The sequence below is a fragment of the Rhyacophila brunnea genome, unplaced genomic scaffold (genome assembly GCF_057557595.1).
Source record: "Rhyacophila brunnea isolate RB1 unplaced genomic scaffold, BYU_Rbru_1.0 scaffold_8, whole genome shotgun sequence".
Classification (NCBI taxonomy): Eukaryota; Metazoa; Arthropoda; class Insecta; order Trichoptera; family Rhyacophilidae; genus Rhyacophila; species Rhyacophila brunnea.
Window position 1 is genome coordinate 42,202,598 of NW_028233350.1, and position 144,179 is coordinate 42,346,776.

The following is a 144,179-nucleotide window of genomic DNA, read 5'->3' on the forward strand; positions in this document are numbered from 1 at the left end:
ACATGAACCCTTTAACCACATGGTGAAGATGTGATAATGGACATTACTTGGACACTTGCTGTGAATGCCTCAAGAGTCTTAACTTGACCAGCTATTTTTTAATCTAACAGATTCTAGTGTATTGTACGGACGCTGAAAACCATTCATAGAGTGTATATGGGGTCGTGTCTGGAAACTTGTACGTATGCAGTCCGCCGTATCACATTTCACAGTGAAATGTTCTATCGGAAATATATGGCCACATATTAAAGACCGTCCAACCTTTTTGGATCGTATACATAGTACTGACATAAAATTCATATCAAAATAAAACACGGTTCTTGTCGGTTTACATTTTACAAGAAGCCAGCCGCAAACAAATTTTGAAAATAGCCGATATACTAGATTATTTGTTAGGTTAGGTTAGGTTTTCATTCTTGAATTCATGAATTTTGCCAAAATCAGCTATGAAAATTGAATTAATGTTCATATTGAATCTAATAAAATTGGAGACCGGAGACCGAACAGTACTTATATGGTCATCTCTTTCCGATAGAAAGCTCATGGCTTAAATGTTTACACAAGACAACTGGCAACATAGAATTTAGGAGGTGCCAGGTGGTGTCCATATGCGTTCATGTATAGAGCGAACATGGTCAAAGAATAAAAAGTAATATGCAAGAAATCATTAATGTAAAATTTAACATTTCAGACGATAATAGTATTAACATTTAATTATAAACTGTGAAAAATTTATTGAAATAAAACAACTTTTTATGTAAATTTAAAATAATAGCAACACTGACTGTGTGACTTAAATTAATAATTATCGATTTTTAAAAACAGTTTTCTGCATAACATTAGCATTCATATATGAGATTATCATGGAAAAGTGCCTTGTTAATAAATGAGTTCAATTATACACATGATACAATAGCAAAAACTAAAGCATAGTGTTAGGTATTATTTATTTTTATAAAAAATGAGAAATTATTAATTTGTTAATTGGAAGCATCCGAGTGGGCCTGTGTGGGGACAAGGGTGTTGTCCACGCACATGAGATCTAGCTGTTCCGAGTAGAATGTGTTGAAATTTAACCTGAAATAAAAAAGAAAATAATATATATTATTATATTATCAATAATTAATTTCAAATTATTTAACAGGCAGTCTACTGCCATCTATTGACGATTTCACAAAAAAAATGGCAAAATAAATGTAGGTAATGCAGTTACCAATTATTATTCTATCATAAATTTAATAATAAAATCAATCAAAAAAAATAATAAAAGATCTATTTTACTTCTAAATTAGACCATTTCGATGGCATTTTTTACCAATAATTACGTATGTCATATATTTTTCTTATAATCATAATATGAACTGATGATAATATTATGTGCATTCAATAAAAAATGTAACATTCTTAAATCTTGTAAATTATTCGTTAAAATAATTTATTAAAATTATTAGCATAGTGCAAGTACATCAAGACAAAAAATTGGACCTAATATTGGCAAAATTTGAAAAACGCTTTAGTTGGATAACTTTTAGTTAATTCCATCGTAATTAGATAGGGTGCAGGTGGCTAAATTGGTAAAGCACACTGGCCGGAATTCAATTTCAAGATATTTTCATATTTGAAGGTATGTTTCTGAGGCGTAAAATAAATAAATTAATATCCATACTACTGATTATATTTTAGACAGGTAGCAATTTATATTATAACCCATTTGCATTGTGGAAATTGTAGTTGAAATCTAATATATAAAAATTAATATTTGTGTGTTTGTTTGTTCGTATTTAATGCGCAGCCATACCGTTCATCCGATTGCGATAAAACTTTGTAAACTTATTGCTTGCACTCGCGGGAAGAGTATAGGCTATACTAATATATAAAAATGAATGTCTGTCTGTCTGTGTGTCTGTCTGTCTGTGTATCTGTCCCGTATGCGTTCCTATACCATTCATCCGATTGCAATGAAATTTTGGTAAGTGGTTGCATGCACACCCATGAAGGTTTCTGAATTAGAAAAATCATCATCTTCTTCTTCTTCTTCATTATATTTTCTTTTATTCGTATGGTTCCTATACCATTCATCCGATTGCAATGAAATTTTGGTAAGTGGTTGTATGCACACCCATGAAGGTTTCTGAATTAGAAAAATCATCATCTTCTTCTTCTGCTTCATTCTATCTTCTTTTATTCGTATGGTCCCTATACCATTCATCCGATTGCAATGAAACCTTCGTCAGTTGTTGTGGTAACACCCGCAATGGTTTTTGAATTAGTACAACCATTTTCTTCTTCTTCTTCTTCTTCTATTCTATATTCTTCTATTCGTATGCGTTCCTATTCCATTCATCCGATTGCAATAAAATTTTCGTCAGTAATTGTGCCAACACCCGCGAAGGTTTCTGAATTAGTACAACCATCTTCTTCTTCTTCTTCTTCTTCTTCATTCTATCTTCTTTTATTCGTATGGTCCCTATACCATTCATCCGATTGCGATGAAACCTTCGTCAGTTGTTGTGGTAACACCCGCAATGGTTTTTGAATTAGTACAACTATCTTCTTCTTCTTCTTCTATTCGTATGCGTTTCTATTCCATTCATCCGATTGCAATAAAATTTTCGTCAGTAATTGTGCCAACACCCGCGAAGGTTTCTGAATTAGTACAACCATCTTCTTCTTCTATTCTATCTTCTATTCGTATGCGTTCCTATACCATTCATCCGATTGCAATGAAATTTTGATGAAGTGTTGTGCTCACGCCGCAAAGGTTTCTGAATTGTTACAACTATTTTCTTTTTCTTCTGTTTGTATGCGTTCTTATACCATTCATCCGATGCGATGAAATTTTGAACAGTTGTTGTGAGCACGCCCGCGAAGAGTTCTGAATTAGTACAACCATCTTCTTCATCTTCTATTCGTATGCGTTCCTATACCATTCATCCGATTGCAATGAAAATTTTATTAAGTGTTGTGTTCACGCCCGCAAAGGTTTCTGAATTGATACAACCATTTTCATCTTCTTTTTCTTCTATTCTATCTTCTTCTATTCGTATGCGTTCTTATACCATTCATCCAATTGCGATGAAATTTTGACCAGTTGTTGTGCGCAAGCCCGCGAAGGTTTCTGAATTAGTACAACCATCTTCTTCTTCTTTTATTCGTATGCGTTCCTATACCATTGATCCGATTGCAATGAAACTTTGGTGAGTTGTCGTGCGCACGCCTGCGAAGGTTTCTGAATTAGTACAACCATCATCTTCTTCTTCTATTCGAATGCCTACCTACACCATTCATCCTATTGCAATGAAACTTTGGTGAGTTGTCGTGCGCATGCCCACAAAGATTTCTGAATTAGAAAATCATCTTCTACTTCTATTCGTATGCGTTCCTATACCATTCTTCCGATTGCAATGACATTTTGATCAAGTGTTGTGCCCTTGCCTGCAAAGGTTTCTGAATTAGTACAATCATCTTTTTCTTCTTCTATTTGTATGCATTCTTATGCCATTCATCCGATTGTGATGAAATTTTGACCAGTTGTTGTGCACACGCCCGCAAAGGTTTCTGAATTAGTACAACCATCTTTTTCTTCTTCTATTTGTATGCGTTCTTATGCCATTCATCCGATTGTGATGAAATTTTGACCAGTTGTTGTGCGCACGCCCGCAAAGGTTTTTGAATTAGTACAACCATCTTCTTCTTCTTCTATTCGTATGCGTTCCTATACCATTAATCCGATTGCAATGAATCTTTGGTGAGTTGTCATGCGCATGCCCACGAAGATTTCTGAATTAGAAAATCATCTTCTACTATTCGTATGCGTTCCTATACCATTCATCCGATTGCGATGAAACTTTTGTCAGTTGTGTGCGCACACCTACGAAGGTTTCTAAATTATTATTATATAACATACAAAGTTTGTGGTTTGTTTGTCCCATCCAATTTTGATTTTTTTTTACTACATATTAATAACATTAATAACGTTTTCATATTTTGGATTCGATTTTAATTTAGTGTTCTTATGTTTGACCTTTACTCCTATTAGAATTATTTTCATATTGCCATATTGTATTACACAGATATTTTAATATTAAAAAAAATAATTACCTCTTATTATTTTTCAAATATCTAAGATAAATATAACCACGAAGCGACCCTGTGCGAAGCCGGGTACTTCAGCTAGTAAAAAATAAAAATAACTAACAAAATTAGTGTCTTTCCGCCAAGAAATAACAATAAAAATACTACATTATTATTGATTTACCTGTACATAATATTGACAAGTTTCTTGGTGTTGTTGTTCTTCGCCATGTCATTGATCATATTGAGCAAGGCGAGGAGAGCCGCCGTGAAACACAGATCGAAGCGGCAGATGCTCTGCTCAAAGGTTTCCCCCGGTGGAGCCGTACTGTCCGTGGACCTCGTCATTGATATGTCCAAACCCTAGATGATATTCATAATATTAACATTGTTATTATTTGGTAGGTAGTCCATTTGGTTTTCATTTGTCATAATCATCACAAAAATAGGTGATAGAAAATGCCAGGTTCGAATCCTGGGTCTGGCAAGTACACATATTGTTTTTCAATTTGTGTGTGAGACAGGGGATGGACCTACTAGGTTGAGCAAGTGACTGACATCCATTTCTCTTAAAAAACAAAAATCTGTTAATAAAAACCTCTACTCTGTGGAGACCCATATGATCCTATTAATTAGGATCCGACATGGTTGAAAATAAAATAAAAATTAGAGACATCTAGGAATATATTATGGAAAGTACTAAAAAATTACCTTTGTCAAAACAGTTACTTACTAAAGCAATTAAATTTAATGTTAGCAATCTATATTACCCACTTTTTTACGGAAGTACCTGATATATAAATTGCTTTTAACCAAAGATTATCATCAATCTAGCTTGTAAACATTACAAATCCAAAACAACTAATTTTTAAATTAAGTAGAAATCAAATTTTTGAACAAAATGAGATTTACATATAAGTTTCACAAGACAGCCTCATTTAAAAACAGTTTTTTCAATAGTGAAGTCATCTTTAAATTAAAGAAATACCGTGAAACCTTGATTTTACATTTTTGAAAGGACTGACAAAAACATAATAACGGGGGTGGGGGGGGGGGAGGAAGCAGAGTAAAAATATATCTTTGGTATATATATTTTATGGTATATTAAAAAACTAAAGTATAAAAGTAAAAGATCACCCATTAATTACTGCTTTGTATAAACTTGGCCATGTACGCTACAGCCATGTCTATAAAAAAGGAATGCGCGTATGCGTCTGCAACTTCAAATTTCAATGATTGTCATGCATTTATGTAGGTACCTTTATGACGTGTTAAAATAAATTAAAAAAATTTATTGAATTTTAAATATGTAGGTATTTCAGATATAAAGTGTGGTAAATAAAATTGTGAAACCGGGAATTAAATGTAGGTACTAAGAATAAACAGGAACGGTGCAGAAACTACACGGCTCCACTGTATTTCTTTGTTATTATGTTGAGATATGCATGAATTAAGGGGGGAGAGGCATGCCAGCAGAGAACCTAGCGGAAAAATACGAAGCTTGCAATTTGAGATTTTTTTTGATAATTTACAATTTCAACTGTATTAATTAATAAATATATATCTGAAAACATTAAAAAGATTTTTTATTTAAAGATAAACTTACAATTGTAAAAAAATGTAAATTCGTAGCAGGGCCACATCTTAATATTACATTATATTTTATGGTCATATGTGTTTATTAAAATTTAGTTTATTAAGTTTTCAATTTTTCATCGTTTAGATTTTTGACTAATTCATCGTTTTAATATTTTTTTTTTAGTTTTAAAATAAATATAAAAAATTCTAGTTCAAGTTTTTCTTAGAAACTGCCATCTAGATTCCTGCAAATAAGCTAGCAAAAAGAGTTATCTGTTTAGTTTAAATCTAGGTAGGTAGGTAGGTACTAAAGCAATTTCTACAACAAAATAACTATTGATAAAGGTAGATAGATGTTAGGTCATAGGTTATACGTTATCTTCACAACAGATTCTATACTTATTTACCAAAGAAATATTTCTATTATGTTTGAAACTCTTATAAATAGATGGAGGTTGAAGGTTAAATAATAAATAATTTGGAATATTTTTTGGATACAAATTACATAGCAAAACTTGCAATAGTCAGACAGCATACATATTAATATTACGAGTTCATAACACTATTTTAGCGCTGTTTACACATGAATATAAAAATAGGATAATAACTTGATATTTCTATACAAAATAAATGGAAATTAGTTCAGGCACGTCACATTAAATTAGTTACATTTGTACAAGAATACAAAAGCCATAATAATCAAATTAAATATTATAATAAGAGTAAGCATAGCGTTGTGCAAGTGTTACATTTATTCACCACTAGATGTCTCCTTATTGCCAATGAGTGAGAAAAATAATATATAAACAATATTCATACCAAATTCATACAGGTATTGAAGTAACTCTTTTTTGATACAATAATGGAACATGTTTTTGTATCAAAGAAAAAGTGATTCTTGTATTGAATTGTATACAATACAATGCTTTGAGGCTAGATTGTGGACAGGGTGAAGTAAGTACAGGTAACCTCCCCTCCCGTTGATCACGGGGGGGGGGGTATGTGTTTTAGATGAGGTTACTATAAGCGAAATTTCTTCATCATGATTATATTAAAAAATAAAGATACCCAAGTAACATAATTTTGTAAAAAAATTAAAAAATACCATTCATTTTGTTCTACGTTGCAAAAAAAATCTACATAATTTACCCTGCTTAATCTGTCTCTACTAATTATGCCAATGGTCAAGACTTGGCCAGTGACACATGTCAAAATAAGTGCGGGACAAAAAAATATGACAAATTTACACTCGCTAGGGTCACAATGAACGAAGGTTACCTGTACATATAAAATAATAAGAAATAGCAATGGCTGGCGCATATGTTATCATCTTAACCGTAAGATATCGCAATTCCCGTTTTATGCATCATCTTTGATTATCGTGTGGACAATTGTGTATTACCTATTACTATTATATATATTGTACAAACCAAATAATGACATTTGCGCCACCCTATACTTAACGGGGATAGACTAATAATTTAGTATCACAAGACATTAAGTTAAATTAAATCAGTGCATACAAGCATTTAGTGATACGTATTCAAGCCCAAAATAATAATAAATTCTGAATAATTATTGATTTTGGACTTGCATTAGTGTTGCAGTAATACTGAAATAACACAGAAATGATAGTATATAAAACACACAATCACAATCACAAGCAAAAAAAAAACATTGTATTATAATATTATAATGATTTTGCCAACGAGATTTTTAATATAATTTATATGACAACATTGTGGTATAAAATTATTCACTAAATATTAGTGTAGTGTGACCATTTTCTGCAAATCGAAAGTGCCATACACACTTTTGTAATAAACGGGCCTGTTAAATTTATGTAGAATGTAGAAAAACATGTTGGATTGTGTTAACACGATAACTTATTTTTGTCAAAATTGTGGACTGGCTGCTTTTTGCATAACTAAACTCGTAAGCGTCAATGTGCGATATATTCAGTATTAAAAATGAGACAATATATTATATCGTTGTTCCCTATTAAAAAAGTCGGATCTGAAATTTTGTCATTTTTGGATTATTACGTAAAAGTTATTCAAACACTTTAAACATTTATAATCACAGTTTTTTTTATTTGTTTGAAAAATTTCGAGATATTCAAGTTAATGGATCTACCGAGAGTGTCCGAATAACAATGTCGGTTCTTACCAACCGACATTGTTGGCTGGGCGTGGGTGAGCAAGACGCGTCGGATCTGACAGTTGCTGCTATGTTCACCGGACAGACGGATGTTTTTATAACCGTTTAGAAAAGTTTCTATAATCCGTATTTTTATTCATTATGGCAAGCAATATGTTACAAAGGAAATTTGATGAAACATCTTTGATTGCTCGTACTGAAAAATAGCATTTTGCAGATCCGACCTTTTTAATAGGGACCGACGATATAATATATGATTTTCTTTTGGAAATAAACATCAATGTCATTCTAATACTAAAGATCCCGTTGGCAAATCTACAGAAACAACACTGAAGATTTTCCATGAGAATGTGTTGAAGATGGGCGTGTCAGTCAGTCACTATGGAAAATGAAAAATATATCATCGGTGGTATACCTCGAGAGACTCCGAGGCTTCATAGGCTGAACCAATCATGCCGTTCATTTCCGCGTCCACAAAATACTTTCGCATCTCCTTTAGATAGCAAGGCAGCGTGGTGTGACAACAAAAAATAATAATTTAAATACGTTTAAAAATATAGAACTGTTCATGAGGCAAATCAAATCAAGGGATTTAAAACTTTACTTGGGTCACATTCTGAACACATTCAATTTTAGTATTGTTAAGTAAATATTTTTAGAAATCTTAAACTCTAATCCGGTGCATCCCAACATTTATTGTCATCAACTTCTTAACAAGTGTCAGTTAACAAATTAGAAAACTCAACCATTAATTGGAAATAATATTTTCTACAACTAGATTGTCATATGCAATCTGTGGTGGTCCGCACATAATAGCGGGGGCCAAAAAAATTAAAGTGATACTATACTTAATTTGTGACAAAATTAAAACATAACTTTTATAGTGTGACTTCTATATTGTGGCTGACACGATATAAACAATGGTGTAGTGAGGGCAGATCGCGCTGGGACGGCACTTCGGCACGTCTCCAGACAATAATTATCATCAATATTATGTTACACGCAACTGTTTTTAGTCACGTGAATAAAGAAAATTATGTCACTGTTATTTAAAGTGTTTATGAGAAATTTTATTAATCTTTAACGTCCCCTCGCTTCGATTTTTTTGTCTAATGATAATCGTTGTCATTGATATTACAAAATTTTCGGTACGTATCCGTCGAAATATTAAAACATGTGCTTTAGAAAAAATGGGCGATGGGGGAGAATTAAGATGTTTAAAAACAGCGACTAGGCACTATTTTATTTAGCACTACACCTCTGGTTATGGAGGCCAGCTAGGCAACTAAAAATCCTTATGTCTTTCATTTATATTTCTATGTTTCTGCCCCTCGTTTCCATTCATTACTATAATACATCAGTAAGGGATGTATTCATATCTCAAGAGTTTTTTTTATTAGATAACAGTTTCATAAAATCCCCACAGGTGTCGTTATGCGCAGTCAAAAGAGTACAGCACAAAAAACCCTACTTTTCTTCAACTGACTCTCTGGTACGCAATAATGATATAACATGTGTTAAAAATACAATTTAGTAAGTATGAAAAATTGATGCAACAGTTGTTTCGGGGGCTTACTCCTTAGTCGCATTTTCTGTTTTTAAATTATTAATCTACCTAACTGTGTAAAAATTGTCATATTTTAAGAAATAAATACAATCGTTAGCCACATGGATTTTTTTTCATTATTCAATGTAACCTCTAATTGAAATCATCTGACGGTTCTCTGCCTATAGTCCACTCGTGCAAGCAGCGATTTTTAGTAGAAAACTGCACTTTTTGAGGAGAGCACCAAACTTGGTATCATGTGGTACACCCATCATCGACGTTTAGGAAGGGGAGTCATTTGAAATTCATCCCCCAACAAAGCTGCACTTTTTGGGGAGCGCACCAAATTTAACATACATCATGTTCACATCCATGGTCGACGATTAGGAGGGGGAGCCACCTAAAATTCATCCTCTCAACAAAATGGCGGCCATATTTCCATTAAGTATCCCAAATTTGGTGCTCTCATCAAAAAGTACAGATTTTTTTCACTTACTCGTGTTACTAGTGGAATTTAACCGCAAGACAATGGTTACACTACATATGGGCTATGACATGTCGGACACAATATAGAACTTATATTATATTATCTATTCTTTCGTCTTCTAACTTGTAATGGTTGAAATGCACTGATCTAGAAGCATATCCACAATTCAAAGGTTTCCAAAAATTCATTTTTGTGTTAGTTATTTTTATTCCAAGGGTTGTTAATAAAATGCAATTATTTTTAAAGGCAATAATGTTATTTTTTATATAATCTGAAAGTATATTTTTTTATAAAAAAATATATAATTTAGAAAAAAAAGTTAGTAAGTAGATAATTGAATTAAATTGAATTAGAAAATAACTTTCGAAAACCTTTTCAAGCCATAGTCGTGATTTTGACACCATCAATATGAACACATTTTAGAAGTGTTCATTGCCATTTCATATTTTTTAAAAAGTAATTTGAAATGTAGATGAAAATATACTAATAGTTTATAATATAGTATGCGAATACATATAATATAAAGCACTTTATACAAGAACACACCTAAGAAAATATGAAGACATGGTGATTTCAATAAATACCTAATTCGGAAAAAAAATGTATAATTAATTTTTTACTCCAGAGTATGGACGTAAAAACCATAAAAATCTCTGGAGGTCAATATTATGGATCTTCAAATCGAACATGGTAAATATTATAATATATAAGTATTACAAGTCAAATATGTAATTGCATTAACTATTAGAATATTAAGACCGAAATCTAAAGCTAAGTGAAATGCTATGATGAACATCTAGTGACAGAATTACAAACGGATAAACATACATTTGAAAAAATCTGTTTTGATCTTATTACTTCATATTTCCTAATGATTGGTGGGGAGTAGTTTGGGAAACTCAAAGAATAACAATATTATATTCTTGAACATTGAACAGTGATTCACTGTGTTATATTATAATTATACCAATTAATATTTTAGTGTATTTTCAATTATTGATGTTTATAGAAAATAATAATTAGCTCAACTTCAAATCCGATATTATTTTATATCTCCCCAAATAGTCTATGTCCTGGCCGCCTTCGGCCCCCGATCCATCGGCCTCATTTTTACCATTCACATCATTAACAAAAAGTTGTTTTTTTTTAATTGTATGGAGATCCAATGTTTCAGTGGACCAGCCGTATTGTTACCTGTGTACCGAATTTCAAGTCTATAGATATACGGAAAGTGAAAACTGAGCGTAAAACGTGACACAAAAACCTGACAGAAAAACGTTGTAATTTTTAGCTTACGTTTTTATATTATAGAGTAGATTTAGTTTAAATATCGTCATGATACAAATCACATTATTTTCTTTTTAATGTGTTTTGATTAATAAAAAAAATGTAGATTAAATTGTAAGTCTTTCACAAGATGTCTCTAGTAGCATTTCACATTGCATAATAATTTACACCACTGTCATCATAGTATAGGATATATATCACCATATCACCACAAGATGTCACAAGTGTGACACCAACTGAGGATTCAAAAAGGAGGGATTGAGTCACCTGGAAGAATGTGCAGAACTGCACGCAGACCTGGCACAGTCTGGTGACGGTGGTGAGTAGCTGGGGGCTGGTCAGCATGCAGTCTTCAAGGCACGCCTCCAGGAAGTCGCTGTGCTTTTCCAAGACCTCGTCTACGTTCGTCACCTGAAAAAAGGACGAAAACATTCAAATATAACATAAACAAGTCTTTCACAATTTATGATCTGCTTCACTTATTTCCTATGGCTAATAGCAGTGGCGAAGGATCCATACTAGGCCTAAAGAAAGCCTACCTTCTAAGAAAAATAGACCTAAAGATATTACCTATAAAGCTAAAAAATAAACTGAAAAATAATCTGTCGTCAGTGTCTTCAAGTATTGAATTTAGAATTCGTATCAAAGATAAAAATATGAAACTAAAAAACTAGTCAGTTGTAAGTTTTGTATGGACTTTATGGACAGCCCTGTCTACCGAAATGTATGCAATACTATAGGCTCGAAAGGCGAAGCCTAACACCTTTGCGTATAATATTATTGTCTATGATTGCAGCTTTGTCCAAAATAATTAATAATAAGATAATTTTAAAAATGAATTTCTATGACATTCAATCAAAATTAATTTTATCTCTTGGTTTTCATTTTATAGCATTTAATTGATTAATGCAACACAATACAATGATTCAGTTATTTGTCATGACGATATATTGTAGAATGCTATTTCAATTTGCAAGATTTGTGATCTATATTCAGTATATAATTGTGTTCTGAATGTGGATTAATTATCTGATACTATACCTAAGTGCTTAACCAGAGTACGCGCGGGCAGCGGGGCGGCAGCGGCGCGTGAAACTCAAACGTATAACCGTATGTGAAATGACCAAAAAAAAGACACTGTCTACGAACATTTCACACACGGTTAAATACGTTTGAGTTGTGTACGCCACTGCCGCCCGCCACCCGCTCGACCACTGTGTTCGAGCACCAATTAGTATCGAGTTTTACAGGTGAAATTGTAAATTGTAGTGGAACAGTCATTCCTCTTCCCTTATTAATGAAGGTTCAAAAAAATAATTAAAAACTAATCATAATTATTTTTTAGAAGCAACAAATACCTACAATGCAGCCGTTTGCAATATGTACGATACATTTGCGAAAAAGAATTTTACACCCTAATGAGAACTTACTGATAATAACATGCATGCTTATGAACTTTCCAACAAGTAAAGATATCGCTTGGATCCCGAAGACAACATTCAAGTTACTCTGACATAAAAACATCTCCTGTGAAAAAAACCATAATATAATAATCTATTATTGATTTTTCACGGCCGCAGAATGAGGGGGGGGGGATTTCCGTGGACATACCCAGACACACGTTGAGTCTAGCGATGAACAGCTGACTTGTATCTATAACTACGATGCTCACATACGAGTTGCAGCGACCGTGCGTTATTTTATTCTGTATCAATCAACATTTAACCAAATTGCGCCGCAGGCTATATTATTTCAGGTATACTCACTGCTCTCTACTAGATTTCGAGAGGAAATAATATAATAATAAATTGATAGTTTTATTGGCCCTGGTTAAGAGCGCAATTCAACAAATTGTAGGGATGCTCGACGACCCTAAACATTCGAGCCATGACGTCCCGACGAAGAAGAACTAATATGCCATTAATTTAAAATTTAAATACTTTGTTTTTTTCGTTCCTGGGGAGCCCCCCTTGAGTGCGCGCCTGCCCGTTTTAAAACCAAGCAAATTGATCACGCTGATAATAGGTATTATGAATGTAAAAATGGACGAAAATTCGTAAATGCATTCTCCTCAACCAAAAAATGCAATAAAACAAATAAACATAACAAAGGGATTTACGAACACAGCCCGGCCCGACCCACGCGAATTTGCCAAAATTGGAAACCGCACGAAGCTCATTGAAAAAATGAAATAATTTTGTTTGATTCCCAGAGAATCCCACACAGAACCTTTGAACCAGGTTACACAATGTCTTAATGGTGCCAAAGGTTGCAATTCGGCAAGTAATACAAGTAACTAAATGTAGTTTTAACTAATTAACGTAGGTACGAGTATAACCCAATATTTAATTCATTGTGATGGGTGCAGTTTCGAATTCCGCATCTGACAAGAATCACAAACATATTACATTTCGGTACACATGAGGGAGGGGGTAATCTTGGCGGTAGCGATGTAAGACTTTCGCGTTACCTACGTCTTTATCAGAATGATTCGCACATACTTCGATTAAAACAATGAAAGATACCTACATCGTATGAAATGGTAAAGGTAAAGAAGAACCACAGAAAAATCTTAACTGCCAAAAGCGACCATGTAAAGATCACTCACGATTTCTATCCAAGGTTTTGAAGTAAGTTTTGGTTTATTAAGTACATAATGACTGCCAGGTCTTAAAATGTAAGAAATACAAAACTGCATTCGTCATGCTTCATATTGATACAGATTTAGCTATTGAACACAATAAATCCTTTAATACATGGTTTCCCAAACTATGGGTTACGACCCACCAGTGGGTCGCGAGCGAATATTGAGTGGGCCCTCGCCACTGTATACATGAATTAAAAAAAATAGGAAGTGATAAATTTGATATTTCATTCAGCTATTTATAACTCCTAAAAATTGAAATAAACTTAAGTTACGGAAAATATTGTGATAAAATAATAATAATTTGAATTGCTAATGCACTACAGGTGGCAGCACAGTCACGGAATATCGCCAACTAGCGCTGGAGCTAGCGCCAGCCATACTGACAGCGATAAAATTCGAGCGTTCATGAAAAAGCTTATGTTGTGGAAAAGTTGTACTGAGAATGGTAAGTATGATTGTTTTGAAACACTTGAAACTTTTATTACTGAAAACCAAGTGCAGCCTAAGATGAACGTACTGTATGAAATTTCCAGTCATTTATCACTGTTAATAAATAATTTTGACGACTATTTTGGGGAAGAGATGAAAATTTTTGATTCGTTGCGTTGGATTTGTAACTCATTTCAAGACGACTTACCAACTAGTATGTCAACAAAAGCAAGTGAAGAACTCATTGATTTATCAGAAGATACGTCACTGAAAAATAGTTTCAATCGTAAACAGTTAACGAAATTCTGGCTTCCAGTTGCTGATAATTATCCTTGCCTGTTCGATGAAGCTATGTAAGTCCTCGTCCTCTTTACTACCTCATATCTATGTGATGTCGGATTTTCGGCTATGGTTAACATTAAAAATAAATACCGAAATAAATTGGATATATCAAACTCACTGCGATTAAAAGTAACTAAAGTTGAAGTTGATGCTAAAACTGTAATGAAGAAAAATAAGAAACAAATACATCCTTCCCATTGAAATAACTTTTTAATTCCTTGCAGGTGTAGGTATTTAAGTAATATTTTTTTTTTATTTAAGTTGTTTTTCTTATTTCAACAGTCTTTCATTCATATTGGTAACACTTATAAAAAGATTTTTTTTATTTCAATTAGAACAAATAAGACAGCATTAAGTAGTTCCACGACTCGCTACTAGGGAATCTGAGCATTACCAATATTTATGCTCTCTTTTCTCTAACACAGCTAAGAGGTGGGTCCGAAGATTGGAAATTTTTGTTAGATGGGTCGGAGCCCAGTCAACTTTGGGAACCACTGCTTTAATACGTAGGTATTTAACTTTATCAGAAGGTAATCCACCTCCCTTATCTGTGTTCCCTGATTTTCACACACTCACCATCTAAACATTCTAAACATTTAACGGTTACATGGAAATTGTATGCATGCAGTTCACCGTGAGCTGTCGTACCGGAAATAGGTGGCTATATAACATCAAAATCAAAAGATGACACGTTGTTCGTAGAACATTTCACTATCACTTACATGTTAACCTACTTTTCTTTTCTATTTAAAAATATACGATACGACCGTATTTATTTTATATATAAGGAAGCATAAAAGCAAGAAAACTATCGAAAATGGAAGCAAAGGAAGGTTCTTAGAGATTAAAAAAATCTATTGCTGTCAACTTATTCCTTTTTTTCATCATTCCCTCACCATCGACAAGTTAAATGTTGCTGGTGTGAACTGCTTGAGTTAACACCAGCAACATTTAACTTGTCGGTGTGACGTTTTATGTAATTTGTTTCAGTGAGTGTTGGCAAGGATTCTACAAGTTGGACAATGGCCAACAATCTATCCAATTCATTAATGTCGCTGTGAATGGGCTTGATTTAATTTAAAAAAAATAAAACCTTGTATATTACAAGTGAATGGTTCTAAAATATTGCAATTATTCTTATTAATATTATAATTTATTTAAAATTAAAAAATATTTACATTCTCCAACGAATGCACTTTAGCGGTAAATGTCGGTTTATTATTCAAGTCGTGTGGGTATCAGTAAGGTGATTATAATATTGTTGGCACAACCAGTCCGACCACGCTTTCGCACCGGACATCCAAGTCTCCGGTTCGCATCCGCGGTAATACCAAATGATACATAACATGAATATAAAATAATGCAAAAAACAAAAAAAATATTCAAAAATCATTTCGCGCAATAGAGATTTGTTTATTTAGTCTAGTGATTCCCAATCCAAAAAAAATACAACTGTAAACCTTTTAGCTAATGAACTAGGTAACAGAGAAGACCCATTTGAAATAATGCGCCATTTTGAAAGTTCAATTTAGGGGTCGTCCATATATGACGTCACTCACTAAGAGTAAACGGGTCAGTTATAATGTGATGATTTATAGAAAAGTAAGAAAATATAAAATATCAAAAATCGACTATCTGTAACGAATTTTGACGGGTTAACAATGTGACGTACGCCCACGATGACTGAGCGGCATAAACGTCGGCTTATAATGCTGTGGGTCCCAGGTTCGAATCCTGGGTCTGGTAAATACAAATATTTTTTTTAAATTTGTGTTTGGAGTTAAGACCATGGACCTAATATGAGCAAGTGGCTAACATCCGTCTCTTGTAAAAACAAAAATCTACTCTGTGGAGGCCCATATGACCCTATTAGGATCGGACATGGTCAAAAGAAAAAGAAACAATGTGACGTACTTTAGACGGCAGTATGGCTTTATTTATGGACAATCCCTGAACTAGATATGACGTCGTTGTGTAACTTGTGTGCTAGATATGCCACTGCTTATTGCACTTACAATAATTATTCACCCCTCTGAACCCTGATAGTAATTTGATGTCACTGCAGTAGAGGTTTCCCGAGATTTACTATATATTTCAAGGGTTTCCGCTAAACAAAAAAGTATGGAAGCAAAGATGTTGAAGAAAATCTTCTTAGATATTATGAAAATAGAGATGGAATCTAAACAAATTAAGAAAGTGAAGCAAAAAACCCTCGTCTAAAATTTTTCCCACGAAGTCTGAAAAAAGAGGAAGACGTATTATTTGCTGTATAGAAAAATGACACTTATGACAACCTGAAACATGCGTCAGCGATTTTGATATTGTAAACACAGAAGCCTCTACCATCTATCTATATTCTATATGCAACGTATTTAGTTGAGAATCACTGACAATCATTTATGAATACAAAACGAGGAAAAATAAGATTTTTAGGTGTGTCTCATTGCTCATTGATAAAAGATGCATTTTTACCATTTTTGGTAACATGGTATTTCTACACCAGTGGGTAGTTGTTGCATAATAATGATTCAACTTGTTACCTTGATTTTCTGTATCATTGTATAATATACCGCTTTTTTGTATTATGTATTAGTGATTTCCACGTATTGAACGTTGTGGGTACAAACATGAGTCTTTCGGTTGCCGGGTGAGGGCTCTAACCAGTAAGGTAAGAACCCAAGTACTCACCTTGCAAATATCTCCTATTAATCACGAGATTCAACTTTTCAATTTGGTAAATGATAGCTACTATCTTTGTAATTTAAATCAACATAAATAACGTTGCTATGCTGCTATCACTTAACGACGAAGAAGGGCAATTGCGTACTTCTTCAAGTACCCAATAATTATTAGTATGTCAATGGTCGCTAGTGGTTACATAGCGCCTATTGTATCGCGTTGTTTCGCTCGGCGTACCTTACACTCTTTCCTGCTTCCTATATAAACTACCGAAATTTACATGTAATTTGATTCATAGATGGCTTCAGGATTCATTCACAATTCATGCTGATGTTAGGTATTATATTGTTTGCTATTAATTATTTTTTATTCAAAACTTTTTACAAATTAGGTTGAAGAATATTATATATGTATATTTCTAACGGCAGTTAGAAATTATGTAAATTCTTCTTTACATCATAAAAATATTATTGGTGCTTATAATTGGTGTCAATCTATCTCACTGGAGATAAATTAATATGAAAAAATATATTCAAAATTATCGTGTACTAAATTCATGTCATTAATATTATTTTTACAGCCATTTTTGATGACTTTTAGAAGCTCATAAATTAGCAAGTCGCAACAAAGGGTATTTTCAATTTTAAGATTTTAATCACGCCAACTTTCAAACTGACCGATAGAAATATTTACATAAGTTAAAAGTCAATTTATGATTATCCATACAGCAGAAATCTAAAAATACGAATCACTATTACAGAAGCAACTTTCCGTAAACAAAATATCGGTAGTAATAAATAACCAATAATATACCAGAAGTTCTGTTCAATGTTTCATAATAACTTCATTTATATTTTTAGATTACGGTTTATCAATATTTTCAATTTGAAGTGTAAATTTATTACAGATATTAATAATTCATTCAATTACTTAAATACAATTTGCTGGAAAGTTATAGTATGTCAAAAAGGCATTTACCACTCACTTCAATTCTGCCTATGTCATCCATTCTCAAAAAGAGCTGTCCTTCCTATTGTGACGTCCATATTTTTTAGTAATATCAGGATTTTTGGACAGTAGCAGCCCAATAACAAAATGGCGGTTCGCGTTCCGGTTTAAAGTCTGTCTCTGTATTAACATAACCTACGTGTTTTACGTGATTGTTAAAGGCAGTAGTGAATTGCTTTCGATTGCCTACATAACATTGTCAAGAGAGTATCTTTTCACACGTGTTTATAGGTTAACTTTATATTCGAAAGTCTGCTTTGATACGGTAATATAACAGACGAGATGTGAAATTTAAGCCGAATTTAATTATATACAATATCCATCCTCATATGATATGTATATTTTGGATACATCTGCATAGAATTGACTGAATCTGAAATTATATTAGAACATCATAGGTGAAGTGTGAAGTTCTTCAGATGAACTAGCAATGCACTAGCTAACTTAATCAGTAGACCAGAGGTCCATTTTTGCTCAAATTTCATAAATTTAGACTCCACCCCTAGAAGGTCTTTTTCAATATCTTTGGATTAAATATAAAAATATTATTTTTTATCTTTCCAGTATTTAATTGATATAATCAGGGCCGGTCCTACCAAGTGCGACGCCCAATTTGAGCAGTGCGCGAGGCCTCTGTGTACAGAGTGCTAATATTAGATCCCACTCTAGTAACATTTAATTGAAAAAAATTGCTGGATAATTCGATAATAAATAAATAAAAAATTAATTATCCTGTCAATATGATATTTTATTACCTTTTTATCGATAAAATCATAATTTTTTTATAAGTACTTAAATATATTTTTTTTAGCTATTTACGATATGATAACAGACAATCGCCAGACATCAAACAAAACAACTTATTTTATTAGCTTAGTTATATCGTTTCGTACATCGTCTCTCTTGGTCTGAATGAGATAATTTTTAATGTACGAGTATTTTCTTGAATCTTGAAACACGTCGAATGTGTTTTTAAATAATAAGGTTTAATTTCCAAAAGATTGTATAATTATCCTACTGTACCTATAACCATGCCCCCCGCATCTTGAAGCGGGTCCCCAGGCCAGGATGTTTGGCGGGCCCCCTACCTATCGCTAAGGTTAAAGGCAGTCTGATGTCCTATACTAGTGTTCCCTACATGGTATTCTTCAGAATCAAACTAAGGGCATACCGTGTATATCACTCAGCATCATATTATTATGAAGCACTGATAGCGTCGGGTGGGGGTAACCCTATTTTGTGGTAGCCAAGTAACATGCGCCCTTCGCCATTTTTATTAGTCAGAAAACACACATTCTACACGTGAATAATTATCATTTAATTATATCAATCATGATAGCATATGAAAATCTATCGCACAGCCACAAATAATACTATTTTAATATTAGAGAAAGTTTCTGGTGTGTGTTTATGTCATTGAACTGTTCGATCCACCACGCCGGGCCCCCAGGCTAGAGCCCTGTCAGCCCCCCGCCCCTGTGGGGTCCATGCCTATAACCCTTATGCGTATTCAATGTATTACAATCAAATTATTGATTTAATTGTGAAATTAACTTTTTGTATCGCCCCAAGATCGGGCTTGATCGTAATATATAATAATATAACTATATAAAAATAAACTGCAGAAAGAATTGATGCTAACATTGTTTAAAAAATTGGCAACGAAACATATTATTATTATAATTCAATATCACATTAGCATAATATTACAATGTCAGTCACAGACTCACTATCAAATCAAATGCCTAAAAAAGGCGCTGCTTGATTTTAATTGAAGATCGTCAAACTAATTTGTATTATGTTCAATAATATGTCCAGATAAGGCAAAATGCTGACTATGTATTGCAAAAAGGAAGCATAAATCACGAAAAGTTTGGCGTCTTGTAACCTCTACAACTACATGTTTAAAACGAGTTTTCACCATAAGCATAATACAAATGTAATGTAATAATAAAAAAGACGACAGGTGTGTATTAAATTAAAAACTAATATAAGATAATAGGTCCAAATGAGGCTGCGATATTTTAAAAATACTTTTCACGTTTGCCTGCTAACTGTGTGTATTTTATTTTAGTACGTTCAATTCACGGTTTTACTACGTGTTCATTTCCAGAATTTTCGGAAAATCCACCTATCCAACTGACTTTCTCTTAGGTATGCTTACATATTGTAGCTTAAAATTTAGAAGAGATCTTTATTTAGCCACATATTTTTTCCGACTAATACGCGGCGTCAATGGAAACTCTGCCATTCTTGGTGGCATTGGCTTGTGTCTCTGATAATCATCTTAGAAATCGGGGGCATCCATTGTTTGTTCTCCCAAGATGCAGAACTAACCTGCCATTAGTAATGCCAATTGGGAGGGCAATAACTATTTTTAATCAGACGCTTCGGATATTGATATATTCCACTTACGTGAGGGTGAATTTGGATGGACGTTGTTTTATAAGTTTTTAAGATAGGGTCTATCAACCTAGTTCACTCTGTGTGCTTCCATATATTTTTATTTGAAAATTGTTAACACTTACTTTGTGTCATGTCGTGAACGATTTGAATTTATAGTTTGTCATGTTCATTATATTATGTAAAATAAATAAATTTGAATTCGAATCAATTCGTGAATTGACATTATCAATTATTATTCTTCATGATAAGAGAGGGCGTAATAATATGAATTTGCATGAAAAAGATTAATGCCTAATATGGAATTAATTCAAATTCAGTAGGTTGTCGATTTTATCGCACTAAAGCGACATTCAGGATCATTCTTGACACGACGGAAATCTTTCAATTATTGACGATTTTTGGCCTATTTCCAAGAATAATTAAGTAATAATTTAAGCCGTTATTGTAAAAAATAAAACAATTAGTCACACCAACACAGCGTAAACAATTTACTGCCATCTGTGTGAGTATCAGCCAACACATCTCGCAACAGCGATCCAAGCGAGCGCAAAGAATTATTTTGAATTCAGTTGAGTTTCGAACGGTATGACTGAGGCAAACCAACACTGACTACTTCCAAACCTTCGCAAAGCCAGATTGAACCCACTTGTTTGTAGATGATTACTGCATATACGCGAAAGGCGAATACCGCTGTCCGACTCTTGACTCAAGGACTTCAAGCCCTTTTATGGAATAATCCCCTTCATCCGTCAAGAGTTTTTGGGTGTGATATATTTATCATATCCTGGATTGTGGAAAAAGTGATCGTGATATCCTGTGCATTCGTTACATAGTTAATTAATTAAAGTACGGAGAGGAATTAATTGTGATTACTCATATATAAAGTGGTGCAGAATTTTCATTCATTTGGATTATATATAACAGGTAAGAGATAAAAGAATTAAATAAATTCTAAAAAGAGGTGGATTCATCCTAAATTATAGGAAAACTTAAATTATTAAATAATATGATTGAAGGATTATGTTCCTCGATGTTTCATGAAAATAAACGCTGGAGTTGTTAATTACCTAGGTACATGATTATATATTTATTTTCTTATTTACCTACACTTAATGTTTCATTGAGTAGATACGTACTGAATATACTAATTAATAATTATTTTCATCTTGTATTGAAGGATTTTGGAATACAGAGTTGAAAACAAGTCATATTTCACATTACTTTTTATCCATTTGGTATGGTTTTAAACTTTTAAAGACAGTTAAAATCCCGATACCTACGTATAGTGATTAAAAGTTAGTTTGATACACATTTTAGGCAATTATTGAGTCTTAAAACTTTTACTAAATTAATAATATACGGAAAATATTAACGATTCTGCTAAATAATTTAGCTGACGCGAACAGAAAAATGCGTTTTCTTTTTTTGTTTTTGTTTCGACGAGCAGACAAATGGCGTTTTAAAAAAAATGCGCGCTTTTGACGGTAAAAACTAAAATCCAATTCGAGTAACTTATAGAACTCATGTGCAAATTCCAAAACAATATTATATTCATGTTGTACCATTGCAATAAATAAAAGAATACCTATTAAAAATATGTTTACAACAAGACAACAAACTTCAAATGTTTTGTTCGTAGCGAAATAAAGATGGTGTCATAATCAGCATGGCAGCCATTAAGTACTAATAAAAGTAATAAAAACAACACCTTTACATAATATTATATTGCATTATGTACATAAAATTTTAGAAGCGATTTAAACAATATAAAAATGTGTGCAACAGTTTACAATCTGTTCAGTTTCAATGGGTGGGTAATGAAATTTTCAGGACGAAAAATTTCATGGTCAAATCTTTCGATTTTCCAAACAAGATTATCTACCTACATGGTCAATAACGAATCAGCATTCTGAGGTAAAATATTATGTATCTGACGTGTAAGAACGAATAATACTGGTTTTTCATTGCAAAATATTCGCGTACTTAGATAAATTGCATATTACATTTTTTACATCCTTTGAATGAATTTTCCGTAATACACAGTTGAAAATCATGGTAGCATATTTACTTGTTTTTAACATTTTAAAAAATGTCCATTAATAGCTCTTGGCTCCACGGTTTAGTAGTGGTCATCTCTGCAACCGTGTGTATGGGTTCATAACCCGTGCATGGAAAACTCACGTTAAAAGTGTTTCAAAGCCGTTTCCAAAGCGTTTTTCATTTAGAGTATGTAATGTCAAAATAGGGGGGTAGTTAATCTTTTTATTCATATAGATATGCTTGTTCAACTGAACATATTGTTAGTGTCTTTTAAAAAAACAAAAATATTTATTGAAAATATGAATAATAATTAAATAAACTTCTAAGAAATCCACTATTCATAATAAATTTAGAAGTATATCTGACTAGCTATCTTTTTTGACATATCAGAGACCCTTTCCTGGTAATTTAGGTAAGTGCATGCATTTAATTATTTTTTATCAGTAGATTTATTAGAAGTTTCCGTAAATATTATTCATATTTTCAATAAATATGATTATCTTTTTTAAAATTGGTTAGTATCACAAAATTAATTTATTTTATAAATTTAATAACCTGTTCTGTGGTTAGTATAAATATCTGTTTTATTGTAGGTATATTCTTTATTAATTGAAAATATCTCTCTGAAGCGAATGAAACGGGTCCAAAATAATATTAAAAAAGTGAATTTAGTACTAGTATTGGTGGTAACTTTAAAGTGTTGAACAACCCGTAGTCGGCGGATAAATTTTGGGGATACTTTTGTATCGGCAGAAGCAGGTAGTTATTTCAATAAAATATAAAATTATGATAATCAATAAATTGAAAAATGCGCCGTCCTTATTGCATAATTCATGAATTCAACTGATATTCTGACACCAGTCAACCGAATCCTTCATGCTTAGAAACAATAGTGCAAAACAACAGGTTATTTTTTTATGTTCCCAATTACCCAATATTTATTAGTACAGGACCCCTTTAAGTGTGAATCCGGCCCTGTTGACGAAGGGACAATTAATCAAATATGTACACAAATTATTTAGTTAGTTCATTTATATATTACGAATCCACGAAATAAACTAAAATCTAAAAACAATTGCTCCTCTGACATCCCCAGCAGACCAGTGATAATTTACGGGGGACGCGCCTGTAAGAGGGGTGTAAAACCAGATTGGGTTATTGAGTCTTATTGGGGTTATAATAGGAATGAAATTATACATAATTATATATAATATAGAAATATATAACCACTAGAAAATTTCCAGCGAGATTCGAATCCGCGCCCCCTGGGATTCGCACCCATGTGCCCTCACCACTAAGCTATTTGTGTCATATCTAATTGCGACGAAGTGGTGTGCTTTCTAAATTTCGTTATCGTTTGGCAGTAGGCTTTTGTATTTTAAATCAAAGTATTAATAATTACCTTATTACTACGCGGTGTCAGGATATCTCAATTTTTTTGTTATAACGTACTTGCAGTTACTAATGATTTAATAAACATTTTAAAGAACGTATATTGAACATGCATGTTACATAATATTGCAGTCAACTTGTGGCAGTGATTCCTCACCAGGTGTCCGGGAGCCCGTGTCGAAATTCAAAATTGGAAAATAAAGATATACCTAATATAATAAGAAAAATCTACACTTTTTATGTTGAAACAAAAATACCATCATTAAAGTGTACACTATTATTAATAAAAACAATGTAACATTCTGAAAGATTGATTTGGATAGATATTTACATGCTATAATTATTTAATAAATTCAATTAAAAAAAACATGTTAAAAGTAACACGAAATCATTACAAACATATTTATTATCAATCATGTCAGGCGTAAAGTAAATATGTTTGTCAAAGCTATTACCTGCGGGATGCAAAAACGAAAACGAAAAGAATTTTTATCAAATCTTTCCGTTCATATTTTAGATCGTCGGATCGATAATTTAAGTAGGTACACATATACGATGAAAGGATTTTTTGCCAAACAATACAAAAACATTTTTGAAAGGAGGATATTATTTTAATATTTAAATATAAGGGACATGTCGTCCTTTACGACGCCTACTATTTGGTAAACCTAACCAGTAGAGATTCTCTAGTAGTATTGTAATGCTTTCGCCAACCAAAAAAATGGTAGAGAATCACTGACTTGCAGCCAACTAAAACCGAAGAAAAGGATTTAAAACTCAATTTATTCCTCAATACTATATTGTATGTATTTGCATATTATGTACCTAATGACCTTATTTAAATGCAAACAAGAATGATGCGTTTGCAAATAATATTTAATTAATTTGCAGATGAATCAATAAAATCACAACCAGACAAGATAACCGACATGCGAAATAAACAATATGGACTGTGACCATAAGGCATCATTCACACAATACAAGTCGAATCTTACATATTATTGCATGTCATTTATTTATAAATGGTTTTAATATGCTTTAGAACACTTTTACTCTCAGAGAAACAATACTAAAGATATAGGGTATTTATTGTCCGGCTATATGAAGCTGTTTTCTTTGTACACACAGAATAATTATTAATTTCCATATGCAACATTATTTATACCATTATCTTACTTCTCACTACGGTTACCATATTTAAACACAACATGGTTAACCATATTATATACTAAATTAACTATTTTTTTTAAAACTATATTATTTCAGCAACACGTACTTCCGGTTTTTCCCTAAGTGCATCAGTAAAACCAATATTTACCGTGTTCACACCTAGTTTATTCATAAATATGTTCTCAGACGATGAAACCATTCCTGATCATTATTGAATTATGTAAATTAGATAGGTACGGATATCACCATTTTTGGAGCCTCCTAAAACGAGCCAGAATCAGGCATTTGGCAGCCTTTATTAGTGTTGTTGTTAATTTGTAACGCCTGAGTGTCATCACTCATCAGTCAAATATAATATGTTTATTTAATAAATGACAATGTGACATGATAGATCACTGCCAATTTTGATACTGGATAAATGACAGTTGGTCATGTCTAATATATTATATGACGCTAGTTTCCTCCATCGTGTCCACGTATTATATGCACGGTTTATTATAATTGGGTTTACGATTTGACCGGCATAAAGTGCCCTTCTTCAAAACCTAGACCTTGGGACAGTTCTATTTATTTAATCTGTTCTGCGGGCATCATCAAGGTTGGCTACTTCCAACTCAGTATAAAACGCAACGGAAACGGACAGCTCGGATATACAACAAATTATTAATATGCTTTATCGGTGAACTACTGTTCAACACGATACAGTTATTGACAGCTCTATAACATAAACATAACATTGTGCGGGAGCTATGTAATAAAATAATAATATCGAAGGATGCTTTGTAAAAAGTAGTTGTTTTGGATGACATGAATGGTGTTTTAGTATGTGTCTTCTTTGTAATATTTATTTCACAACCGTCAACCGTACGCGTGACAAAACGGATGCTCTATGTTCAATTTAATTAATCTAATTGACGGATATGACGTCGATCTACTTTTCTAAAGAACGAAGGGTAAACATGGGCTGTGCGGGGAGGTTTTACTTGATGTGTGCTCTGAGCAATGCCTTGCAAATCCCTCGCGAATTCCACACCTCTCTGCCCCGAATTCTGTGGGTCTATGTTGCACATATTGTATAATAATATGCTCAGTGATGTACCTAAGCAATGTGCCGTCCTTGAGCAGACTTATAATGAGGTCCTCTTTTATTTTTAGTTCCCAATTATCTGACTTACCTACTTACCTATTTTATTATTTATTTTCGACTATTTTTAACAGACAAGAAACACTATCTTAAATTTACATACACACAACCTACTGAGAATTTCCACGAAATCTTCTCGCAAACAGTGATGGTTTGTAGCACTGACATGTTTGGAGGCACCCTTGCAAAAAAATTGCCTGTGCGATAAACCATCAATACAATAAACATTACAGTAACAACCATATTTATGTTGTCAGAATTTTTAATTCTTCAATAAATTTTTAAACCAAGATGTCGATATTTAAGGAAAACCGCCACTGCTCTAAAAAGTTGTAATATTTGTATTCGTCACTATGCAACGCATGACCTGCCTACCCCCACGGGACGTCACTGCATATGCCAGCACTGGTAATACATATCAGTGCATGGTTGGCTTTAGGCCACAGTATAAGGTCACTTCCGAAGATACTGTTCAGGCCCCGAACACGACCACGTCAGTGGCGAGCTGCGAGCATTTTTATTACGTATATATTTGGGTGTATTACTTTTGGTGGTAGTATAATACTATTATACATAAATAAATATCACGTTATCAACACACAAGCGACATACTTTTAAGTTTTTTAGTTTTTGAAAGCTTTATTGTAAATTCAACATAATCATCCTTCTTATGATATGAGCATATTTTCGAATTCTATAAACATGTGTGGTCAGTCACGTGCTATCTTTCGGTCAGGTGTGTCTATATCCGTTACCGGTGGAGTTATTGTTTATGAATTCAGATTTGAATTATGCGCGCGTATTAACTCAGCAAATTTAACGACGTCGGTGGGTATAATATTTGAGCATCGTTAATTGAACTTAGTTTTGACTTTAAACCGTGATGAAATGACGAACAATGGAATCATATAAATAGCACGAAACTTACTCAAATTTAGCATCTATCGTGAACATAGTATTATTTCCTATACATATATGTATATAATATATAATGTATAACTATATTATATATATATAACTAGCAGCGATTTTATTTGACGCAAATAACGGAACTAATTCGTCAGAAAATCTAAAATGGGGTTTCCAAATGGTTTAAACCAGTCATCTAAAAAACATGCGCATTTCTCACAATTTGAGGGTAAAATATTTATCCAAAGCATAAAAATACTAATTTACTTATTATATCTACGTTTTATAATTATAAAATGAACCATGTTACTTACCATAATTTATATTACATAACAATTATTAGAATATATAGATTCATTTGGAAAAAAAGTTGAATTAGTGTTTTTTTTTATGTATGGAGCCTGAAAATCAGTTGGTGCGTTGGGCCTCTACGTTACTGAACACGCCACTGATTATATTTAATATTGACAGTTGGCCGAACTACACGATGTAAATTGAGTCCAGAGCGACAAAATAATGAATATGATATATTTTAAACATATTATCAGGCTTTTATACCTAGGTTTTGGCATTGTATGCGAGTGTTTTTTACAATACGTGTGTATGTGTTGTATGCGTGAAATGCATCCAATTAGATTGTGGTATATTTATAGCGTTACGTAGCGTTACGGAATTGCTACGTACCGTCTTATTGACCAAGTCGACAAATAATTTATAATAAATGCATGCAGACAGATGTCGTTAGAAAATTATATTTTTTGTAGAATACAAAATAATGAAGTTATTATTTAAATACGAATCAAAGCAATTAAAAAATATTTTTATTAAGAAAGTAGGCTTTAATTAATCATCTAGTATGGAGTCTTCGACACTGATGTTTGCCATATTATAAATGATTACACATTGTCTGAATATACTGAAAGGTGGAAGTCGGACGGCTAAAACTAATTATTATTGAATAGTACAACACTCTCATCGATTATAAATAGTAAATGTTTTATATTGCAATTAAACTGACTCATAAAAAAATAAAACAGTTCAAAATACTAATTAACATTATAAAAGAACCAAAATGTTAGTAGAAGAAAGATATATAACTAAGAGTAATGATTGTTAAATGAAGATTTAGATCCAATCGGCGAGGGGTTTTTTTTTAGCACAGTATGAGGTTGTGGCATATTTATTTAGTCAAATATACGATGCACCACAATCATGCATTACATATTGTTAACTCGCGGTAAATATTTAGCAGCGAATGAGTATCTAGTACACGATTACAATGTGACCGTATGTTGAATTAATTTGAATATAAAATTGAGTTAGAGCAGTGCTGTCGCGGCTCGGTGAGCCCCCGCATGCCGGAAAGTGACGTCACCCCACAGCCGCCGATCTGGACCACTTGTTCACTTTACCAAAGCGCCAGTTTACAATAATCGCATCGCTCGGTTTATCTGTCGCGCTATCTACTACTATTCTACCCAAACCACACAAAATAATATGGTAGCCATGCGTCATTTTAATCTAACATACTCATACATCACATGGGAAACGATAAACGGGACTATTTTAAACGAGAGTTATGTTGAAAAACATCAACAAACCAGTGGAAACTATTACAATACATTTGACTTGTTACCGTTCAAATTTACATTTTAAATATCGCGGGCATTCTGTCAAATTGTATTGTCGAAGAAATTGATATTTTGCGTGGACACCCAATCGATGCCAAACAACTGTTGCAGTTGGACGTAGGTGTTGCAAAAAACTGATGCTAATTCTATTACAGAAAACAAAATTGTAATCACAAAAACAGCAAAATTCGCGTATCGTAACTCCTTTTTCAATAGTTAATACTATGAAGATTGATGGAAGAAGATTTAACTATAGTAATTAAGTGCATACTGGCTGCTTCTTCTTTCTTATTTGACCATATCCGTTCCCCAGAGTATGTTTGTGTCCGCAAATTTGTACGTATGCAGTCAGTGAACTGTTGTATTGGAAATACTTAATATATTATGGCTGTAGGTATAATATAAAAATCAAATTATTGTCTAAATAAAATACATACAAAATACGTACTCTGAAGTTTTCATTTACTGAAAGAACGTTAGATACCGAGATGATATGTATTTTATTTTCATTAAATAACTCTAACGATCCCGGTTAATAAGGAAGATCCTTGTATGAAGAAGAACAATTTAGTGTTATTGATAATAGGTGACACGGAATACCTATACGCAAATGATCTGTGTATCAAGCTCAAGACTGCTCCTTAATTCCAACTGAGTGAAAGACATTCTTTCCTTATGTCAAAGTAGGGCAATTTCTGAGATACATTAAATTTTTCTCAAATCTTAAAAAGATAGTCGCAAATCTAATGCCGCGTCTACACTGGCAACATGTCGCCGGCAACCTCGTTAAATTTTACGATAAGTACTATGATAATTATCGTAAAATTTCTTAAGCAATTATGATAATTATCGTAAAGTTTAACGAGGCTGCCGGCGACGTGTTGCCAGTGTGGACCCGGCATAATGAGGATGGTGATGGATTTCAAACTGGACGTACCTACTCCTTAATATAATTTTCAATTTAGATTATTTCTAAAATATGAATGTCTTTTATAATACCTACTGTGCATATTATCTGCCATCTTACGGGACTTATCTAATATTTTATAACTATCATCATCATACACTCTAAAATGCAATATGAGATAAGTTGATCTTTTGTGTGAGATATCTTGAGTTTTCTTTTAAAAAAAAACCTTTTTTTGTACAGATTGAGTTGGTTTTACGTGAAAATAATCTTACCTTTTTCATCTGTCATAAACCGAATATAAACCTAAACGAAATAAACATATAAGTACTTGATGTAACTATTTAATTCGTGTGGCACAAACATTAAAGTTCAATAATTATCTCGAAACTAGTATTTTTGACGTATCCCACTGTTGCTTTCAGGTAGCGATATATGAGATTTAATTCGCATGAATCATAATATTCAGTTCGACAATTCAGAGAATAGAGCAGCCACCGGACAATGAAAAGATGAAATGTGAGGCACGTCTCCCACTTGGCCTAACTTTTATTCTAGGACTTTTTCTAATCAATATTATGTTTTCAGAATTACGTAGTTTTTTTGTGGCCACATATTATTTACTTATTTTTTATACATTAGTGTTTTCTGGGTTACGATTTCGTATTAGAATGTAAAAATTACAACATTCCTCGAAAGTCTACCCCAAAACATGAAGACGCCGAGGTTTCTACATTTAATATTGCAATATAATAGTAATAATTCAAATGATTTATATTGTGTTTTAAAGCCGACAATTACTTATTCGTTCATAACTGTTTACTGTCGTTGTTACAAAAGCGAGATTTGAGTGATAGTAATCTATCTACTCAATTTTTTGTTCTTCGAAAGAGTTGCCAGCGAATACCTGATACTGTAACATTGGTACTATCGTAGTACTTACCTATCGTCACGGCACACGACCGCGTCCAAGACAAATCTCTAGATCTAGAATTAAAATAAAACACAGCCTCGCAGAATTGGAAAACAAAAAAAACAACACCTCGGTCGTGACAACTTCCATTTGGATTTCTTGCGTTGATGTAGAAACGCTTCCAACCCGCATATATTTATTAATCTAATAACAGGAGATTATTTAATAATACCAATTTAAAAACATTATACCTATCTGACGTGAGGTGGCCAATTATTAACATTCTTTTCAAATACTACAAATCAGGTAGACTATATAAGATTGAAATTATATAATGGAACAACTTAACCTTCAAATTGCGCAGATTGCGACTTTTTCTACAGCGCATGAATTAAATAGGGGGTCAATTTAATTATTTTTACCATTATTATTTCCGACTGGTCCTACATGAAGCATGTTGCATCGTTTTCTCTCGCTCGGCGTCGCTCTAACTACGTCATACTCTTTGTCAAAACTACCGGGAATGGGGCAACTGGACGCCGGGACAATTGGGCGCCGCACTGTCGAATGAAATAAATACGTATTCGATACGATTTTATACAGAAAGGAGACGAGTATTTTTAATCAGTTTCCATCTACTATGTACTTACTTAGTAGTTTTAATTCATTTTGTTCTTAACATACTATTTTTTATTGCAGATTGAGAATAATTATCAGGCCTGAGGTTTTATATAAACATTCTCCTTGGAACTTAAACATATGCACAATTATTAATTTAATTTAATAATACAATGCATTTCCACCACGAATTGACAATCAACACGATAAAAGAAAATATGCACAATTAAATCATTATTTACGTGAGCATATTTATTTATGCTCACCCAAGTATTACATAATAATATAATAATTTAAATACTTACAAATAATAATATTAAACATATATTTTAAAAGTACTTACAATTCACGAACGTTTATTTATTTTCGAATTTCATTTGATTGCGTGGCGCCCAGTTGTCCCGGCGCCGAATCGTCCTAGACCCAAAATACTGAGCTTCACGCTTATGTGGTATGTTTACAGTAAGATGATACGTCTTATTTGAAAAAAGAATCGATACTTTCTTTCGATACGACACCGATGTCATGTATCGATATTTTATATTTCGATATGACAACTCTAGGTGTGGATATGAATATGTATGGCAAGTTTGGTGTTCTCCTAAAAACGTACAGATTTTAAATGTTAAAAATGGTCCTTGCACGAACGTCAAGAAATAAGTGAATTTTGTGTGTTTTTGGCGAATGTACAACAAAACAATATTTCGATATTTACGAAATATAATATATTACTAATTTTCTTTCTAATAAATCGACGAATAAGATGTACTTACCTATTAGGTATGCGAAGTCTGGTTCTCACAGTGTTTGAAGCGATTGACGCAATATCCTATTGCACATTTTTACACGGCTTTCAAGAAACTATATAATTAATACCTACCGTTGAACAAAACGTATTGACTTAAATGGAAATGTATTCTCATTGCGTTGTTTACAATCGTGCATGTAGCAAAACGCTTTCATAGTAATTACTTTAAATTTGGTGATTGTAAAAAAATGATCCAAATACCGCGAACGTGGGGCGAATCCCGAGAGTTCAACGATGATAAACTAAGGATGTCTTAGTTTAGGGTAGTTTAGGGTACGGTTGGCAATAAAGAGCCATCGGAATCGGAATTTATATGAATTTTGGCAAAACATTGCATGTTTTAGTCGAATAGAAAGAAGTGCGTTATTCAAAAATTGGTGATCTATACATAAAAAAATATATAGAAAAATACTACTGATTTCCTGACTCGAATTTGCTAATAACCTTATTAAACGAATACCTTATTATTGAACATGCATAATTTTTGAAGATACTGAGAAAATATATTATAACCAATAGAAAAAATCTTTTTGAAAAAAGTATGACACCCGAATATCACAAAATATCTTGGAGTAATCCGTGACGTCGGTTAGTAATTAAAGTAATACCTACTTTGATTTAAAATACAAAAGCCGATAGTCAATATTAGCTGAATTTAGAAAGAGCTGAGTATTATAAGAGCCATTAGTTAAAATCTGTCGTAATTAAGTATGGTACCTTTGGCATAGTGGTCTATGGGCCGTATGTATGAGATTCCGAAATTCTTTATAAGCTATTTAACCGATTTTCCACCATATAGCGTATATCACTGTTTGTGACGTAAGCAATCTGACGTCACACGTCATTCAAAATGGCTGCTTTATATGTCACTTTCAAATGTCATTTTAATAATGCATTCATTACAACAAACGTTTGCTTGAGGCCCTCGTTCATTTTGTAGACTCTGTAAAACATTTGCGAACTTTAAAAACAGTTCACAGTCGTGCTGTTTATGCATTTCATTCATTTATTCTTATTCCGTTTTTACATCTCATATTAGAAGTGATTGAAGTGAAGTTAGTCATAATATAACTGTATGTATCGCCACCAAATGGAAATGTTTACTGGTAATACTCTATCCTTTCGTACAATAGAATTATAAAATAAATGTGATAATATAACTGATAAATTATTTTAAGTTCATAATAATTATTCATTTATAATTATTCAATTTATATGGTACCGTTCGCACACTTTCAGACACATTTACAATTTCAAAATTTTAAATTAATGATCGGGGAATGAAGTTTGCCATTATATGGACGACATGACACATTATGACGTCACATCGTGACGTCGCTAACCGACGGATTACATTTGCACTCATGCATACAAATGAGCAGTATTTAGCCTATAAAGTATTTGGGAATCTCATGCATACGACCCTATGTGCGAAAGCCGAAAGATGCAGGTTCGATTCTTGCGGTGTCTTACTTTTTTCCAAAAGATTTTTTCTATTGGTTATAATATATTTTCTCAGAAGTGTTTTCAAAAATTATGTATGTTCAATAATTAGAATGTTACATTCTTAAATCTTGTGAATTATTCGTTGAATAAAAAAGTAATCAATTAAAAAGAATACCAAATTCACAAAATTTGAGAATGTTACATCCTAAAATCTTGTCAATACACTGACACTCTTTTTCAATACCTACTGAAAGGTTAAAAGTATTATTTAAATTTAAATGATATCTACCTACTAGTTTTTATTTTACAGTGATATTTCTCAAGTATATAAGCACCTAATGAAATCGTACACAATAAACGTCAATTCGATTAATTATGAAATATTAAATTAATATATGAGATGAGGAATCGTTCAGCTCTCGTGTACAACTTCTGCCATCAGTTACAATAGGGCTTAATGGATTACTACTGGGGCCGAAGATTATACGCCTGATACAATCTTAAGATTTTTTTTATGTTTTCTACTCACAAGTCACAACGTACCAACAGTAAGTAATAATTGCTAGAAGTCGAAAACGTATAATATGTTGGACATAATAATTACAACGAAAATAATTTTTGATGAGGCCAAACTAAAATTCATACTGGTTCAACCGTTTTCATAGTATTGTAATCAAAATAAAAGCTGTTTTTTAAGCCTTTATTTTTATTCGAAAGATCAATGGGTATATGGCATTAATACTTGAAAAATATTTCATGCATACCTATCACCACTGCGGCTGTTCTTGACAAAGCGGATTCTGGACGTCGAATTCTGGGCCACATTTTCGAGCACTACTGGCCGTATATCATGAATAACACGAACAATGTTGGCTTCTAAGTCGTCAGTTATTGCTGGTTTATCAGTACAAGCCCGTGACGTGACAGGACCTGGTCCATTTCTCTAATTCAATGGCAACGTAGCGCCATCCTGCTGAAACCATATCTCGTCAGGATCAATGCCATCCATATTTAAAAAAAATCATTGATCCGGTAACGATCTCCATTGACCGTATTGCGAGCTCCAGCCTGATGTTTGAAGAAATTAGTTTCGATGATGCCACCAGCGTGTAAACCGCACCAAACCGTGCATTATTAAGGATGTAATGAAGACTGGAGGGTCTCTTCTAGATTGATCTCACTCCATCTACAGCAACTGTGCGGTAAAACAACGCCTAAGTATCTATAACTTGCGCGAATTAACAACTGATTGATGAAGTAAATTTTGATACATTGGTGGCGTTCTTCAAGCGTGACTCTATCCATGATGATTTGACACAATTTGTAGCTACAATTTTCTCCATTTTTTTTCTACAAAAACTCTTTTATTCTCGACTCTATGTTCTGTTTCACAACTTATTATAGAATATTATCATCTTGATTTAACTATAGGGTGACCCGCAAATGTCTGATTTGATAAACCTATAATATCGCATTTCCATAACTGCCTTCACAATTTCAATGTCTATCGCCTGTTCGCATAAGCCTTTCTTTCAAATAACTAAATAAATAACATAAACAAATCGGAACCTGCTAAACATAAAATTAAATGACCAGAGAATGACTCTTTCAAACCTATTATTATGGTTTCATAAAATTGTCTCGCATTAAATTTGGACAGAAAACTTTTTTGGGGAGGAAAGGCCACCCATACGCTTCAAAAAGTCTCACCCCTGAACATGGCGGGTAAAAATATCCAACATATTTTATTTAAGTTTGGAAAACATAACATATAATAAGCATATCAATTGTATAAATAGTAAGTACCTACAACTAATTGATTGGTATTGGTTTAATGATAAACCACAAAGCCACAGCGCACAGATCAAATCTACATAATATAATATCACAGAACCAGATTTCAAATTAAGCACCTATCAGAATAATGTATATATTAAAAAATCTTTAATATTTCTTAAGTTGATTCTTAGCTAATTAATTATGTAAAGTAGTTAATCCAGATTGGTTCCCAGGCATCTAATCATTTCCTCGTGGGTTACGTAATAATAAATTATCACTTAGTTGTTATGAGAAATACATTTAATATCGATTATAAAGAGAATATTGTAGGTCATTATTCATTATTAAACTTCTATTTTATTAACAAGTTTGTCTATGTAAAGTTTACGTCACTTATCAGTTATCATAGAACATAGGTTATCGGTTGTATTCAGTATTGATATCGGCGAGTAAATCGTCTACATAATACAGAAATAAACAAAATAAATTACCTATAACCCTAACCAGTACCTATATTATAAACAATCTTAAATTTGGTACTGTGAAAGTTCACTTAATATGTTATTAACTAGGATATCATAATCGATTACTTGGTAATAATTATCCATGTTTACATTACCATTACATAGGTACCTATGTAATTAAGTGGGCGTATGTGAGCTCACGATGGCCAAGCGGCTTAAGCGTCGGCCTATAACGTCGTAGGTCCCAGGGTCGAATCCTGGGTCTTCAAAATACACATATTGTTTTTCAATTTGTGTTTGAGTCAAAGTATGGACCATTTTAATAGATTAGGCAAATGGCTAACATCCATTTCTCGTAAAAACAAATCTGTTAATACAAACCTCCACTCCGTGGAGGCCCATAATGTGATCTTATTAGAATCGGATATGGTAAAAAAAAAATGCGTTATGTATGAAACAGAAGTGACAGCCGGTGTAAATAATAATAAGTTTTGTAAACAGAAATCAGATTTAATATAGTATTGAGTGTCGTGAACTCGTTTTGGAAAATTTGCTTCGAGCGCTGACTGTCTAAGCAAACACCAACAAAAAAGAACAATTGGAATGCATAATTTTCACAGATCATCTTCTGTAATTATTAAAAGTTATATAAATTAACACAGTACCCATTAATAAGTTGCCTGCATACTGATTTCGTGTACCCCTAGTTTGAGGTGGTATACAGTTAAACTTGTTCCATACAAGTGTTCGAAAATAACCTCCCAAATCTAGGTGTACAAAATGAGCTGATTTTATTTTACATATTAGTGGCGGAGCACACTGCAGTGCGTGCACGGCGCATGGAGCCTATATGGCACTTATTTGTTACGCCTTTCGCGCATCGCACGGCCACCAGTCTACTTTAGCCCTTATGTAACAAATGGTACGACCAGATTGTACGTTTGATAAACACTGACCTACCTACGTACAAAAATATAATTATTGTTAGTAACTACCACACTGTTGAGGTAAAAATACTTATTTAACATTTTTTTATTCACTATTTTTTTTTTTGTTCAGCTGATTTTTCCGAAAGCGTAAAACCCGTGTATGATCGTTGATTAACAGGTAATAAATAATCGAATTACCCATTAATTGACAGGTATTTTTAATTATCAAAAATATTCCTAATTAAATTTTCAATGGGTCACGTTTACTATTATGTTTTTAACTCGAGCTTTTAGCCAGCGTTAAGGTAATATAATAAAATTATGGAATGCGGGCTTTATTGACAGATATTAAATATTTAATTTACGTGCAAATATTTTGTAGGTATGTACCTATAATATATTTTTTTAATAGACCTCCCAGAATTTTGAAAGTTATTTTTAATAAAAAACAAAAGTTTGATTTTAATAGAATTCACAACATTGCAATATCACTCCTTACCGATTGTAACTTTGTAGTTACATAATCGCCATTCATCAATCATCAGAATTACTAAATTGATCGAATCTATATAAATAAACAATGCGCGGATAAATCACATCACGCTGTCTACGTGGATTTACTCCAGTTTTATTCATTTACCATGAACATTATTAATCGTTTAAAATATTACAAAATAACAAATGATTGATATTCGCTATTCGATACAAATTAACATTAGGCACCCATTGAATAATGATTAAACAAATTGGATTAGCAAGCATGAATCAAAAATCGCACTCTAGTAGTAATCTCAGAAAAATATGACCAAAACCCGGATGGAAATACGCCATGCATATGCTCAAGCAAAGGCGAATTTTCATGCTGTCGCCTCACAATAATATTATGTGGATGTAGATTTACCATACGTTCTGAGTAGATCATATAAAATTAATGGTTTGCATTTTTTGTGATTGTTATGTCAGTCATCACCACACCCCCCCCCCCCCCCCACACAGTGCGAAAACGAAGTTATCGAATAATTTTGTTTTGTCTTTGACAACAGAGATGTTGTGTTTCTTTTATTATTCAATTTTTAAATATTTTGTCCCGGTATGGGAAAGGGATAATTAATATGGTAAACTTTGTTGTTATAGCTAGTCACTATGTTATTGATTGCACACGAAAATATGAGGTATTAAAATTATTGAACCATTTTCTTATTGTTTTAATAATATGATACAAAATCGCTTCGACTGCGCAATGGTCACACATTAAATGGCCAGCAAGGTTGCAACAGAGACTTCACGCGGCTAGTCGAGACGAATTACTGGCCGTCAAAAGCAGCATCTGCGCATGCGCTGATGCAACATTTTTCTATTCTACGTGAGGCCCGTGTCGAGTGAATGCAAGAAGCAGATGTTTTTTCCTGTGGCCCATGGGTAACCGAAAAAAGTGTTGGTACCACAGTCATACTTAACGGCCCACATGCGCCACGTAAGTCAAAATGGAGTTTTTTTGGTATTTTCAAATCATAAGCCTGGACATTCCTTAAACGTTGTAGATAATCTATTTACGAGTTTTGAAGCCTTATTATCCTTCATATTTATTTTAAACATTTTATGACTGCGTAATGTATTTTTATTACATAAAATAGTATTCTTTTAAACCTCTCGATCTAATTTTTTAGAATATAGTCATATTTCAGTACATCCATGTGCAATGGTGTTAAGATTTTTTAGGTTTATTAATTTTTAAATGCATTTATAAAAACCATTAGTAAAATTGTTGTGAAATATTTACGATAAAAAAATATATTTTATAATCCCTGTGATCCCAAATTTGACAATAATTAGGCATTTTATTATTCAAAAAGTGGGCACGATTAACACATGTGAAGATAATTCTAAAGATACTGATTATAAGCTACATGTCTTTGACAATTCAAATGTGATAAACTGATAAAACATCGTACGAATAATGATTGTTTTATAATGATTATTGACCTAAGAATAAGGCAGTATTTTTTTGAAATACGCCATTAAATTTTAGTGATTAAGGCTATACTCAGTTGAGGCATTGTCAAAAAAGATCATGTCTATGCGATGCGCACATTGTGCAAATGACGCGTGCCGAACGAAATATAATTTGTCATATAAATCCAACATGCGTCCATTTAATGTTCTGTTTATTGTTCTATTAGTAACAATAATAATATATTCATTGACATGTTTTGTTTTTTAAGTAAATGGGTAACGTTTTTAGTTATATTTACATGATTTAAGAATTAATACCCCCGTCGCCATCACGAAACAAATTGACGTGTTCACAGATCGACGTTCGCTCTCCGATTGCCAGTCTCCGAGTCCAAAATTTCGTCGCACCTATAGTTGAAAATTATTTGCCGTTTCACTGATGTACCGTCTTAATAAATTCTTATACTTACCTAATTAAATGGTTTCTTTCAACGTTATTTAAGCGTTTGTTTTGCCATTGTACGCTAATAAATAAGATGTATATGTACTTACTAGCTGACCCGGCAAACGTTGTTCTGCCATATAAATTATTTCTAGTGAATATTTTGGTTGTTAAATAAAAAATAACGAATGTATCGTAAGTGTGTGTGGATGGGATCTATGACAGAAAGAGGAATAGAGCGCTGTAGACGATGACCGCCGATAAAAACAAAAAAACATCAACCATTCATTTTCTCAATTCAAAATGAGTAATGATGTTCATAATGAATGAATTACCTGTGACAGGATCTCGTTGTTTACTGTTTATGCAATATCCGTCTTGTCCCTTCCAGAAAATTAGCGGATAATGGAGAGCGTCGTATGAACGGTGTGTGTCAGCGATGAACTCCAGATTATTGTTTCTTCTTCGAATCACGATTTCTCGCGTCGATGTGCGGTCGCCAACCATGATTCCAGCAATGTCGTCAACAACAGTCGCATTGAATCGACGTACGTGCTCTCCAGCTGGTGTTTTATCAGGATTGATGACAATAGCGTGATTGTCACTTTGCAATTCGTGCATGTGTGCTTTGAAGAATTTCAATAATTCATTGTGCTCATTCAACAGGGCGTCCAGTTCGCTGACGATGCGCCTGGCATTAGGCGAATTGAGGCTATTGTAGCCGCAACGTGCATCCACATGATTGATGTCCTCACCGCCACGCTTATGAAGTAGATTTGTAAAAATGTATGTGGTTCGTTTGGCATTGGCAGCAATGAGCCTACTTTGTGGTATACTTGGCCTTTGATTTTGAACGTAGAATGGAATTGTTGACCATGTGCCGCAGTATTGTGAACTATTTCTGTTGCTCCGGACGAAGTCATTTGGAAGCATGAATTGAATGTGCGAATGGACTTCAGGAACAGGTTTGAATCTGGAACCGTGCTGATGAGCAAGCCGTTCAATGGTTCTGGTGGTATCTCAATTTCTGGTAGTTGCACTTTTCCTGATGCGCAACACATCCCGGCTGACTCATGTTTGAATTTGAGCGCATAACAATGGGGACATTCTTTGTCCATAGCACCAATCAGCACTTTCGGATGAGCGGAATATTCAATATCTGGGTCGTACTCGAATGCGAGACGAAGGAACGAAGCGGATGTAAATGTTCGATGTACTTGTTGGCGTTGTCGGTCATTTTATCTGCGTGTGTTAACTACGAACCGGCGCGCTTGGCTCCGTTCCAATTGTCGTTGTTGATTTCGTTCAGCTCGTGCCTCTTGTGATTGGGATGCACGCAATTGCGACATGCTTACACGCACGTTTTTGTTATCTTGTTGGATTTGTTCGTCTGTTCTTTCTGCTCTACTATTTCGCATGTTTGTTCGTTCGACGGCCCAAATGGCCCCTCTTGCGTCTTGATGGCATTGTGCACTGTAATACACGCACATAAAAATAGATAAATTAAAATAAATCGTACAAAATTTTGCACGCACTGCGTTGTGATATGCCGAATGAAATGTCAAAATGACGCGACGCTTCTCTTGAATTCTTCTCGGACGTAGCGCCATCTGTCATTCAACAACATAAATAATTTCGTTCTGTTTGAAATACGAACGACGGTTAAATTTGTTCATACAAAAATAATAAAATCGCGATTAAAAAATGGGAGGGTAGGGGTAGGAGGGTTAAAATTTGGGGTTATAAGTATTTTTTGATGCAAAATAATAAAAAAAAATACAAAAAGAAATTTTCAAAAAAATTAAAGAAAAAATTTTCTGGATAGAGATACCTTAATCACCTAGCGGTATGAAATATACTTGTTGACCTATTCTCATACCTAAAAAATATACATAAAAAAATTCATAAAAATCGGTCGAGCCATTTCGGAGGAGTTCGACCACAAACATCGTGACACGAGATTTTTATATAATATATATAGAGATTAATTGAGTAGGTACCTACTCAAAGAATCTAGAATCTAGATGTATCCGAATAGCAGGTTATTTTATGTCGGGTAATTTGACACGTTTACTTGAATGTAGGTACCTAGCTATTTGCTTGTTAAAAAAAGTAACGGAAGTCAATGACATGATTAATTTGCATAATAGAAAAGTAGTAACTAAGTACTTACTTATCTACTAAAACATATTTGAAATTCATTATTATATAATATTTAAACGCTATCTATTCACAGTTATATTAAGTCCAGCGTTGCCAACTTAGCGACTGACAGATCTAACATTTTTGATAGGCATCTAGCTTGCAAACAATGCATCTAGCTTATGGCGTGTTTATTAGCATTTTTGATGCCTACAACAGCTTTAAATGTGCTGAAAATAAGCTGAAAATAAACTTTAATGAAGGTAGGTCGATACTTGAGAAATAAAACAACTCAATGAAACAATATGAGCATTCTTGGCGTTATAGTGATATTATACCTAATGGTATCAGATATTATAATTCAATGTGTGCTTAGGCATGTGGCATTGGCTTGAAAATTATCGGGGATTCCACTTCTGGTATTATCTAATTATTACTCATCGTCAGTTGTTAGATAAATTAATTATATTTGTCAATTTTGAAAAAAAAATGGGAAAATGTGGTGTAATTTTTTTGCACTTTTTTCTTAAGGCAAAAAATTTAGGTACTTAAGTACTTGTTTTTACTTTTTTGAATTTTATTTTCACCAAATCTAGCGTTTTTCCTGCAAAATAGCTTCTTTTCGTACCCCGTCTGGCATGTTTTTGTCAACGACAATGTTGGCAACACTGATTATGTCAATCACAATCAGTGTCGGCAACCGTACTACAATTATAGAATTTGTACTATAATTTTCGCCTGCGGACTATGTATGCTATAAAACAGGTATAAGTACGTCCAAAATACTATAATTTTCAAAATTCTAAAAAAACCGAGACGTTAATTACCTTACAGACGTTAATTACTTTACACTTGATTTTTTGTCTAAAAAAGGTGACGTTAATTTTTTTTACGGGTAATTTTTTGAAAATGTATTGGTTATTCAACGCGTAAGTAGGTACTATATTTTTTGAGGCTCGGTACTAATTCCACTTTCGAAATATGGCAACACTGATCACAATTTTATGTTTAGTACACTTCCGCCGGATGTATGATCAAGCCGCAGAAAAAATGAATACGTTAAAATTATCTATGAAATTTAACAGTAGGCATAGAAATCATATACCTACTAATGAGAATCATATTATACATCGTAGGTAAAATAAAACGATAGAATGAAATTTAAGGTTACTAAATACTATTAGGTAATAATATTTGTGTATTACACTTTATACTAAAACAGTTGGTTATGCCTTATTTAGAGGTTGTGTTGGAGAATTCTCGAGATATAATCAGAATGGGTCAATCTCATTTCTCAAGAAATCACCGGTGACAATGAAGAGAATTCGAGCAATTGTTACTGGACAAAAGTAACAAAGGGAAGTTGAAACGGAAAAAGATAGTTGCCGACCGAAACTGGCATTCAAAAACATTGCCAGCTAAAAAAAATCGTACCTATAAGAAAAAGCTAAAAAAAAGCCCGCGGTTTTGAGCCGGAACGGAATTTCTTAAATTTGTCGGTTAAATTATTTTTTTAACGTAGAAGTTCTCGGATTTTTTTTTCGGAATACAGTACATTCAGTAATCCGCCGCTTCATTATCCGACAACTTCTATAATTCGCCGGTATTCGATTGTCATATTCAGTAGTCCGCCGCGTACAAGTATAGGTACAACGCAGATGAGACGGATTTATTTTGGAAACTTGTAAAACGTACGTTCACCGCGAAGAAAGAGGGAGGAAAGTGCCCAAGGACCGCATCACAATAATTATGCCGTGCTCCAATGCATCCCGAACACACAAAATGAAGTTTTGCAAAGCCAGGAATCCTAAGCCATTCAGAATAACTGCCTCACTGGACAACTGGTTATGTCAAGTGATTTACTGTTTAATATTTAGTTAATAAACTTAGTTTATAAATATGCATAATTTAGTAAACACCTATTTGATTTTGATTATAAATAAATCCGTAATTTGCTAGTACAAATTTCTAAAAAAAACTATGTTTGCGAAATACCTGTTTTAATTTTTACCATATTTTGTATATGCGCACTATAATTCGCCGCTTTCTAATTGGACACATGTCTGGTTTTTGGGATGGCGGATTACTGAGAGTGTACCGTATCAAAATATTCGTCAGTTCATTCCATCATTCCGCCCCTTACCCGATCAATAATGTATGGTACTGACAGCAATGGCGAAGACTCCATACTAGGCGATTATTTAAAGCCTACCTTTTTAATAAAAATATTCTTTAATTGCCTTAATACGAATTTAAATAATAGCTTCATTAAATGTTATATTCTACAAAAGGTAGGAATGTATTATAAGTTGATTGTCGACTTGCTCAACTAGAGGGCACATAGCAATTCTACTAATAAGACTTTAACTATAATAATTTGGTACATTTCACGAATACAATACATACAAACGATTACACACGTATTGTAAAAAACACATGCATACAATGTCAAAACTATAAGCATAAAAGCCCGACATGTTTACAATACAATTCATTTTTTACCACGTTTTTCTTAGCTCGTATTCTTGTTTGTCCGGTGGTTGTTTATCCAGTGCAAATCTTGCAATCAATTTTTAACTAACTTCCCGACTAGCTAGATATTTGAAACTTTTAGAATATATCAGAACACGGTGCCAATGCATTCTTTTAATACTTTTAGCCATATTTAAGTAGAATTGAATTCATTTTCAGTCAATTCTGTTTTGTATGAAAAGTTATTTCGGAAGAAATCCGTAACCCAATCCACTATTATTGGTTGCTAAGGGGGTGGTCCTAGCAACCAAATTATTAATATATACGTGCGTTACTATGGAAATCAGAATAACATTTCAGTATTCTATATTTGTTTGTTTTTTCGCAAAATAGCAAATAAATGATTTGTTGACAATTGCCTTATTTGTCCTAAATTATTAATACATAGAATTGTCAAGTTTATACGATTCAACAGACAATTTAAAAACGTGGTATATAAAAAGTTCTTTTTATCTTGTAATTTAACGGTGGACTCAATGCGAAATGGTCCCATCGACAAAACGCTGAACTACCGAAATAGTGATATACTTTTTTAGCTCGAGTTCGAACGTGGTTGGGGCATTACTTTTTATGTCTATTTTAGTGCATGTTTTTATTTATTGTGAAATATCTTTGTTTAGTAAAATATTGAGGACGAACAAACTTCAATTTCAAGTGCTGTATATAAGGCTGTCTTAGGACTTTCTTTCAGTTACCTACCACACCTTCAACATGCACCCTTCGCCACTGACTGACAGTAATACAAATCGTGTAGGGGTAGCTAGATATCACTGTATAAAACACGGGTTAGTAGATGTACCTTCTGTAACACGTGCTATACCTCCGAACCCCCTTCTCAACACCTACATTTCAAAAATACCCAACCTTGTCGATAATACTCTACATCATTTCGATTTCGATTAGGACAGTATGAGACTTCAATCAAAGAAAATTTCAAATTTCAATCAAAGATTCAAAATTCAAATCAAAGAAAATTTCAAAAATTTATTACGAAACTCGAATAATCAACTAAAATAAATAATTCTAGATGAATGTAAAGATTATAAACAAACTGTCGGAACGGAAAATGAAATGCGGTTTTCGTGCTCTACAAAAATTCATTTCATTATAAACACCGGTCATTTTAGAAAGGCCTACGACTTCACATAATATATAATTGCTAGAACTAAACTAGACTCGATATATTTAATTTTGTGAATGAAATATTATTAATCAATGGATAATTAATTACACATAATTGCATAGTACTTATAATCTTAGTCAATGAATAAAATACAGACATATTCTAAAAGCGTTATATAATATTGTTTATGAATGAATAGCTAGGTAGGTAGTCAATATTAGGGTTTTGTTTGAAATTCAAAATAAACTAGTAAAATATTCCAAAAAGGATTTTCTTCAACATTATCGTCTATATATCAAATAAATATTATGTGCTGGTATACAAAAATTGCATCTGAATAAAATTGATTGTGCCAAAGTGTCACAAAGAATTAATTTAATTCGCATAAAATGCGTCACTCAATGTTCACATTCGATTTATTTGTCACTTGCTTCAATTATATTAGTACGTTTGAGTTAAATACATATTATTTATATGCAATCATTGATGTCATATACATTTTATTTAACAATTTTTTTATTGATAATATAATTTTTCTGCGACCGTTTTGACCATTAATGGTATTAAAGTAATATTACATTGTTTCATTATATAAGCAGAATATTACGAAAGTCGTAACAAGAAGTTGGCGTCGACACTGATGCAATTAAAAAAGGAACACATCCTCATATATGACCATGACGTATTGACATATTACACAAATTATCATATTCTATCTTAATAGTATCATATGACCCTCCACAGAGTGGAGGTTGTATTAACAAATTTTTGTTATTATGAAAAATGTATGTTAGCTACTTGCTCAACCTATTCCAAACAAACGTTGAAAAACAACAAGTAAATTTGTCAGACGCAGGATTCGAACCCGGGACACACGATATTATACATATTACACACGACACGTTACAGCTTGGCTATCGTGGGCGTAAATAATCATAATAATCACTCCATATAATTATTGTATGCAAATATAACGAAGTCCTAAGTGCGGGTAAAATATGACGCCACTGGCGATTTTCTATGGAGCTGGTGAGGTGGTCACTTCGTCAAAGTACCCACTTAAGAACATTTTAAATGATGCGTATTTTTCACAATCTGGGTGTAAATAACCAATCAAATCAAAAAAACCCTAGCATCATAAACATGTCTGTATTTTAACAGTTAGTAGTGGTTTGTCGCATAGGTAAAGTTTTCTCAGGGGGTCTCAGTACCTCTCAGGGCCTCGAGTCTCCGCGTATTTAAAACTGCTACTTTATGGAACGCGAAAGCATTGTATATAAGTGGGATCGTCATGTAAAAGACGTTTGTGTTCCACAGTTTTATAGTTACGAAAAACTAAAAAGAGTCGAGATTTGTTTCTTGATGGAACTGTTACCTTATACTGCTGATATACCCTTGATTGACTTGGTTTTTATGATAATGCACTTTGAATTTTTCCAGACTGGTACGGACATTAAACTGGTCAATACTTCAAATCTAATAATGGATAGGTACACAGCAAACATCACAATCATTAAATTCATTATCAAGTATGTACATAGTTAACGAATCAACATGGTAAATGCAAACAAAACGTATCTGGGCATTTTCGCCAAAGTTTGTACATTGCGTTTTTGGCATGTCCCATGACTTTGATTGATTTTTTCATAGTTATTATATTATAAAATGTTGGAAAGTTATGTACTTTTAACATGCAAATTTATTAATTTACTCTATTCAATCAGTTAAATACAACTATCTGACCTGTATATATTTTTAATTGATTATTTAGATCGAAAGGTAGTGCGTTTTTACCATGTCCCACCCATAAATTCAAATAAACAAAGTCTGATTTCGTCATTAATTTTGAGTGTGTAAAATTAAATTCGTAGTGTTTTCAACAGCTTACATTATATATTTTTGGAAAATATATAGTTTTTTCGTAAATTTGTACCAATATTGAAAAAAAATCACGTTTAAAGTGTGTCCCAGGATATTTGAAAAAGTGGAACTCCACATTCCGTTACCACGATTTTAGCATGAAGGCGAAAAATTTTCACTATAAATATGTTTTTTTTTAATGTAGCAACATTTTTGTATAACACTGATCGCCATGTACACTTTAAATTGTTGGTGTGTGTCGGTATCGCTATCGGAACAGGTTGCTTTCTGGGTTGGTCATTTAAGAAGTTCCACTACTGTTACCACGATTTATAAGGTAAGAAAACACATATTTCTATTTCACATACTACACATATGGAGCTTATCTTTCATACTACAGATATAATAAAACATATCGCAGGTTTAACAATAAAACTAAGCTAAATTTTGGCTTCAAACACTTCTGAAACAGAATCCGTTACTTCCACTCCGAAACTATATTGGTGGTAACGTATATGTGGAATGTAAAAGTAACGAAATGGCATGCATAAAGTTGGGTTTACAGTGTGTGTTTAGTTCTTCATAGATTATAAAAAAAATTATTTTGTCTGTTCGTATGAAAAACAAAAATATTTTCATTAAAAAATATAAAAAATAACCTGACTATAATATAATAATATAATAAAGATTAAAAAAGTATGTGATATGTCTGAATACGCAAAAATAGCGCACATAAAAGTATGGAGATAAAAAAAAACAACAGAAGGAAAAGAAAAAACACCAGACTGAAATAATTGCGAGACAGGCACTGGCTCTGTCATACTCTTTCTGTTATACGCCACCAAAATTTTAAAACTTCTCCATACATTTTAGGCATAGAAATTTATAAAAATGTATGAAAAAGTATTTTTTTGTCACGTTTAACAGAAATGTGTACTCGATTAGATTTAATACCTAGAACTGTAGGTATTCACGAAATGTCAGAAAAGTACGTCTTGATTACAATCAACCTGTATAGCTACATTTTATGTTGATGAATACAATTAAATTTCAAGACAACATAAAGTCGAACTTGGTTATTACGAGGAAGATGGGACCGACTGAATTTGCTTGTTATAAGCGTTACTCGTTATATCAGAGAATAGGTATTTTTAAATGAGCATGTCACATTACACAAAAAGCCGAAAATAAAAAATTTGGAAACCATCGTAAAAATCCCCGAAACGAGCATGGCATTCATAAACTACAAAAGAAGTTGTTTATTGTAATTAACGCTGGTAGGTACCTACGGACTTCACAAACCTTGGATTTTTCAACCATATGCGTGGATACTTTTTTATTATTGTCGGTGAAACACCAATAAGGTAGGTACTTAGACACTTTACTAGTGTCATAAACGTAATCCGACCCCGGCGGCATCCTGTCCAATCGGATTTTATTGCTTAGGGTCGAAATGTTTTAAAACGGTCGACACATTAACAGTATTTTAGCTCGGTATATCCGATAAGTTGCTCGTTATAACAGTGAAAGAATTAAATGTATGGCGAAAATCATAAACCAATTGTCAACAAATGTTTCGTTATTACATCCGAGATCTCGCTATGTCAGAGATCGTAATAACCGAGTTTGACTATAATTATTTTCGTAAAAGTTATATACTCCGTGCCGCGCTAGGAACTCGCGTCTGAATCCCTTGCTGATTTTTTTTTTCATATATTGTTAATTTGCTTAAAAATATTTTTTATCTGAGTTACAAATAATATAAATGCCAAATAAAGTTATGGTAATGTATAGTGTGTCAAAATTATTACCTACCTTATTTTACAAGTATTGTGAAATTTATTATAAAATATGTCTATTTTAGTGATTAAGTTTGATTTGTTTTGTTATTTTGACGCACGTTGAATATTTATCTGTCTATCAAAAAATTCAAATAAATTTCATAAAACAAAAATTTGTTTTTATGGTAACATGTAACTTAAGCTTTACAAATTACACTCCGTTACCATTTCGTTCCATTCCGAAAATGTCCCCAAAAAAGTTGAACGTTAACTATTTTTCATTTGATTATTAAATAACGAAACTTATTTATTTTTCCAATAAAATTTAGTAAAAGTGATTATTGTCTTTAAAAAAATAGCAGAACGAACATTGATTGGTTTTTTCAAATACTAAAGGAAAAATGCTCTGCCATTATAGACATAGGGTAACGGAGGGGAACGAAATGTGCCCAAGAATTAAAATTCAATAATATTTTTTGACTATTTGTAGTTTTATTTTGAAGTGTATGGTTTTTTTAATCTAATAGAGCTCTTTTAAGTGATAAAAAGTGTTTCATTCATGTTTTAAAAGCTAAGTTTCGTAGTCACGGAACGGAAACTTATTATGCCCAATTTCATAATAAAAATGATATAAATATTGTATTAATCAATATTTTGCTGAAAAATTGCTATCACCAATTCAGCAATAGAACAAGGAATCTGCTAGCTATATAAAAATGGTTAATTTGAGTGAAAAAATAATATTACCCAAATTTCAAACATGTACAAACTTTGGCGAAAATGCCCATCTACCTACTTTAGAATTGCCTGTACGTACACAATATCATGGCCGTTGAATTCCAGTTACATAGGATTAATATTTCGCAATACAAAACGGCAGCAGACTTATCCGATTTCAAAATGTACCAAGAATCAAATTACTACTGCCTTGCCGGGAGTACCAGTGTTCAATTTTCTTCGTGTGACTTTCATCGGTCAACGAATATGTACTTCGTAATACATATAAATATAATACCTATAAGTAGTACAGACGATGTCTTACTATAAACACTTTGGCATAGGGCATCATAAAAATCAGATATTATTAAAAAAATGATGAAGGAGTAATGAATTATTTACTGTGGTTTATTCACACAATACGCATCTACTGTTTCCTAAATAATTATTATCGTCAAGTAATGAGTGAGCGCTGAATCCATACACCTCTCAGCAGGTGTATGGCTCCATACCTGGAGGCTGCTGCATGGATTGATGTCTTGCTGGTGACTGTGACTTGTTATATGACTAGTTCTGCAGCTGTATGGCATCGACATCTTCCAATTCTGATCACAAAAAGTCAGTTACCATTTGCATATAGCGGACACGACCGTAACGGTACGGCTCGATGACACCTCCAGCCCAAAAACCATACCAAACGGTAACTATTGCAGCATGTAACGGCCTCTCTTGGCTGGCTTGTATTTTTTTTTCCATTGTATCCATTGAGATAAAAATGTGCCTCACCTCACCAATGAAGGCTGTCTGCTCTTCCAAAACCCAATTGGCGAATCTGCGATGCTGCCCGTGGTCCATTGGTTTTAGTTCTTGCTTGAACTGGATCTAATACGGGTGTATGTGAAAGTTTTTATGCAAAACTCACCGTAGAGAGTTCTACGAGTGTTCAAGTTACTGTGTTTTCGTAGTATGATTCTACGATTTTTATGCGTTGTGCGGTGGAGAAACGATCCATTGTGATAGATAGATGGTAGACTTTCAACTGACAATATCTCAAAAAAATACGCGATAATAATAATTATTTACAGGTAACAAATTCTGAAATACTGATATCTGACTACGTACAAATGTATTTTGCCGTACCTAGCTTTACAATGGCCCACGGTGACCGAACGACTTACGCGTCGACTTATAATGTAATGGTTCCCATGTTCGAATCCTGGGTCTCGCAAATACACATATTGTTTTTCAACTTGTGTGTGGAGTCAGAGAGTCAGAGTATGGACTTAATAGGTTAAGCAAGTGGCTAACATGCGTTTCTCGTAAAAACAAAATGCTGTTAATACAAACCACCCCTTTGTGGAGGCCCATATTATCATCCTATCGGGATCGGACATGGTCAAAAGAAAAAAGGCTGTACAATAATATTCTTCAAAATTGTTCTTCTATTTCGTATTGACACCATCGTCAAGATTCAAGACGTATCCGAAATAATTCGTCATTAGTGTTCATTATTATTGGAAATATAATTATTCATTTATTTTGAGGTGATTTCAAGGATACGTATGTATGTAATATTTTAATTTATTAGTAAACGGATAAAAAATCAATGTTGAATTATTAATACAATAAGATTTAAAAAAAAAAAAAAAAAGCTTATTTTTCGTATGCACTTGCATATAATATATATATATATATCCACAATATGCAGTTACTTACATCATCACTATTCGAGAATACAGATAGATGCATTTTGAAGAGTCACGATGTTTTTAATTGTTCCTTTTTTATTGACTGAAAAACACAATTGCTCACATATTGACATTACGCAAGTGCAAAACTACAATATTTTTGGCGAAACAAAAGTAACAATGAGGCAGCTTAGAATGCTACTTCATTGTAAGGTTTGTTTTGTCAAAAATCAACACTTAGAATTTTAGGCTCACGATTATGGTTATATTAATTCAATTGTAATATATAATTTTAAAAATACCTAAACAGACAATAATAAAATAATATTGTCATATTATTATGTAATGTTTTGACTGTTATGTCAATGAGTAATGAATACTAATATTGAATTAGTATGTACCTATAGGGTTCCCAGTAACAGGTTACTTAAATTAAACCACCAAACAGGTACATCTCAAGATGACAGCGCGTGAAAAAGTCACTGCTACTAATAAAATTGACATTAGATAACCATAATGCTTTTTTAGTTACGAGATCTTTTTAAATTATATATAATTAATATTAAAACGGCACCTATGCAGGCGCGCACATTAAATAAGAACATCATTAGAATGTAATTTAGATTTTGGATGAATTGAATAATATCACGCGGTGACATTAGAAATGCCTGCTTTTAATGTTACAAGTCTATACGATGGTACATTGTATCGCGGATGATACAAACGGCCGTAAATGGTCTTAATAATTAGTAACGTTAGACCTCGCTTTTATTAATATCAAAATCATAATATTACCATAAAAATTAAATAAATATATAATCCCCTCTCCGTAAAAAATCAATAGTATAAAAGCACCACAAACTTAGTCAAAGCGTGTAATTATTATTAGATTTATTTCATTATTATATTAAAATCCACCACTATGCAGATAGGATGCCAATCCGAATTTTATGTCTAGGCAGTTGGACAGCTGGCTCCGCTTTTTCTGTAAATCATAAGGGATATTTTCAAATATTTATAATATGTAACCATTCCAAATTCAAAACGAATTATTTTGATTTCCACTCATTTGATGTATTTAAAAAAAATGTCGCATCTTCGATCAAATGCATAAATTATGCACATATATGAATAGTATTTTCTCTCCCAATTTATAATAGCTAAGCATAATCTGTGTTCAACGCAACTGGTGCGTTGCCCATCAGGTGGCCATTATATATAATTAGAATGTTATTTAAATGTGGTAATTAAATATTAATTAAAAGGTCCGCAGTGAATGGGTCGCTGTGCGTATTTAAAACGTAGATATTTTCATTCGGATTCCATTTTAATAATAATAATGAAAACATATTTTATTTTTAACACAAGAACAGGCCAAGAGGCCCAATAACAGTAGTGTAGTTAGTAATAAAAGTGAAACAATCACAAACACCCTGCCTTTGAGAAAATCACATAAATATACTGTGACCTCTTCAATACGCCACAATAGTACCAATTAAAGTAGTGAAGCAATCACAGAAACACCCAGGACTTGAGAAAACAGTACCTACGTATGACCGAATTAACTGATTTCAAGTATATATCAGGTACGCAGAAATCAACCATAACTTTTCTTTAACCACGTATAATTACTATATTTAACAATATTTAAGCTCGGAGCAGCTAAAACAAAAGAAGAATTTGATGTACAGTACTGAATTAAACAAGGTACACTCCCAACCAATTGAGATGATTATATCTTATAACCAAAACATACGAAATTGCAATGTCTTCATATTATAATAACTTCTTAATGATGCTTTTTATGAATTCACAATGTATTTTGTTTGTTAATGATTAGTTTGGCCAAAATCTTTTTTTTTTATTATTAAAAACATACATCGGCGAATTTAAGAAAGCCTATATCGGTCTAGGAACATTTTTATGTAAAAATGTTCAATATGTAAATTTGTTTGCATGTGTTAGTAGAAGATTCAGTAGACTTGGAATCAGTGTGTCTACGTGTATACGAGTCCGATAGTCGGAGTTAAGATAAGACTCATAAATATCGATAAATAATCACCTAATATGGCGTCTTCGACACTGGTACATAAATATATAATTACACAATATGCTGCTCTTGAACTTGAACAAAAATCAGTTTATTAGCGAAATTTAGTACCAAAAATATTGTACGATGTAAAACAATCTATGAAAATGCCACTACAAACAGGTACGAAGAATTTTTACAACAAAATATTTTTGTCAATATGTACCTACGTCGAATATTTGTGGGCGAAGAATTTTCCGAACACCAGCCAAACTATATTAGGTACTTTAGCACCAAGAAATCGAACATTATATGAATACCTACATACAGAAAAAATATTAATCATGTTTTTACTTTTATGTTAGATAACTTTCCTGTTTCATTTGAAGATATTGAGAGATTTTTTTTTTTACAATTCAATTCATTCATTTTACATATTGTGGACATTACAAATTATAAGTTTAAGACGTTCACAACATGACATTTAGAAACAACGAAATATTATTAAAACAATATTAGGTACATAATAAAAGAGATAGATTCTACAGTATAAATGTGTAAATACAAAAAAATATATAGGTACAAGGAAGTACACCGTATGAGTTAAGCAGACCCTATTTTAAGAATTTATAAAATAACGTCCACCTATACTCATCCTCACGTAGATGGAATATATCAACATCCGAAGCGATTTGGTTGAACAGAGTTATTGCCCTCCCAACTGGCACCACCAATGGCAGGTTAGTTCTGCTCCTCGGGAGAACAAACAACTGATGCTCCCGATTTCTAAGATAGTTATCAGGGACACACAAGTCAATACTACCAAGAATGGCAGAGTTCTCATTCACACTACGTATAAGTCGAAAAAAATACGTGGCCAAATATCGATATCTTCTAGCACTTAAACTACAGTATGTAAGCATACCTAAGAGAAAGCCAGTTGCATAAAGCCACGGATAGTATCCGTATAACCTCAAATAAAGGATTCTCAAAAATTTCTTTTGAACTCGCTCCACCATAAGGTCATATTTCAACTGATGCGGGGCCCAAACAATCGACCCACTCTCAAGCCGGCTTCTCACTAAGGAATTATAAAGAATTTTTAATACAGTAACATCTGAAAAGACCCGAATTTTGAACAGCTAAACCTAATATAAGTTCGACAGTGTATGGTCTTAATGATTATCAGTTATCACATATTATTATGGGATAATATAGTAAACGATTTGAGTACAGCTTTGTATCGCCTGAGGATATAACATATTAAATAGAAATCGATAAAAGTGTGGATCGCCGATCGTGGGAAACACCCCTTATTATCAAAACTGTTTTACAAATATCACACATCTACATACATTACATTCGGTATAATATTATAATACTCCTACTCTATAGTAATATGGAGAGATTAGCCAAAATATCTAACATTTTTCTGTACCGTTCAAAAAGCTTTTTGTTTCTCATGCTGACTTTAAATTCGGTACACGTGTGCTAATGCGGTGACAATACATTTAATTAGAATTTAGTGGCGGTCCGATACTCCATGGGGGTCTCCTAAGGGTAGGTACCTACTTAACTTTTTTGTTAATATAGTATCGATTTAAAACCTTCACTAATAGATTGCGGCCCTCGTAGTCCGCACTGCAGTAAGCACTCGCCTTTCAGCTGAGTGCTCCGGATTCAATCCTGGTGAGATTACAATACATACATAAATCTTATGTGATTTTCTCACACCACATTACTGTTTCGTTACACTAATGCCATTGGGCCTCACGGCGGCTTATAGTGTGTAGATGATTTCATAATAGAAATGTAAAAAAAAAAACAACATGTGTTCGTCGATCTACTTTTCTACTAAATTAAACATTAGGTACGTATTTCAAACGACGGGTAAGGGTTCTGGTGGAGTGACATGGCGGGGCGCTGAGCATCACTAGCAAGGTTATAAAATTGTTAAAATAGTTCACGAAACAAAAAACACCAAACTTTGTCAAGTATGACAAATTTAATAACAGAAACACAAAAAAAGATAACAATACAAGTGTATTTGTATGACAAAGCGAATACTTACCACAAATCGTTTTTGTTTATCTACAAATTCTTAAAACTTACCACAAAAGAATTAGAATTCATAGCAATACATTTGTCTCATACTAATGAATATAAGTTACTTACGACAGTAAAATAGCGTTCAGAAGCCACAGGACGATGACAAATATTCTTTATTTTTTACCGTCACTATTTTACTAGAAATAAGGAGAAAATATTCTGTCTATCAGTGTCTGCCAAACTTTTTTACCTTACGGCACACCAGTGAAGGGGAATTTGTTTGTGGCACTGGCACACCAACCAAAAAATGTAATAAGTATCTACAGTTTATTAATATCTACGAATAAACAAAAATATAATGTTAGTATAGATGACAATAATAATACTATTAATGTTTTATATGGGTAAGTAATATAGATAATTATCTAAAAACGTGGCTATACATTAGATAAACAAACACGTATCTCTGCAATCTGTCATCGTTCCCCTTTTTAATATAATGTTCATGGGCGCTGAAAAACCTAATTCGTAAAAAGACTTTCAAACGGCAATAGAGATTTATTGGCTGTAGTAGCTAATCAAGAAGATCCAAACCGAAATTCAAAATGTTGACAAATCCAGAAACGAGCCTTTGAGCAACGGATCGTTGTTTTTCAGGTCAATTTTCTTCCACTCTACTTCCAATCAGGTGTGTACCGCCAATCTTGCGAAAAGATTGATGACCCACTTGTACATTTGATAATCAAGTCATGGACATACTAAATATAGTGTAATACGCAGTATGAACAAGTTTACGCCTTCCGCGGTACACCCGGAACCTCTCGCGAGACACAGTTTGGCAGACTATTTTAATCTACATAGATGTTTAATAATGAATAATATAATATACTCAAAAAAGACGAGACTGAAACTCCAGCATCTAGCAAATGTATTTCAATGGCAGCTCGCTGATGGCAAGACTGGAATCTCTTAGTTTCAAGACGTCCGCGACCGAAACTGAAGAGACGCGATGTGCTGGTCTTCCGGTCTCTCAGTTTCCAGTCACCCATAAAACAGTCAACAATATCAGTAGATAGTCGATGAAAAATCATATTTTCTTACCAAAATTGGTAGCACTGAACTGAACTCAACAAGAAAATAACAAGCCAAGACGTCAAAAGTTAAAGATGGGCGAACCGATTGTTATTATGTGACAGATGTTTAAAAATACTCCTGCCTGTATAATTACAGGCTGCCAAAATATTCCCGTAAAGATATTACGGAAAAAGCTTAGAATGAATTATGAAAGACAATGGGTTTGACAGTTTGAGGTTATGAGATTATTAGGTTTCAGTAGCGTAGTGTGCGAAGCATCAGTCACTGGCCAGTTTATGAGTTTCATCATCAACCAGTTCGTCATATTTTAGTTTCTGCGTGAGCGGATGGCCTAAAACAGAAGATCCTGTAAAATTTAATATTTATTGGACAATCGGGATTTGAAAAATGACAACAATTTTGTTGTCTTAATTTCTAATTAACGTCACATCCATGCATGCGAGCTTTGCAATATTTCTCTGGCAGGAAACATAAAAATTCAACATATCAGTATATGTTACTTATTAATACAAGATTTTAATAGTATGTATAAGTGTAGACCGATTGAAAATTTAACCACAGGAAAATACTATAATTTTCGATGGGCGTCTGGCAATTTCAACTGCACGTGGAATATAAGATATTATGGGGAAATATTATAAACATTAACTTCGAAAAATAAACACGAAAGCAACGTGTTCAAACACTATTTGCAGTGTGTATTGTTAATAACTTCAGTTTAGTATCCATGCGGTGGCCAGGTGTAGGGACGTGGTGACTGACTGTCTTTCAGTTTTGTCTCCCTTTATGTTTGTTGTTAGTTGCATTGATTTTATTATGCTTTGGGTTTTTACAGTTAGTATTCAATTTGTGAGAAATACACATCTTTTAAGATTTAGGTTTAATTCAATAATTGTATGACTGGTTTGAACTGTTTGGAGCCCCCCTTTTAAGTTTTCTAACAGATCGATTGCGTCATCTGCGTCAAATAAAATCGCCTCTGTATCGATGTTGGTCAATTGAATAAAAATACTTATTCTCGTGTGATACCCATATCGGAGGTCGGCCATCATCAGGGCGATCTTTGCCCTATCATCTACGACCCCAAATGGTTCGGTGAAGCTGCACTCGTACTAATCACGGAGGTTCTCAAGCCACGAAATGCGGTGTCATACCCCGTTACATTTACCGTTGATCTTTACTTGTTCCTATAACGAGTTAGTGAATAAGGACTTCTACACACCTTTTTTCGTGCATATTCGACCACAACACGATGTGTGCAATTGAAACTTTGTGGACGATTTTAAACGATCGTAAACCGATGAACCGTAAAACGATACACTTGAAAATTAACAAGATTAACTAGGGATAAATCGAAACTAGAAAATGTTACTAATATACCTACCCATTATGTAAATACAAAGGTAAACATTATAAATGCAGTGTATGCATTATGTAATATTTAAAAAGATTTTTTTATTATGTGTTATTTGATTACGGTATTTGGTCATTCAACACCATCCGTGATTGCTCTTTTCGTTCACTAAGCGCTTTTGATGTTTGGGAGCAATATACAAAGTACATCATAATGCAGTTGATAATATAAATAACTGACGTAAAAGATCGCGGTGGCTGTGCCCGGGGTCACGGCCGTATAACGATTTGTCATAAAACTACGTCTGTTGTGCGTCGGGTTGTGTGATGTACAAGCGATTAAATCATTTTGTTTCGTTTTGGAGCTGAAACGCCCGATGTCGATGCATTGATGATGTAATGTCGCTGTTGGCGCAAGCGGCCTCCCTTTTCTTTGTAAAGTTTATAAAGTCTAGCACGATCTGCAGCAGTGAGCATCCCCTGCTGTGTAAAACATGTATTTTCCACTAATATACGTTTGCCAACATTGTCAAAAAATTCAGACGCAAAACTTTAAAATTAGATTTTTATATTATATAGGTGACGACCTTAGTATGGGTGCTACGTGCGGTGATTTTTGGGAAATTAACAACATTCGTGCCATCGATTATTGCCTAATCCTCGCACAGTTGCTTTTCTGTATGAAACTGTTATCTGCTATCCAAGTCCCATGCAACCATCCCACCCCACATCGCAGCTGGTCTCAATCGGGAGTATAACGGGTCTGTACGTTGCTCTCCCTTTCTCCCCAGTTGTAAAGTTGGTACATGTGAAGGACAGAAATGGTGAAAAGTTCGTTTTATAGTAATCATATTATGGAGTTAGTTTTAGTTCCAGTTTAGTATGAGACTGATAAGTATTTACGCGTTTATCTGGTGTCGTCGCGTCGAGTTTCTCGATTTTTTAGTATTATAATTGGAACTTATAAACTGAATTCAAATTTTATGCGTGATTGTGTGAATGGATAATAATTATATAAACAATTTGTGTAAAAATGGCATCTAAAAAGCACTGACACAGCTTTGCACGCCAAACACTATATAATATTATCCCAAATACTAGTAAGTATTTTGGAACAAGTTTCAATACTAAGTATTTTTTATACTGGTAGTAAGTATACTTAGTCTTCAAAATCGACCAGTTTTCCCACCTCTAATGTGAAGCATCAGTATTTTTTATGCCTAGAAATATCGTTAAGACTGATGTCGCCATATTATATTCAGACATAGATTATATTCAGATATTATAACATGACTTAAAAGTGCATACGGGAGAGAGGACCACGTAGAGGCAAAATTAGAAATTGTAATAAGTAACAGGAACAAATACAAAACTGCCGAATAATCCATTATCCACACAGCACTCATCGGCAAAGAACAACGGAGTCAAAAAGTCAAAACTATGTATGCAGACCAGGCAGAATTATGCGATCTGTAACTCACTCATATCTATGAGTCAAATTTACCAGTGCAGCAAGCTAATAATATAATGACGGATGCACATATTAAATCAACGATGCATGCAGTTCACAAACGCTGTTAGAAGGCGTGATTAATTTGCTGTGCCTGCTCATTCACCTTGTTCACGTTCGAATTTAATTGATTGGTCATCGTCGTAATAATTGATTCACCTTTCAATAACATAACACCTTCGAATTACAGACAATTGCCCTTACTTTCTACACAATACTAATAATTGTATGATATAACATTATACCTTGGCATTAAATAAGTACATCTACATTCTAAAATTACAGCAATAAATACAATTTATGCTAAGCGTCTCTCCAGACTTTGATCGAATTTTCTTTTCCTAACATCAATTTCCAATTCATTCATTCATTCACAGTAAGTATATAAAGTGGCCATAATATAGCACCGGTGGAGTAGTGACGTGCGGATGGATGGGGCGCGCCTACATCCAACCGCTGTCGATCGCGCGGGATCAATCGGAGTTATTAATTAAATTAAATCACGAGTAGGTAAAGTAGTCAGATAGTAACGGTGGAGTGGTGTGGTGAGGGTATAGGGGCGCATGTCTAAATCCAACCATTGTTTATCTCATTGATTTGGAGGAAAACATCAAATCGAATCAGTCTATTAATTTTTCATTCTGTATATCTGTCTAATTTTAGGATTTAGATACCTTAGTGGAATGATATTCACTTTTTTTAAAGTAAACAGGTGGGCATCTACCTGTTCACTTGTTAAATAATCCAACAGTAAAACAAAATCAAACAAAAATACGGCGGACGAAGCGACCTGAGTAAATTCAACAAGTGTGTCGACTCCTACGCAGGAAGTCGCACTACCTTATAAGGATTCGGCATGCATCATGTTGGTAAATAATTAATAGTTACCTGCGTCATATCGATACTGAAATAATAGTAAAAAAGAAATGGCAACCATTTATGTAACTGTCGGTGCATTAGAAAATGGACGCATCAGTGGTAAAGGAAGAAACATAATATTCTTCTGGTATTGCGGCCACGACGAAATCACTTTGGTTAATGCTAAGCTTTCTCCGTAATTTCTTTACGGGAATATTCTGGCAGCCTCATGTATCTATAGTCTATGGGCAGCCTGTTATTTTAATTTAATTTTAATTATACAGACCGGAGTATTTCTCAACATCTGCCACATATTATTTTAAATTAAAAATCGGTTCACCCATCTTTGACTTTTGACGTCTTGGCTTGTTATCATCTTGTTATTTCTTTTCAGTGCCATCGATTTTGGTAAGAACATATGATTTTTCATCAAATCTACTTATATTGGTACCACTGTTTAATGGCTGATTGGCAACTAAAAGACTAGCATGTTGCGTCTCCTCGGTTTCAGTTACGGAGATTTTGAAACTGAGAGATTCCAGTCTTGCCGTCAGCGAGCCGCCATTGTAATACATTAGCTAGATACTGGAGTTTCAGTCTCGTCTTTTTTGAGTATTCACATGAAAGAATGGCCTAAGGAGAAGCAGGCAACCGATCTCGAGTAAGGAAGAATACGGGATAAATTTAAACACGTGTCAAGAATACGTCATACGTCGAATATTGACAACTGCTCTCGGTTTATGCATTGACGCTCATTTAATATTGGTGTATTACATACACTACTGCACTCTATAATGCGTGGTTCATTTTCGTAGGACACTCACACATTCAACACCCTGCGTCAAAATTTACATAAGTACTCTATTGTTATAATAGCCTATGCCCTATCATTATCTGGTTTGTGGACACCATTCTATCTACCATTTTCCGACTAATTATATCAGAAAATCGATTCATTTTAACGAGGTTTGTTGATTGTCAAATTAAATTGTTTTTATTATTAATAATAATTATTAATAGAAAAACCACGGAATAGTGTTGGCCAATTCTATTTAACAAAAAGGATTTCAAGTTATACACATTTATATTTTTATAAAAATCGATGTTTTTTTAAATAAATATAAAAAAAACACTTATTAAAACTACGAATTAGTCAATAATCTGCACGAGAAAAATTAATAGAAAACTTAATAAACCAAATTTTAATAATAAATATGACCATAAAATATAATGTAATAATAACGTAACTGGGGAGATGAATATGTTACAAATTCTGATTTTTAAAATTGCAAGTTTATCTTTGACTTAAAAAATATATTTTGCTTTTTAATGTTTTCAGATACAGTTGAAATTGAAAATTATCAAAAAAATTTCTCAAATTGCAAGCTTCGTATTTTTCTGCTAGGTGCCTCTGCTGGTATAAGGATCCCCTGTATCCGCATACTACATAATATCAAGAATGAATGCGATGATTCTACGGATGAATCGGGATCAACCCGATTAACTCCCTTTCCGTAGGACGCGGCAAATTTCTTAAACCGCCTAAGTGTGGACGGACCCTGGCAAACAGCTGCGGTATTCTGAGTGTAGTGACTCTCGTAACATTTTGTATTCTACACGAGGTCAACCCGCTTGCAATTATGCCCTTTGGCGATACGGAGATTCGCCAATCATCAAATGAAAATATGACACGATTCTGTCATGCGTCCTAGATTTACTATTTACGTTTAATTTTACTTATCGATGTTGTATTACACATCACTAGGTCTTGACACAAGGTCGATATATTATAATTTAACAAGACTTATTTATTACACCCTATATAATTGCTTATTATCATAATATTAACACTTCATTCTACGATTTTTTTTATTGATCACGCGATGGACTTACGCAAAAAAGTCCTCCGTCATGGTCATCCAATTGGCTTTCAAGAATGGATATGGGCATAAAATGAAAGAATAAAGCACACACATTGATTCTGAAATTCGAAGACAAAAATTATCAACACGGTCAAAAGGGTTTCATGTAAGAATACCAATTGACCGAACCCATCATACGATTTATAACGAGACAGAAAATAATTTAGAACGAATTGAATTTTCAACGATCAGGTATTTAGTCGAAGCCGTATTTGTGAGAATTGAAAAATTAAATAGTTACATTTATTTGGGGGGATATATTTTGATAACCAACTTATCTGCAGATTGTTTTATAATGTACCTATAAAATTAATTGTTACAAGCACTAAGTACCTATTATACTATCCTCATAATTTGTCAAAAAAATAGTTATGTTTCGGAAGTTGTTATAGCTTAACAGTACTGCTTAAAAACATATTATAACTATATAAATCCAAATTCCATCAAGTACCTTCGATCGATAGTATTAATAATACAACGATATATATTGAATATACATAATTTGAAAACACCTCAGATATATACCTATTATAAAAATCTTTTTTTAACACTACGCTCGATGGGGCTTGAACCTGTAACCACCACTGGATTCGCGCCAGTGTGATTTACGAATTTAGTCAATATTGCACTTCGACAAGGATTTCATATTGTAAGAATTACTAGTTAAATTTATCGTAATTAGGTAGGATGCCCGTATCTTAATTGGAAAAGCACATTGGCGCGAATCCTGTGGTTACAGGTTCAAGTCCCGTCGGGCGTCATACTTTTTTCAAAACAGATTTTTCCTAGTATTTAGGTATATGTATTATGAGGTGTTTTCAAATTATGTATATTTAATATACATAAAGAATGTTACATTTTAAAATCTTGTGAATTATTCGTTGGTTTATTACATAAATAATATATTATATTGTAATGGATTTTTGGGTTTTCACCACGTGGTCTTACTCCTTCTTTTCTCGACGTTTCGGGCTCTTTATTGATGCCATTCTCAAGAGAACTCTTCTTGTCAAATCGAAAAATGAGTTAAATATGCCAAATGAACCACTATACATAAAATGCACAATTAAGAAAAAGTATGAGTCGAATCAACGCCTCTGAATTACTAAATTCCACAAAGTAGAATTGCAGTTCCTATACAAAATGGTCCAAAAATCTTCTTTTGGCTCTCCTTAAAAGTAGCTAATTTAGACTTAACACCTTCTTTCTTTCGCATACAGTGTTTGATCCGTACATAAAAATCTATAATTTAGATGGAACATTGGAGTTAAGTTAATATATTTTAAGAGGGCAGAATACCAAGTAAACTCACTGCATGGTAGGCATTTATATCATAGATCAGGGGTTCCCAACCTTTTTGTACTCTAGAGCACATTCTAAAATATCGGTAGGGTGGCGGGCACCACCTATTTTTAATCGACAAACTCCTTCCATAACTTCTCATTTTCCCTTAATTTATTTTCTTATATTCATAATTTATTAATAAATAATAAAACAAAAATGTTTCAAAATAATAAAACTATTATTCAAATTCAAAATCACAGAGAAATGTATTTACAAAACGTAAACAAAGTAAACAAAAAACACAAATACAAAGAAAACATTTTATAAAAAAATAGAATATCAATATGTCAATGGGCACATACGAATCGTTCCGCGGGCGCCATGGTGCCCGCGGGCACGGGGTTGGGAACCCCTGTCATAGATGAATGAATAGCAGACATGTCGAGGCGTCTCATGCACAATTTAATATTTAATGGAAATCGCAAATTGAAAGAGCATGCTCATAAATGAATCTCGAGAGTGCTACTGTAAAACCGTTTAGTTAATTACACAGAGGCTTCTGGTATTCAAATAACCGACTACTTGAAACTCACTCGAAGACTTCAAACGAAAAAAAGCCAGACTGATATGAACGCTGACGTGTTTATTTTTTGAGTCGCCCTGACTGATATTATTTTATTTATTAACCTTGCTACAAATACGTGGATCGAATATAAATATATCTTTAATATGTTTACAAGTATCGCATTCCATAAAAAAAGTTTATTATCCGCCCAACTGAAACGTGGAAGACGAAAAACCTTCAACCATATAGAATTGGGTGTCTACCAGTGACTCCATACCAAACGATTATTTAAAGCCAACCTTCGTAATAACAATATTTTTTAAATTGTCGATTAACGTATTTAAATAATAACTTCATTATTTTATATTCTACAAAAAAATATAATTTCCCAACGACATCTGTCTGTAAGTATTATACATCGATTGGCGACTTGCTTAACCAGACTGCAAGGAACAATTATTCCACTACAGTCTACACAAACACAAAGGCTTCAACTAACATTTCACTCATACAACATATACTAACGATTACACATGAATGTTAAAACCAGAGGCTTTAGGAATAAAAGCCTGACATGTATACAGTGATATATTTTTTTATATAGGTATATGTATTATTAATTATTTTTTTCGCGCTGGATTCGATGCAAAACAGTCCCTTTGAGAAAATTCTGAAATACCGACAGTATTATTTTCAAACCCGAGTATCGAAACGCGGTTGGGTATTACTTTTTCATATCTATTTTAGTGCCTGTAAGAAATATCTATTATAAAAACGTAAAATATAGTATTTTTGTTCAGTAAAATACTGAAGATGAAGACAATTCAAATTCAAGTCCTGTAAATATGGCTGTCCTAGGACTTTTTCTCGGTTACTTACCTTCAATGGGCACCCTTCGCCACTGGTGTCTACCTAATACCAACGACCAGTTCACAGATAAATAATATTGAAACTACAACGTTAAAAACTGGTGACACTACTAAACACTTTGGAATTATTGTCTTTGCAATCCTAACTAACAATATTAATAGGTGATAACTGCAGCGTAACGATAAAAAAACACGGGAAAATAAACGAATTAACAAAAATAAGTTTTCCAAAAAAACATACTTTGTATGGAGACTAAGAAATCAGAATATTAAATGTTTCTATACTGTGAGACTTTTTTGGTCATCGAATTGATAATTGCGATTATGTATGATTTAGTTTAATCATAATTGAGATACATTTTAAATCGTCATACATGAGTGCGTTTTCTTTGCTCATTGGATCAGTGTCAACTAAAATATGATGATTGCTATGCAGACGGCGGAATACAGGGATATCTCGAGACAGATAACTAAGAAATTTAAAAGAAGTTACTATACTCAACACTGCGATAAGATAATAAAGAAGAATTTATATTATGTTGGGGGCGGTCTGGACTCCCGGCTCATCTCTCTACGAGTGCATTTATATGTGCGATTAATTGTAAAGTAATGTAGCCTTCCGTTTGTACCTAAGCAAGCATGAACCAAAACTTATGTAAGTTTCTTAAGTTTTTTTGTTACGTGTACTTACGTAAATACGAATAAAAAATTAATATGCATGAAATAAATTTGGCAGGTATCAAAAATCGGCGACGCGCATCGCCGAAATGTGGAAACTAGTTCAAAGCAATAATTAAAAAAACTCATTAAAGCTCTTCTACTCGTGCAGTGAATAACTCGTACTTTCGGAACGCACTATATGGTAAATTAATTAATTGAAGTGAAGCAATATCCAGGATGTGAGAGAGATGAACTACGTAAAATAAGAACAAAGATACGAAGTAATTAATAAATTAGTTTCAGGTTCATATCAGCTAAGATCCGTTCAGAATAAAATTCATTGGTACCACTTATAAACTAGGTATACAAATCAAATTTCAAATTAAATTCAAATTGTACTATACTAATCCTGTATATTTATATGAGAAAAACATAGCCGTATAGCATTGATGTATACAAGAGAATACGTAATAAAAACCACCGCAATACAACGGAAAGACATGAGAAAATTCTGGAAGGTGCTCGTAAGTAATCATCAAATATCTGATAATCACACTTATCATACATTTGATACCTTCTTCTTATTGTGCCATCCCATAGCGGAGGTCGGCCACCATCAATGCGATCTTAGATTTGCCGTCTGCTACCCGGAACAGTTCAGTGGAGCTGCACTCGTATCAATCACGGAGGTTCTTTAGCCACGAAATGCGGCGCCGTCCTCTGCTACGCTTACCATTGATCTTTCCTTGAATCACAACTTGTGGAATACAGTACTTTTGTCCTCTCATAATGTGGCCGAGGTATTGTAGTTTCCTGGTCTTGATACTACGTAGAACTTCTTTGTCCTCCCCATTCGATTGAGAACTTCAAAATTTGTCACCCGGTCAGTCCAAGAAATTTTGAGGATAAGTCTATACGCTACATCTCGAAAGTTTCAAGTATCGGTGTCATCTCTTGGCTTGATACCAATCAATATCAAATTAACATTATTATTGAATCTAATGAAAACGGTCTGCAGTGGTCCATGAACAAAGCGTTATTTTTTTTATGTAAATGCTAAACGGCCATCACTATCTATTAAGACTGCATGTGGTGAACTGTGCTACGGCGAAATGTAATGCGTACAGTTTACGTGTGTGCACCAATGTGAATTACCAATTTAGACACCTGCACCCTACCTAATTACGAAGAAATTAACTTTTGCTAATATTGGCGACTGGCTTTGAATCAAGTCTGATCGCTAGCTATCGTCAAGACCTCTCCAAATTTTAGTACATATTAACTATATTTATTTACAAGATTTTTTCTAAAATGTATGGTTTTCATCAATTAACTTGTGAATTATTATTAGTTGAATAAAAAAATAGTTTATTAAAATACACTTAATAATTTTATTAATATACAATAAATCAACGATGTATTGCAGCTATAGAAACAAATGAAATAATGAATAGCAAAAATTTTGATCTTCCCTTCCTTGCACCTACAAAAAATCATATCTGAAATAAAACAATCGCTTCTATAATATTATGGCGCAATATATTATCTGACCAAGTTGGCTATCCAAACATACTTCACTTCAGGTCACGATAAACCTTTTTTTATGTTTTTCCCCAAAATTCCGCGGAACTTCGGTTGGGAATCACTGGGGTAAGGGTACACCGTCCAATTTTATTGTCAAATTGTAGGTCTGGATAAGTGATGTAATCAAGGATTAAACCATATGTTACAAGTGTAAAAATTCTATAAGTACATCAGTTATAATATCAAACGGTGTGGGATACCTACATGGTTATATTACGAGTATCATTAAAAGTGACTGTAGCATGAATTTAAATTGGGTAATGGCTCACTATATTATTAGACTCTCGACTAGTTACAAAATTTTAAATCTAGAATAGGCCAAATTCAATGTAGGTAGGTACCCAACTGACATTAATGTTAGTAAAAAAATATTATCAATGATTCGCTGGAAGTTGTAGGACGATACAAATTTAATGAACTATGTATTGTACTATGAAACGTAATGTAACTTTACAATACCCACTTATGATTATTATTCACTTATACTAGGAAGAGGTGTAAGTTTATTGATGTATACATATTGTAAGCAGCTTGCGGACCGACGGGTTACGCTTGAATAAAGGCGCATTTTCGCGTTGTCGCATATCGCTATAAATGTAGAAGGTATTCTACACCGTTTTTGTACCGTTTTATTGACTGCATACGAGGTTATAAGCCATCTTAAGGGCAGACGTGCTGTGTGAAGGTTGAAAATGGTTAATTTACGATATCTTTTCGAGCTTAGCCTAAACAAAATGTAGCCAATACTGGCGAAGGGTGGTGGTAGGCTGTTAAGATCCAACATAAATAGTGCACACTTAACTTTGTTAGTTATACGTCTTTGTTTCCATTGAAATAAAACTACAATAAGCAGTAGTGTTGAATAGTTTTTTTTTAATTAATTAAACCCTGCGTCAACCAATCAGTAATAGATAATAGTAAAAAAATAGTTGATATCTATAAAATATATAAAATTGTGCCATTAAATCATACATCATTTTAGATATCTTATAGATATCAACTATTTTTATCTCTTATGGTTTGGTTAGACAGGGCTTAATGAATTTTAAAAAACTACCCAACACCATCTGTAATATGTATTCCTAATTCAACAAAAAATAAAAAGTATGACCGAATAAAATATGTGCATTAATTTTGTCGGATCCCCCATAGCATACCTAAACTATTATGGTTGGGTTTAAGGTTTAATTATTTTTTTAAAACTGACTAACACAACCTGCTTATTGTAGTCTTAGTTCAATGAAAACAAAGTTAAGTGTGCACTATTTATGTCGGATCTTAACGACCTACTTCCACCCTTCGCCACCCGTGGCAAGATATATGTCATTATGATATCTTTTCTTTTCTCATCTTACAAATTAACATCCAATGATCACGTAAAATATATAAATATCAATTTCAAGATTAAGTTGTTCCACTATAGTACGAAACTGTGTGTTGATAACTATCTTAACGATCGGGACCATCACTTGTTTGTTCTCCCAAGGTGCAGAACATACCTGCCTTTGGCGATGCCAATTGAGAGGGCCATGGCCCCCACAAGGGGGGGGGGGGCTGACAGGACCCTAGCCTGGGAGCCCAGCGAGGCGAGTCGACCAGATAACTGAGATAAACACTCATCACAAATTTGCTTTACTAGTATAAAAAGTCGCCTGCGGCGCTATTTTCCTTTCATAATATTATTATTTTCAATTATGTAGTTGTACGATACAATTTTTAATTGTATATCAATACTTGAATACTCTATAATTTAAATAGATGTATTAAAATATATAAAAACACACTAAATATACACATTAATTTTATCGCATACACCATTTGGAAAACGTTACTGTAGTGTAGAGCGTCACACTGCTTTTATCCTTAGTGATTGGTAGGGGGGCCCGCCAAAAATCCTATCCTGGGCGCCCGCTTCAGTATTTGGGGGCAATAACTCAATAGTTCAATAAATTGCTTCGGATGTTGATATATTTTACATATGTGAGATGAGTATAAATAGGTGGGCGTTTTTTTATAAATTGTTAAAATATAATCTACTTTACTCATTCGGTGTAATTAAAATATAATCTACTTTACTCATTCGGAGTACTTCCATATAGCTACTTCATATTTTTTTTATTTACTCTTCATACTATGTTTAAATGTCATGTTGTGGACGTCTTGAATTTGTAATTTGTAAAGTTCACTGTGTATAATATGTAAATAAATCAATTTTAACTTTAATTTGAAATTTGAATCACAGTCTACTTGAAGTTGGACCTGCCTGTTCGATAACTAACTACCTATAGCCTAAGTCAAAATTTCAAAATTCATTGGACATAATTAGGAGTCATTAGTATGAGGCATCTGTGAAGTATGTATGTAATGAAATGAGAATGCCGACGCACGGTGGGCGTACGAGAGTCGCGACGGGACAGACAAAACGATCCGCTCGCGGGTCACACAACCATGTATGGCGTTCGGCCATTTTCGATCGGTCGGTATCATCCGCAAACGCAACACTCTTGTCGTCAATCGATTATTTATTCGGCCGTATAGAATTGAATTATTGTATTTTAAACAAGTGTATATAAATGAAAAATCGTGTCATGCTTTCGTGAATTTTAACAATGCTTAGTCGTATATATATCAATCATGGATTGGACATTATTTTGTAATGCGACATTACATTAAGTAGTTAAATTATACACTGAATTAAATTTTGCAAAAAATGTCACACGCAATAATTCAAAACCATTGTCTGTATTAATAATTAATGACATTATTATAATAATGCCTAACAGATATTTTTAAACTGATCAATAATTAGGTAGAAAGTAATGTTGACCGCTGCTGTAGAAATATTTTTTCGTTTCGTAATCTACACAAATCTTATCGTCGTTTTCATAGCTGAATAAATATTATATTATTATATTTTTCTAATGCAAGCATGGAGTTTTAATTATAAAACGGATGAAAAAATCTATACGGAGAAATGCCTTAAACTTAAACGATATATTGTAACAATTGTGAAGATATTGTGATTTCTTCCAATGCGCAGGAATTTAGCAGGACGAATGCAATTATTATTACGGTTACTATTCGCGACTGCACTGGCATCAAGCCATGTTTTTTGCCGTAACTTTTGAACGTCACGCTAATGTGATATGTTTATAGATCAACATTTGGTATAAAAATGTACGATTATCCCTTTCATTTATTCGATATTTCGACGCAGTTTGTTTGACACAGCTATTAAAAACCTAGTAAGTAAAAATGTAGAATTCTAATAACCTACATTAAATTAAATTCTTACTGCAAGCTTATTATCATTATATTTTTTTTTATTATATTAATTTATTATTTTATTATTAATTTTTCATTATATTTTCAGTTTTAAAATGTTTTAAGACTTTGAATGCATGCGTGTGTTCTATAGACAGAAAATAATGTAACTATTAAAAAAATACAGGTAAATTAAACGCATTCCACGCCACCACTATATGTATACGGTATTAAATTTAATTAGGTACCTACTTACATGTCATGTTTATCCATCCAGCCCAACTACTGCGCACACTGTGCCAAGTGCTAAATAGTAGTAGTTGTTAAAAATATTTAAATTTAATTTAATATAGTGCCAAGTAAGACATTGCGATGCTGATCACGTATTCCGTGGAAACTAATAAAGCGTAACGCTAAAAACTCAATAAATCTCTACTGTCACAGGAATCCGATGTGAAAACCACTGTGCGACGTTAGCAAACTCAAAAGTATGTATGTATTCAGAAGGTGTTTAGCTATAGTTATTGCTACAAGGTGGCAAAATATCTGGTTCTCAAATAGCAGAAAACGTATAGGTTAGAGAAATTTTGCAGTCATAATAAACGTGTAAGGAGTTTTTCGATATTTATAATATGTAAACATTCCAAATTCAAAATCCTTTATTTCAAGTATCTACCTACAGATCTCCAAACTTATCTGTACAATGGCCAAAAATGGAACTACGAACTACCATAGGACGCCATTTTGAAAATGTCATTCGAATGTCAGATTTTGTCCAGTTACGAGTCTTGATTGGGTAGTTTTCGACAATGTCTCCCCCATACCATTATTCAGATAAGTTTGTAGGTCTGTACACATATTATTTAAGTTTAAAAACAAACAAACGAATGATGCAAATATTGTCAAAAAAAAAGTGTTGAAAATAGAAATAATTTTTTAAAATGTATTTCCGTTCTTATTTACAATCCCTATGCATGGTAATACAATCATTTGTTTGTTTGATTTGTTCAAACCGCAAGTGTCTTACGCAGGAGTGAGAAATTATCTTATTATTTTATTAAAAAGAAAAAAAATCCCAGCGCTTTAAACCGAGGCTTAGTTTCCTCTTACCGTCGCGCGGCAAGCTCTTTGCACGGCAGGAAAATAATTTGACGATGAGTGCAATAAGACGACCGAAATTTATCGTATATTTCTTTGCAATGGTGAAATACAAGTATTGTTTTTGTTTTAACGCCTCACTATCCTCAGCCAAATATAATATGTTTGCCCAAGTTCAATAATGACAAAGAGTCTGGTGATCACTGCCAGTTTTGATAATGGATAGTTGAAATAGATCACAGCCCACTTTAGTGAATACATTCATTGACTGAATCAATGCACTTTATGGAAAACTGTCTATCGTAATATTATATTACAAGGGAAATTAAAGGTTTTGAATTTTTAGAATTTCAGGAATAACATACTTGCTGGACAACCATTGCGGTTAGTCATGTCATGTCGCTCATGTGCGAGGTGAAGTCATTATTATAAACCTACCTACAGTATACATAGTGTGATACCTAAGTACTTAATGTAAAAAAAAACAGACGTCACGCTGTGGAAGATTCAATTAAAAAAATAACTGAAAATAATTACCTATCAAACTTCACATATTGTAAATTAATTAAAAACTTGCTGTAAGGCATACGTAACATTAGTACATACCTGCTGAAAATAGAGCAGTTTACGGTCTAGCAATCTAACATTAGTAACAGACATTGAATAAACCCCTGTTCTATAAATTTATAATACTTACATTATATTATACTTACCATATTATTATGAGGGGTGTATTTTCAAAGTGAACTTATTCCACTTCAACAAATTTTTGACAAACTCCAAAAAAATATTTACGGTGATAATGTTACATATGTTTTTAGTATTAGAATGTTACTTTTGAAACTAACACCGATTTTTCTACTGGATAGAATGTAATTAGGTTCTTCTACACAAAAAATACTTGTTCAAAATTGTATCCTTTAAATTCTGGCATTTATAACTCATTTTCGTCAAGTACTGGATTAAGTTCACTTTGAAAATACACTCCTCATATATAATAAGGGGACGATAATAAGGGACCAAAACATAAGGAAATATAAGAATATTACGCCACGTCACCACTAAATTAGGTCCATGCTCTGGATCAAAACAACATGTGAATTGCTACTAATTCTACCACACTAAACAAGTTGATAATTTGCCATCAAGCGATAGGTATAGAAAAAAAATACAGAAAGTTCACACGAACTCTTTAGTACCAACATTACTTAATTGGTTAAATTGATAATAACAATTAGTGCCTATGACATATCTGTAGGTTATCAATTATTAGAGTGACGATTTTTTAAATAACCAATCAATTAAAAGTGATTGTCATGAGAAGATGTTCCAAAAAGCCCTATTTTGTCAATAAATTTAAGTTCCTTGTTAAAAAAATTATATAACTACCATTAGTTAATTGGTAAAGTGTTTTTAGAGTGTCTAATCGAATAATTGGGTGCATGGGAATGAAACCAAATAAATTATAGGTATATGACTTTATACCTACTGGTATTCATAGCCACTGAGTCAACAGTTTAACACTAAATTTCAGTTTCATTCCATGACTGACTAATAGATAGGTAGCGTAGAAATGACAGTTTAAAAATGATTGTATTCAAAAGAATTCCTAACACAATTAAATTGTGACAATTGAATGCTAAAATACGAAATTTATCAAGTTAACATGTAGACAAGGTAAACATGAATAAGTATTAAGCCATACACGTAGGTACCTGGCTAATCAATTTCGGGATTCCACTCGATTACTTGATAATAAAGTCCCGGGATTGATAATATTGCAATCTCGGGATTACTTTATTTATATACCTATTACTAGCGTTTCTACCCAGCTCTAGTGCGGGGTTTTCTCTTGTCGCTTGTATAAAATAAAAAAAATATACTTGTACCTATAAAATATTCTATTTAATTTAATTACATAGTAAATTTATTCTGCTCGATAATGATAAGGTATGGGAAACTTAAAATGTTCATTTTACGTGAATGAAACCATGCAATGATCTCAAACTGCGTTGATCTAAAATTTGGCCAAGGAGTGTAATTTGGAGAAATCGGTTGACGTTTTGAAAAAAATATTATTCTATCTATGAAATATCCAAAATTATATATGATTTAATGGCATAATTTTAGATATTTTATAGATAGACAAGTATTTTTAACTATTATCTATTATGGCTTGGATTCGCAGAGTTTAATTGAATCTTAAAAACTAACCAACATCATCTGTAAATTGTAGTCTTATTCCAATGAAAACAAATACGCATGACTGACAAAGTTTAGTGTGCACTATTTATGGCGGATCTTAACAGCCTACCTCCACCCTTCGCCACTGGTAGGTATATTAGATGCTAGCTATGGATTTTAAATTTAAATACTTACATAAATTATATCAAGCAATAATAGTTTGACGTTTTTCTAAAGTATCTACAATGCTTAAATAATTTGGTAACTATATACAATAACCTTTTCATTATGAAATACATAGAAGCGATACACCAATTTGAAAAATACATATTATAACTACCTATTAGCGGTGACTTCGGCAGCTGTAGTGTATTCCAACGTAAAATTTAATAATTAACATAAAAACCGAGATGTGTGAGTATTTGTATAAACTTAATTGGGTAGATACTAGGTATAAGTACTGTTTTCTCTTGTAAGGGGGTTTAAATAAATAAAAAAAATAACTTAGTTGGATAATTGGTTGGCGTGAAATAAGCATACACTAAATTACTGTTATATTGTATAAAGAGATTTGATAAAATGATAACACACCTTGCACCTGTAAATTACACACAATAATTATTATATTTGAAAATATTCATAAAATTCAATGTGTCAATAAAAATCTGACTTCCAAAAAAGCACTTCTATAGTTGTTAATGTATGTCAATGCGTATTCATTATTTTAAATAAAAGTTATTAGTAAATTGTATTAAATTGCAGTTTTTACTGACCTATTATTAATTTATTAGTAATATTCCCGTCGATAAATTAGCAGCGACAAAATGCGTTCGACACCGATCAGAAAAAAATCGATGACATTCCAAAGAGGCTGGTGTAATTTCTCGGCCGATGGTGAAAGTCGGTCCGACCCACAGTTGAACTGTTCGTTCACTGCGATTTGGTAATTTTCTCAGCTTTCAAAGGATCTTTTGTCAACGACGATTAGGCGTAGGTAATATATTATATCATATCAGATTATAATTCATTTGACAGGAATGTTAATATTGAAACATTGTAATAGTGTAGTTTAAGTATGTTTTATCGTTTGATGTCTAGTTTAATATCACATGAAAGTAAGGCTTTATTATTTTGGTAGGTAAGTATGTAGATTTATGTATATTGCGGACAAACACAGTATGAGTTGAACGATTATTCAATTGAGAGATTATAAATTTTGTGAACTGCTTGATTGAAAGATTTGTTATCGACTGATTTGATTGGGAGAATAATTTAGTTTCTTTTCCTAAACGCTGGTGTTGCTACACTCTCAGCACAACATTGAAAGGTGCCCAATGCCCAAGGTTCGTTACGCCGCGGTATACGCCTACATGGCGGGCGGTGTTTTTTTTTTGTAATTTATAATAATTTATTAATAAAAAAATGACAACCGCAAACAGTTTGGTCTTGAAGAAGGTTTTGTTCAACATAAATTAAGTAATCAGCTTGCACAAATTTAAATTAAGTATTTTCAATAAAAAAATAATTACGATATCAAATTATTCTTTTGATGCCAGTAATAAATTTGTTAATACATCCATGCAGCGCTTATCTGATGGAGTCAGTTGACCCCTGTTTATACCAATCCATCACGCTTTCATATTCTATCAGTGTTAGAAAAAAACCTTAACAAGGGACTGATGATGATGATGAGTATGTAGTTTTAATTATCAAAGGTCTAAGGTCATTTTGATGAGGTGCCATTTGCTCGTGGCTCGCTTCGTTATGCTCGTAGGCAAGCTCAATTTAATTGGTCACTGACAAAAATAAAAATAACTTGACGCAATAAAAGCCGTGATGGGAACTTTTACAATTGATTGGGTAAAAATGTAATATTAAAAAGTTACCTGTTCAAAATTTAACCATGAATTAATTTGCTAAGTGAGTTAAGGTTGGTTTGATTAAAAAAGGTCAAACTGATACCGCATGCAATTAAAACTCTGCTCAAGTATACGAATAAAATATTTACCTATAGTAATAATAACATCCATAATAATATATACGGCACCCTATTTTTAGCTTTTGCCAAATTCCGTCGAAAACCAACATCGAGAGCTTTCTTTTTTACCCCTTATTACAAAAAAAAAATATAGTCCATGCAAAACTTTTAACTTTAAACGCGAAATAAATACGTGGTCTATTTTGTTGTTATTATTTCACCGGGATGGAATACCGGTATTCCAATCATACAATTTAATTTATCCAATAATTAGATACGCGTTTATGGATACAGTTGTGATTAATTTTTATAATAATTGGCAAACTATAATTATTATTTCAATATAAACCAGTCATACTGCATCGTGCAGAGTAGTTACAAGTTAACTTTTATTACACATTATTAAATCATTTACTTTATTACGCGGATTTAACTACTAGGTAATAAAAAGTGTTACATTTTTTATTATCAAATCGCTCTGACTATTCTAAACTGATTGGCAGTTAGTATACAAGATGTTAAAATCTGACATTGTTTTATTGATAGCTTACCTAGCAATTTCGAAATCGTAAAATAAATAATTAACAATTCGTACACGTCTCATTCAAATGGACCGAACAAAATACTCTAATAGTGCAGGATCCCATAGACTTCTCGTATACATAATATGCGGAACGCATTCTGACAATTGGAATAGGTTTTAGGGGTCACCAAGATATATAATATACATTATCATGTAGTAATAAGACATGGCTTTGACATGTATATCATTGTGCAAATGTGTAAGTAGTGTTTGTAAAAACTGTGATCATGAACTTTACTTAAAGCAGTTTGAACACTTGACTTGTTGTTTCTTTTTTTTTAATAAAAATGTGTACTTAGTGGTTATCGTTATTTAATTTATTCACCCACCTATATATGCAACCTACACTGTTTCTGGATTAACCATAATACTAAAACTAATGTCATATGCATAGATATAGTAAAGAAACCAATCTGGGTGATTTTATACAAAAATGCTAGGTACTAAATAAAATAATTTAAGCCATGGAGGATCCTAAGAATCGATAATTTTGATCACATTGCACTACCCGCTATTTTTATTTTTTCAAATGGGAAGAACCGTTCTACGACCATGCCGATGGCATGGTACAATTATTGCATTTTCAATCAATCCCTGATTCGGTCTTGGTTTTATTGAAGAATTCAGGACAATTTTTGGTGGGTTATAAGAAAAAAAATTGACCACTAATATCGCCTGGCAACATCGACATTATATATCTTGGTGACCCCTAAAACCTATTCCAATTGTCAGAATGCGTTCCGCATATTATGTATACGACAAGTCTATGGGATCCTGCACTATAATCCAATATTATGAGAATATGTATGTTACACCGAATGTGTGAAATTGCGTATCACTAGAAATCGGCAAATTTTTGCTTAATTCATGCACTCGGCAGATATTTTGCCCAATTCATGAATAAGGCAACGGGCTTGCAAGATTTTGCCGATTTCATGTAATACGCAATTTTACACATTCAGCGTAATACATTCGGCACGCGTATAATCTCCGCAATATGCGTTAGAGTAAAATACAAGACTGTACTATAAATAAAGGAGTTAGGTTTTAGAACGTGAACCGGTAAAATGGCAAACACTGCGAGTATGTGTTCCGGATGCAGCTAGAGACTACGACACTACGTACCCTTGTGTCACAACCTGAAGGGTTCCGTCCTGGCCCTCCCTCACCCTGCAGCGGGGCTACAAAAGTGAACTACCTGCTGCACGTATGGGGTGGCGGGAGGCGCGAGAGTTGGCGATGAATCGAGGGAAGTGGCGCGAACTTTTGATTGCCCTATGCCCCAATGCTGGGGCGTGACAGGGTGATAGAAGAAGTTGACGTCTCCGTTATGTATGCGTGACAGATTGGTGGAATGAATCTGAAATTGTGTTGAACAGCTTGTAATGTGAAATGACTTGTGTAGCCAATTTGAACACTAGTCATATATATACACATACATACAAGTATATACATGTTGGGCTCTGTCTGTATGAAATATAATTTCCTCCGACAACTTTACAGGGTACCTACTGACTGAAGATATTTTAGCGTTTGTTTATAACATGAAATAATAAATCTGATAAACACTTCAATCTAATATTGAGCTTAAAATTCAACTGGCAAATTACATGTTTGATTAAAATATACTTAGCAATTTTACATCAAAGAAACGCGCACATTAAAGGCTAACACAACTGTGCCATACAATTTAAATGACACCTGTCAGAAACGTGACAAGAAGTAGATATTAAAAATTTACATATTATAAATTATAATAGTATTAATTTTACCAAATATTTTGTGCAATGACGTACGAAAGTCCAAGCCACACGACCCACGATTGGAATCAGTTAGAATATAATAGCACAGATTCCGTAAATTTGCAGCGCCGTGTCACTAGGTCCTTGCAGAGGAGCATCCTACTCTAAATAACCAACGTAATATATCGTCTCTGTTCTGGCAGAACACACTAACTGGAGAATATTAGTTTTGAGTAATTTGACATTGAAGTTGTTAAAATGTTTGAAATGGTCTATCATGTGAGTTTATTAAGTAATCGTAAAAAGGATGACTTTAAAATAAAGACTGTTTATTTATTAAGAAGGTTTACAGACGGTAAAGTTTGAAATAAGGAACATTTTGGTATAACTAACTCAATATGTCATTTTTTCGAATTAGTGTCTTCTGCCAGAACAGTGACGATATTACGTACGATCGGACAGATAAGTAGTACCCGCCACTTGAATTTTTAAAAAATGACGACAATACATCCACTTATCCCTCGACAATTTCATAGCGAAAATAAAACCAAATTTTTATTGTGTACACTGTTGTACATAAATACTGTCACCAGACGAAGATAATAGTTTGCTGCCTCTGAAAAGCTGTGTTTTATCCAGTTTTAAACTAATCAACGTTTTCTGTAAAACCTTTTGACACAATAACCCATCCGGAGAATACAGACCCATTTATTAAACTGCTTAATTTGGATAAATGTGTAACGTATAATATAGTAAAATTTTAATAGCATGTCACTTGCCGAAACGAATGTTCTATCTCTTCTCTTGTTCAAAATAAGAGCATTTATGATAATAAATATTAATATAAATTCAAATAATATAGTATCGTATTTTGAACGTCCTTAAATATTATGTCGAACAATCCGTAGAGTAAAAGCGACAATGATATTCGTATTCGCGAAATGATGAGAGCTATGCTGTGGGTACTCAATTAATACATCGATAAACGTAGGCTACACAGTCACTTTATAATATCAATCAAGTTATCTAAGAATTTTAAAGAATCAATAAGTACATAAGTGTGTGAAATTTCAAAACCTGTAATGGTCAATATAGTGGTATTTCAATAAATTATACAGCCAGTATCCTATTGCCATTAAAAGAGTCAACTAAATAAAATGAAAAACCTATTTCTTGCAATAAAAATATTAGACATTGGAACCACGAATAAATTAACAAAAATAATGAAACCTTATCAGAATCTATAATATGGACTTTTGCATAAATTGTCATATTATTATAATATAATCGGGTATACCTATATTCGTGTGTATTTTTTTCAATGAGCAATTAGCAAAATTATTCATTAGTATCGACCTAACCCCTATAATTTCTTACACAACTTTGATAATAGTATTTGTCAAAAAAACGTAAAAGTAAAAGTCACCATGGAGTGAAGGTTATATTATCAACAAGCCTTTTTACATGGGATGGTTGTAAGCATGGCCCCCACAAGGGGGGGGGGCTGACAGGGCCCGGGCTCAGGAGGGGCCCGGCGAGGCGAGTCGACCAGATAAGTAAGATAAACACACATCACAAATTTGCTTTACTAGTAAAAAAAGTCACCTGCCTCGCTATCTTCCTTCAATAATATTATTTAAAATTATGCGGTTGTACGTAAATACTCGACAACTCCATAATTCAAATGGATGTATTAAAATATACAAAAAACACTAAATATACATATTAATTTCACCGCGTCCACCATTTGAAAAACGCTACTGTAGAGCGTCAGACTGCCCTTATCCTTAGCGATAGGTTGGAGGCCCGCTTCAGGATGTGGGGGCCGTGGTTGTAAGTCAACCGCCCAACCCATAAGGTCCTCGATGGTGAATTTGCCAGATACGGGATTCGAGCCCGAGACCGACGAATTCATAAACGGACACGCTCTCACTCGTCCGTCGCGAGCGAAAAATATTAAAATATTAAATATTTGCAGTATTTTATGTCTTAATCAAAAAAAAACTTAAAATATTCATCACATGTCATTTTAATTTTAATTGATCCTGATTGCGTCAAAAATTTGAAAAAAGAACACAATTATTTACGCGGGAGAAAGCTAATAAACATCACGCTGTGGAAGTTAAAATAATAATGTTGATTCGGCATACAGATTTTTTATTATTAAATAATAAATTATTGTCTCAGAAGTAACGGGACAAAAATTAAAAAGATTTATCTTTTCCGGTAGGTATTGGATGGAGGAGATTGACTGATTCTTAACCGTTTCAAAGATACACACTTCCGTAGCGCATTTAAGTATTCCCAATACTTACTTATATAATAATATTATGTCTACTTATACTACGTCTTTTATGGATTGTATATTAAATCAATTTAATATAGAACCCATATTATTAGGCAATCAATAATTTCAAAATTAAAACACATTATTATATAAGTCCACTAATCACGTCCATTTGTCGTCTCTTTTGTAAATTTTCATTCCTCCCTTATATAAATGTTCTGGCTGTGGTGAAAAATATGATTCCAGGCCTTCAAGGCAATAGCGCGTTTATATATGTGGATACCATCTAGGTACCAACGTCCTTGGTAAACATATCAACGTATCTCTTCCCTAGGATCAGGGGGCCCCAGTAAACATCGTGGTGTGGGGGCCCGCTTCAGTAGGTGAGAGCTATGACTGACGCTCTCGGGGTCACTTGATCGACAATGCAAAAACACCTTCATGACATCGAAAAGGTATCTTGGAATATCAGCAGAAAACGCCATACAGCAAATGCTCATGACCGTGTTAAGTATTTTAGAGCGAGATACGAGTACGACAATTACAAATTGAGAATTGAGATGCAGCGATTTTGAAAATGAATAGGTATGTACCAACATTACGATACTAGCGTACCCAGTGTCGGTAAGTAGTACTGCAACACATTATGTTTTAAATTCGTAATTACTGCAATGGCAATGTCTTACGTGATTCTAAATGCATCCGATTATAATCCAATTATTGTAGACAACCGGGAATTACCTTGAGTGACATACTGACATCCGTGTTATTTTGGATCGAGAAAAATAACAGAAACGTGTTAACTAGTTAGAATAGCCCTGGACTTATATTTTAATGAAAGTCAATGTTTCGTATACATACGTAATTGCGGGAAGCACTTATCGCTTCACTGCTTTGCTTTTTATACAAAATGCAGAATTGAAACACAAAAAAGCCGACAGAAAGGTAAACGAATGACGAATAAAACAGATAAAATATTATCAGCTGTGTCACACGCATTTGCGTTCAATTTATGCACCGCACCCAAACGTTATAATAATATTGTCCAACGGTCCGGTATTCATTGATAGGCACCTCTACTGCATACAACTACTGGTGGCGAGTGAAATCCAATTAGTGGCATCCGGTGTACTCGTGCTATGGAATCGAAATGGAAAAAAACACAGCAATAATTATGCAAGAAGAGGCTGGCGCTACAAAACCCCAGGCCAACCCATCCGTTCTACAAATCACGAACGAGATGTCATTAAAAAGCATATTATAGTTTTTTGCTGGTTGAGTATTTCGAATTTGATTTAAGTGCAGTTAGCCCATGGGCGATGTTTGTCTAAGTTAAAAATGGGCGACAATTTTTACAATTTAGCTAACTGAATTTAATATCTCCTAACCCTAATCAGATAAATATTATGATAAATTCTAGCTGAAATACCCGGCTTTGTACGTATTTGCTTAATTATTGATGAATACACATTTATCTTACTTAAGGGGGGACATCCTCAGCGTAGGTAAAAATGGAGCTTTTGTTATATTTTCAAAGCATGGTCCTGGACATACCTTAAACGTTGTAGATAATCCATTTATATAATTTTGAAGCCTTATTATCATTTATATTTATTTTAAACATTTGACGACTGCATAAAGTATTTTTATTACATAAAATAGTATTCTTTTAAACCTCTCGCTCTAATGTTTTAGAATATAGTCATATTTCAGTACATAAATGTGCAGTGGTGTTAAGATTTTTTACATTTATTAATTTTTAAACGCATTTATAAAACCATCAGTATAATTTATATCGACATTATTATAGTGAAATATTTACGATAAAAAATTATATTGATAATCTCTGTGATCCCAAATTTGACAAGAATTGGGCATTTTATTACTCAAAAAATGGGCAAGATTAACACATTTGAAGATAATTCTAAAGATACTCATTATAAGCTATGTCTTTGACCATTCCAGTGTGATAAACATCCTACGAATAATGATTGCTGTATAATAATTATTGACCCAAAAATAAGGTAGTGTTTTTTTGAAATACGCCATTTCTTTTGGCATTCCCCAGTGGTTAAGCTACAACACACGACCGTAGCCATAAATTGACAAACTATAATTGAAGTAGGGAGTAAAATGATGTTAACGCGCGTGTTTGAACATGTACCGTTTAAAAAAAAATCGGTTAGGAAAATATTTGTTATGATCTTTATTTCCCTGTCCGAACGAGCTTCTCCCAGAATTTCCTTTTATCACGTTCTGAATCAAAATCGACAGCTATGTATTTGTATTCTTTCCAAAAAAAGAATCCCTCGTTCGGACGGTTTTTTCCGACTAAATTTCAAGTCAAATTTCGTCCAATTAAATCTTGTAGTTTGAATGAATATTCAATGTAGGTACATACACGTGTGGTGGAAATTTCTAGATTAATGCGTAGATATACTTTTCTATAGAAACAATACATACGCATAATAATTGAAGTAAAGTGTTTCAAAGAATTCTCCTGAAAAATATTTCAAAAGTAGTTATGTATAGGGAATCCAATCCCGAGCCAAAATTCTGATCCCGGGATTTTGTGATTACAATTTGACAATCCCGGGATTCATAGGTATCGAAAATAGCCCGGGATTGGAATCCCTAGTTATGTAGTTACATTAGTGACGTTTTGTTTACATATTCCACTTTTGCACTGACTTTCACTAATTTGAACACTTATACCGCCTAAATACCCATGATAAAACATTATAACATATTAACCCAATACCAACCAACCTATATTATCAAATGCCAAAACACAAAAAATATATTTGGTACATTTCAAAGGATTTGTAAAATATATTATGTAATATCACTTGTTTTTGTTTATCAATATTTGGTCGTGTCCAGAAAATTGCACAGATTCAGTTGACCGTATCACGGTTCACTTTGAACTGTTGTATCAGAAACCGGTAGCCGTATAGCATTGAGATCAAATTCACGTGTAAATAAAACACTTAAAAATACGTAATAAATACAAAAAACCAACGGAATAGAAGGGAAAGGCAAAAGAAAATGGGTGGGTTTAGAATATATTAAATTCTGAATTATTCCAAAGTAGCTTAGCAAAGTAGGTGCTTCTAAGTATTAAGTCGTACCTACCAAATATTTGATATCAATCGATATCAAATTAATGTTCTTATTGAATATAATAAAATTGGAAAACTACTAACTGTCTGCAATGCTCCACGAATAGGTATTTTTTTTTTATCTCAATGCTATACGGTCATCTCTTTCCGGTAAGACAGCTTAAGGATAATTGTGATGTGTCTAAATATAGTACGCACATTTTGTAGTGGTCACATTCAAATAGTGTGCACCTGCGGCTTTGGGCGCACTCTTTGGAACCCCTGGCCTACCATTAAATTATATCTACTTTTTACGATAGCATAAACTCAGCTAAGAATAAAACCAACCCATTGAATTCAATCAAGATTGTTGCAATACAATTACTGTACCTTTACTGTTTTATATACATATTGTTATCAAACAATAAAGATTACAGTAATAGTAGGTAAGTACCTACGTATTTAATAAAAATCTTTTTCATTTTATTCTCAGATGCCGCGCTAGCAAGATCACACCACGATGACGAAAGGCGAGTACGAGATGAAGGGGCGGCTGAGCAGAGAGAGTTCCCTCTTTGCCACGGATCCTCAAATCCAACTCCTCAACAAACTGCGACAAGGAGACCTCAGAAGCTTCAAGAAAGTACTTGCTGCAGATACTGTTGACGTCGACCACTGCTACGATTATCCAGACTATAAGACTTGCCTTCAGATTGCCTGTTCCGATAGAGGTTACAGCAAATTCGTTGAAGAATTACTAAAATACAATGCTGATGTTAATCTTATTAACGAAAGCCATAACAGAGCAGCCATACACTTTGCAGTCGAAGCAGGAGATGAAGAAACAGTGAAAGTTTTACTGGAAGCAGACGACATAAACGTCAATGCAATGTGTAAAGGAAATACTCCGCTCCATTTGGCTATTAAACAAGTTGAAGATATAGACGAAGATAGAGAAAACGCAATAAGGAGATATGAAGATATTGTAGAGATGCTCGTGAAAGCTGGTTGTGATGTTAATGTTCCAGATATGAAGAATATTACACCGGTGTACTCGGCTGCCAAACAAGGACTGGAGGAGATGGTGAAATTGATGATGAAGTATTCAAATTCACCGCTGGATTTGGATTCTTATGCGGATAGACGAAAGAAGACTGCAAGAGACATGGTACAGAGTTCATTTCCTCATCTTTTACACATAATGCCGGAACGAGATCAAATGAGAGACAAAATCGACGTGTCTAAGTTGTTTTCGTTTATCAGCGGCCGAGATGAAGAGAAATTTGTGGCGGCAGTTGAAAGAATCAAAGGTACCAGCGAGTTTACAGATTATTTAAAAGAAAACATAGGCCTGTATACTCTGCTACAGTTCGCCTGCTCCAACGGACTCGATAAAGCTGTTTCAGCATTGTTGGAAAACGGTGCAGATCCAAATTTGACAGCACCAGGAACCAGTACACGACCAGTAGCCTTGGCGTGCATTGGTGGATACTTCAAAATACTTAAACTACTAACTAACAACGATTCGACATCACTGGAACCAGTAAATGGAGAGTCTCTGCTCCAGATTCTCATAAAAAGCGAGAAAAAACCAGTTGACAAAAACCCCAACGTTGATTATTTTGAATGCATGGATAATTTGCTGAGCAAACCTATTTCCGATATAAACTTCCTTGACGTAAAATATAATACTGCTCTTCACTACGCGGCCCGGAGTGGAAATCAAGATACCGTCTTGGCATTACTCAAAAAGGGAGCCTGTATCGGTATTAGGAATAGATTTAATGAGCCACCACTAGCCGATATGTCTGCCAAAACCCTAGAAACTTATCTGGATACTTGTTTGACGACTAACATGGAACGACCGAACGACGAAGACTACGAATTAAAGTTCAATTATAGCTTTCTGGTGCCACCGAGTAACGCAATCGACGGAGATGCCTGCAAGGTTCCCCTGATGGACGATTCAAATGCATCAGTAAGCGACAACGATTGCCTATTGGCTCCAGAAACTGACGCACTTCTTTATATGACACAAAATTCAGAGCTGAAACCACTACTAAAACATCCTGTGATCACAAGTTTTCTGTATTTAAAATGGCAAAGAATCAGCTGTTTGTTTTTTGCCAACATCACTTTCTACACTCTATTCTGGTTGTCGTTAATATTTTACATATTGTTCGATGGAGATTTGATCGAGAAGAATGATTTAACCAAAGGATTGGCGCGCCTGGTGGAGATATTGACCTGGATAGGCTTACTGGTTCTGCTATTCAGAGAGATATTACAAGCAGCCGTCTCTCCGAGGTTATACTTCAAGAGTATAGAGAATTGGTTGGAGATATGCCTTATTGTAGTGACGGCAACCATACTGGTTAAAGACGTCGCTAATATAGAGACAGCAAAACAGCCACTGTGTGCTATTGCGATATTACTTTCGTCAGCTGAGCTGGTCTTGCTTATTGGACAGTTCCCTTCGCTATCTACAAACATCGTGATGTTGAAAACGGTGTCATGGAATTTCTTCAAATTTCTTCTTTGGTACTGCATTTTAATTATTGCTTTCGCATTGAGTTTTTATACCCTATTCCGAACTGTGGAACCGGAAAAAAAAGAGGGTGACGAATCCGTACCGTTCAATCCAAATAAACCAGCCGAAAGCGATGAGGAAATAGATTTCTTCGTCGATCCAGGAATGTCATTATTTAAAACAATCGTCATGTTAACCGGGGAATTTGACGCAGGTTCAATCAATTTCGATTCGTTCCCTGTGATAAGTCATATGATTTTTATGATCTTTGTCTTCATGATTCCGATAGTCTTGTTTAATTTGCTAAATGGTTTAGCCGTCAGTGACACGCAATCCATAAAAGCAAACGCTGAATTAGTGGGGCACATATCAAGAATACAATTAATATCGTACTTCGAAGGTGTTCTTTTAGGAGACCTGGTTCCGTACAGGAACGCAGTCTCCAAGATGCAAAACGCTTGCTGTTGGTTACCAGGAAGAACTTGCATAAAATCAAGAATGATTTGCATTAAGCCACTCGCGCGGAGAATCTGTTTGTTCCCAAACTTTTTACCGATGGCTCAAATCGGCGTGAAGACCAATCAGAGCTCGAGGGTAGTGATCTACGCAAGCGATCGATTGAAGAAGAAACAAGAGAAGGATACCGAAAACCCTGAACTGGTCCTCTGCTGTTTGCGAAGCTGCAACGAGTTAAAGATGGACAGGAAAGTGGTAAAAGCCGCCAGAAACATTATCACCGAGAGGGAAGAAAAGGAGGACAGCGAATATAAGAAGATCGAAAACCGGCTCATGGCATATGAGAGTAAACTTGACAAGCTCGAAAGCCTACTCGAGAAAATAAATATGTCCATTATGAATAACTAATCAAACACAACAGTATTTAAGTTAACTATGCATTTTATAACATTCATATTATGAGATTTTTGTTTTAACTAATTTAATTACAATTTTTTTTATATCTATATTTAAATAAAAACATGAATTTTATATTAATATAATATTACTGTCTGTATTTTAATGTTTCCCTATTATATTTCCCAAAGCATAGTAATTATTTAATAAACATAATATGTTTATTCCCTACATATTGCATATCAATAATTTTAATTTTATGTAAAAGCAGCCATAGTTTTATCATTCAATAAAATAAAAACAGCTTTTTCGTTTGTCACTGTGTGTTTATCCTTCTTCAGTCTTCGACGTTTCCGGCTCGTTTCGGAGGCCATTCTCAAGAGACAATGTATTGAAATGTACTGTAAAGTGTATTAACGCAAACACCGCTCTAAGTGTGTCGAAAATGAATCTGTTTAACTGAGAGCAAATATTATTCGGAGAAAAAAGTTGTGCCGACCAAAGATACCGAATCGGATATTAGATTTTGGCGAAAGTTTCAGAACCTATGACATTATCAGAGAATAAATAGCCTCTGTAATGAGCTGGAAACAACGAGGAAGGAAGAAGGGAAAACGCAGGGTGACAACCCAAAAATACTTTCGATAATGAAAACAAGTTTTCAAAAAACTTAAAAACATAATATCAGAAGGTTACTTAATAGTTTCTATGACAAAATATATTCTTTCTCACCGAATCAATAAGGTACGATTATGATCTCAGAATAAGTCAAATTAAGATTAGAATACATTGCAAGCTTGTCTATCTACTTGAAGTTGGACACACCTGCAGTAGCATATTATTTAAAATAAAAACGCATTTTTGCAGATAGTGATATTTGCCTGAACAACGACAATATACATAGTCAGTAGATATAAGATAAATATTATATCATTCATTAAATTCTACGGTAGAGTCCATATTATAATCTGACTGAAATACGATTGCAACAGCGTCAAATAGCCAAGAAAGTCAGATAATCCATAACTAAAGAAGGTTATTAAGTGCTGTAAAAGAAAATAAAATGAACTTACTACCTAGGTATATTAAAGTTGGTTTATTGCTTACTTACTTTAAAAGATTTGTCTACTAAGTTTAGGTACAATACACACAATTAACTACATGTTTATTTCATTATTTAACAAATTTTTAGGGTTTCGCTGATTTGTAAGTCGTTACTACCAATGTAAATTTGGCTATTCGGGATGTCGTTCAACACCACCACAGGCTGCTGGGCCTAGTAGAACAGGTGGTAATCACCTATTGCTACCACTGACATTTTAATACAATCTATTTGAAGGTATATAAATCTTTCATTAAACAAGTGCATTTAAATATGATATATTATACACCTCAATCATTCAAATATAATGCAATACCTAAATTTGATTATCATAAATCTCTACCCAATATAACGTGAATTAATCTCCCGCGTGTTCCATTTAGGTAAAAGAAGAAGGTTAGCTGTGTAAAATAAAAAATAAATTTAAACATAGTATTATTTCATTATCTATAACAAAAACCACTGCATGCAGCTATAAAACAATATTAAAAAATCAAATTTGAACTAAAATTTAGTCCTTATTCACATAATTATCGTAAAAATAATAAACGTTATCCGATTCGTGACGTTCATATTGAAACAAATGTTGATAAATCAAATCATATGACCGACAGATATACAATCAACTTAGAGAAGCCGTCATCTAGCAGTGGGTCGATGATGATAATGGCGTTATAAAAAGATAGGGTATATAATAACACCGATTTTGACAAATATAGCAATTCATAAGACCAAGCGGAGTAAACTTAGGTTGGGATAACCTTCATCCAGCAGTGGATTGATCCTGGTTGATGATGATGATGACAATATGAATTGGTTGATATAACATCAGCAATTTTGATAAATATAGAAATTCATATGACTGACAGGAATACAATCAACTTAGAGAAGCCTTCACCCAGTAGTAGATTGATTCAGGCTCGTGATGATAATGGCATTATAAATCGATAGATATACGATATCACCGATTCTGATAAATATAACAGTTAATGTGACAGAAAGGATTATAATCAGGTTGAGGAGGCCTTTATCCAGCAGTGGATTGGTCCAGGTTGATGATAAGGATGATAAAAATAGGTAGATATTATACAATATCACAAATTTTGATAAATATAGCAATTTGTATAACCAATAGGAGTAGCATCAGGTTGCGGAGCCCGTAGTGGATTGATATAAATATGTAGATATTATATTATAATATCACCTGTTGTTATATGCTGTCTTTCACGTGGTAATATCAAATTGTTTAATCAAATAATAAAGATTTAAATTTCTTTCATTCTTTGCAATGGCAACTTTGTCTTCAGTAGATTCAAATTTGCCATGTTATAGGTAATTATTGAATCAAAAAAACTGTATGTGAATAGCCGTAGAAAAATATTTTAGAAAAATCAAATTTGGAATAGGTAATAATTATTATCTAGTTTATCTATGGATTTAAATCAGTGACGGTGCTGTCAGACAATATGAGCATTGTGAATTGTTCCAAGATTATAGTTTTTTCACCGAAAAAAATGATGTGCGCACATGCCTTCATACAATATTTGAATTAAAATAATCGGTTTTATCTGTCAATAACGGATTAGAAGCCAAAGAATCGAAAAACGTAAAATTTTTGATCAGTTATTCCTTAATTACAATTACACTCCGAATAAATGGAAAAAATGCTGTGACCACCATATAAAAATGGAAAATTCTTATAGGGCATGTGATTTAGGAATAGACACACATATGGAAAACTTGATAATAAACATTGGTGCGGAGTCGGATGACAGCGATGATTATTATGTTCAGAAAAGAACAGTAGATCGGATGAGATTTCAAGTAATTTTAACGAATTGCTAACTGACCGAAAACTTGCGAACCCACCCGAACTTCAAAAACGCCATGCTTATCTCGTCTAGTTATAATAGGAATAGAACCAAGTTCATGGTTGTCGAGTACCTATACTTCAAAACCTAGAACACAGATTGCGAAAAATGCGAAAACACGTCTTATCACTACATAAATATGGAAGGATCGGGGAGTTTCAATTGCAACAAAAATAATGTTTGTGCAAACGTTAGTGTTATCCATATTAGTATACATTGTCGAGTCATTGACACTGAAGGCAAGGGAGCAGAAGGCGATTGATACCTTCGAGATGTGGTGTTGGCGCCGAATGCTTCGTATTTCGTGGACAGAGCACATGACAAACCAGTCAATAATCCAGAGACCGCAGATAAAAGAACGGCTCTCGACACTATGTCTGAGACGCATTCTGGAGTTTTTTGGTCACATTGTTCGGCGCGGACCGGACAACCTCCTGGAGAGACTGCTGGTTTTCGGTGACCTCCAAGGAAGGCAAAGCAGAGGAAGAGCATCGACGCACTGGAGCGACTAAGCGAAGGAGCTAACTGGGGGCAGCATTCACTCTGCACTGAGAGAAGCAGAGAATCGAGAGGGATGGTAAGTCTTGGTCAGTCAAAAGATTACAAGATTCAAAGGTGGTCACGATCCTCAGCCACGAGGGAACAACCATGAAGAAATAAAACCGAAAATACCGGTAATTTGGTATCGATGAATCCCGGTTTTAGGAATAGCGGTATTGCAATCTATGTGCCTAACTATATCAGAGATAAGATAGTATTAAGAAATCGATACACGTTTATTGATGCAGTTGTTATTGACTTTTATAAATGGCAAGTAATAATGTCTATATAAACCAGTCATATAGCATCGTGCAGAGTAGTCATAAGTTAACTTTTATTACACATTATTAAATCATTTACTTATATACGCGGATTTAGCTGTAATAGAAAGAAAAAGTGTTATATTTTTTATTATAAAATCGCTCGGACTATTCTAAGCTGATTGACAGTTAGTATATAAAATGTTAAAATCTGACATTGTTTTATTGACTGGCTTACCTAGCAATTTCGAAATCATAAAATAAATTAACATTTATTCGTACACGTCTCATTCAAATGGACGGAACAAAAATACTCCAATCCAATATTATCAGAATATACTAACCAAATATATAATGCAGAGATGCATAATATAGATGATATGTTAAATCTAAATAATGTAAAAAAACCAAGGCCTAAACAAAACTAACATACGTGTGAGTGAAAAAGGATACAGTAGGCGTATAATCTCCGCAATATACGTTAGACTAAACATATGTATAGAAGAGTAGTAAAGTAAGTAGTAGGCTATAGATCTACCATCGTAAATTGGCAGCCGGTCGAATTTGAAACTAAAATTGTCTATCGAGGATAAATTTGTCACAAATGCCATTTAATTTTACAACATGTTTCTCGAATTATGGATTGCGCTTGCGTTTATTTAGCTCTCATGGCGTCAAAATATCAAAATCACATTATATTTAGTGTTGATAAATAAAATATACCTACCTATTAAAAAAAGAGATCAACAAGTGAAAAAACCTTTTTCCTTAAATAAGGAATGTACCTAATACATAATTTTATATTTGATATAGTATTTTATAATCGAATGAGTGTTTGTTGCTAATTTAGGTAGGTACGCTATTTTTCTTGCTCGCAAGATTTTTATTGTTTGTACATTTGAAAACATAAAGAGCATTTTAGATTATTAATAAACGAATGTGACCTTTTAATATTTGACATTATTCGATAGCTACTTAGCACCAATTATTTGGTAAGTATTTAAAGTAAGCTATATTTTAATATAATCAACAACGAATTATGTCTCCACGAAGAAATTAATGTAGACATCCGAAAATAACTCCGGGCGATTGGGCGTTATGACAAATTTATTCCAGACTGAGTCAAATGTTTACATTTTGAAACGTCAGTGTGCAGGATTCGGGGTATATATTTTGTTTTTGAAAATACAGAAGAAATAAGTATAGTGCATAATGGCAAGTAGTTCTAAAACAGTTCGTGGAAATGTCAGAGACATCCTTCTAAAAGTATGGCAATTCTGCGATGACGAAAAAGGACAAAACGAAATGATTATTTATATCGATAATGGAATACAACGGCAAGTCGCCATGACAGTTGTTCAGTGTTACCAAGTTGCATTTATATTACAACGCAAGTTATTTCTTATTTTTTTTAGTTTTGTTCAAAGTTATGATATAAATAAAAATTAATGTCGGATAGCAATATAAATGAATACTTACTTATTATTTGTGTATGTTAACGGATTTATAAAGAAATTTAGTGTATTAATTAAACTGACATTTACAAGTTTGAATTCCATAATATGACCTCGACTGGTTTTATTTTTACTGTAAATGGTCCTAAGAGTGACACAGAATCGGATGATAGTCTATCTGGAATTGAACCATTATAATAGTAGTTATATAATTTCTACATTGTTTGTGTAATTTATAGTTTGTTATCGTGTTTTATTTAAAATTCCATTGATTTTGATACTATTTTACTGTCTTTAGAGTAAATTTAATTTATTTTCGCCTTTTTTATTATATTTTTTCCATGACTAAAATATACACAATACTACTTTATATTTTACAATTTATGATTTTTCCAACTATGCATTTCTTCCTCATGGTTATAAAGAAAGTAACGCGTTTTTATTTTGATTGTGTTTATTTTTTATTTTAATATTTTTGTACATAAATCTACTACCAATAAAAATGTATAAATAACCATTTTTTTGTTAGTTATGGCAACATTCTCAATGTCATACTAGCGCCCTCGCTGAAACGCCAATTTATGATGGTAGATCTATAGTAGAAGATTAAGTTATTTTCCTGTGTTTTCGAAATATATTTAAATAAACAATTTCTTTTATTCAACAAATAATTCACAAGATTTGAGAATGTAATATTCCATATATTGAACATACATAACTTGAAACACCTCAGATATATACCTACTACGAAAAATCACGTTTTAAAAAAAATACGACGCCTGTGTAAGTATTGGGTTTCATTAGGTACTTATTTTGCAAGTGTTTTATTTAGACATGAATTTAATCTCAAAACTATACTGCCATCTATTTCAGATACAATATCTCACGGCCAACTGTATACGTACATACATGTACAAGTCAACGTTCCCTGTAATATTTTTCTATTGTGTGTGTGCGGATCATCAACGCATCTGAGCAGTGGCGTAACTAGGGTTGTTGTCACTCGGTGCGGTAAATTTACAGCCCCCCCCCCCCCCACCCATAAAACACACACATACAATTTTTCATTAAAACTTATATTTTTAAATTTTAATGAAATTTGATTTAACAAATATTTTTCTTAAAAATACTTTCTCCGAATTTTGTCGCATTTCTGTCTTGTAGGGACCTACTTTTTTATTCAATAGAATATATAAAAAATATTGTAAGAACTGTGATCTTTTCACAATAAGGACTACTATGAGACTGTACTGACAATGTTTCTTGCAAGTTGAAACACGTCAAGGACCCGGCACATAGGTGGTCATTGATAAACACTAAAATATGTACATTCTTTTCGTATACTTTGGCACGCGATAGAACGAGACAGATATAGTGATCCCGCTCGACCTGAAATTTCACTTGCGTGCTCGCGTTAGTCGAACTTGACCTTCGCCTTCCGAGAAATGAGTCGAAGAATTGTGCATGTGATGGTTTCGTGCATTCCAGCAAAACTAAAATCTGGCAAAGGAAACTTTCTTTTACAGTATTTTTGTGTAAGGACTGTGCGGGGGATGAAAACATGTGTGCGGACACATTTTGGTAGGTATACACCAAATTCTTTGATTATATCCTATACTTATGTCTACTATTTTATCCAATTTTTGTCCGGCATTTACATCTTTATACAACACTGTATGTACTATTCTAGTTTCTGCAGGGCTATTCTAGCAAATCACTTAACTTATTCTGGTGTTTTTTTAACAAGGCCTCTTATGACCGTGTTACTAGTTTAGAGCGGGATCTTTAGTGATTTATATGTATTATAAAACCATAAAAATTATAGTAGAAGTATGTATTTAGTTAAAACTTCTTTCATTATATTTTTAGATACCGCACTAGCAAGATCACACCACGATGACAAAAGAGGAGTACGAGATGATGGGGCAGCTGAACAGAGAGAGTTGCCTCTTTGCCACGGATCCTCAGATCCAACTCCTCAACAAACTGCGACAAAAAGACCTCGGAAGCTTCAAGAAAGTACTTGCTGCAGATACTGTTGACGTCGACCACTCCTACGATTATCCAGACTATAAGACTTGCCTTCAGATTGCCTGTTCCGACAGAGGTTACAGCAAATTCGTTGAAGAATTACTAAAATACAAAGCCGATGTTAATCTTATTAACGAAAGCCATAACAGAGCAGCCATACACTTTGCAGTCGAAGCAGGAGATAAAGAAACAGTGAAAGTTTTACTGGAAGCAGATGGCATAAACGTAAATGCAATGTGTAAAGGAAATACTCCGCTCCATTTGGCTATTAAACAAGTTGAAGATACAGACGAAGATAGGGTAAACGCAATAAGGAGATATGAAGATATTGTAGAGATGCTCGTGAAAGCTGGTTGTGATGTTAATGTTCCAGATATGAAGAATATTACACCGGTGTACTCGGCTGCCAAACAAGGACTGAAGGAGATGGTGAAATTGATGATGGAGTATTCAAATTCACCGCTAGATTTGGATTCTTACGTGGACAGACGAAAGAAGACTGCAAGGGACATGGTACAGAGTTCATTTCCGCATCTTTTACACATAATGCCGGAACGAGATCAAATGAGAGACGAAATCGACGTGTGGAAATTGTTTTCGTTTATCTACGAACGAGATGAAGAGAAGTTTGTGGTGGCAGTAGAAAGAATCAAAGGTACCAGCGAGTTTACAGATTATTTAAAAAAAAAGCAATGGTCCGTATACTCTGCTACAGTTCGCTTGCTCCAACGGACTCGATAAAGCTGTTTCAGCATTGTTAGAAAACGGTGCAGATCCAAATTTGACAGCACCAGGACCCAGTACACGACCAGTAGCCTTGGCGTGTATTGGTGGATACTTCAAAATACTTAAACTACTAACTAACAATGATTCGACATCACTGGAACCAGTAAATGGAGAGTCTCTACTCCAAATTCTCATAAAAAGCGAGAAAAAACCAGTTGACAAAAACCCCAACGTTGATTATTTTGAATGCATGGATAATTTGCTGAGCAAACCTATTTCCGATATAAACTTCCTTGACGTAAAATATAATACTGCTCTTCACTACGCGGCCTGGAGTGGAAATCAAGATACCGTCTTGGCATTACTCAAAAAGGGAGCCTGTATCGGTATTAGGAATAGATTTAATGAGCCACCACTAGCCGATATGTCTGCCAAAACCCTAGAAACTTATCTGGATACTTGTTTGACGACTAACATGGAACGACCGAACAACGACAACTACGAATTAAAATTCAACTACAGCTTTCTGATACCATCAAGTAAGACAATCGACGGAGATAATTCAAATGCATCAGTAAGCGACAATGATTGCCTACTGTCTCCAGAAACTGACGCACTTCTCTATATGACACAAAATTCAGAGCTGAAACCACTACTAAAACATCCTGTGATCACAAGTTTTCTGTATTTAAAATGGCAAAGAATCAGCTGTTTGTTTTATGCTAACATCACTTTCTACACTCTATTCTGGTTGTCGTTAATATTTTACATATTGTTCGATGGAGATTTAATTAAGAAGAATGATTTAACCAAAGGATTGGCGCGCCTGGTGGAGATATTGACCTGGATAGGGTTACTGGTTCTGCTGTTCAGAGAGATATTGCAAGCAGCCGTCTCTCCGAGGTTATACTCCAAGAGTATAGTGAATTGGTTGGAGATATGCCTAATTGTAGTGATGGCAACCATACTGGTTAAAGACATCGCTAATATAGAGACAGCAAAGCAGCCGCTGTGTGCTATTGCGATATTACTTTCGTCAGCTGAGCTGGTCTTGCTTATTGGACAGTTCCCTTCGCTATCTACAAACATTGTGATGTTGAAAACGGTGTCATGGAATTTCTTCAAATTTCTTCTTTGGTACTGCATTTTAATTATTGCTTTCGCATTGAGTTTTTATACCCTATTCCGAACTGTGGAACCGGAAAAAAAAGAGGGTGACGAATCCGTACCGTTCAATCCAAATAAACCAGCCGAAAGCGATGAGGAAATAGATTTCTTCGTCGATCCAGGAATGTCATTATTTAAAACAATCGTCATGTTAACCGGGGAATTTGACGCAGGTTCAATCAATTTCGATTCGTTCCCTGTGATAAGTCATATGATTTTTATGATCTTTGTCTTCATGATTCCGATAGTCTTGTTTAATTTGCTAAATGGTTTAGCCGTCAGTGACACGCAATCCATAAAAGCAAACGCTGAATTAGTGGGGCACATTTCAAGGATACAATTAATATCGTACTTCGAAGGTGTTCTTTTAGGAGACCTGGTTCCGTAAAGGAACGCAGTCTCCAAGATGCAAAACGCTTGCTGTTGGTTACCAGGGAGAACTTGCATACAATGAAGAATGATTTGCATTAAGCCACTCGCGCGGAGAATCTGTTTGTTCCCAAACATTTTACCGATGGCTCAAATCGGCGTGAAGACCAATCAGAGCTCGAGGGTAGTGATCTACGCAAGCGATCGATTGAAGAAGAAACAAGAGAAGGATACCGAAAACCCTGAACTGGTCCTCTGTTGTTTGCGAAGCTGCAAGGAGTTAAAGATGGATAGGAAAGTGGTAAAAGCTGCCAGAAACATTATCACCGAGAGGGAAGAAAAGGAGGACAGCGAATATAAGAAGATCGAAAACCGGCTCATGGCATATGAGAGTAAACTTGACAAGCTCGAAGGCCTTCTCGAGAAAATAAATATGTCCATTATGAATCACTAATCAAACCAGTGGCGAAGGGTGACTTTTGGAAAGAGGTAGGCTGTGGAGATATGATAAAAAGAGCACACTTGTCAGGTATACTTACGAGAATAGTACGATATTTACTACTAATGAATAGGTACACACTAATAAATGACAATGACACACTAATTCAATGAAACTTCAAAAACTCATTGACGACATACAAATAAGCGATGTGTTCAAATTACGTATTTTTCAAAACATGTATACCCATCAAAAATCGTGAGATAAAATTTATTTTTATTTTTAAAAACAATCTATACTTATTTATTTATTAATATTCGATTAAACGCCGTTGAAATTATTTTTTTAATTATCTAATTATTAATGATTTTGGACAAAGTGCGCAGTCGTGACAACAATATTATGCGCAAATGTTTTAGGCTCTGCGATAGGAGCTTACCTTATTTGGTACAAATCACCAGACTTGCTGAGGTTACGAGACGTAAAGTCCATACGAAAAAAATTCAGAATTATTACACACATAATCGGAAATTTATTTACATCGAGACGTCGCAGCGTTTATTATTTAATTTACGGCGCGCTGTGGTTTTTTTTAATACATTTGCAGATTGTTTTGTAAACTGTGTAATACTGTAATACATTCCTACATATATGACATCTCTCGTTGGCCAAATAAATTATTTTTATATAACATAAAATAATGAAGTGATTAAGTATGTAAATATGTCAATATGCAATTAAAAAATATTTTTCTTAAGAAGGAAGGCTTTAAATAATCGCCTAGTATGGAGTCTTCGCCACTGAATCAAACACAACAGTATTTAAGTTAACTATGCATTTTATAACATTCATATTATGAGATTTTTGTTCTAACTACTTTAATTACAATTTTTTTATATCTATATTTAAATAAAAACATGAATTTTATATTAATATAATATTACTGTTTGTATTTTAAAACATAGCAAATGTTTAATCTAAATTTTATTCCCTACAAATTGCTTATTAATAATTTTAATTATATGTAAAAGCAATCATAGTTTACCATTCAAAAATAAACATAAAATAAAAACAGATTTTTGGTTTAGCATTGTGTGTTTATCCTTTTTCTGTCCTCGACGTTTCAGGCTTGTTACAGAGGCCATTCTCAAGAGATAATGTATTGAAGTGTACTGTAATATGTATGAAAGCACTACGTTCTAACTGTGTCGAAAATGGATTTGTTCAACAGATGGCAAACGTTGCTCATTGTAAAAAAGGGTGATAGTATACTGTGTCACTTGTGACGAACAAAGATATCACATCGGATATTGGGTTTTGCCAAAAGTTCCAGAAGCTTTGACATCCAATATCCGAGAATTGCCTCTGCAATGAGCCCGAAACAACGAGGAAGGAAGAAGGAAAAATACAAAATGACAAATCCACTTAGAAAATGATAAAGAAATTAGAATCAGAATGTTAATATCAGAAGGCTAATAGTTTCTAGAAGATACATTTTTTTCTCATTGAATCAATAAGGTACGACATAAATACGATTGCAACAGCGGCGGATAATGGAGACAGACAGATAAGATAAGTTATTAAGTGCTGTAAGAGAAAATAAAATGTACTTACTATACCGAAGTTGTTTTATTTCTTACCTACTTACTTTAAAAGAAGTGTCTATTAAATATCATACATGATGATTAAACCAAAGTTGGATACTGTAGGTACTTTATTGTAAATGCCATTGAAAGTTGCAATATTACATGAGATAGATTTCTCCTTTCCTTGACTAAGGGAAGAATATTCAAAGTAAATAAATTTAATACTCTAAGAGCGCGATGCAGAACCATACTTAGGGGCATAAGACCCGAAGATAGACGCCTATCTTTAGAAGGTCAATATCGGCAGCTTAGATTGTGTCGCTCACAGTACCCATAAATAATAATACGACTTATTATGGCTATATATATAAATACGGTCAAAACAAGCCTTACTAAGACAAGCTAAATTTGCAACTCTGGGTGGTGATTATTGCCAAGTTAATCCAGATGATTCTGCTTCGCGCTCTAAGACAGACGCCCTTCATATATTAAAAATACACAGTACCCTAAATAGTGTTTCCGCATAATTTATAGTCTTTTATTATTTTAACAGAACTGTCAATTGAAATCTTGGGGTCAAATATTTTTTTTTATTTAACTTTATAGTATTTATGACTTAAATGTAGTGTATAATACAAATTTATAGTATCTTTGACATACTTACTATATTGTACAATGAGAGAGACACAAAGTGTATGGCGCAATTCCCATTGTAACACATAGCTGACTGCTTCTCTATTTTACTTTGTCTATACGCACAAATCGTTACGCCAAAAAAATCATATTACAACGGCAACTTGTTAAGCATTTCATTGAAACTTAGTTCGAGAATAAAATTTGAGAGGCAAATTTATAAATATGATAAAATGTCCTACGCGAGCTACCGGTAGCTCGCGAACAACCGTTTGGCGATCACTGTTCTTCAAGCCGATCGGATTCCGGCGTCCCGGAAGGCCGCTAAATACTATCTATAGAGTGTATACGGGGGAGCTACGGGATACTGGTTTGACCTGGACTGAATCAAGAAGACTGGCGAGCGTCAGGGATTCTTGGAGGCGCCGCGTGATGTCCATATGCTCCAACTAAGGGGCGGATATAGCCGAAGAAGAAGTTGTATATAGTATGAGGACAAAAATTATGGTACCAGTCAAAGATGTTGAAAACCTTTTTCTAAATTTATGAAATTGAAACAAAAACAGTACCACTGGTCACTGACTAAGTTAGCTACAAGTGACTTTACATTTCAGGTTCATTTGCAGACACCTTCACACCAGTATAGTATTTATTTGCCAATTTGCAGGGCAAATAAAAAGACAATCGGTCACATTGAGTAGATAAGGAGCCAGTAATACTACGCTTCGGTTTTATTATTTAGTTGAAAAATCCTGTATAATTTGTGTAAAACCATTTATAACTGCAATCGAGTAAGTAATCACAATAAACATAAAAAATGGTCGCAATATAATGAAATAAAAAATCGGAATTGCAACTGTGCGATGTTAATATTTGTGGAGTTTACCAACTCCACAATGCTTCACGCGGTGCTAAATAATTTCAAATGTCATAACAGAAATAACGTACCTATAAGGCTCCTTCTATTTATAGTCCAAATTCTTTGGTACCAGTGCTATAATTATATTTCGCTTGTGTATAAAAGTGTTCGGACGATATGTGTATAAAGGAAGAGCAGTATGCCGCATTAAAATGTTGTTATCGCATGAAGAAAACTGCCACTAACATTGTGTTCATACATGGCAGAATTGAATTAAGAATGGCTGAAATTATTATTTTTTTGAAACACTGCTCTACGATAGGCAAAAATCACTGACCTTGTTGAGACTAGCGGTGAAGGCGAACCAGTTGGGGTCGATGACTTCGACGCACATGTAGTACTGCAGGTTCTGCAGGCAGGAGAGCATCCGCTGACGCAGGGCGAAGGCTGCTCCGTACTGGCGAGCTTCGCTGAACCTCTTCGCCACTTTGTTGCACAGCCATACTCTAACAACACAAACATGATAAATGGAAGGAGCTTAAGAGAATATTTATATACTAGAAAAAAATTCCAAGTGGCAGTACCACCTGTCAACATTCTTGGATGTGGCTTATATGCAATGACATTATTAATGGACGACGCACTGAGTACAGTAGCTAGCAAGTAAATTCACTCATAGCGACATTCGCACGTGCATAGGTAGACGTCACACAATATCCATTATGCGATATCACGCATCGGGAATTTATAGCAATATCACCTTTATTGTAATGGCGTTAGAACAGTGTTTCTAGTATCAATGTTCGTTTGAGCGAACCCGTTCGAACCGAACCATTCGGCAGACCCAACAAAAAGCATCGGGAATTTATAGCAATATCACCTTTATTGTAATGGCGTTAGAACAGATTATGCCATTTGGCAGACCCGACAAAAAAGTGAGTGTCATTTTTTTTTCCAGATGCTTTGTCCATATTAATGTCATTGCTTATATGCTACTAATGGTTCTTCCTCATCCATAATGTTTATATTTTTTGATTAATTGTGTATTGGATAACACACTAATTTCTTATTTAAACACTGCCATTTTGTTGATTTTTTAAATCTTCTACTTTGATTTATTTCGAAATCTCTTCAATTTGAATCAAGCATATTCTTATAGAAACTGATATTTTCAGAGATTTCAAAATCATGTTTCCTATCCGTCATCATACTTTATACCTTTCTGTCAATATATCACATATTAATTGTAATATCGTGCAATACTTTATAACATATACCTATTCGATATTCTAGTACTGCGGAAGATGAAAAATTCTAGTACTGCACTGTAAGCATTTGTCTGAAACAGCTATCGATTTTAAAAAAAAACACCAGAATTTAATAAAATTTGCTGACTCGATTAATTAATTGATTAATAGTATCTATGTGTTGTGTAAATAATTTTTAATTTGTGGCAATCTGGAAAAACACTTATCTCCATGTCATATCTGTATTTGCGATACGTGTTAGCCGTAATACATAATTTACTTTTTACAAGAGAGACAAATCGAAAATAGGGATTTTTTTAATTTATCTTTCAAACAATATCTTGAAGATGTCTTCAGCGCATCTATTCTATACACAAAATTGCTTTCGGCCACTACACCAGTTATCTAGGGTAGGTTTGTATTGAAGTATTAGCACTTATTGTAACAATTATAATAAGTTAGTTGAAATTGTTACAATAAGTGCTATGTTTTAAAAGCACCTCTTTTGGCTGTGGTAAATTTTAGAGCGAGATAGACAGTTTTGACTGTTTAGACGGCTAACTTAATAAGTGCTAATACTTCGATACAATCCTACCCTAGATAGCTGACGTAGTGGCCGAAAGCAGTCTTTTGTATAGAATAGATGGGCAGGCTATTCTGATGAACAAAAGAAAATACACTTGACTATACACATCAATAAAACTAACTACCTGCATAGCATTCGTTCAACGTGTTTACAGTAAAACAAATGCCTGAAGATCATTTGGTAGCATGCCACAGCCTTGCGGTTGAGTATTAGAGATACGGGCCACTTCACTTCAACGCCAAACGAGAAGGATTCCCAGCCTGTCAGCGGCAGCTTGTCCAATTTATTTAGACGGAAATCTGTAAAACAAACGATATAGGTATCTATTTTTAATAAACTGTTTCTTTTATTCAATGAATAATATACAAGATTTTGAGAATGTAACATTCCATATATTGAACATACATAACTTGAAAACACCTCAGATATATGAGGCGTAGAGTTACAAAATCCGCTCTGGGCGATTTTTCAAAAAAAATAGTTTTGAATGTACGCAGGAGCTCTTTTGTAAGATCTATCTTCTGTTCTAGGCGAGAGTTTTAAATTTCTCTGTTTCTTCAAAAAATCAAAATAGATATCGAGGTGACTGACTAAACCCGCTCTGAAAATAAATTTGTTCTGGTAAAACCCTCTCTGCGTAACCGGCCAATCAGACGCCGCGATTTAAATAATGACTCTTCACGAATGAATTTTATTTAATTTAATTTAATCTCCTCCGTACAAACCGTCAACACGATAAGTGAGGAAGGTCGTAATTTTGATCTGACTATTTTACAATTTTTTATTTTTAATAATGAATGTTTCGATAGTTAATGTGACGGAATCTCAACTAGGACAATCAAGGAAGCATTTGAGAAATCCAGCTGCGTGGAAATATAGCCTGTTACGCCAAGAAACGTATTTAAAAATTGACTGTATTTTGCTGTATTGTTATGAATAATCCAGTGGTTGTAATCATATTATTTTGTAGTTTCACGTGGTTTTTTTTGGTTGTCATTTATATTTAATATTCTGTGTGGTATAAGAAACTATCATAAGAATTTAAGGTACACGTTTTTAACATTATTTGATTTGACGTGTCAAAAATATAATTAAAGGAAAACTATTTTCTGTCGGGGAGATGCTTTTTGTTTGATAATTTTTACTATACAAATGATAGATTTAGTAGGTAGGTTATGTTATGTTACGTTAGGTTATTTTTTTCATCTCCCCTGACAAAAAAAGATATTCCTTATCATTATCTACAAGGAACAAGTTGTTTTTGTCATAAAATTTCATCATTCGTTAATATGAATGATAATGAATTTTAATTCAATTACCTATGTTTATTAATATATCGTACTTGTAGATTAGCTTAGTTGTAATAACGATACATAGTTAACAATGCTGTGCTATCTTGTAGAAATGCCGTTATTTTTCCAATACGTTTTTGCAATAAATTTCAGAAATCCCACGTTTACTACCTATTTGTATATAAAAAGTAGACTTTTATTTGTCGAATTTGGTTTCCTGAATTTAATGCTATAAAATATCTAATATAGGTACCTAAGTAGATTATAAATAATATTGCTTAAAAATATTATCATTTTATTTTTACATTTAATAAATAGGTTGGTAGGTAATGGTGGGTTTCCCACATTCATGGAATTTGAGTCACAGGTAATGGGGTGATTAGTTAGTTAAAGGCCAGTACTTAGTTCCGCTGGGTTTTTTCATTTATGCTATTGATATTATTAAATATGTTATTGTTATTCTAAATAAATATTAATGCTTTGTACCAACAAAAAGCATTTTATTTTCAAGACAAGTACATACCACTATTTAAAAAAAATATTACATACCAATATAACAGCTAAATATGTAGGTGCAATGCGAAAATTATACAGCTGCCAGTAGGTAAGAATGGCTACAAAATATTTTCTAGACAAAGTAAATTCGAAAATATATTACATAATTAAAATAAATACGGACTGCTACTGAACTGTCATCTCCTGACGACAATGTAACACTGTGCACCAAACACCGCTCTTTTCTCTAAACTCTACGCCTCATATACCACACTAGAAAACACCACACCCAAAATCTAGTGAATTATTCATTGAATAAAAGAAATGGTTTATTAAAATTGTTAGCAAGTTCAAGTGGATATTATAACTAGAATATTTGGCGAGAGCCGGGCATCGAATCCCGTCATCCGGATCGTCAAATCCCGTCGAGTTTTGTATTTTTTCTATGTATGTATCTATTTTTATTGAAGTCCATACATAAGTGTTCAACATGATACACGTCGCCCCCTGGTAGATCTCCTAAAAGAGACGGACTCAACATTGCAGTCTGAATAAACAGACACTTGGTACAGAATTATATAGAATACACCTGTCCGCAAACAAATTGGTTGGGCCAAATATGGTGGCCGTCATTCCTTATTTCCCCACCTACATCACATCCTTATTTATTATTATCACAAGATCAGGTAACCAGCAACTACAGGTCATGTGACGACCGTGATTGCGAAATAACATTGAGTTAGCTTGAGTGACATGAGCGGTCGTGTGCGGGCTTGTTATAGCTTAGCCGTCGTAAACTACCGAGTGACTCAAAACGCATATGTTTGACCTTCGTTGCGCTAAATCTGATACGGTTTGAACGTCGCGTCTATCATCCATCCTGAACTTTTTACATAAAATGAGATTATCACATGGATTTAGATGGATCCATTTAGAAAAATCGCTCTACAACACGTGTTTAGTTCACGATATTCGAAAACAAATGCATTAAATTTAATATCTCTTGGACTTGTTCTCCATCCGCAGCGGAATACAAAAAAATGAGCTTAACAATAAAAAATAACAAAAAAAAATACATTTGTTTGTGGGTAGATGTATATAGGTCTGCACTAGTTTTAAGTGGTCACAGGTTGTTAATCTTTTTCGTGTCGTGTTCCCCTTTAATAATAACCAGGTTACCTGCAACCCCCATGACATTTACATAAAAAGATATGATTAATGGGATGAATAAAACACATTTAAAAAATCATAAAATAAAATTAGTGAAAAACTATAGTCAAGACTGTCTATGTGTCTAGTCCGAACCATGAAAACAAATGGAAATGACGACGAGACACCTCATAGACAAAATGATCTGGCGGGATGCGGACTGATCTTGAACAAGTCTGACTTCTGTCTGGTTCCCTTTGAATTGTATGCGTGCGCGGACTTTTTGTTTTGATTACCGCATAGTTTATCATCAAATTTACTCACATTGTCTATGTTCATATATGAATTCGTAATCATCACATTTTTATTCACTAGTCTTGTTTATTGTTTCATTTTTAATATTATATTTAACATTTTCGCATTGGAGTAGGTACTTCTTTTAGATTAGCAAACATTACATTTGGTTTCACTTTACTCTGTTTACTGTGTCAAAGTCTCCAGAAGGCCAATTTTTATCTACATAACAAGATTTCATTTTCTACATGTTTTATTTGTCAGTGACAAAAGCAGAAACAATCGATATATAAATGTGTGTAAATGAAACAAAAGAAGGCAAGATTTGAAAAAAGAAACAAAAGAGTGTCACATCCTTCAGAACAGTGTTCCCAACTACAAAACTGTCATAGACACAATGTCAATGTTTTATCACCAACAATAATATAAATTTGAAATTCCATCTGAAGATGGTTCATATTCAACACGGTTTGAGTTACCCTGTCGTGTATATTATACGGCTACATTACATGATGCTATAAAAGCATCTGAATGAAAAGATTTTACTATGACAGTAATTCCTTGTCCCAAGACCAAGCTGCACGTGGCAACCATAAAATAAAGCAGAATCTTGACATGCTCCGCCATCATTTATGTTTAGTGACATTAAACCGCGAAATATATTATGGTGCATGTCACATACTATCACGTGACGTTACAATGACGTGACAGCGTGACAGTACGCGACATGCATCTCAATATAATCACAGCTTAAGTGACCTCTGTACCCATGTACAGAAATCTGCCAAAGCGGAGGAGTCAAAAGATGGAAATGATGAATCTAGAGTCCGTATTCTTTATGCTGGCGTTCACGTCACATCGCTCGCGGACGGAAAGCATTGTGTTATCGCGTTCGACTATTGTAAGTTTTCAATGGGAGGGAACGAGAGGGAATACAGTGTTAAGATGCTGAAGCGGGGGGGAAACCGAACGCAGAATATGGAATACAAATAAAGAATATGGACTCTAAAGAGGGATTGGAATCATTCCGTCTTCCATATGACACAGACGCAGCAAACATATCAAATTGCCTGGTGGTCTGGTTCATATTCAACAGTCTGTTATTCAAACATGTTGACATTTTTTTTTTGTTTACAATTTAGCTGGTAGCCCGATAGAAGACACCTTGTGATGCCCCAGGGAAGAGCGACCCATGTACTGAAAATACGTGATCTAGTTGCTAACAAAAAGATGGAACTGATGAAGATATAGGACAATAAATATTATAATTTACCTTTCTCGTCTTGGGTTTGTATCGAGAGAATTTTAGACATCTGGAATTGTAAATCATACGGCAAAAGTTCCGTTCTCATGTCTTCGTTATATTGGTCATGATTAGCAGCAGACAATCTACAATTTATAAGAAAATTACATATTTTATTAATTTTTTGTAGGAATTTTAGAGGAAACTCGAGTGAAACTCGGCACTCATCCGGCACACCCGGCCTCACCTGGCCCTTGACTTTCGAACGTTCTACTTTCACACAATTCGCTACTTCGTACATTTCTTAAAATTCAGATTTTTATTGATAATGCAAAAACTGTGCGCTTCCATGCAGTCGTTCCTCTCTCCTCCGCTCCCCGTCACCTTTTCGAATACGTAAAAGGGTGGTATTCAACTATATCTCGACAAGCTTATAAAGAAAATACCTGACTGCAAATTCGCCTCGTTAACTTTATTATACCCATTGACAAATAAATATTTTAAAGTACACTTTTTGACGTTTTTTTTACATCCCTAAACATTCGAACACATTTTCATGAATCAATTATGTCCGAAAGTCGAGGGCCACCTATACTAGGGACTGTAATACCGAATGAAAAAATCAATACCGGTATACCCTGTTTATACGTGCATGGATTTACTGCTGACAGTACGTATTATCGCATTCATAACAAGAAAATGAATGTGTAAACATGTATTATCATGCAAGTTGCAAGATTGCATACATGAATCAAAAAGTTCGGAAGCCTCTGAATTTTCACGCGATGGTTGGGATTTGTTCAATGCCTGCGCAGTTGAACGATAGTGGCGAACCTGCTGATAAAAAGTGAACTACACCGCGCAGACTCATTTTGAGGTTAACCGATTTTCACGACCACAACATCGCGTCTCGCTTATTTTTGAAGATTGAGATTGGCGAGACAGTTAGCACTTTTATGTGTAAACAGTTATTATCGCGATAGTTTAAAACAGTTTTCTTCAACCTTTTAACACCCGCGGCCCGGCGAACATAGGTGAAATATTTCGCAGACCGTATTGGCCAGAAATAATAACCATTATAGATAGAATTTTATTATTAAATCTATGTTATAAAATTACAACTTTTGGTTAGTGCCACATCTGCTGCTGCTTCTTTGTCAGAAAAATTTGATATACGTGGTAGCAGCATTGCAGAACTGGAAAAGACGTGCGGAGGACCGTTCCTGTTGGAGGACAGCGGTAGAGGACAGCGGTGGAGGAGGCCAGGGCTCGACTTGAGCTGTAGCGCCATCGAAGAAGAAGAAGGTTGCTGCATTGTTTCTGAGAGACAAAGCGCTGCATTAACATTACCTACTTTCATTGTTTACGCGTAATGACAATTTAACATGCTTACTAAGGCCCTCCTCTCACGGATCAACTGAATTCCGACGGAACTGAAACTAAAATTCCAACCAGTATCTAGCTAATGTATTTCAATGGCGGCTCGCTTACGGCGAGACTGGAATCTCTCAGTTTCAAAACGGCCGCGAAGAGACGCGCCATGCCAGTCGTGCGGTCTCTCAAGTGTCCAGTCACCGTTAAACAGTGGTACCAACATCATTAGATTCGGTGAAAAATCATATTTTCTTACTAAAATTGGTAGCACTGCGTAACACAAGTAACTTAACTCGCTTAACTTGACTCGCTCGAAGACATTATTTATTAAATATTAATCAGAAAATTGAAATAACCAATTGTATTCGAGTAAATGCAGCAGCATGCGTGTTGTCAGTTTTTGTACAAAACAGCTGATGGTCCAGTTTGACAGTTTGAGGTTATGTGATTATTATTTCAAGTGAGTTTCAGTAGCGCCGTGTGTGAAGCATCACATTGGCCAGTTTATGAGTTCCTCCACAAACCAGTTCCGTCAGATTTCAGTTGCGCCGTGGGAGGAGGGCCTAAATGTATTAATAGTGAGTATCTAGTGTACATATCCACTATGGATTTTTACAAACACTTCAAATATTCAAAATTAGTTTTTATACTTGATCCTTTATTTAGGTACCTTCTTTAAATGCATTAATTTATTATATAACCGAGAATTAACTGTATCCTTTGTCAGTGTGCATTTACAATTGGTGAGTGCGCATAGTACCTGAAGATGCCGAAAGGTGAAACCTGGGTCACAAAAAATGATTCAAATGGAATAGAACAAAACTTAAATCAATTAGAATTTATTTTCAAATACCCTTGGTCGATAATATTAATTTTGTAAATTCATATAATTTCTGTATTTTTTAATACCGAAAATACCCGTATTTTCGTTTTTTAAAATCAGTATTTCGGTATCGATAAATGCAGCGGTCCCAGTTTTAGAATACTGCTATTGCAATCCCTAGACTATTTAGTTTTCTCTTCGTGAGTGTCGACAGCTTTAAATACCATCACGATAGATGAGACTTTGCAAATAGAGTTTGTTATCCGAATGGAAATTACTAGAGCAAAATTCAACTCGATGCGGAAGGTCTGTGACTCACGACTGTACTCGGTTACAATCAAATGCTGACGATCATGCTTTACGGTAGCAAGTTATGGCATCTTACGAACACTCAAAGCAACTACACATTTTAAAATATCTCACCGCAAACATAATCCAAGCAAAGATTCCAGCCTAGTCGGAATGATATCATCGATATTCTTAGACAGTTCCTGCTCACTGGCATCCATGAACTGAACAATAAAGTCTCCTTGGTCCATCAGGAAGTAGTGCTTCACCGATTTCAGTCTCCCCATCAGGTCGTACTCTTTCATCAGAAGCTCCAGCAAGGATTTGCTGGCGAAAGAATAGGCCCTTTGAATTGCTGTCACATATTGTTGTTCTCGTAGTGTGTATTTGATTTCTTCAACATCTGGTATCATTATGCTTTTACCTGTAAGAAAAATAATTAAAAAATATATTAATAGGGAATGGAAGAATACCAATGCTAGTATTGCCCTAAGTGAAAATATAACATAACAAAGACAATAGGTACATTGCATAATTAGTAACAGGTTATAACAGTGACAACCTTTTTTAGTTGGCGGAACCCTTGGAGTATTTTGTAAAATCTCGGTGAACCCCTACCCGGATGACACATACAGTAAGTTTATGACTTAAGCGAATTCGACTTCCGTGAATTCGTACTTACGCTATTTAAAAAAAATTGTGTTTCGTGTGATTTTACGATTAGATAAAATTCGAATCATGGATCATCTAAAAAAAATCAGTACCAATGCAATCGACGATAAATACCAACAAAAGATGAATATTAATAGAAGAAATGGAAAAATTATTCATAATATTGATAGAAGATATGCAGCAGCAACAACAAATTCCAATAAGCCTTATGTTAATATGTACAGCAGAAAGCATTAAGTCTTTTTGAGGTCTTCAAGTGTAAAAATGATGATTGTGTTGATACTCATACATTCACTGCAAGCCACGGATGGTATCAAAAATTTAAAGGCCAAACAAACTACAGAACATCGAAGTAACAGGTAAGGCTCCCAGTGCAGATACAGAGGCAGCTACGATTTTTATCAAGTCTAGCATGAAATCATAAAAATGAGGATTTAAGGAGGATTTCACCTATCCTTTGAAACTAACAAATATTATTTTAAAAAATGTATAATTTTAAGTTTTATGCGAAAATCTTTGGAACAAATTAATAACGGAAGTCGAGGACTTACGGTATTGCAATTTTTTTTTTTAAATATTCATTTCCTGCAGTTCGAATACATATTAACCCATTGGAGACAATCAATGTCAATTTCATCTACTATGGTTTTGATTAGGTAGGGTTTAAGCCAATTTTAAAAACCATCTGCAATTTGTATTCTTTGTTCAACGAAAACAAATAAGAATGACTGACAAAGTGTGCATTATTTTTGTCGGATCTCCACAGCCTACCTCTACTATTATGGTTTGGTCTTTCCGACCATGTCCGATCGTAATAAGATCATATGGGCCTCCAAAGAGTGGAAGTTTGCATTTAGTGCTAACACCGCGACTGACGCGTTTGGAGTAGTTGGTCATTAGATATAATTAGCATGTTATTTAAATGTGGTAATTAAAAGGTCAGCATTGGATTATTTATAAATTACAACTATAAACACCATGACAAATTGATGAGATATTCACTGACCACATTGACTGATAACATTCAAGTATTTTCCAGTTCTGAGAATAATATCTGCCAGCCGTCCGAGGAACTTCGGAGTGCGATCTCTCTGGATGGTGTACCTCTTCTCCCAGTAGTCAGCGGAGTAGTCATGCGGCAGGTCCTCCTTCTTGATGATCTCATTGTCTTCCACAAGGAACTCCTGGAAGGGATCGTCAATAGTCCCCCGGTATATCCACTGATGCAGTATGTGCATGTAGGGTTGACTGGCTTTCTGAATGAGGCAGAGGCAGATGTCCTGCGCTTGCGTGTCGCCTAGATATCCGCTCGCCTGGTCGTGGAGTAATGTCAGGACTTCGCCGCTTCTCGCCTCGCTCTGGAAGAGTTACAATTACCTCTTGTAATTGTTACAATAACTGCTAATACTTCGATACAAAGCTACCCTAGATAGCTACTGTAGCGGCCGAAAGCAGTCTTGTGTATAGAATAGATGTGCTGAGATGTTTTCAAATTATGTATGTCCAATAAAGAATATTACATTCTTAAATCTTGTGAATTTTTCGTTGAATAAAAAAAAAATTATTAAGTTAATAATCAGCAAGTCGATTAAAATTTTGAGAGATCCTGACGATGGTTAGTGATCAAGATAAGTACCTAGTATCGGTATCTTGATTCAAACCACAAAATCTAGTCACCAATATTAACGAAATCTGAGATACACTAGTCGCATGAATAAATTTCATCATAATTAGGTAGGATGCAGATGGTTACATTGGTAAAGCATAATGGCCGGAATTTGATGTATGCGGGTTCTAGTTCCACACAGCACTATATTTTTTTCAAGATTTTTCCCTATAGGTATGTCTCTGAGGTGTTTCCGAATATTATATCATTAAGAAATTGAATAGACAAATTAATATTACACGTTTTCGTTTATTTAATTAATTTCAAACCTTGCCGATAGATGAAGTAATGTTCGCCAAAATATTCATCATATGCATCGTAGGCCTGACAAAGTACCATAGCTTCTGCAGATTCAAGGTACCAGCTAGATGCTCGGTCTCCAGTTGCCCAATGATAACCTATAAAGGAGTACAAAAGTTATTTATCAAAGAATAATATGAACTACGTGAACTTTTTGTATTATGGCCACTCGATGGCGATTCGAAAACATTTTTAGTGTAATTAAATTGGTTTTCATAAAAATATTTATATTTTATACAATTAGGCATAGTAAAATGGCAGCCTGTTTTAAAGTTTGGTTTATAATATATATCGACATGAATGATGTCGATGAGATGTTTCTCAATTATTGGTGGTATACAAACTTTTGGCGTCCAAATGCCAATGTTAAAATTTCTGATAAACCCGTGCACTGTGTTTGTGCATTGTGTTTTTGTCTTTAAAATAGATTAATGGTTTTACGTGACGAAAACAATCGCAATATAAATAAAAAAAATTATTTCTGCATTAGCAGTCAGCAAAACGTTTCTGCGATCTTCTGTATTCCGATGGTATAAAAAGGTTGAGAAATACTAGTGGTCATTGTAGCAAGTCACGGAAATGGCTATTTAACCATTTTATCTATGGATGTAATATCGCAGGTAATTTTAACATACGCACACGTAGAAACTGTTAAAGATTTATTGAAATTAGCATGAATATTGAATAATAATTCAAAATATTAATACATTAGTGTTGGCACTCTCCATCATAGAATTTACAGAGATGGTGATCATTCAAAATATTCTGCAAAATGACGAAACCATATACTAAATTTGTCGCCGTGACAGTGTCAACTTTAGCATTGTTGGACGTTGTAATTAATTCTTAGACGAATGTCCTTCGCGCAGCTACCGGAGTTATTGAAGCTTAAACCAGGTGAAAAAAAATTATTGATTTTCATTAATTTCATTTACGATTATAGATGTTCCTACGAAATTTCCGATTCCGTGTGTGTTAATGGGTCATAAAATGTGAGGATTATTTTGATTACCTTCTTAAAATAAGTAATTTATGATGTTTTAAGAAAAATCTGTCACAATTTTCAATGACTGGCCCATGAAATAGTGTACTTTATTATAATTTATTGAATGTTTTGTATCCCAGGACTCTGAAATCATTTCGAATTACGAAATTCGAATTAAAGGTATGGTTTTATATGAAAATAATGTTCATCGGGCTTTTTTTCCGCGAAAATTTCGAATTACGGCGAATTTCGAATTATCCGTGTTCTTATTAATGAGGTTTTACTGTATCATGGTTGTGCACGTCTTAGTGGCAATCTGCAGAGCTACAAGGCCTCCCAATCTTCTATATACATATCTATGTCCACATTCTTTACATTGTATATAGCGCTATGAAATTGCAGCCATGGCATGCTGGTTCTAGAACAGAGCAATAATTATTTATACTCACATAATATTCTTTGAGTAAGACCTCAATGGAATTCACTAGAGCATGAATAACTTTTCCCGATGACATACGGGAGTTCTCAATAAACTTCCTGATGATGGAGTAGTGCGAGGCGAGGGGCAGAAGCTGCTGAACAATGTTGCTGAGAGCCGAGTTGACTTCTTCGCTGACGGTAAACTCTCTCGGGGCGTACGGTTCGGTGACGGGCAGCGGAACTATATACCTGCCGGGAATACCTTCCAAGCAATACAGCAGATCGTCGATGATGATTGACTCTTGGGATACCTTTGGAATAGAAGCTGAAAATTGCAAAGAAGAATATTGTTATCGCAAGTAAGGCAGGCGTCTTATTTCCAAAATAGTCGTGATTATTATTTATGAAATATTATTATTTAAAAGAATTATTTTGTAACAAAATACCTATAGATGCTGTGATATTAAATACGTCATTAGGGAAATCCCATGAGAGGGTGCCTCTCTGATAGAGAAATGCGGGCAGAGTGGGTGCGTTTTGTCCACCGAATCTCCCCCATTGGTCTTCTTCCATATCCTTTCGACTATCCCTTCTCGCATCATCCACCGCCTTCAGGATCTTATTTTTTATCTAAAGGAGAAATTATGGATGTTTAAATAACTTCCAACGGCTTCGGATTAAAACGTTCGATGGGTTAGTGCACAGATGCTGTATATGTAGCGAAGGGTGGAGGTAGGCTGTTAAGATACGCCATAAATAGTGCATATTACTCTTTGTCATACGTACATATTTGTTTTTATTGAACTAAGACTACAATTTACAGATTATGTTGATTAGTTTTTAAAAATCAATTAAACCCTGCCTAAACCAAACTATAATAGTTTTTGTATTTTGGGCGATATGACAAAATTGTGCACAATTTTTCATTCACACTTATTTGTTTTCGTTGGATTAAGAATATATATTACACATAATATTATTGTTGGTTCATTCTTTTAAATTCATTAAGCCCTGCCTAAACCAAACTATAATAGATAAAAATATTATTCTATCTATAAAATATCCAAAGTTATGTATGATTTAATTGCATAATTTTAGATATTTCATAGATAGCTGAGAATTTTTGACTATTATCTATTATGGCTTCGTTTCGCAGGGTTTAATTGAATTTTAAAAACTAACCAACACCATCTGCAAATTGTAGTATTATTTCAATAAAATAAAATACGTATGACTGACAAAGTTTAGTGTGCACTATTTATGGTGGATCTGCGTACCTACACCCTTCGCCACTGTGCTGTATGTCCAGTTTTGTTAATAAAAACGAATTTGAAAGATTTAAATCTTTTGGAAAAGGCCGGTTCAAATTAGTTGAGTGGCGAGTAATTTAGTAACTAAACATGTATGAACAGACAAATTTAGTTGAGTAATTTAGTAAAATCATTTAGTCAAGTCAATCCATTTTGTTCTAATTTTTCAGTCGAGTAACACCCCCACCACCTCACTAAATACCAAACAAGCCACGAGACAAGTCTTAACAGTACTCGATTCATTTTGACACGTCACTCACTAATATACTGTGTTCGGACACTTTTCAGTTACTGGTAACTAAATCATTCGCCACTCGACCAACCTACTCGACTAATCCGAACCGGCCTAAAGACATAGTATATATTTGAATGACATAATATTTTCTTAAATAGCCTATTTTGTCGTAAGATATTTTGACAGCATAATGCAGACAATCATTTTTTTTAGCTTTTCTAAGCTGTTGATTTAAAAGTTTCCCTTATGAATCAGATTTAATATATCTTTAAGCTTTTTCGAAAATTATATCAAAGGACACATTGCTCAAATAAAAGACTTTCCTATAATAAAGCAGTAACACTCTGTTGTAGCCTGACACTTTGAATACCACTGATCTATAGAAGTTGTAGTATTCGTATAAAAATTACAAACATGATTAAATTCATCAATCGCATTTATTTTACCACTGTCACAAAATGTTATGTCAGCCCTCAAAAATTCCACATAAAGGAGCAAATCGTCACCGTTTTAGCAAAACCATCTATGTGTCACTTTTATCAAAAATGACTTTTAAATACCAAGTCATTCCTTATTTTTTTCTCTATAGGCCAGTAAAATGATCTATGTGTTGGGTAAACTCGCTCCGAAGTTATTTCAAAAAATAAAAAACAGCTATTTGTAAGGTTCAAAAACCACGGTTCACAAAAACAACTATGTGTATATATAGTAACATATAGATGGTATTTTGATATCGAGAGTGTAATGTTTTTTTACAGTTTGGCTACACATAGTTTGTTTCTATGTTATATGCTATGCATTATGGTCTTGCACGACGGTTTGAAAGATGCTTTCTCAAAAAGAGAGACAGGAAATATTCAATAATTTCTGGAAGATGCCTACATGGTCAATAGGGTATAGGCGAGAATTAATTTAAAAGTTGGATAAACAACTACAAACGTCTCGATGACAGTGGCCAATTGAAAGCAACAATGACAAGTAATAAGAATCTGACTGAAGATAAATAATTGGTAGTGCAACCAAAAATCAAAACGGAGAGATTTGTGGAAAAATGTTACATTATGGTTGGATCTAATTCCAAAGTTCCCAGCCATTATTGCAGAGAAAATACCTCCAGGGTGTATGTGGAATTGTGTTTCCGATCCAAAATACAAATGCATGATGAATATAAAAAATGGTCTCTGGAAAATGGTCATAAAGCAGAGAATATACTCCAGTATATTTACCACCAAAAAATCAGTATCCACCAACCACGTAAAGATCAGTGTGCCATCACTGCCATCTGCTGTAGTTATAAAATGAAGAATGTTTCAGAAATGGAATACAATAGCCACATTATTAAAAAAAAAAAAAGATGCTAGAAGACCAAAAATGAAATGAAGGAGAGTACCAGAAGTATTACTGGACGGTTAGTAATCACAATGGATCTCCAAAGTGTGCTGCTATGTCCAAAACACAGGCACAAATGTATTATAAACAAAAGCTGCAACTACACAATTTCACCATATACATTCTTCATAATGTATCTTCTAATGAATTTGTCTCATCTCATCGAAAGCAGGACAATACAATGAAATAATTCTAATATCGGATGGGTGTGGATATCAAAACCGAAATAAATTATTCGCTACTGCTCTAAGTTATATCTTTAGAGAGAAAAAACATCGAGATTCAACAGCTTTTTCTGGAAAAAGGCCACACCATGATAGAGGCCGATAGTGCACATGCCACCTAAGAAAAGTATTTTAAGCCTCCAATATATTCACCATCTGATTATATAGCACGTATGCGGCTTGCAAGACCAACACAACCTTTAAAATTAATGTCATTGATTTTTAAGAATTATGGATAAGATTAAATCTGGATTAAGTTCAATCAGACCAGGAAAACGAATCGGAGATCCTGTTGTATATGATATTAAAATGTTACAGTATCTACCAGATGGAACAATCTTTTACAAACTCAACATTATCAGTGCAACCGTTTGACTGCCTTTATAATATACATAATGAATCATTGCCAATATCACAGTCGAAATACATACATCTTCAGGAATTAAAAAGTGTAATAGAGAAAGATCACCACTATTTCTACGATAACCTAACATTTAAACCTGCTAATAGAAAGTAAACGAACTTATAAATATAATATCATCTCACTATTGCATTAATAATTAATAAAATGATATTGCAATTTATCACTAATGCACTATGTATATTTCAACTATTATTTATGTAACAGTTTTTCATGAATTTATTATTATTCACATTTTGATGAATAAATTAAACTATGTGTATTTACAAAACGGTCAAAACAACTTATGTGACATCACAAACTGTATTTTTATTATTTTTGTATTAAAAATAAAAGATTTTTGTAAACAAAATAATAATCTTAGACCATTTTCTGATTATAATAAAGCATTCTTCATAATTTTAATGTTTAAATGTAACATTATTTTTTTATTCAGTTTTATCCTTCTCCTGCACAATTTGAGAAAGTGCACATAGATGGTTTTGCTAAAACGGTGACGAAATTCAATATCCCATGTAGAGTGAATTACTCCATGATAAATATTTGATGAATGAGTAAATTTAAATAGTGTATGCCAAATATATGCTGACCTGCCCGCTCATAGCACCGATGGAGAAAATATCGTATCTGTTCTGGCAGAACACACTAACTGGAGAATACTAGTTTTGAGTAATATGACTTTGAAGTTGTTAAAATGTTTGAAATGGTCTATCATGTGAGTTTATTAAGTAATCGTAAAAAGGATGACTTTAAAATAAAGACTGTTTATTTATTAAGAAGGTTTCCAGACGGTAAAGTTTGAAATAAGGAACATTTTGGTATAACTAACTCAATATGTAATTTTTTCGAATTAGTGTCTTCTGCCAGAACAGTGACGATATGTTGTACCTTTGCTAATTAGCCAGACTTTAGGAAGTAGGAAGTTATCAATGCCCATTGGTGTTTATAACACCCGAGATTCGCATTAAAATGCATTATAAACCATTTAACTTAGTTTGAGTCTAAAAAAATTGCAAATTCAGCGAATTTGCCTCCCGCAGGTTTACATTGAATGAAAACGATGTTGTAGTAAGATTATTTTCAATTTGGCAAGACGTTTACTAGTTGTTTATAGAGAAACGGTATCCGCCTAAGACACCAATGAAAAAAAAAATTCGATCTCCTTAGATTAAACTTATGACAAACTTTCCAATTTTTGTTAAATTTATAAACATTAATTAAATAATTGTATCACCTGTGGAAGCTCATCTTTCGTAAATAAGGTCTTTTTAGGATTTAAAATAGGTTTTGGAGCCGTCTTTGGTTTAATTCCTGGACTTGTTGCCTTTTTGTCATCTGATAGTATATAGTAAAGAAGTGAGATCAGAGGTCCTAATGAATCCACGCTGAAAATAAAATTTATATATTGAAGATAAGAAAAATGAAGAAAATTAAAAGTAATATTATTTCTACACTATATAGAAGTCAAGTGTTTCGTATGCAGTCTCTAATATGAGAAGGGGGCCAGTGCAGGCAGCGGTCATGGACCTCACAACTTTGGGGACCTCAATTTAAGACTTAAATAAATATTACATAACTTCGCATAACTCTAAATAAATTTACCAATTACTCAATAGCAGAATGAGGAAGATAATTTAGTAAATCTAGTATCCATTTCCTGCTAAGCAAATTATCTTGTCACTGGATGAGAATGAATAAATATTTATAGCAAATGAGGTGACACACCCCTATCCTAATAAGCACTATTTTTTGTATGTTGAATTATTTTAATTTGTCTCGTTTCTTGAAAATATATTCAACCACACAACTGTTTTGAACAATAATAATGTATAGATGAAGCCTAAACATATGAAAGTGAGGCAAAAAAGGGACCTCTGGGAATACTGTACTGATGTTCATACAAATTCTCTGGATTACGTAGCATGGTGAAATTTTTTTGACTGGTCAAACTGGAACTTCCTTAAGTAATTTCTAAAGGGAAGAAGATTCGATATCTCATATCTTGAATTGAATTGGCTATAATATATGATCATCTTCATCATCGTCAGCTGGAGTCGATCCACTACTGAATAAAGACCTCTCCTAGCTCACTCCAGTCTTCTCAGTCCCTAGTTCTTCGCTACCACATACATCCACCGAACTTTATGAGTTAAGTGCCTTTTGAGTACCACTGTACAGTGGCATTTTGCTAGCGGTTGGCCACTCCAGCCTCACCTATGCATTGTACCTAATGGTGGTAATAATACTTACTTTCTGGACTTCATTTCTTCATATTTTTTTATAAAAGCCTTTGGATCTGGTGATCTACGTGCCAATTTGATGGCATGTTCATTAGACTGTTTGGATGAAAACCCACTATTTCCGTAACCAGGATTGTTTTGAATGTGTTCTAAAATAACATCAGGAGAGATGGTGCACCTAAAAATATAATCAAAGACAATGGTTAAAAAAACAGACCTCTACTTATGTGAAAATGTAGGTATACCATACTTGCTTTGACCAATATATTATTATAATGAAAGAAATATCTTGTAGGCGTGAAGATCAGATAGGCCAATCACGTTAGATGTGATGGATCTACACTAGAGCTCTCCATAATGTTTATGAAGGAATCCCAATAGACACTAAGCTCCCGGGTTGCCTCCAGAAGAGACGGGCGGACAATATTAAGTGAGATGCAGAGACTAAATGTGACTGACTGAAAAGAAAGAAACAAGGATAAAGAATCCTAGGGGATAGTGCAGTCAGCCATGGACTTGAATCGTCTGTAGCATCAGCAAAAGTAAAGTTAGTAAGATATCATGTGGGTAGGTAGATAGAAATGATCAAATAAGTCTTTTTATAAACACAATCTTATAGAAAATATGGGTTTGTTGATTACGTAAATACAGAATAGTATTAAAGAATACGATTATAACAATAATATTGGCAGTTGCTATAAATGTACGATAATATAGGTTATGTGCAAAATGTCAACAAATCGCTATACTGTCCTATACCAAGGCAATGCCCAATAAAATACTAAATGTGTTAATGTCATCCTAGAGGTATCTTCGTTACATTTTTTGATATGATTAGCAGTTTATATACAAGTTTGACGTTTATTAATACATCCTTGACAGAATAATTTAAACTGTCAATTATCTACTTGTTTGTCACTTAACTAGACCAAAACGCAATTAAAAAAAAATTATATCACGTACCCTAAGGCGTCTAGAAGTTCTTTTATAACCATGCGCATTTTTGCAGTAAAAAATAAATTTGTTTTCCTATTTAAACTGGCGACTTATTATTTTGCCTCTATTTTGACGAATGACAGTTGATTTTTAAACATGGCGCACCCAGGTTAGGTAATTCAAAGGTAAAAAATTCTCCCATTGTTTAAAGTCTACCAACCGTAAAACTGAAACAGAAAACTGCAACACTATAAATAAATAAAATTTATCATAAGCATACAAGATGTCGTTGCTTATTGACAAAAAAATATTAATAGAATTTATTTTGCCTAATATGAAAATTATGTAATTAGATTTTATTATAGATTAACTCATTTAGTGCTAACACCGCGACTGGAGCGTTTGGACTAGTTGGCCATTAGAAGTAATACATTACCTATGTATTTATACGCATTGCGTAGAAAGCTGCCGAACAATTCGACCCCGCGGCATATAAAAGTCAATGTCATTTTCTCTATAATATCAAGATTATTTTGTTTTCTCGAGAATTTATTCGAGATTGGTTTTTTGATTTCTCGAGAAATTTCACATAAGTATCCCGTTCACAGGGTAAGGGTAAGTACGAGGGTGGGTCAATAATTCCTTAGAAAAAAGCATTAAAACAGTTTTTATTTTTGTATTTTTTTTTTTATTTCTCAACATAATCTCCTTGGAGCTCAATAGACTTGGTTAGACGTTTCTCAATTTTTTCAAACCGTCAGAAAAATAAGTTTTCGGAAGGTCCTCAAAATAAGCATTTGTCCGATCGATGACTTCTTCATTTGAAAAAAAACGTTGTCCACTTAGCCATTTTTTTAAGTTTGGGAAAAGGAAAAAGTCACTGGGGGCTAAATCTGGCGAATACGGTGGGTGGTCGACCAATTCGAACTTCAATTCTTCAATTTTAGCCATTGATCGTAAACATGTGTGAACACGGGCATTGTCCTGATGAAAGAGGATTTTTTTCCTGTTTAAATGAGGCCGTTTTTCTTCAATTTTGTTTTTTAGCTGGTCCAATAAAGATGCATAATAATCCCCTGTTATTGTTTTTCCTTTTTCCAAATAGTCTACGAAAATAATTCCACGTGCATCCCAAAATACAGTAGTCATAACCTTACCAGCTGATTTTACGGTTTTCGCCTTCTTTGGACATGGTTCGCCTTTCGCAATCCACTGCTTTGACTGTTCTTTCGTCTCGGGAGTATAGTGGTGTATCCATGTTTCATCTACAGTCACAAAGCGACGAAAAAATTCATCCGGATTGCGTTGCATGAGCGACAACAGGGCTTTAGAGGCCACCACCCTATTGCGTTTATTGTCGACTGTGAGCAAACGCGGCACCCATCTTGCAGAAACTTTTTTCATGCCCAATTTGTCATGTAAAATAGAAATGACGCTACCTTTTGAGATCCCTGTAACCTCAATTATCTCACTCAACTTTAATCTTCGGTCACTTAACACCATATCGTGGATTTTATTGATCATTTCTGGTGTAGTCACCTCTACAGGACGTCCTGAGCGTGGTTCATCCTTTGTTGATGTACGACCACGTTTAAATTCATTTAACCAGTTATAAATAGTTACAAGTGAAGGAGCAGATATGCCGTGAACTAAATCCAACTCATTTTTTATTTCCTTTGCTGTTAACCCTTTTATATTAAAATGTTTAATAACAGCTCTAAACTCAATTTTTTCCATTTTTGTAAACAAGCAAATTTTTTTTTTTTAATGTACGAAAATAAATAACAACAACCCGACCAATCTGATTGAAACTTCGCAGCATACTGAATCGGTAGTGCCGCTGCATGAAAACAAACCGCTTACAGTACTAGTCGCGCCACCTGTCGGCTTTTCTAAGGACTTATTGACCCACCCTCGTATGTCGAGATATAATAATCCAGACATAGATAGAGACTCTGTCAATCAGTGCAAATGGCACACTAAATTTTAATGATACCTACCCCATTTTCAATCGATTTAAGCTTCGTACTTCGAAAATAACTCTTTTCGCCACAATATCACTCCGTATTGCTTAGCACCAGTGGTGTACCTACATAAAGCTGAATAAAATAGTACCAGCTAGCTGTTTTTTTAATCCTAAGATATTTCCGTTATTACTAAGTTTCTACATATATCTAATGATTCTCCTCGATTTGCCGTCCTTCGAGTAACTGCCGCCACCAAGCGACGCTCTATCTGCCTACCCCCACGGGACGTCACTCCCTGACCACTACACCAGTCAGTTTTTGACAGGCCATGGTGGATTCGCTGCCAAGCTCTACGAACTTGGACTTGTTACCCGGCCAGCATGTCCATGTGGCGGAGAACTACAGGATGCAAACCACATCTTCTAGGAATGTCCAAGAATGTGCTCCGAGAGAGAATGGATGCTTAAGTCGGTCCAACCAGCTGTTGGGCCCCCACCAGGCCGTCTTTGACAAAGGCCAATTATATTACATTAAAAAAAAATGCGGCCTCCTATTGCGGACGTGAAGATCTCTTCACATAATTTTGTTTGTCCGTATTGCTTTAGCTTTTTGTTTTTTGTATCTTATCTATCATTAAATTCATTTATTTCTGTTAAGTCTCCGTGCCTTTCTATCCCACGGCACTTTTTATTAAATTATGTCTTTCAGTAAACTTTGTCAAAGCTCACTTGAGAGCGACAAGACTTGGGCATCTGCTCCTGAGACATTCCCAGGCGTAAAAAACTGATGATGCTTCACACCAACCGTAGGGCCTCGTGGTACGCTCGATTAAGACCGAGTGTGGTGCGGGGCGGTTCGTTTGGAGGGGTCTATGTTTGTGTTGTGACATCCAATATTTGCTTTTATATTCCGATGCGGCATGCCAGTAACGATTATAACAGCGCATTCGATAACCACTTCAGTGGTTAACTTTCAAAACTGGACATGTCCATAAATGCCGAAAATGAGTTATTATCGGAATATCATTCTATAACCTCATACACACTTTGTTGACTTTCAAAAATAGCCACAAAACACCAATTTCATATTGAAAAGAGGTTTCAAAAAGTAGGTTGACATTCAAATAGGGACACGTCCAACGTTGTTGACATTCGAAATGAGACATGTCACTTTCAGCTAATGGCGGGACTGTATTGAGCCACGTGACCAAGTATGTTGTCATACAATCTGACAGTTTGGTTTTTGTCGCGTGCGTGTTTTCGCTCTGTGTTTTTATTTGAAAAGTTCATTTATCTCTGAGGAGTGAATAGTGGACATGTCCAGTTTTGAAAAATAACCACTGACTTGTGGATGCGACTGCTTGATACAACTCGTAGGTAAACACGGTTAGTTATTATACCTGCAGACCAAGTGGTTATAGCTAGACTCAAAGTGTGGAGTGTCTGGGTATGTGGAATGTATCTGGTGGATGGAGTCAGTGCGAAAGTCAGTGGCACTTATTTTTTCAAAATGCCTCCCCCCAAACAAGTGTTATGTGTGCTCGCTGGAATATAATAGTACTGGAACTCGCTTTGGTCCTACTACTCCACCGCTCAGCACCCTCGAATATAATGACTCCATTTGTATAGAAGAACATTTTTCAAAAACAAAATTCTTAATTAATGACAGTGACGTCACTAGACAAAATACCGCTCCTAAGCAGCGCCATAATGCCGCTCCATTTTTTATACAGTATTTTTTATCATCCTTTTATGACTCCAATATCTAAGAAATGTGTTTTATGGATACATTACTTAGTTACAAAATATATACCACTAAAATATACAAAATTAAATTTAGATATAAAAAGCGAATAAATATACCTAATAGGTTGGTAATCATGTTAGATACTTACCCAAATCACCAGAAGTCTGAGGTTCTATTTGGTGGATATTTCTGACACATTATTAGGTCTGTGCCATTTAGCAATACACAGATTTATTATTTTCACACAATTTTTCCTATAAGTACAACACGTAAACAAAATAATGTTAGCTATTACTATATTTACCAAATTATTCTCCTCGATTTGCCGCCCTTCAAATAACCGCCGCCCCCAAGCGACGCTCAATCTGCCTACCCCCACGGGACGTCACTGCCTAATGAACATATTAGTTTTTTCAAGATACTGTTCCCAGTGACGTCCCTAGACAAAATGCCGCGTCTAGGCAGTGCCAAAATGCCGCCACATTTTTTTATACAGTACTTTTTATCATCCTTTCATGACTCCAATATCTAAGAATTGTGTTGTATGGATACATTACTAACAAGATATAGGTATCTACTTATACTACTAAATCTAACTTAAATACCATCTCTGCTTCAATAGACAATTTTGTGAGTCTACGTCTACGGTTTCAGATAGGTAGATTTAAAAATACACCTGACAACTTCCATAACTCGCGAGTGACTGTGAAGAACGTGACGTAAACTAGGCATCGCGAACCCGACAAAAAAATAAAGTCCTGTTGAAAATTGTATAGTACTTATCTAATAAATATCTACATATATTTCGTTTCCAATCAGTGAGTTGATTTTTTTAATGGAAAGATATTTCCGTTATTACTAAGTTTAGGTAGATTTCTATAGGTATACTTATACCTAATGATTCTCCTCGATTTGCCGCCCTTTGAGTAACTGCCGCCCCCAAGCGACGCGCAATCTGCCTACCCCCACAGGACGTCACTGACTGTTCCAATAATAAATTATTACTACATACATATTATTCGGTACCTACTAATAAATTTACAGCGTCATATTATTTATAATAATAACCGATGCAATCCCGCGCTTATATTCAAGGCATCTGCTCCTAATACCCACTTTTAATATTTTTGTGTTCACCTTTCATCGAAATCTGATTGGTAGGTACGTAATTAATAGGTAAAAATCTCCCTCTGGTCATCCAGTATGTTCGACGTAAGACCATAAATCAATTTAACCAGGTGTTCCCTATTCTCCATTCTCAACGGTTTACCTATTCGAGAAACAACGAAAAAGTATCGGTGAAAATGTTACGAAATAATATAACTTCCTGTAAATCGGTTGCGAAGACTGCCTGGTAAACGGCGGTACAATTATTGGGTTAGTTATTTTAACATACATTTTGAAGCTATCAGACATGCCAATCTTCTTCGTCGTGTCGGGTCTTCAATAACACTACAAGGGTCTAGGACAATTTGGCACCGGGACAACTGGACGCCACGCAATTAAAAAATTATCTTCGCTTCGAAATTAAATAGACGTTAGGTACTTGTAGAAACTTAAAAAAATATATATTTAATATTATTATTTGTATTTGAATTATTATATTATGATTAATAGTTGGTGAGAATTTAAATATGCACACATAAATAATGATTTAATCGTGCATACGTTTAAGTTCCAACGAAAAAAGAGTTTTTTTATTTTTTATATAGCCTTAGGTATGGTAATTCTTAATCCGCAATAGAAAAACATTATGTTAAGAGTAAAATGAATTAAAACTACTGAGTAGTAGATAGAAACTGATTAAAATTCCTCATCTACGTTCTATATACGTGTCTACGACAGTGCGGTGTCCAATTGTCCTGGCGTCCAGTTGTCCCATTCCCCACTACAATGTGTCGCTCCAGAAGTTGGCGAAGGCAATACCATTTTCCTCGGCTTGTACGATCTCGTCGAAATGGACATGCCAATAAACAACAATAAATCAAATCATCTGTGCGGTAACAAACGCTTTGACAGAAAAAGATGCGCAGTGCGTAGTAGGCGGTGACGTTCATTACTGACAACTATATACTTATCTCATTTTACAACGTTTTTATTAGGTCGTATTCTTATTTGTCCGGTGGTTGTTTGTCCGGTACAAATCTTGCAATCGATTTATAATTAACTCCTCGACTAGCTAGACATTTGAAACTTTTAGAATATATCAGAACACGATGCCAAATACATTCTTTTGATGAATGAATGAATTCATTTTTAGTTAATTCTGTTTTGTATGAAAAGTTATTTCGGAAGAAATCCGTAATCCAATCCACTATTATTGGTTGCTAGGGGTGGACCTAGCAACTAAATTATTAATATATACGTGCGTTACTATGGAAATCAAAACGAAATGTCAAAATGACATTTCAGTATTATATATTTATTTGTTTGTTTGTTTTTTATTTACTTCATATCGAGTACAAGTTTGAGCATATTGAGCATAATAATCCAACAGAAAATTTTAAAAAGTTGTATAAAAAAAGTTCTTTTTATCTTGTAATTATTTTTCTTTGAACTTATAAAGTAATTCACTGTTCAAAAACAGATAACGTAAAATCTTATTTTACTCTATTACCAAAATTGCTGTAATTGTTTCGTAACAGCGGGTCTCCGCGGAACCAGCGGCGATTTCCTTTGACGCAGATCACGCCATCGATTCGTCAGAAGATTTAGAAGGGGTCTCGAAATATTTCAAACCGGTGACATAATGTTAATTTATAGAAAATCCTAAAACAACTCAAAAATCATAGCTCTGAGATAATTAGGAAACAAGATTTTCAGCAGGTTTAATCTTCTACTGTAGGTATATCTAATTTTTATAGATTTTAATGATATATAGATAATATATTTATACTATTATTATAAACATAATTTTATGTTTTCCATTATTCCACAGAATTAACGTATAATTCTAAAGAATAATAACCACTGTCATTCTTAAATATAATCACAGATTATCACTTGTTACATTTTGGAACTGGTTGATATCGGTAGGTATTCTTCGCATTTCTTGACTTGTTGTATTAACTGTTGTTATTAACTATTGTTGTACCTGAGGTATCGAATGTATTTCTAGCAATATGAGCATAAAATATTACCCAAATCATAATAATGTAGAGTTTAGGTATGCTTCATAACTGTGCACTCCGGCTCTATGATGAAAATGGTGAAATATATTCTAAAAATATTTTTTACATATACCTATATATGCGAGGTAATCAGGCAAAGAGGCATATCAGTGTAGCAAAAAGAGAAAAAAGGTGCAAAGTTATAAAACGTATAAGAACTAACATCAAAAGGGCATACAACATAATCACTCAAACAGATACGTATTTGTATACAAAAAAATAAACCAGTAATATTAGGTACATATTATATTGTGTCATCATTAATTTCATTGGACAGGGAAGATGTAGGTGCATTGCTATTTTTACTATTTTTTTGAAATTATGGTTTTTATTTTTTTGTTTATTGTTTATTGTGGGACCCTGTCATCAGTCAGTCACTGTTTTTGGCCTCTAAGTCTATGTGACTAAACCCGCCATTGCGCGAAACCCGGTTGGGAATCACTGAATTATAACAAGTAGGTTATAGACTAATTTTCACACTTGACATTGTTGACAACGACGTCAGTAAAAAAATGTTTTATTAATTCTTTTAAATTCGGATAAAAGCACTAATCCAGAGACGGTTTCCAAATTCTGACAATCCTGACTAAATCCAGACTCATGGATAGCACAATTATTATAATCCATAGATTGATTAACGATAGACGTAGGTTTGACTTCATTATTGTGTGCGTTGAAGTCTCTTTTTAGTATTATTCCGATCTGTATTTATTTTAATAAAAACCTTGGGGATAATAAATTAAGCGATGCGTCAGTAGTTAGGTTATCATCACTTGTTCTTAAATCAAGGCTCGTAAAAAATAAACGGCAATTTCAATCGATTAACCAATTAAAATTATTAATTAATTGATAGCTGTAGTATCTATGCCAGACCAGAGATGGCGAACCTATGACACGCATATCACCATAATATCTATTTTGATATTTTTGTGTAAGACAATTATTCGAAATTCGTTTGCAAAAGTTTTTTTTATAATTCTTCTTCTTCTTCTATCATCTGCTACCCAGAACAATTTGGTAGAGCTGCACTCGTACAAATCATGAAAGTTATTAAAGCACGAAATGCAGCGTCGTCCTTTGCTACATTTACCATTGATATTTCCTTGGATGACAAGTGGGGAGTGCTATACTTTTATCCACTCATAATGTGGCCGAGGTAATGTAGATTTCTGGCTTCAGTCCTTTCCCGTTCAATTCACAACATCAACATTATTGTCACCCGGTCAGTCCAAGGAATTTTGAGGATGCGTCTATACAGCCACATCTCGAAAGCCTCAACTTTCGGTGACATCATCCATTTTTATAAATAATTTGTCTAAATTCTGTTGAATATTTAAAATTGACTACATCTAGCAATATTGACTTGTTTTATCGATGTCAATTTGATAAGCATTCCATGTAAGAACTACTAGTTAAATTCATCATAATTAAGTAGGATGTCTGTAGCTTAATTGGAAAAGCACACTGGCGCGAATCCAGCGGTCTTAGGTTCAAGTCCAGTGGGTGTTGTATTTTTTCTAGTGGGCATATGCATGAGATGTGTTCAAATTATGTATGTTCAATTACTTATAGTTATACTTATAATATATCGCACACTGAGATCTATAGGGTCATAACTGCAAATAACATGATCTTGAACGTTAAATAATTAACGACAATTTAATTAATTGCAGTAGACTGCTGAAAAATACGGCCGTCTAGTACAATAAATATTGTACCAAAGATGAAATATTTTTTAGGCAAAAGGCCTCATGTAAGATAACGCCTCTATATAGGTCTACGTAAAATAACCATGGACACAATTGTGTAGGAGGCCACTGCTTACAAGTAGCAGTTAATGCCATATATAGCATTAAAAAATAGTTTTTTTTCTATTGAACTGCATTCATAAGTCATTTTTGGGTTTTTTTGTAGTTATTTATTTATTTATGTAGAAAAACAGTATTACGGCATTGCAGCGATTGGCCAATGAGCCATAATACATAATAAATACAAAATTATAAAAATATCTGAATTACAAATAATAACTAATATAACAAGAAAGTAGAAAAGACAGCATGTGTTTATGTAAATATTAAAGAAACATGATACAATTATAAATTTAATCTATTTAACACGTCCACAAACATTATATCTTCTAATATATAAAAATTAATATTTGTGTGTTTGTGTGTTTGTTTGTTCGTATTTAATGCGCAGCCATACCGTTCATCCGATTGCAATAAAACTTTGTGAACTTATTGCTTGCACTTGCGGGAAGAGTATAGGCTATACTAATATATAAAAATGAGTGTCTGTCTGTATGTATGTCTGTCTGTCTGTGTGTCTGTCCCGTATGCGTTCCTATACCATTCATCCGATTGCAATGAAATTTTGGTAAGTGGTTGCATGCACACCCATGAAGGTTTCTGAATTAGAAAAATCATCATTTTCTTCTTCTTCTTCATTATATTTTCTTTTATTCATATGGTTCCTATACCATTCATCCGATTGCAATGAAATTTTGGTAAGTGGTTGTATGTACACCCATAAAGGTTTCTTAATTAGAAAAATCATCATCTTCTTCTTCTTCTTCATTCTATTTTCTTTTATTCGTATGGTCCCTATACCATTCATCCGATTGCAATGAAACCTTCGTCAGTTGTTGTGGTAATACCCGCAATGGTTTTTGAATTAGTACAACCATCTTCTTCTTCTTCTTCTATTCTATATTCTTCTATTCGTATGCGTTCCTATTCCATTCATCCGATTGCAATAAAATTTTCGTCAGTAATTGTGCCAACACCCGCGAAGGTTTCTGAATTAGTACAACCATCTTCTTCTCCTTCTTTTTCTTCTTCTTCATTCTATCTTCTTTTATTCGTATGGTCCCTATACCATTCATCCGATTGCGATGAAACCTTCGTCAGTTGTTGTGGTAACACCCGCAATGGTTTTTGAATTAGTACAACTATCTTCTTCTTCTTCTTCTTCTTCTATTCGTATGCGTTTCTATTCCATTCATCCGATTGCAATAAAATGTTTGTCAGTAATTGTGTCAACACCCGCGAAGGTTTCTGAATTAGTACAACCATCTTCTTCTTCTATTCTATCGTCTATTCGTATGCGTTCCTATACCATTCATCCGATTGCAATGAAATTTTGATCAAGTGTTGTGCTCACGCCGCAAAGGTTTCTGAATTGTTACAACTATTTTCTTTTTCTTCTATTCTATCTTCTTCTATTTGTATGCGTTCTTATATCATTCATCCGATTGCGATGAAATTTTGACCAGTTGTTGTGAGTACGCCCGCAAAGAGTTCTGAATTAGTACAACCATCTTCTTCTTCTTCTATTCGTATGCGTTCCTATACCATTCATCCGATTGCAATGAAAATTTGATTAAGTGTTGTGTTCACGCCCGCAAAGGTTTCTGAATTGATACAACCATTTTCTTCTTCTTTTTCTTCTATTCTATCTTCTTCTATTCGTATGCGTTCTTATACCATTCATCTAATTGCGATAAAATTTTGACCAGTTGTTGTGCGCAAGCCCGCAAAGGTTTTTGAATTAGTACAACTGCCTTCTTTTTCTTCTTCTATTCGTATGCGTTCTTATACCATTCATCCGATTGCGATGAAACTTTGGTGAGTTGTCGTGCGCACGCCTGCAAAGGTTTCTGAATTAGTACAACCATCATCTTCTTCTTCTATTCGAATGCCTACCTACACCATTCATCCGATTGCAATGAAACTTTGGTGAGTTGTCGTGCGCATGCCCACGAAGATTTCTGAATTAGAAAATCATCTTCTACTTCTATTCGTATGCGTTCCTATACCATTCATCCGATTGCAATGACATTTTGATCAAGTGTTGTGCCCTTGCCCGTAAAGGTTTCTGAATTAGTACAATCATCTTTTTCTTCTTCTATTTGTATGCGTTCTTATGCCATTCATCCGATTGTGATGAAATTTTGACCAGTTGTTGTGCGCACGCCCGCGAAGGTTTTTGAATTAGTACAACCATCTTCTTCTTCTTCTATTCGTATGCGTTCCTATACCATTAATCCGAAAGCAATGAAACTTTGGTGAGTTGTCATGCGCGTGCCCACGAAGATTTCTGATTTAGAAAATCATCTTCTTCTACTATTCGTATGCGTTCCTATACCATTCATCCGATTGCGATGAAACTTTTGTCAGTTCTTGTGCGCACACCCGCGAAGGTTTCTAAATTATTATTATATAAAATACAAAGTTTGTTGTTTGTCTGTTCCATCCAATTTTGATTTTTTTTTACTACATATTAATAACATTAATAACGTTTTCATATTTTGGATTCGATTTTAATTTAGTGTTCTTATGTTTGACCTTTACTCCTATTAGAATTATTTTCATATTGCCATATTGTATTACAAAGATATTTTAATATTAAAAAAATAATTACCTATTATTATTTTTCAAATATCTAAGATAAATATAACCACGAAGCGACCCTGTGCGAAGCCGGGTACTTCAGCTAGTAGTTAATAAAAAATAAATCAACCTTTATGGTGCTATCAAATAAGTTAATCGCACGATACACAGCATCATGAAACATAACATCTGTCCTGCGACGAGGTATCTTGAAGACCGTAGAGTTACAAATCATATTGATGGGAACATGAAAATTAATATTTGCCAGTATATACGGATTGTAAATAAGACCCTATAGATCTCAGTGTGCGATATATTTTGACAAATATTAATATCTCGTTTTATTTATCATACGTTTGTTATCCGAAATAGTTAAAATCATTTTAATAAGCTCCATTCGTAATATATATTAATACCTATTTGAGATTCACTGAAGTATCTGTTATATCATGCACCTTGGAAAACCAGCATGCGGGTACTGCCTAACCAACACACGACAGGATCCATTTTATTGATATCAGCTTGCGTTGCTCGCAGTGATAATAAATTTAGGAATACATCATATTTTGAATTATTTAAATAAATAAATTTTAATATGAATTTGTATGTATGTAGAGATGTACCTACTGCAAGTACTCGCGCTTTTATTTCGACAACTTACTGTCAGTGGCAGCACAGTGGACTGCCTTCTAGATATACCATAAATGTACTCAGTGACATCCCGTGGGGGTAGGCAGATTGAGTGTCGCTTGGGGGCGACAGTTACTCGAAGAGCGGTAAAACGAGGAGAATCATTTGGTATATATAGACAGAGCTAAAATTGTTTTGTTTACATGTTGTACCTACAATTATAGCATAGTATAAATGGTGTGGAAATAATAAATCTTTGTATTGCTAAATAGTACAAACCAAATGTGCCAGAATATCAACCATATATAGAACCTCAGACTCTGATAATTTGGATATATTTATTCGCTTTTTATATCTAAATTTAATTTTGTATGTTTTAGTGGTATGTATTTTATTAGTAATGTATCCAGACAACACATTTATTCGATATTGGAGTGGTGAAAGGGCGATTAAAAATACTGTATAAAAATAGGGCGGCATTTTGCCGCTGCCTAGGGGCGGAATTTTGTCTAGGGACGTCACTGAATGTACTATTATATGACGTAAATTATGTGTAGATACAGTAGGCCACGTAATCTCAGATTTCGTTGTCAAGATCCTAAAGATAGATGGTTATGTTGGGGACTTACACCTTTAATAAGTATTAACTATTTTTTTTATTCAACGAATAATTCACAAGATTTAAGAATGTAACATTCTAATTATGTAGGTATGTCTAAGAATTATGGTTTTGCATCACGCTCACTTAAACCCAATTCATTGATTAAATATACATTTAAAACTAATATGAATGTGTTTAAAACTCTATTAGTCATGTGTATGTCATAATTTTAAAGACTTTCACTGTACTCGTATGCTTAAAATAGCCTTGACAGAAGAAATTAAATAATAAAATGTAGTACCTACCTAAGCAAATAAATAATTTAAGGGTGCATGCTTAATAAAAAATCGGTGTGTGTACTTATGTACGCGTGTTAGAAGTTATACTTCTTTGGCGTAACAAAACAAAAACAAAACTTGTGATAAACTAGATTCTTTGACTAGCTCTTAATTATCTTGTTAAATTACACATTCAAGCAAAAGGACCGCTTATTCAAACGCCGTTGGTTTATTTCTATACACTTATAGCTTATATTACTAAATTATAAAATGGTTTCTCGTTGTTTTTATTTTTAAAGTACCAATTGTCATTCTGACGTTTAATCGTTTGTTTACGTAAGGAATTGCAAATGGCCGACAATAATAAATTCGCTGCCTAGGCAACGGAACAATCCTAAACTTTAATATTATACTGTATAATCGTCACGATTGCAGTATCATAGTGTGGCGTAAAGGTAGTGCATTCGGCTGATAACCGAACAATCGGTAGTTCGAATAAAATCGAGTGCGTTTTTTTCTGTGAAAAAATAAATTATGTGTTACATGTCACACGCCAACAATACACTCTGATCTGATTTTATAAACGCGCCTAAAGAAGTTTAACTTCAAAAATTTTATCTTCCCTCGTTAGTGGAGGATACGGTTACGGTTTCCTAACAGATTGGCTGCCAGCCAATTGCACAACTTATAGCTTAGCTCTGGGTACAAACTAAAACACACATTGAAAAAAATAGCACGTGAATTTGCCAGACCCGGATTCGAACACAAACAAAAGACTTCATAAACCGGTACGTCATATGGCGTGAAGATAATATATAAATAATTATCTTTGTAAATATTGATCATTTTGATATATTTTCATACGTCACAACCTTATATGAGATATTTATTTAATTAATGCTTGCATACGACATGCACTGGGCAGATCATATTGAATGAATACCAGACGACAGGACACCAACGACTTTAACCGAGCAGATACTCCAGCAGAAGCCACATTGGAGGAGACCCCATAAAAGGTTGAGGATGCTTGGAGCAGGATGGAAAGGCCAATTAACTATAGAAGATTTCCAAGGGACAGGTGCGACTGGATGAGAAAAAACAATGCATAAAATACTGCCAACAGAGAGAATATTAAATTTTATACGCATATACGCATGATACAAAGTATTAATTTTAAAATGGACATGTTAGCAGAATATAACAAATATATGATCACTTATTTGGAAATATTTAAGACACCTGCAACTGTGTTAGCAGAGTAAAATAACAATGCTCTTAATTAAAAACGCAGATTTTAAAACTTATTGCAATGAATACCTTAATTTTTTTGGCCATATTAATCTGTAGATATTATTTATAAAAATATATAAAACAGTATGAGCAGATCCAGGTATCTTTCAACAGGCTCAGTTGCAAGGTCCCTTTTATTTTTCACAATGTTTTGTTCTTCTATTATAATATTTTTGTCTCTTCGATTTTATTATTCTATAAAAATATTATTATAATGTATGAATATTATCAGATTCCGTTGTGTATGATCATCGCGAGCAATCAATAGCGAAGCAGGGGTGATAGCTGATGATAATGAACTATTTAGCAGTTAATACAAAAGCAATGGGTTACCTAAGGCAGACGTTTTTGCCTTTTCAATAATATACCTACCCATTACCTATCATAAAACATAAACAAAAAAAGGAACGGAAAAGTCAGTCGGTCAGAGGTCGCGGCATAGACTACATTAAATTATTGTAAAATAATTATTAAGTTGGTACCTATAACTGCAGATTTAATATTTTTTTTAAATTTATATTTCACGTTCGAAATCTGATTTTGTTTTGAACGGCCATGTTTTTTGCAGTTCATTGTTGACGCTAAAAAATATTGTGACTGTAAAATGATACGATAATTTCTATTGCAAAAGTGTCTCGTGTCGAAAACAAAATCGCCGCGATTGGGGTTCGCTAAAATCTGACAGACAACATAAGTGCGGAAAGAATAATACAAAATAAACCATCAAACGTGTCTGCATGTTTTTTTTGTTTTGATAAAAGGACTGGGGTATATAGAATTTTAGAGGTTTTCGGCGTCTTTATAATAATGGAGCGTAATTTGACACCGGGGCGCGCGCGGCGATCGCACAACTTCAGCCGGCTTGAAGAAGACATCACAGATTTCAATGGGAAGACAGCGCTACCACACAAGGTTCATTGTTGTATTGAAATGAGGACAATATCGCAGGACGATCCTTCTTGGAGCCATATCGTGTGCCAAGGACAATACGACGAAGATCCAGACAGCAGATGCCGTAGATCAAAAATGTCTCTCAATGAATCTGCGGACAATTATTACCATTCAGACTGTGCGGAAATAAGATACGATCAAAGCTTGTATGCAGGTGAAGATATTAAAAACAATTTCGACAAAGGTATATTTTCTGCGTCTCATTCGTTTAATGATATTCAGATAACTTTGAATGCTCAACAAAAGAGAGGGAAATATGGTTTTAAAGGTCGCGTTGGTAGAAATGCGCGGGAAAGACGGCGCGTGCGAGCGGTCAGCGGTGCTTTTCTGAGGCTGCGGAAGGCTCTATCGGCTTCGGCGGGCGTCGAAATATCGACGTCTAAGCGTCTCAGTAAATTAAAGACATTGAAAAGTGCTATTGATTATATTAACGAACTACAGATGTCATTGAATACTTCAAAGTTTACAACAGTCCCATACAGTCATAAATAAAGTGTTTATTTTTCTAGTCATTTAATTCATTATGGTTATAAGTAAATTGTACGTATTATGTTTCATTGTAGCACAGTTTACCGTGAGCCAGTGACGAAGGGTGGGGGTAGGCTATTAAGATCGACATAAATAGGGCACACTAGTCAATCAAACGTATTTATTTTCACTGAACTAAGACTGCAATGTCTAGATAGTGTTTGTTAGTTTTTTTTTTAAATTCAATTAAACCCTGACCAAGTCAAAATAGCCAATAGTCAAAAAATGTTCGTTTATCTATAAAATATCTATAATTATGCCATTAAACCATACATCATTTTAGATATTTTATGGATAAACGAGTATTTTTTCCATTATGGTTTGGTATAGACAAGGCTTCATGAATTTAAAAAAAACTAACAAACCATTTGTAATATGTATTCTTAATTCAACAAAAACAAATAAATATGAAATACTGAAAAGTGTGCACTATTTTTTCAGATCGCCCATACCTGAACTATTATGGTTTGGTTTAGGTAGGGTTTAATTGAATTTTTAAAACTAACCAGCACCAACTGCAGATTGTATTCGTAATTATATGAAAACAAACAACTGACTGATAAAATTTGGTGTGCACTATTTATGTCGAATCTTAACAGCCTACCTCCACCTCTCGCCACTGCCGTGAGCTGTTTTACTGGAAAGAGATGGGCGTATAGCGTTTAAATTAAACAAAAAAAAAAAAACGACGAGTTGTACAAGGATGTTGCAGACAGTAATGTTCCAATTTTAGTAGATTCATAAATAACAATTATTTGATATTAATTGGTATCAAACATTTGATAGGTATGACTTGATACTTATGAAAACTTATTGTAGGTATATAAATTATACGATATGATTGTATGTATTTCTAATTTACTTATAAACCCATTTTTCTGTCTTTCTGATACTAGATCTCATGATGAACTTTACTGTTATACGGCCAACTGCATACGTACAAATTTTCGAAGACTACCAAATCATATAATGCAGATATCTTTTTCAGTCGTTAGTTAATTTGAATTGAACTAAAACTGATGTAATTTGATTTCTCAAGTTTTATTACAATTAAGTATACCATTTATATAAATGCATTTCTTTTTTAATATTATTTAACTATTGTATTGTTAATTTCTAGTCAACAATCATATTTTTATTCTAGTCAAACTAAGTGATATAAATATTGTAAGTATGTTTTTAATGTGAATAAGTTGTAATATATACTAAGTGCCATGTATAAATTTACTAGTAAAGGGGCTACAGAAATAAAAAGAAGCCTGTGCAACTTTTTGAGGGAAAAGATTTTCTCCAGATTATTAAAAAATTAAAACCGTTAAAACAACACCATAAGTATACGTTGATAATGTTAATTTTCTATAATGCTAATGAGCATGGGCCCTATATACTGACGCGGGCCCCCAGGCCAGGATCTTTGGCGGCCCCCTACCTATCGCTAAGGGTAAAGGCAGTGTGATGCTCGACAGTAGCGTTTCTCAAATGATGTTAGAGGTAAAATTAAGCGTATTCTTTTTAGATATTTTTGGTATTTTTTAATGCCAACTTAAATTATGGAGTTGTCGATATAATAATCAAAAAATTTCATCACATTAAAATATATTTTCATTCACTATAAGTCTTGAAGGAAAATGGCCCCATAAGCGACTTTTTTTTACTATTAGAGCGAATTTGTGTTTTGTGTTTATCTCACTTATCTGGCCAACGCCACACCGGGCCCCTATTAAACCCGGGCCCCCAGGCTTGAGCCCTGTCAGCCCCCCTTGTGGGGGCCATGCTAATGAGAGTCTGAAATCTTAAATTAATATAATTTTCATTACATTATATTATGTTATTTTTCAATAAAAAAAAACAAGAAATACCTACGTAGGTATTATTTTAAAAAAAATGTTACATAATATGTTTAAATAAATAATTTTTGGAGCCCGCCATAATATCGTGTATTAGTCCAGTGTCCTATTCAAGGATAAATACATGCCTTCTTAATTTCATACATAAAATTGTGTAGGTAAGAAACAAAAGGACGACTTCTCTCCATTTTTGAAATGCACAACAGTCACTCTATGAAATGTTAAAATTAGACCAATTAACATTCCATTATTTTTAATTTAATAAATGCTCAGAGTACCTAGCTCAGTATAATAATATAAAAAAAAATATTCAACCAAAAACCCCTCAAAACTGTATCATTGTTTTATGCGCATACCTCAATGCGTTATTAATTGATTGGTCAATTTTATTATTTTAAAGATAAAAATCTTACTATTTTTTTTTAGTAAACTTTTTATTTCTATGTATCAAATACGACGTGCTGAAATATAATGCTGTCAAACTGTAATGTATAGGGTTTTTTTTTAAATATTATAAACCGACTATTTCTTCTTCACTATTGATAATAATTAATATATAATTTAAATTATCTTTGGATTGGCTTCAGGTAACTAAATATAGGAATAACAGCATATGAAATTAAGGTATATCAACACATTGTTTATTAAGTAGATAGGTACTAAATTTTCCTCTCAGTCTCCACATTTAAAAAAAAAGTTTATTTAAAAAATACAGTTACAGTACCTGTACCTACTTGTGGTGGCGGATTTAGGAAGGTGGAAACTCGATGCCCTGAATGATTTTGAAACAAATCCCGATAAAAAATAAAATAACAAGTATGAATTCCAACTTTTTTATGTGGGGGGACAAACCCTCCCGAACCAAAACTCCCGGACACTGCCGCCAAAACAATTTAGAAATGAGACTATGTATTTTACCACGTTTTTATTAGCTCGTATTCTTGTTTGTCCTGTATAGATTTTTTCTTGTTTGTCCAAGGTTTTTAACTAACTTCCCGACTAGCTAGACATTTGTAACTTTTAGAATATATCATAATTCGACTGAAATACATTTTTTTAATACTGTAGGCCATCTTTAAGCAGAATTGAATTCATTTTCAGTTAATTCTGTTTTATATGTTTCGGAAAAAAATCGTTAAAAGTAATATTTACCACTCACTATTATTGGTTGCTAAGTGGGTCCTAGCAACTAAATTATTAATATATATATACGTGCGTTACTATGGAAATCAATATGAATTAATGTCAAAATGATATTTATTCAGTATTTCTATCAAGTACAAAAAGTATTTAATATATAAAATACATAGAATTGTCAAGTTTATATTATCAACAGAAAATTTAAAAACGTGGTATATAAAAATTTTCTTTTTATGTTGTAATTATTATGTTTTACATAATATTATATTGTAGATACCTATAAGTACAAATAAAAAAAACATACGAATAAAGATATTTAAAAATAAAGATTTAAAAAATATATAAATTATTTCAAATTAAATTTAAATATTGTGTGCTTACCTTCGTAAATATTCTAAATTAGAAATACTACCATACAAAGGCATTAACTCTTGCACTCTTTCGTTTAATTGGATTTAATAATAAGTCTTAAACTCTAATGATTTTAAGTTATTATTCTCCTAACAGCTGCAACGGATTAAATCTCAAATTACACTGATTATCGTAAGTATGCACATTTCTATCGATACGTAATTCGACACACCAAAATAGTCAAAATAATAATTTGAACCGTTTCGAGGCCGCCTTTTAATATTTTGATGAGTCGATTGCATCATTTGCGTCAAATAAAATCGCCGCCGGGTACTTGCTCTGGTATTAAAAAGATACCGGCCTCATTACAGCACTGCTAAAACCAATAAGTCTCCACGTTCTGAGAGACAAGAGTTCAATTACCTTTTACGTCGGAAGGTCAGGCGTATTGACTGAATACAAAGTGGAATCATAAATATTATATACACACATAAGAAGTGTCCTCTGGTGGATTGCGTAGGTAACAAAATGCTTTGTTCCGCGTGAGATGTGCCACATTGTCATAGCGATGCGTGCGTAGGATTAGTACTCTACCGAATTCATTGGATCAACAACGAAGACTACTTTATACTTTTTGATAAGACGAGTTTTTTAATTAATGAATTATTCACAAGATTTAAGGATATAGTATTCTTTATTGGGCATCAGTGTTGCTATATTTTTGTTACCGAATTATTGAGCTTTTTTTTTTAGACAAACATTCAAAAATTCTTACCGGCAAATTCAAGTGATTCCGTTTCAACTCGAGGTCGAGAGCTTTTTTTAGCTCTCCCAAACAACTTTAGTCCTATATTTCATCTATTGCCAACTTTTCCGAAATTTCAAAATTATAGTATTTTCGGACTTTTATGTCGTATATATAGTACAAATACTACAGTAATTATAGCACAGTTGGCAACACTGTAATGGGCATACATAATTACGGACATGCAGTAGAAAAATTTGAAAAATGTTGAAACCGGGTGGTATAATAAAAATTAACATGGTAAAATTGTTGAAAAAAGCTCGCCATGGATCAAAGTTTTGAAGCCGAATTCGATTTACTAATTTATGACGTTCATTAAAAGTATCCTCAAATATTACCAATCTTTAATCCTCATTTCAGTCACGTGACAAACTTTTCTTCTTCTTCGAAGTATGGGCCTCCGCAGAGTGGAGGTTTGTATTAACAGATTTTGTTTTTACGAGAAATGGATGTCAGCCACTTGCTAAACCTATTAGGTCCATACTCTGACTCATACACAAATTGAACAACAATATGTGTACTTGTCAGTCTCAGGATTCGAACCTGTGACCCACGACGCTATAGGCCGACGGTTAAGCTGCGCGGCCACCGTGGTTGCAAACTTTAATTAAAACATATTATATACGGAACTATTGAAATTTATATACTGATTGTCTGGATAGACTGATGGTTTTGGATAGCCTCCAGGGAAGAGGAAGCAGAGGAAGAGCTTCGGCTCGATGATGCGACCATGTAAAAGAGATTACTGGAGGCAGTCTTCACTATGCACTATGGAAATAATGTGAGACCAAAATTCGTAACAAAATATATACGGTAAGTATACATTTTATAAATTAAATCAGTGCTCCGAAACTTTTTCTCACCCACGGCCCACTAAAGGTCTTCCCAGAATTCCAGGGCACACCACAATTAAAAAAATATATTAAAAAGTTTATACACCAAAAGTACATTAATTTATGTTTTGCAATCCGAAGTTCTTGCTCAAGACCCTTTTAGCACCCCCGTTTATTATTTTTAATTAGAAATAGAATTGAAAAACTTTGCTTACATAGTTGTCGGAGCAAAACTGCGATAGCCTTGTCGAAAATCCGAGGATTTTCTTTATTAACCGAAATCTAGAAAACAGTCATTGTATTGACATGGCAAAGTTTACTTTTAGCGGTACCGTCGTTCCTCGATTCAACAAATTTCTCTCAAATTTGTAGGGAAAGCGCTTCTACAGAATTTTTGGCATTGGTTGCAAAAAGATTTCGAATCCAGTCGTATTGCTCTGTATCGTTTGTATAAAAGTAATGATCAACTTTCTTTTGTAGAAATGTTAAATGTTTATGAGCCAGATCTAAAATTATATGCTTGTTTTCAATCGTGGTATGCACAATAATCAATACACTGCGGCACGCCTACCATTGTCTTTCGGCGCACTGTTATGCCACGGCACACCAGTTTCGAAGCACTGTAATAGATAATAGTATAATAATGTATGTAATAATTTATTATCCTAGATGCGCTTCTGTATGCACTAAATACTAAAACAAACATAACCAACAAACCAATGAACCCATAATTCACAGGGCGCATGCTCTCTGGGCACATTAAAGATTCTCCTACCTTCCTAGTGTAATGACAGAGCTACTGCCGAGGAGCACCTGATCATCTATGGGAATGGCTTTCGTTGGCAACCAGCCGTGGCCGGATGTACATATTCTCACACACCAGTATTCATGACGATCTCCGATGAATTTATATGCTGTGATTACGTCATTTTAAGTGGTAAAATATCAGTGGAAAGTGTACCTACCATTAGGTATATGGCTTGATAGTATTCAAATAGTTATAATTGATAATTATATCAATAATTTGTTATTAAGTAGGTACGTAAAATTATCACTTACCGAAAATACAAATACCATAATAGTAGCAATAATATATTAGGTATATATGTAAAACATATGTATATATATATTCTGTTTAACACTATAATTAATAGGCCTAGGGGCCCAATGACAGCAGTGTAGTGTAATAGTAGCGTATTTAGTAATAGAAGTGAAACAATCACAAACACCCTGGATTTGACAAAATCACATAAAAATATAGTGTGTCCTCACCGGGAATCAAACCCGGACTTCCCAGATGAAAGACCAGCGTTATACGCACTGCACCACGAGAGCCGAGGGAGTAACGATAACATTTCGTATAAAAACATTAATTCATAGCGTTTTAGTAACAAAAATAATACTTTACATTGGCAGCATTGCGTGTATCTAGATGCTAGATGCTAGATTTTAGAAATTTTACGTGATTGTTCATCTAACTAAATAATAATGATTCAGTGTATAAAATACGTTAAGTTACCACGACTCCAAGAAGTTTTTACCTCAGTGTGGTTCTAAAAAACAAATTGTTATGGGTCGAGTATGATTTTAAGTTTAGTTTTTATTTCTAGCTTCACATTCCAAAATATAAAAGCTCTGCCTCAATAGAAGATGTATTTACTTCGAGTAAGTACCTGGTATTTTGGTAAAAACGTTAATTTTATCATTTTATGTGTGAAAGTTAAATATCTCGAAGAAAAAGGACATGTCTTACTTTATTTGGTTTATCTCGTACTCATAAATCCCATTTTGTCAAAAAATGATTTTTATTTAATACTCTGGTATCACTTAATATCCTTTTCTGTGCAAGATTGTTGAACATTATAACACGATTGAAAACATAATAAGACACATTGGCCGGAATCCAACGGATGCAGGTTCGAATCCTACCCGGCGCGGCATTTTTTCAAATATTTTTACTAGTAGATAAGTAAGAAAGTTTTCATTTTAAGTAAGTTCAATAAAGCGCGTTACATTTTCAAACCTTGTGAATTATTTGTTGAATAATAAAAAAATAGTTTATTAAATTATTAGCACGTGCAAGTGCATGTATCTTAAAATTAAAAATTTTAGAGATCCTGACATCGGCTGATAATCAAGGTAAGTACCTAGTTGGCACCTATTGGCATCTTGAATCAAACCACAAAAACTGATTGTCAATATTAACACAAATTCATAAGCGCTACATTTGTATTTAGGTACCGACTAATAGTTAATTTCGTCATAATTATATAGGATACACATTACTCAAAGCACATAGCGTGAATCAAATGGACACGGGATTGAGTCTCTCGAGGTGACAGACAGTTGAGTAGACAGAATATATCAGAACACGATGCCAATGCATTCTTTTAATACCCATAAAGCCATCTTTAAACAGAGTTGAATTCATTTTCAGTTAATTCTGTTTTGTATGGAAAGTTATTTCAGAAAAATCCGTAAAAAGTAAAAGACTATTATTGGTTGCTAAGGGGGTGGTCCTAGCAACTAAATTATTAATATATACGTGCGTTACTATGGAAATCAAAATGAAATTTCAAAATGACATTTGAGTATTCTATATTTGTTTGTTTGTTTGTTTTTTATTTACTTCATATCAAGTACAAGTTTGAGCATATTGAGGATAATAATTCAACAGAAAATTTAAAAACGTTGTATGTAAAAAGTTCTTTTTATGTTGTAATTATTTCTTTTATAGCTGTGTCGACAAAAGGTTTATGTATTAGTTCATTATTGCATGAAACCTATGTAAGCTTTTATTTATATAAAAAATATATGTTATACTAAGTGTAGATACGGAACAGTTGGCGATCTATGCAGCTATTAATATGAAGACATGTGTTAACATGTTTTAATGTGCATACGGATTCCCAGTTTTTTACGTTGATAAAATATATTATTATGTTTCATTGTGATGTAAACATTATTATGAAAGTTATCCTACGTGTAACAACATTACGAATTAACTTTATCACATGTCTCTTTAAGCACCTACCTAATTGCATTCTTAATAGGCGGAAATTGGGGAAAATATATTCAGTCGAACTTAGTTATTTGGAGGAAGAGATGGGACTGACCACCGCCATCTTTAGATTAATAAAGCCTGAGCATAACTTTTTGCACAAGTTTTCAGCTATCAAAATCAGATCCCAGATTGCATGACATATTGATTCGCCCTTTCTCGTTTCAAATTGAATTATGAAAAAATCTCAAATCAAATATATTAACTATCAGTGTTATTTATAAATGATATTATACAAGCCTGTTATTCATCAGCTGTCAAAGTCAGAGTAGTCCTTCACACCAAAACTGGTGATGATATCGATTTCCAAAAAATATGTAGCATTGATCCATGCATTACATTTGTAGAAAGTGTATTAATGCGTGTATTATTTATCATTTAACTCATCTATCCGAATCAAACCATTCCCTGTATCAAGGCTAACATTGATCGTCACTTCCAATTATTAATAACACAGAGCCACTAAATCAGATGAACTCCAAGGTATCCAAGATACGTTAAAATAATCTGAATCTAAGAATACTCCAACAAGTGAATACGACAGACGCGTAAGTATAAGCACTCTGACAATGACAGGTAATCCATAAACAACGGGAGGGGCGAAAAGTAGGACCAGGCATGTAATGTATCGGCTTTCTTCTTCAGTGGGCAATGGACCGACTAAATTTCCTCGTTATAAGCATTACTCGTTATATCGTTATATAACAATTTTTCGCACCACGTTCTATTTAAGCATAGAACATAAAAAATCTGAAAACCATCGTAAAAATCCCCGAAACAAGCATAGAATTCATAAACTACAAAATAAGTTGTTTATTGTAAAGTGCTGATCCGCAGGCGCTGGTAGGTACCTACCTACTGACTTCACAAAGCTTGGATTTTTTACATGCAATTTCAATCATATGCGTGGATACTTTTTCAATGTTACTTAGACCAATTAGGTACTTAGACACTTAGCTAGTGTCATAAATGTAATCCGATCCCGGCGGCATCGGTCTAGTTAACTGCCCGGTCGGATTTTATTGGTTAGTTGCTTAGGGTCGAAAATGTTGTTTTTAAATGATCGACACATTAACAGTTTTGCTCGGTATACCCGAGTAGCTCATTATAAAAGTGAATAAATGTATTTAGAAAATCATAAACTAAAATGTCAACGAATGTTTCCTCATTTCATCCGAGATCTCGCTATTTCCGTGATCGTAATAACCAAGTTCGACTGTATATGAAAATATTATAAAGGTTAACAAAAAACAGTCCATCCATTGTCAGTTGCGGCTCTCTATTTACCTTTAAAACACTTCTCAATACGCCAAAATTATTTAAGATGTTATTTATAAGATATTATTGTATTTCTAATTTACTCATCTAGGTACCTATTTTCTTCAGGTTTTTATTACGTATTTTTATTTGTTTTGTTTAGATATGAATTTTATCGCAATACTATACGGCCATATATTTCCAATAGAGCATCTCGCAGTGAACTGTGTTACGGCCAATAAAACACGTACAAATTTTCGGACACAATCATCCTCG

General features: G+C 33.7%; 3 protein-coding genes across 4 annotated transcripts; 2 read left to right on the top strand and 1 right to left on the bottom strand.

Moving 5' to 3' along the window:
- Positions 1-719: 719 nt before the first annotated feature.
- On the bottom strand, positions 720-119,206 carry LOC147064254 (gamma-tubulin complex component 2-like). Of its 2 annotated transcripts, XM_085958523.1 has the most exons (15): positions 119,082-119,197; positions 118,129-118,296; positions 117,113-117,263; positions 112,746-112,929; positions 112,329-112,624; positions 110,864-110,992; positions 109,935-110,286; positions 108,392-108,680; positions 105,802-105,917; positions 101,423-101,597; positions 99,803-99,971; positions 11,400-11,543; positions 8,228-8,305; positions 4,259-4,437; positions 852-1,077 (listed from the first exon to the last, which is right to left on the bottom strand). In XM_085958523.1, the coding sequence occupies exons 1-15, from the start codon at positions 119,117-119,119 to the stop codon at positions 981-983; spliced, it is 2,565 nt and encodes an 854-aa protein (XP_085814649.1). In that variant the 5' UTR covers positions 119,120-119,197; the 3' UTR covers positions 852-980. The 2 variants fall into 2 exon arrangements, with proteins under 2 accessions (XP_085814650.1, XP_085814649.1); XM_085958524.1 differs by lacking the exon at positions 8,228-8,305 and having other exon boundaries at positions 720-1,077; positions 119,082-119,206.
- LOC147064255 (transient receptor potential cation channel protein painless-like) lies at positions 21,211-86,576 on the top strand. Its single transcript, XM_085958522.1, has 2 exons — positions 21,211-21,567; positions 83,540-86,576. Exon 2 carries the CDS (start codon positions 83,567-83,569, stop codon positions 86,438-86,440), a length of 2,874 nt encoding a protein of 957 aa, XP_085814648.1. The 5' UTR covers positions 21,211-21,567; positions 83,540-83,566; the 3' UTR covers positions 86,441-86,576.
- On the top strand, positions 93,552-95,967 carry LOC147064256 (transient receptor potential cation channel protein painless-like). The gene is made up of 2 exons (XM_085959066.1): positions 93,552-94,199; positions 94,402-95,967. The coding sequence occupies exons 1-2, from the start codon at positions 93,552-93,554 to the stop codon at positions 95,965-95,967; spliced, it is 2,214 nt and encodes a 737-aa protein (XP_085815192.1).
- Positions 119,207-144,179: the final 24,973 nt, after the last annotated feature.

Excerpts from the sequence above, each read along its gene's own strand:
- LOC147064255 (XM_085958522.1), top strand. The coding sequence starts at position 83,567 with ATGACGAAAGGCGAGTACGAGATGAAGGGGCGGCTGAGCAGAGAGAGT.
- LOC147064256 (XM_085959066.1), top strand. The coding sequence starts at position 93,552 with ATGACAAAAGAGGAGTACGAGATGATGGGGCAGCTGAACAGAGAGAGT. Across the intron at positions 94,200-94,401 it reads AGAAGACTGCAAGGGACATG|TTCGCTTGCTCCAACGGACT; the intron begins GTACAGAGTTCA and ends ACTCTGCTACAG.
- LOC147064254 (XM_085958523.1), bottom strand. The coding sequence starts at position 119,119 with ATGCGCATGGTTATAAAAGAACTTCTAGACGCCTTAGG. Across the intron at positions 117,264-118,128 it reads GAAGAAATGAAGTCCAGAAA|CGTGGATTCATTAGGACCTC; the intron begins GTAAGTATTATT and ends TTTTATTTTCAG. Across the intron at positions 108,681-109,934 it reads GAATGTTATCAGTCAATGTG|GTAAAAGCATAATGATACCA; the intron begins GTCAGTGAATAT and ends TTTTTCTTACAG.